Source organism: Gopherus flavomarginatus, chromosome 1 (genome assembly GCF_025201925.1).
Source record: "Gopherus flavomarginatus isolate rGopFla2 chromosome 1, rGopFla2.mat.asm, whole genome shotgun sequence".
NCBI classification, from domain to species: domain Eukaryota; kingdom Metazoa; phylum Chordata; order Testudines; family Testudinidae; genus Gopherus; species Gopherus flavomarginatus.
Genome location: NC_066617.1, coordinates 164,407,798 through 164,550,141, shown reverse-complemented (window position 1 = coordinate 164,550,141; position 142,344 = coordinate 164,407,798). Strand labels below are relative to the sequence as shown.

Here is a 142,344-nt window from a genome sequence, read left to right as displayed (position 1 = left end):
TAAAGGAAAATACCTCAGCCCTGAATAGTGAAATCATAACCTGCCTAAGTTGAAATCCTTCCATTTTAAAAAAAACTACATCTGAGTTGCTCTCCCTGACCTAGAACAAAGCAGCAGCAATGGGGGAGAAGGGACATAGCCTCCTGAAATGTGCATGTAGAGCCTGAGGAGATCCCACTTAAGCCTCACAGCACTTGTGAGGTAGGTTAAAGTTTGTAGAGCACTTTAAAGATGGAGAGTGCCATTCATGGAAGCAGAACACATCTGTATTACTGCTAGAAGTAAACCTGACTGATGAATGAGATTTTTATACTGGAAAAGCAGGGGTGGCGACACTGACCCTTAGTAAATGTCCAGAGATCTGTACCTCCTCTTTTTGTTGTTGATTACAGAATTGGAAGTTGAAATGATGAAGCAGGAAAATGCCCGACTGCAGCACACTATTGATAATCAGCTGTACACAGCTGTAGACATAGAGAGAATAAACCATGAGAAAGATGAGCTTCAACAAACTATCAACAAGCTTACCAAGGAGCTAGAGACGGAGCGGCAGCAGCTGTGGGCTGAGGAGCTAAAATATGCAAGAGGCAAAGAGTCTGTGAGTGCCTGTCCCAGTTCCCGCCAATGGTTTCAATCTGGTGACTCTGCAGCTTTGATATTAAGTGTCAAAATACAAGAGAGAAAAAGTTGGGAATTTAAGAGGTTGCTGTGAATTATTTTTCTAATGACACTAAGCCAGGCCAAGATTAATGACTCTAACAGCTTAAAAATGATTTACAATCAACAAGCACAAATTTTTGCTCATGCTTCCAGTAGGCCTGGAATTTGTTCATGTACTTGTTTGTGCATCAGCAGCCAAGGCCTGATTCAATGCCCATTTGAATCATTGAATATCCGGCCCCAAGAGGCCACAACAAGCATGTGTATTGCATTCAACTGTAGTTGCAAAGACAGCTCAGGAGCTTGAAATAGTCTGAAGAGCTTGAACATCATTATGCCCATTTTACAGATGGCAAAACTGAAGTACACAGGAATTCCATTACCTGATCAAGATACAGTAATTTAGTGCAGAACTAGGAATTGAACCAAGAGGCCAGATCCTCAGCTGACATAAACTAGTGTAACTTCTTTGACTTCAATACAGCTATACTGATTTACATCAGCTGGCTTAGTGACTGAGTCCCAGTCTGATGCCTTGTCCCATAGACCGTACAAACTCAACAGTCTTCTCCTCTTTTGCATGACCATTGCCACAGTGAGATGCCCCATTTAGAAGCAGGCCCTTGTACTTCATAAAGTTTCCCAAGCTGTGTCAGTGACTAACACCACAGACAAGAGAGGAATGATGGCCCAATTATGGTTAGGGTGCCAGCTTGAGAGTCAGGAGACATGGCTTCAGTTCCCAGGGTGTTATGAGAATAAATGCATCAGAGTGTGAGGCTCAGCTATTGTGGTGATGGGGGCCATATAACTACCTCTCTCAGTATTTGCATTTGTAGGGCTGGGTCACTAGACTGTATTCCTAATTTATCACTTGTAAGACTCCTTCCAGCCAAAGAGCTTAAATTTCTTTACATGAGTTCAATTTCTCAGACAGGCAATCTGAGACATGGGGCCATGAAGTGTGTCTTGCCTGGGTTCACAGGGAAATCTGTGGCAGAGCAGAGAACAGAGCCCAGAACTCTGCATGCCCATGCTTTTGCCACAATACCATGTGTCCTCCTTACAGGCAGCTTCCAAGGATGCAGACTAGCTAATCTTCCTTGAATATTCAAGGGATAGGTGGAGCAGGCATTTATCCAAGAGAGGAGAATACAGCTGCTCAGGAAGGAATGGACAGCTAAAAACCGCTCAAGCCTATCTGTACAGGCCATTAAGCTTCAGGGCACAGAGAGGTGATGTGATTTGGTTTTCTCATCTTTGAAATTGGGAGAATGATGCTGACCTTCCTTTGTAAAGTGCCTTGAGATTGATGGCTGAAAAGCTGCTCTGTAAATAGAAGAAATGTTCATCTCATTCAAAAGGTTCCAGTGCTGACTAATATTTTAAAGAATTTTTTTTTTTTTTTCCTGAGGTCTCAAAATGTCTGTGCATCTCTGAAGCCACCTGCCAGTGGCTCCCTCTTAGCGGTGACAACAATAGTGATCTGTGTTTTGGCCTTTTCTATTCAGTGTCTTTCTCTCCTACCGTCCCTCTAACACCACATATTTCTCAGATTGAAGCACAGCTGGATGATTATCACAAACTGGCTCGGAAGCTGAAGCTAATCCCAGCAGGCATGGAAAATTCCAGAGGCCACGATTTTGAGATTAAGTTTAACCCAGAGGATGGACCCAATTCTCTCGCCAAATACAGACGGCAGATCAATGTAGGTGTGCTTTAACAACTGTCTTTGTTTGGAACATTTGAGTCCTGCGAACAGTGTATGCATTTCAGTGGTAAAATGTTTGGAAATACACAAGGAAGATTGTCCTTGAACATCCCTACTATAGCTGCAGTACAGTCTAGCCTGTGTGGGATGTTGCTAATAGCAGGGCTGGTGCAAGGACGTTTCGCGCCCTAGGCGAAACTTCCACCTTGCGCCCTCCCCCATCCCTGAGCCCCCGCCCTGAGGTGCCCCTCACCACAGCTCCCCCCTGCTCTGCCTCCCCGAGCATGCCGTTGCTACTTCACTTCTCTCACCTCCCAGGCTTGCAGCGCCTAAGATCCGGCCACCGCGGTCAGTGCCAAAGAAAATGGCGCCCCCCAAATCCTAGCGCCCTAGGTGACCACCTAGGTTGCCTAAATGGTTGCACCGGCCCTGGCTAATAGAGCTGAGCAAATACTCAATTTTTTTTTTCCCCATTTTTTTGTGTGTCTCTTTCTTTTCAATGTGCATTACAGGTTCCGCTTATGCAGATAATAGATGAGACTGAAGAGGCAATAAGTAAAGCTAGTAACAAGAAAATAATTTTAGAGGATTCCTTAGAACAGGTGAGCTCAAAGCTTTATACATCTTTGCTTATGGGGTTTAGGTAGTAAATATTTTCAGAATGGTGGTTTTCAAGCAGAGAGTCAGTGGGCTATGTATTATTCTTGGCATTTCTGGTTAGAGAAACCTACTGATCGTATACTGTAACTTCTCTGAAATCAGCATTCTTTAACTGAACACCTACCACAAAATAGTTTCATCTCAACGTGTATGGTTTGGTGCAGTGAAAGCATGTAATATCTCTGGAGGAAAGCAAACTCCCCACTTAGCTATCTAGCAGAGGGTATGGATTGCAAGCCCAGCTACCAGGTTCCCTGTCGGTGTTACAGATCTCAGCTCGGTCAAGCAAATGTGGATTTTCTCCTATTAAAGAACATGTAAGAGTAAACAAATTCAGCAAGCAGAAATATCAGGCCTAGGCTATACAAGGTTATCTGTGTTGTAAAATGGTGAAAGAACCAATTTAAGTGATAGGTTTAAACCATGAATATAGAGAGAATATATTTTGACTGTAAATTTCTTTGTTGGCAGTGAGTCTGCGGCTCCCTGATTTGTTTCAGCAGAGCTCCAGACTTGAGAAGGAAATACAGATTATTCCTAAAAAAGCAGCCAGTGAATTAACTTGAGTTGTAGGTGCTATGTGTGCTAAGGTAGATGCTGTATTGTTAGTAACACAAACAGTCATTTGTAGTCAGCACCAGCAGTTCATCACCTCAGCTCTGCAGTCTTTGTTGCTTAATTCATGCAAATGAATTGAAAACTGTACCAGGTCTTGAATCTGAAATATTATACCTCTACCCTGACCCTCTGCAACACAGCACATTTAGGACATGTAATTCAGTACTGTAAGCATTCCACAATCCATCCAACAAAAATGGGAATCAGCTAAATGCTGAGACACTGGCTTGGTCCCTATGTTGAGTCCATGGAGAAGGTGGTAGCAGCATAAAAGATCCTGTTAGCCACTAAAGTGTTTCAGCAGACAATACTGCTTAGGCTAGAAAGCGGAGACCTGGACACTGATACTTAATGTACATTGGTGTCCAAACAGTCTCTAAAGAAGCAAACATTGCTGAAATTAACCCAGGAGAGTGAGTGAGTAATATGTTCATAATGAACTTTATCCCTCTAGTGCAGGGGGCTCAGACTCAATTTACCTTAGAGCCAATGTCAGTCCTCAAATCCTCCCAGCGGGCCAATAATGTCACTGAAGATGGTGTTCAGAAAAGAAAACGTTTATATTCTTTCGAATTTCTCAAATAATAAAACGATCCTACAACTTGATAAAATTCTTCGCCTGCTAGAGAGTTTTTAGTGTTTGCCAGACACCTGGCAACGCTTCAGTTCTGTCAGTTTGTTGATGTTTGGCCTCAGTGACTGAGCAGTTGAAACTGTCAGGATTGCAGCAAGGTGTGCATCAGATAGCTGTGTTCAGTATTTTGACACGTTTATATTCATTGTGGAAAAAGGTTAAGCAAATGATGCTGCCTCCATGGCTGATTCTGCCCAGCAACTAGTGATGGTCTGTCTTTCTCTCCCTCAGACAATAGGAGCTGCAGGGGGCAGCACCTGCAGCAAACATTGCCAGCAGCGTGGCTGCATGCGTCTCTCCTCCACAGGCCACAGTGGGGAGGTTCTCCACAGGCCACAGTGGGGAGGTTCTCAGGCTGCAGATGGCCCATGGGCCGGGACTTTGAGACCCCTGCTCTAGTGTAGGAAACCAGGAGAAGCAGTTTACTGAAGGTGTGCGATAGAATAGTTAGTGCACAGGGAAATGTATTGCATCACCCTTTGAGACAAAAACACTTACTTTATAAAATACATAGTTTATATTGTTTAGTTTTTTTTAAATTCGAAGTCCATTCACTTTCTGCCTTTTTTAGATGTCAATTGAAAAGGGTTATCTTCCTATTGCAGTATAAGTGCAGGCTACTGTAGAATTATAGCAGTGTCACTGAAAATGGTTTGTGTGGGTCTAAGGTAGTGTACAAAATTTGAGCATCTGTTTGTTTGTTTTTTCCAGTGAAAATTTCCCATGGACTCTGCAACTGCACTAGCACCTTTCTCTGTTCCTGAGGGAACATAAATTCATCTGGCTTTTTGATGTGGGAAAATTAACATGACATTAAATAGTTCTCCAGTATTTCCCTTATCTTAATATCTATGTTATGAGTTCAGGCTGAGCACTTATCTCTAACACTTGAGTAAGGGTCCTTGGTCTTTGTTTCAGCCCCATATAACTAGTCTATTGTTTTGAAGTTCTATATAACTCAGGTTTTGCAAGGTGTTTTCAGGCAGCTGTACATGTGGTGTGTATGGTTTTTTTGTTTTTTTTCCTTTAAGTTGAATGTGATGATGGCAGAGAAGAAAAGCAACATAAAACTGCTGAAAGAAGAAGCCCAAAAGCTGGATGACCATCACAAGCAGAAGCTCAAGGTAGGAATTTACTCTTCTAAAATGAAAATAAATGAAAGATCTTTGAATGAATAGGACTAAATTCTGTGCTGACTTACACCCTATGTCATGCTGAATTTAGCCTGATGAATCATTATATGGCTTTGGACAGTCAGCTGGTGCTGTTTTAGGTGCATCTCATGAGTAGAAACTGCTGTCCCTCTACCTAACTTCCAGCAGAAGAGCTCCCTTCCCCACACCCACCCTTTGGACGTTGTTTGTTGTTGGAGGTATGTTGCCTCCCATTTCTTTCTGAACAGTTGTCAGGTATGGTACCCAGTTTCTGTTCAGATGGAAGTATTTAGACACCCAGGTTTTCTTTGAACAAATATCTTATTGCAACCTTTCTCTGCAACCCTTTCTGGACCTGGATCTGCCTTGTTGATGGCTTCTCTACCACAGAAACTGAGTTCACTTGCACCACACTGATGTGTTTAGGGCTCCTGACTGCCTTAATCCAGCCTTAATCTCACTTGTTCCTCGCTAAGGGGGTGGAGGTAGAAAAAGCCTGGTGAGGTTCTTAAAAACCATTCCAGGCAGCATGCTGGTGTAGGCAGGTGCCAACATGCCTGGACAGGGCAAAACTTTAAAAAAAAAAAGTTCACATATTTCAGATTTGGTGCTGCAAGGACACTTCAGGGTGTGCAGCCTCTCATGATGCCTAGCTCATTAGTCCATGCCTGACCCGATGCCCAACTCATCTAGTGCAGCATTTCCCAAACTGGGGTCAGCAAGGGTACCCCAGGGGAGTCTGCAGCCCTGCTGATCAACTCTTCCACCTCCCTCCTAAGGCCCCCTGCATGCCAGTGGTGTGCAGGAGGTGCTCGGAGAGAGGGGGAGGAGCAGGGACAGGGCAAGCTCAGGGGAGGGGGGCAGAAAAGGAGGAGTCAGGGTGGGGCCTTTGGGGGGGGAAGGGTGGGGTGGGACCTGGGGCTGAGCGGGGAGCTTGAGGGTCTGCAAAAAACACTAAATCAAAATGGGGATCCTCGGGTTGCTAAGGATTGAAAACTGCTGATCTAATGGATACAGGAGAGAAGTGTTGCGTCCTGTTTCTTTTTTCATAGTTCGTGCTAAGTCATTTTGAACCCCATTCAGATTGGAGGCTGAGTGGTAGGCTGCCCATGAGAACAATGGCTTCTCTTAGAAAGAAAAGAGAAAAAGGAAACCTTTAGGAGTTACTTGTTGTCTTATTAAAGAGATCTAAGTTTGGTACTATTTCTAGTCATGTATGGTCCTCTCCCATCCTGCACCATCTTGCCATACGGTTGTTGAACCTTTACCCAGGAACACTTGCTTTGCCATTTAAACATGCTTGTGAGTTGCACTGCTACTTCTCACCTCTTTAAACAGTTGCTTTTTGATTATATTGATAATTGGGGGTGGGAAGGGAGGGAATTTTTGTTACTAGTTGAAAGTTGTCCTGTGAGGCCTTGGCTTGATCCTTTCATAGTGGGAATTCTTTGGGTTTTCCTGTATTCCTCTGCTGGCAGGAGGTCCACTCTCCTAGCAAGTTCTAGGACTTTAATTATTGGTGGGTAAACTTAGCCTGAAGAACATGCTGCTGAGCAGAATTTGTTTATCCTTCCTTAGGTGGCTGAAGAAGAGGAGGAAAAAAGTGCAGCTGAACTGCAAGCCCTAAAGATACATAAAAACCTAATTGAGGCTGGAGTCAATGAGGGCCTCAATGAAGCTATGAATGAGCTACATGAAATTCAGAAGAAGTAAGTGCAACACATGCAGATGTGGGGGGGTTAACAGATTTTTCCTGAGAAGTCTACTGCATTGCAATGTAGAGAGAAGACCATACTCTGGAGGGTTGATGGTGAATTTCTGTAGTTTGTATAAAATCTCCTTGACTGAGTACATAACTAGCCTTTAGTCTTGCACATATACTATAGTTTCCATATCACTAACACACTCTCCTTCCAGAACCATGCAGTATGGAGTATTAATTAATGCCTGCATAGCAAGGGCTGGTTAAAATTTTTCAATGGAAGATGAGTATTCAACTAAAGACAACATAAGAAAAGTGTCTACTACTTTCAGTGGAAAAATGTACTCTGTCAAGAAACCAAAACCTTTTCACTTTTTGAAAATTAACGCTGCTTTTTTTTTTTTTTTTTGACTGACCAAATTGATTTGAGGGGAAAAGCCCATTTCTAACCAGCCTTGCTACTGTGAATCTGCCATAGTGAGTCTGCAATACCTGTATGTGTTTGGACACATTTCCCTATAGTGTGAAATTCAGAAGTTAACTTTCAATAGTAACTGGACTGTAAGAAAGGAAATACTGTAGTTAAAGGTTTCAGTATCTTTTACAGTTCATGCATTCTCTAATATCCAGCCATGTGAATGTTAGTTATTACATATTGCAGTGACACCTATTCCATGTCCCATCTATCAAGAGTCGTTGAGTTTTCAAGTTCTACAGAAAAACCCTCAAGACTTGACACACTTGTTCAAAATATAAAAGTCCTAATATTCTACCTTCTAGCTCTTTTATAGTCTTTTCTTCAGTAGATCCTCAGCCCCCTGCTTTATCTTGTGCCATGCTACATAAACCATGCAGGTTCAGAGTCTACCCCTATACATATAGCTGCAGAATAGTAATATTTTAACATTACAAAGCATGCATAATAGTGTTGTGTAACTAAGATTTATCATATTAGGTATTGTATATAGATGTAGTCTAAAAATACTCCTGTGTACATGGATGGTTCACTGCCTTTATAGTTTTTGATATATTTGAACTGATTAAAAATGTAGTGGGAGAGATTAGATGAAAGGTTATTGTGATGTCTGATCATGCTGAATTGGCTGGATGCTTGCTAGAGAACATATAAACTGTATAGGTACTCAATTTTATCTATAGTCTTAGGTTCAGGATTAGATTTTATTTGAAATTTGATTTTTTATTAAATCAAGCTTTTTAAATATGGCACAATAGGTCAGCCTGAGTAATTTAGGAGACATCTTATTTTCAAGATACTTAGGTGAGATTAGGAATTTAAACTGTCACTTTTACTTAAGCATATTTGAAAACTTTCCCAAGCTACCTGAAATAACCAGTTTAATTCACTGAGTAATTAAATGATTTATTAAATAGAGATTAGTTGTAAACATGGAACATGCTTTGATAAGAGATTATCTATCCAAAACATTTTTAAGGTGGTATTTTTATATGCTGTTTTGTTTGTTTAAATTCCAGTTACCGTCCTCATACAGCTTGACACAAATCAGAGCAAAAAGTACTTTATCTAGTAAATAAGCAATATCCCTCACTATTTTTAACATACTAAAAATGTACAGTTATGTAGTTTAATTGCTTATATGTAGATAGTTCTAGTGCATCTTTTTACTACCTAAGAGGATACACTAAATCTAGTGAAAAGGCTTTAATTGTAAATGTTTTAATAGTTGCACTCTCATTGGAAGATGCATCTTCCTTTAGAAAGACACTTAAGTACAAATGGAAAAGTAGGTTTTAAATCATCCAGCCTCTTGAGTTTTTTTAACATTTATTACATTGCCAACCTTAAAATGAAGAGGTTTCTCTTTGGCCTGGGCATGCAATTAAGGGAATGTATTTGTATTCCTCAGGCACCAGATTGCTGTGAGGACAACAAATGAAGAGAAAATTCAACTGCTTGAAAAGTTGTACCGTGTCCTGGAAATGGTGGCTTTTCATGTAGGATCTGTAGAAGTAAGTCACACCCATTACTGTTAACAGGAAAGCAGGGTTAGGAAATATACATTGCCCAAAAGGAAATTTACGGTCAGTTCATTTCCACGCCAGTGCCCTTTGATTCTCTCTCTCTCTCTGTCCTGCCCAGTTCATGGCAGGCTATGAAGAAAGAGGTCATTGGTTCCCTCCCAAAAGTCAGTGTCTGTCTCTCTCTAGGGAGTGACTGGTTGTTAGCGTCTCCAAGCTCCTTGGAAAGAACAAATCTCTCTCCTGTTTGTCTGGGCATGCTGAACCTTGTCCCTTCCTGTACAGAAAAGTCCACAATTTCTCCCAAAGTGACACAATAGCAAATACCATGTAGATTAAAAATGTGCTGAAGCTAACTGCCATGTGCAAGCAGAGCATCCAACCCGTGTGTGGTGTTGGGAATAGCATCTTAGTCTCTTGTTCTAGGGTTCCTTTTATGAATATTTCACAACTGATTGCCACAGTCATATATACACACATACGCCATAGCTCAGTCTTCCCTACCTCTCCCTCAAATTATTGGCAGAGCCAGTAAAATGGCCCCTTGTAATGATTCCAATGTCTATTAAGCTGTTGCCAAAAAGCTTGGAGGCTGCAAAAGTACAGCACCATGCCCTGCCAACCTCACCTAAAACAGTTGTCACCACACTGATTGAATGTAGGATGAAATACCAGTAACAACTGCAATTGTTCTTCCTGGGCTGTTTTGGAAACAGGAGACACTATAGGTCTCCAAATACAGTACTTGAATTGTTGATGTTCATTACTGCTGACGTGGGTGGATGTTCTAGTTTGTTCAGACCCTCTTATCAGGGCTGCAAAAAGTAGAGCTCATTTTGGAAAGATGACAATAGCCTCTCCTGTAGTGTTCAAAGGCCTATTAACTAATCTGCACAGGGTGGGATGTGATTGATTGCATTACAGTAGACACCACCACCTGTGGGAGGAGAAACAGACATGGAAAGGGGCCAGGGAAATGACAGAAGTAGAAATAGAATTCTGGGCTCCTGAATCCCTAGAACATCTGCCTCAATTAATGTTGCCAGTACCTGTATCCAGGGGAAACAATTTTAATCAAGAGGGCTTAAAGCCATAAAGGGTGTGTAGCTTGCTGTGTAAATCATCTAGGTTAGTGAAAGTACTGGGCCATCAAAACTCCTTCTAAAATGGAATTACACTTGTGACTGTGCAGGGGATGGCTACAGAAGTGAGATGAATGCTTAGGCCATTAGACACAAGCTAGGTGAGGTAACAGTTATTGGACCAACATTTGTTGGTGAAAGGGACATGCTTCACAGCACTCCTTCACGTCTGGGGAAGGTAAATGGGTAGGACACTGGAAACATGCAATCTGAATCTTGCACTTGTGTATATTTCAGACTGTAATCCATTCAATGGGAAGGAGAAATGTGGAAACAATGATAGACTAGGGGAGAGAAGAGGCACACTTATTAGAAGTGAAATCCTGCACCATTAACTTCAATAAAGCTGAGATTTCTCTGAAAGTTTGTACCAGGAAATAGCCAAAAAAAAAAAACTTAGATCTGTGAATAAGATGCATTAGGGCAGAGAGCTACCAATCACTCTGCAGACATTAAGAGGGAGCTAAAGCTTCCTAAAAAATTAACAAATTATCCGTGCTCCTTTTGGTGTTCTGCCATGCTAACCTCCCTCAAGAACAGGATTGGCTTTTACACTATCAGCCTATGAATTGAAACTATTTTAATAGGCAATTCATTCACAAACTCCTAGGGATCAGATTTGTGCCCTAAGAATTCAAAGTTTTTGGCATGCCACTGTAAAACAGGTGTTTTCAACCTAGTTGCTTTACTATCAAGTCAGATCTTAGAGTTTGGTTGGTTGGTTTTTTTTATTGAAGAAACCAGTTTTACTATTTAAATTATAGATAAATGGCCTTATTGCTATGCAGTGGATAATAATAATAGATGCACATGGTGCTGACACAGAAGCTGCATGTCTTTTAGGTTAAAAATGAAAGTTGGAAATCTCACCTGTAACATTTTCTTCCTAGAAATACCTGGCTGAGCATAACGCAAAAGCTGATACAGTGTTTGAAGAATTTATGTCTGAAGATCTCTTGGACAACCTGAAGCAAATCCTGGCCAAATATAAAAGTAAAGCTAATGCTCTGTAACCCCTGCATGAAGGACTTCACCTATACATTTTTTTTTCTGTAGCACAATTGTACTGTCCAGTCCTGCATTCCTTCCACTACTAACCCATATGTACAAGGACTACAGGATCTGGTCCACAGTGTGCTGTTTGAGAGCTGTTACTCCTAAGTATGTATTTTTTAAATTCTTACAAATGTAAACTGGTGTGTATTTAAAAAATCAAAATTACACTACAACTGCTATCAAATCTTTATGAAATACCTTTAAGACCCTTGGGTTCTGCAGGCAGATGTCTTTGAAAAGTGTGGTTTAAATCTTATAGCTTCATAAGGGTCCATTAGTTTTGGATGCTTAACTTGCAAAAGCCCACAGCATGCAGCACCCAGAACTGAGTGGATGCTTCTGAAAAATGTTTGCTAGCAGGCTGAAACTACTCAAGAACTGACACTGAGCCACAGCATGTGCTCCAGGATGCTTTTTGTCCCTGAGAGCTGTACTATCTGGGACAGCCCATCTGTGGTTATGACACTCAGCACTAACAATGGTTATATATGGAATCATAGCCCTGACTCTCCCTTTGTTCTGCTTGATTGATCAAAGTACTTAGGAGTTAGATCCATCTCTTTTGCATACAGCACATAGGAATTAGTGTATTGCATTAGGGTACTGTTCCAACAGCTCCCAGATCCTGTCTCTAGGATTGGCTACTACTATGTAGTAGGATTAACATCTAATGATGTTTTTTACCCAACCTAATTGACCTTGGGAAATCATCATTTCCTTTTATGAACAGACATGAACTTGACCACACAGCCTCTTTAATCTACACTTAAGTCACATGCAGAGTACAGCTACAGCATTGCTTAGGTGAAGAGCATGCCCTACATACCTGAACCCCCAGGCTGGAGAGCTGTGTACACACTCACACTCTCTCTCTCTACAGTGCAACATCCTCCTACTTTAAGCCTTTCCCTGTCCCAGTGAAAGGCTCCAGCCACTCCTGCCTCTTGGAGCCTTTAGCTATGGCATAGAGCTAGCCATTGTAAAGTAATGCACATTGGAAAAAATAACCCCAACTATACATACAATATGATGGGGGCTAATTTAGCTATAATAAGTCAGGAAAAAAATCTTGGAGTCCTTATGGATAGTTCTCTGAAGACATCCACACAGTGCACAGAGGTGGTCAAAAAAGCAAACTATGTTAGGAATCATTAAAAAGGGGATAGAGAATAAGACTGAGAATATATTGCCCTTATATAAATCCATGGTACACCGCCATCTCCAATACTGTATACAGATGTTGTCTTCTCACCATATGAGGAGAGATTAAAGAGGCTAGGACTCTTCAGCTTAGAAAAGAGGAGACTAAGGGGGGATATGATAGAGGTATATAAAATGAGTGATGTGGAGAAAGTGGATAAGGAAAAGTTATTTACTTATTCCCATAATACAAGAACTAGGGGTCACCAAATGAAATTAATGGGCAGCAGGTTTAAAACAAATAAAAGGAAGTTCTTAACACGGTGAACTTGTGGAACTCCTTACCTGAGGAGGTTGTGAAGGCTAGGACTATAACAGGATTTAAGAGAACTGGATAAATTCATGGTGGTTAAGTCCATAAATGGCTATTAGCCAGGATGGGTAAGGAATAGTGTCTCTAGCCTCTGTCAGAGGATGGAGATGGATGGCAGGAGAGAGATCACTTGATCATTGCCTGTTAGGTTCACTCCCTCTGGGGCACCTGGCATTGGCTACTGTCAGTAGACAGATACTGGGCTAGATGGACCTTTGGTCTGACCCAGTACAGCCATTCTTATGTTCACTGCAGTGACAAGTGTGAACACAGCCTGTACTCCACACACCACCAGTGTAAACAGAGCTTAAGAATGGGTGATCTTCTGGGAAGGAACTCTTACCCATCAGTAACACTACAACTATGCCATCTAGTGGGCATTACTAAACAGATGCAACTTAGTGTGGGAAGTTTATCCCACATCTGTTATGTGCCCCTGAAGAATAGGAGGTTACCACTGAGGGACAAGGTAGGGCCACATATGCAGCATGTACCTCATTTGCCATGGAAGTTCACTTCTTTATGGTCAGTTGTCATCACTAAAGAATTTTGGTTTGTTCCCTGAGAGGTCCATAGTGAAGTTGGTGCTAAGCAAGAGAACACAGTGCAAAAAGGAGTGATAACCCCTACCCCTTTGAGAACCAATGAACTATTGCCTTAGAGAGCAAGGCCTGAGGATTTCAAACTTTTGTAGTGGTGACCCCTTTCACAAGCAAGTCTGAGTGCAACCCTTCCTTATAATTTAAAAACACTTTTAAATATTTAGCACTATTATAAATGCTGGAGGTGAAGCAAGGTTTGGGGTGGAGGCTGACAGCTTGTGACCCCTTGAAGGGTCCCAACCCCCCGTTTGAGAACCCCGGCAATAGATGCTATGTAAGTACTAATTCTTCCAGCAGAGTGCTCCATTAACAAGTGCTGACAAAGCAAAGCAGTCATCTTCCTCTCACCATTAACAAAGCCACAGCTTTCCTCCTGCTATTACTTCATCTGCTCTTTCTCCTAGGAACTGATGGGGTGGTGGAGAGCCCTCACAGCTTGTAGCCACTGGTGCTTGATTACATTAGGGTAATTTCCCTTGGGGCACAGCATAGAGTTATGCCTGGCAGAGGTACCACGTAACTCCATGCAGCTTGTGCACCAGACTTCCTTTAACGGCATCATCCTCTCGTAACTTCTTAAAGGACAAGTCCCTTCCACCTCCAGGTAGGAAGCCATACAGCAGGAAAGAGTGTTCTTGCTACTTCCTTGTCAACATTAAAGAAAGCATGAAAATCTTAGAACTGAACACAAACACCAACAGCTTCAAATTCTATAGGGTGACCCTATTCTCATATTATCTGTATTAAAACAGATTGACTGACAGTCACAGCTGATCAGTGACTAAAGGATGTTGCTACAGCCAGGCCCCCATGCACTCTGTTTATCTCTTGCTATACAGCTATGTTTTAGTATCTAAGCTTTCATTAAAACCTGCTTCACATGTCAAGGCTATCTTCATAACAAGGAAGGGAAGCAAGTGGAAGTTTGTTAAAACATGAGCTTTAAAAATCCTTTTTTTTGTCAATTTAGTAAATTAATACCAATAAATAAATCTAGAAAATCAGATAACATTCTGCTGCAGGCATCACTTAAGTTTCCTTAAATTTTCATTAACAAGTTATTACAAACCCTCAAAATAATTTCACTATTTTATCTTATTTACAAAGCAAAAAGCAATGTCCAGAGCACTATGTTTGGTACCTGTTGTGCTGGATGAGTAGAATACAACAGGAGAGTTGTGGCTGTCAGGAATTCATCATGGGAAGGTTTCCTGTAACATGGGCTATAAAACACCTCAGCAGGTGGATGCCAGAATACTCTATGGAACTGTAGAAAGAAAGATTTACATGTTCAGGTCCTTGCTTCCTTCAAATGCAGGTGCCTAATTCTGCTAAGCTGCCACTGTCCCTTGGAGTATCAGGTAACTTCAAAGTCAGCCAATTGTTTCTGATATATTTTAAAACATCAATAATTTAGTCCCACAACAATCAGGAAATGTATAGTTCCTGCGGCAACTTTAAATTCTGTCCACTGCACGATCACAGATTGGAATCAGCAAAAAATGTTATGGTACATCACAGATTCTCTTCACTTAGCTTTATGTGTAGAAGGAAGGACTTGTCTTTCTGGTGCAAAAATGCAGCTTCACAAGAGTTTGAAATTGCAGCTCAGTGGTGCCCTAAACATTTTCTATCCAATGAAATTAGGTGTTAATTCTTCCATTTAGTTTATTGCTGCAATAATAACAGAATCGCTACACTCTACAGCAGAGGTTTAGAGTTCCGCAACCTTTAATACAAGTTTAACAACTTCACAAGCCATGTTCAAAATAAGGTGATGTTTAAAATTTTTAATAGGGTTCTCTGCTGAGATTTTTTAAACAAGGAAAAAATGTTACATAGGATTTTCCCCCGTTACACACACCACTTAATTAAATGTCACAGGTCAAATCCTGGCCTATTGACTTCAATGTCCTAGGATTTCACTGATGTTTCTACATAAAGGAGCTACATTTGAACTTTTATCAGGTATAGTGTGCTCAGCAAAGGAAGCTTGGCTGTGGCTCGTCACTTAATTCAGGATCTCATTATAAAGGGACATTAACATGACAGTTCCAAACTGGTGTACGCCTTTACACGTTCTTATCTTATAAAATCCAGTCCTGATCTCCCCAACCCCCTCCCCAAATTGACAGTTGCTCACTGCTCAATATCAAATAAAAAAATCCCAAGACCATCTGTCTGGTATGAGGCAATAAGGGCACAGCAACCCCTGGAGAGGAGATATGATACTAAAAGCCCAGCTTTGGGTAGTCACTTATACCCATACCAAGTGGTTGCAGAACATTACACCATGCTGATTTTTGGTAGCCTTTAGCACCGATGTAAGCGACTTCACAAATGCAAAGCAATGGATATCTGGGTTCTATCTCAAGCTCTGCTACAGGTTTTCTGTGTGTCCTTGGCAAAGTCACTTAGGAGCCTACATAGCTTTGTGGCTCTAGGCCTTAGAATAGTTCTACTCTGAAAATTGACACTGTAAAAGCAGCATTTTGGGTCCCATATTTGACACACTCAACATCAACCTTGCTCTATTTACACATAGATTTTTTAAATTGCCACAGTCTCATCCTAGAAACTGAGAGTCAAGCTGGGTTCTTTCCAACACATCCACCCCCCGTACAAGATTCTATATGCCAAATTCCATTCAGTTACATTTGTACCATGCAGCTCGGTTCAGTGAGATGGTACAGATGTAACTAGGGGCAGAGCTGGATTCTGCTAATGCTGGATCCAAAACAGAACCCAGCTCCCTCTCCCAGAGTTGTACAGACTCTGCAGGGCTAACAGGAGTAAGAAGGCTGAAGTTAAAGTTACACATAGGCAGCAGAGACGTTATGCAAGATGCCATTTTTATCTTGCTCTTTTTCAGAGTAGAACTGCACGTTAGCCTCTCTGCCCATTCCCCCATCTGCAGAGGGGATACTTTGCATACAGTCTTAGAGCAAAGTAGCTTTATTGGGCAGCATAACTGCAAGTACTATCCTTGGTATGCCTCAGAAAGCCACAGCCATTTCAAACCTGGTCCCAAGCTATTGCCCATACGTGGTCTGTTTAAAATGAGTGCGGTAGTCTCAGGCAGGCATTCACACCACAAAACCCACCAGCGTATGTTGTGCCTCTGCTGTCAGTCTCATCTGAAAGACCAAACAAGGAATGGGCCTTGAAAGCTGAACTCTCCTCTCACCTCTTTAAGGGATCTACCTCAGATAGGCTGGGGTCAGCGTGAGAGTAACTTGCTCCGATACTGCCCATTGTACCTGTTCTGGGCATAAACAGGAGTTCAGTCTCCCAAACTGTCATACCTTTCAGTGCGTTTGGTGTTTTTCAGGTGCTTAAAATTCAGACATCAGTAGAAGCGAGCTTTACCTGACTGGGAAGAGTTGAGGAAAGCACCCCTGAGTGTGCTTCTCTGCGAAGTCCTGGATCTCCAGTACATTTTTAACCAACAGTCCCTTGGAAGCTTTGTCGATTTTGGTTAACACAAACTGCACAAATCCATAAAAAGAAGATTTAGGGAGCAGGGGGGAAGAATGTTGCTTTACTGTAAACCCGGAAATGTTTGCCAAGATGTATCACCCTTCCACCACTTTCAAACTGCTTCATGTCCTATCTAAATGGGATACTAGGACATGAACGCTGAGAACCCAGCCTATTAAAATCAGGCCTCTTTAAGGGGTGTCAAACTGGGCACCAAAAATAAGGTCAATTTTGAAAATTCAGACCTTAAAAAAAAACCAAAACAGACAATAGATTTTCAGGCCTCCCTATACAATATGAATTTTAAAAGAAGTGTGTGTGTGTGGGGGAGGGGTGCAGCAATTTTTGTCCCTGTGCAGATCACCTTTAACTCACTGCTAGAGCGCTACTGCTGAGGCTCATCTGTCTGAAGGTACAAAATGTTTAGAGAATGCCCTTGACTCTAGCCAATTTACATTTTTATTTTGGTTCGTGTTTTAAAGAGAAAGTATAACTTACAACGTAAGGGATCCCAAACTCCTCCAACATTTCTATGGCAGTGTGGTCTGCTTTCTGAAATCCTACCACGCTGTCCACTAATAAGAACGTCCTCTTCAAGCTAACAAAGATACAGACAGTAACACAAGTGAGGGGCAATGCAACAATGGTTGTTTCTACGTTAACTAGGATGAGAACTGAGATGCTCTTTCATAGGATGTGGAGATGGGAAAAGAGAATTAGTCTCATCTAGTTCATCCTGAGAGAAGTCAATACAGGATAGAACCTAAGGGGAATATTTTCCAGTGCTTTGATCCATCCAAGCTTCAAAACAGGACTCAAACAATGGTAATACCACCACTTCACTCTGGAAGCTATACCGTGTTCTAGTACATTCCATCCCATTGTTGGCAATGACTTCTTGATATTTACACCTAACTCTTCCACTTTTTTATAATCTCCGCAAGCATCCCCCACTGTTATGATGCACTGTGAGATTGCAGGTAAAACACGACAGCATGCAATGGTTCTCTTACTTCTGACGCTCTTGTAAATAGGCTTCCACCATGTCAGCAAAGTCTTGCGGGGCTCGGTAGCCATAGCCTGGCATGTCCACCAAGGTAAAGTATTTCCCCACTTTGAAGAAATTCATTTTCTTTGTGTGGCCCTGGAGAGAGACAGGTTGAGCTTTATTAAATATTACTAAATGGCCATGGGATTATTGATTTATTTAAAAGATACTTTATGCCCAACATTAGATATCTGAGCTGAATATGGACAAGAACCAAGAATCCGATGGGCCTAGAAGACTGGAAAGTGTTTTAGATTCATTAGAAACGCTGAATAGACTTTGTAATGCATCCTGGGTAACTGACAAGCTGACTGAATGAGGGAAGCACTTCATGGTTCAGTAGAAACAGGATACCATCCCAATGACTGATAGACAAACTTAAGTTGGTCTAAATGTGACTACACAAATCTATGTAGCTGAGAGGAGGGAGATGCTGTATGAGCCCACGTAGGAGAGTCCAGCAGGCACATGATGTACTGGACTTACATTTTTTGAAATTACAACCCTAGAGCAGTATCGGAGGTAGCCGTGTTAGTCTGTATCCACAAAAGCAATAAGGAGTCTGGTGGCACCTTAAAGACTAGCAGATTTATTTGGGCACAAACTTTCATGGGTTAAAAACCCCACTTCTTCAGATGAAGATTTATGCCCAAATAAATCTGTTAGTCTTTAAGGTGCCATCGGAACCCTAGAGGAGAACACTAGTACTTACAATACTATTTAGCCATGGTATCAGAAAGGATTTTAGGAAACACTCTACAGCAGTGTTTCTCAGCGCGGGATATGCATACCCCTGGGGGTACGTAGAGGTCTTCCAGGGGCACATCAACTCTTCTACATATTTGCCTAGTTTTACAACTAAAAAAGCTCTAGCAAAGTCAGTACAAACTAAAATTTCACACAATGACTTGTTTATCATAGAATATCAGGGTTGGAAGGGACCTCAGGAGGTCATCTAATCCAATCCCCTGCTCAAAGCAAGACCAACACTGCTCTCTATAGTATACACTGAAATGTAAGTACAATATTTACATTCCAGTTGATTTCTTTTATAAATACATGGTAAAAGTGAGAAAGAAAGCAAATTGTTCAGTAATAAAAATACAAAAAAGTGTTATAGCACATTATGTCTGATTTTGTAAGGAAACAGTTTAAGTGAGGTGAAACTTGCAGGTACACAAGACAAATCAGACTCCTGAAAGGGGTGCAGTAGTCTGGAAAGGTGAGGAACCACTGCTTTACAGATCCTGGTCTTCACACATAGCCAGAGAACCTAGTCTCTGCCTACGGGAGGTTCTCAGTTTGGGCATCATGGATGGGAATTGGGGGTGGGGGTGGAATCCTCTCCTCACATGCTGAAAGCAGGACACAGGATACCTGGGGAGCTGTTCCAGAGCCACCACTGAGCCTCTGTGCTGAAGTAATATCAGTAACACACTAAAAATGCCTGTGTTGTGAGTGTTTAAGTCAACAGATCTACAGATCATGGCATCACTGGCCATACCCCCAAGCCTTCCCTCTGTGGGTCCACAGGGTGTGGTGACTGCCTGCACAGCCTCCCTGTGGCCTGCTCCTCTCTGTGTGGAGCAGACTGCGACAGTTCCACTGCTTCAATGACCTTCCACAGTCATTACCTGAGGAGGAGGATTTAGCTCTGAGTCTCAAACTATTCTCAAAAAAAGAGACTACAAATTAGCTTGGTAGGGCTGTGTGTTTGTTTTGTCTCAGCGGCTGCACATCAAGTGTGCTCAGCTTATGAGTAAAAAGATTAATTCCCCCCTCCACAACTGCTAGCCCTGAAAACTCACCCTGGGCTCTGAGAGTCAAGCTGGGTTCTTTTCACCTCATATTTCCAGTAATAGGACTTTTGCAAATAAACCTTAAAATTCCTGTTGAAGATGCACAAGCCAGAACAGAATCCATCTTATGCTCTCAGAGCTTTGTGTTACCCCAGAGCTAAGGTTAGCCCTTTCTCTCATCTCCCCTGACTGGCAGGAGCTTCCTGTTGAGACAGAGGGAATCCCGTAACCACACTTACTGGAGTTTTCGACACTCTGACTTCAACATCGGGAGCCAATGAAAACAAGGCCTTTATTAAGGAGGATTTCCCAACATTGCTTCTGCCCACAAAGCACACCTGGAGAAAAACAGGAGATACCATTGTTAGTTTTCTCTCCTTCATCCAACCCCACTTGTGCAACATGAGTGGGTCACTCCTGCAAAGCCTCAATTAGTTCTCATGCCCTTACCACCTTAGACGAGGAAGGATGGTCCAGTGACTGCGGCACTCACGTAAGTCTTGGGAGCTGAGTTCTAGACCATGCCATAGACTTCCCCTGTAAACCTGAGCAAGTCATGTAGCCTCTCAGTTCCCCATCTGTAAAATGGGGATAATAGCACTTCCCTATCTCACAGGGGTGTCATTATGGATTATGAGGTGCTCAGATACCATGTTGCTGGTAACTAAGACAGACTCGCTTTCAGGGAATGTCTTTGTGCTAGTTGATACCCTCCTATGTTAAAAGTCGCTGGAAGGGCCAAGTTAGATTGAAAACTTAGTAGCCCAGACAACATGAAATTTCCATTTAATTGTCCTATCTGTAGGGATAAATATTTTGTTCCCTTCGTAAGGGACTTAGTCCTTCAACTCTGTAGAAGTCCCAGGATCTGTAAAATCTTGGGACATCTGCAGAAAGCCCAGGCCCTTCAGAAGCTGTGCTTCCATCAGTTCATAGACTCATAGACTCATAGGTCAGAAGGGACCAATCTGATCATCTAGTCTGACCTCCTGCACAAGTCCCCATCGTTCAGAGGGCTGACTGCACAGAGACGCTCTCTTTCGGCTCCAAGTGGTCAGATGAACTGCTAAAACTACAGCACCCAAATGCATGAATTCAGGGGAGGGGAGACAGGGACAACGCTGTATAGGATGGACTCCCTGCTCCCCCCACTCAACATGTGTTCTGACCACAGGAGCAAGGATACCACCTCCCTCTCCATCCTTGGAAATGGCCTCACCTCAGGCTGCGACAGCTGTGGTGCATGGTCCATGCGGACAGCAGAACTGAAATAATCAATCACGTGTCTGCCCGAGGGTTTGAAAAGCGCCTCTGCCCTGTGAATGTCATCCAGGCCGGGGCTGAAAGTCCGGAAGCTTGCAGTGTTCACTCCTGGGGCTAGATACCTCTCTAGACCCTGGAGAGGGAAAACTACACCAGTGAGCTTTTTATCCTCCAGCTGCAGCACTTCTGCAAAGGATGCATTTTTGGGAGAGCTCCTCCACGTAGCGCTGTGTCTCCGGAGCAGGCAGTTTGCCCCCGCAAGCCGCCTCAGCCTCTGTAGCTGGAGCATCTCTGCCCAGTCTCCCAGCCTGCAATGGTGCACAGAGTCCTTAAAGAGCTGGACCAACAGCTGAACCAAAGGTGGCTTCACACTGCAGAGCCGAGTGTCTCAGGCCCAAAGCCCTCAGTGGAGGGCCCTTTCAAGGGTTACTATATGGGCACTGCAGTAACACCCCGCTCACCGCCCAGCAGTGCCCCCGACGCGCTCAGCACCCGGGTGTCAGACAGGGCACCCAGCGGAGCTAAGCCGGAAGCACTGGAAATGCAGGGGGCCTGGGGAGGATGCGAGGGTCCTGCGCGGACACTCAGTCAGGGGCCAGGCCCTGCGGCCGGGCCGGGGGCGGCGGGAAGGATCCCAGAGCACCGGGGCCGGCGGCGGATGCGATGGCAGCGGGGAGGGACACGCAGGGGGAGGGGCTGCCCGGGACTCCCGCGCTCCCTGGCGGCGGCGGCCAGCCCTCTCCGCGGCCCTTAACCCCGGCCGGGCGCTCACTTCCGGGCAGGGGCGGGACGCAGCGGCCAGGCCCGGCCTCTCCGGAGCTGCCTGCTCCCCTCCCCCCGCGGGGCGCTGTGCGCCGTGGGGGCTCCCCTCGGGCCGGCTTTGCACCCGCCCCCCACTCTGCGTCCCAGCCCCGGCCTCGCCGCCCCCCTGCCCCTGGAAAAGCCCCGTCCCGGGCTGCTGAAGCAGGTCACTGGAGAGGGTCGGGGAGTTTATTCAGCCTGTTTGAAACGGGGTCGCTCCCTGTTTAACTCAAGCGCCTGGTAAACGCCGGAGAAAAGGTGTCACCCCGCCTCCCTTTGCCGCTTGAGAGCTGAGCGGCTCCCCCTGCACAGGGAAGGCCCCCGAGACCAGGGGGCCCACACTGGACAGCCCTGCCCATTTCTCCGATTAAATCATCATGGAGAGGGAAGAAACTCGCCTTTCAGGCTTTCTTCCGCCCGCCCCCCGTAAAGAGGAAGAAGAAAGGCACAGACCCATTTTTCCCTTTGCAGTTCATCTTTAAGCTACCTCGCCTCAGCATTGTCCAGCCCAAGTCGATTTCAGAGCAGCCCGGCGGCAGGGCCCTGCTCTAAGGCTGGGCAGCGGCACGTGAAAGAGAATCTGTTTCCCCTTCCATCATAGCCAGGGAGCTGAGCGGCTCTGGACAGCAGTGAGTGGGCTGGCTGGAAAGGCCCTTCAACAGCAGAGCGCCAAGTTAGGAGCTACTTCAATGCTGAAACAGAACGCAAGTTTAAATGCACCCCAGAAGGGGCTTAGTAGGGATGAAAAGTAAGGGGGGGCCTGGATAGGGTGTCCAGATGTCCCGATTTTACAGGGACAGTCCCAATTTTGAGGTCTCTTATATAGGCTCTATTACCCCCACCCCCTGTCCAGATTTTTCACATTTGCTGTCCGGTCACCTTAGGCCTGGAAGAGGAAGAAGGTAGCAAAGAGGCATAAAAATAGGTTTAAGCTGCCTTTGCACTTAATGTCTAATATTCTATTTAAAAATAGGAGGCAAGATAATTATTCTAGAACCCCTCTCCCCTTGTTAATTTCCTGGCTGTCAACCCCATTGTGAGTGTAGAGATTTCTGTTTCTTTTATTCAGGAGGTTTTATTATGCGCTATTGTGGGTTAGTGCACAGCCATGTCATCACTATAAAGGTTCAGCTAGCCAATCAGAACATGGTTTTGGGCCATCAGTGTTCCCAGCCAGACTCCCAAGAATAAGGATAAGGCTGATCCTACAATTTATCCATTTCAAATCAGTGAAGGAGAAATAAGCTAGAGGTAGGCCTGTACTGAGTTTTTGGTATTACAAGCCCCTAGTGCAAATGCACTGCCCCAGTGCAAAATGTGATTTGCACAAGCAGGCTCTTTAGTTTCAAATTAAAAACTCCAGCACAAATAAAGGCCATAGTTAACCCAGTAATAAAAGGAAACTGGAATTACTTGCTCTGGTCACTAGGTGGCAATAAAGGGGTAGTCAGTTAAAGAGCATTTTTTAGAAACTCAGGGCCGGCACTTCCATTTAGGTGGCCTAGGCAATTGCCTAGGGTGCCAGGATTATTGGGGGGCGGCAGGCGGCTCCGGTGGACCTGCCGCAGTCGTGCCTGCGGAGGGTCCCCTGGTCCTGCGGCTCCAGTAGAGCTGCTGCAGGCATTCCTGCGGACAGTCCGTTGCTCCTGCGGCTCTGATGGATCTCCCGCAGGCAGGGCCGGTGCTTGCATTTAGGCGGCTTAGGCAATCGCTTAGGGCGCCAGCATTATTAGGGGGCGGCATTTTGCCGGAGTGGGCGGCAGGCGGCTCCGGTGGAGCTGCAGCAGTGGTGCCTGCGGAGGGTTGGCTGCTCACGCGGTTGCGGTGGACCTCCTGCAGGCACGACTGCAGCAGCTCCACCGGAGCCGCGGGAGCAGCCGACCGTCCGCAGGAAGGACTGTGGAGCCGGGGGACCAGCGCGCGGGGCGGCGAAATGGCCATGCGCCTAGGGCGCTAAAAACACTAGCGCTGGTCCTGGAAACACTCACTATAAATTACAGACAAAAACTATGTTAAAAGAACATTATGTTCAAAGTTAACCACTCACACGTAAAGAAATACTAGATGTGCATTGCTTGTGCAACCTTACTTTGCATATATGCTTACCTTGTGCATATGCATTATGATACAGTCTTTATTTTGTCTATCAGAGTTTTATACTGACCCCATCACTGCAGTGGCTGAGCACCTTCCATGTAAAATCAATAGGAGTAGCAAAACCCTTCACTGACTTCATACATTCTCTGGTGCTTCTGGGATCAAAACTCTGCTGGGGGAATGGCTTGTTTTTATTTTTAATGATATTTTCTGGTGTGTTTGGTTTGGTTTTTTGGCTGGGGAAAGGGGAGGTTGGTAGGCGTTTGGGAACAGAATTATATGATCACATACTAAGTTTTCCACAGGGCCCCTGCACAGAATGGACAGTGATCACTTGATGAACACCCGTTCAATATTTTGTTTTTGCCTTGTTGTTCAGTGTGTAGCCCAAGGTGTTGTGGGGGTATGTATACGAGTTCACCGGGGCTTGACCCTCTCCAGCGAGGAGGGGAGCCACGCTAGCTCACTACACACCGATGGGTCCGAGGAAACAGTCCGGCCGTGCTCTCCCTCGGTAGCCCTTACGGTAGTCGGCTGCACGGTGGTTACGTCTGGCCCCGGCTCCGGTGGGGCAACACTCACTGGGTCAGGAGGCTCAGGCCCTCGGGGAGGGTTGAGCCGTAATAACAGTTATGAGCCCCAGCCCTAGGTCACGGCGGGGCAGCAACCACTGAGTCAGGAGTGCTCAGGCCCTTAGGAAGGGCTGAACAACAGGAACAGGCATTGGCCTCCTCAGGCCAGGGAGAGGGGGAGTCTGCCACTCAGGAATGGGGTGGCAGGGGGGACGCAGGCCCTCCCACTCCACTGCGTCCCAGCCCGGGGCCCTAGCAGCGACTGACGGTCCGCTGCTTAGTCAGTGGGGATCCTGGCCACAGCGCACTGACATAGGCTCCGGTAATGCTGCAGCCAGACTGGCGTCAACTGCCCCAGGCTACTTCCGTACTCCCCCTCAGGCCTTACCTGGGTCCTGATGTCGGCCTCTGCGGGGTCCAGGAGCATGGGTTCGCCGCGGCTGGGGCTGGTTGGCAGGTCTGGCAACTCCTCCGGGTAGCGGGCGCGGGGTAGCTCTGGCAGCTCCTCTGGGTAGCAGGCGTGGGGTAGCTCCGGCCAGCTGCCTTGGGCTGCAGGAGCCTCCCAGTCTCGAGCTCCCCTAGGAACGCCTGCTCTCTCTGGTGGCTGGGGACCTACTGAGCTCTGAGGGCTGGCCTTTATAGTTCCGGGTCGCCATGCTGTGCACTGAATGAGGCAGAGGTTCTGTGGGAAAAAAAAATAATATGTGAACATGCAATGAAAGACTGGATCATAATGTGTATGCACAAGAGGGCCAAATTAAGGTTGCACAGACAACCTTCATTCTGGCATTCCTGCCTCTTCTCCACCTCTGGCTCCTTGGTCCATTCCCATTCTCCTTGCCTACGCTGTCCCAGTCTCTACTCTTCAGGCTTCTCATCCCAGTCCCAATCTCCTTGCTCACCTTGTCCTAGTTTCTCCCTCTGGCAATAGTGCCAATTAGACAGAGGTGGGGTCAAACCCCCTCGCCCCACATTTTTGTACTTGCTCAAAGTTCTGTGGGTTGCTGAGCTGGGGGAAGGGAGTTGTTGGCCCTACCACTTTTATGCAGAGGTCCCTTACTAGCCAGTACAGCTACTGCCAGAGAAGTCTGGAGTGTCACTCTAGCTGTGTGATCGTAATGCCACTGAAATTTGACCCAGCCGCCTCTCTCTACATATGGAGGGGGCAGCTGATCCAAATATCAGTGAGGGGCATTGTGATCTGATGCATGAGGTCACAGTGCCACTCAAACTTGGCCCAATTGCCCCTCTGCCTAGACCAGTTTGGCTGGGCCAAGTGGTGTTAAGACCTGGTACATAGTCTGTTCTTGTACAGCAGAGCTCAGGGGAGTTCTCCAAGAACTTGACTCCTGGTAGCACTGGCTCAAGGATCATGTGGGTAAGAGTGGGGAAAGTCTCTGGCTGAGGGAGACCCAGGGTTCCTAGGGAGGTGGAGATGAACAGGGACTGAAACAGGGACCTTGCCAGTGATGGGGCAGGGACCAGAATCCGCCCCCGCACACACACCAAAAAATCTGAATTGGTTACACTGCAGTCCAGGCTCAGTATCCGAATCTCAATGTCCTCCACCTCCTACCAACTCACAGTCCCAGTCTCCATGCTAATGCCAGTTTGCCCACACCCCTGACTCCTTGACCCCAGTCTCATTGCCCAGGGCAATCCCAGTTTCCTTCTTCTGCTTCTTTGTTCCCTACCCCTGTGCCTCCACCCCATCAATGGTTCCCAGTCCCAGTCTCCTTGTCCAGCTACTCCAAGTCCCCTCCTCTTCCCCAGCTCCTCATCCAATCTCAGTGTTCCCCCCAACTGGTTTCCAGTCCCCACAACTTTCCCTCACTGCCTCCCACTCCCACTCTCCCCACAGCTGCCAGTCCCAATCTCCTTGCACAACAAGGCCTAGTCTTGCCCCCACCCCCAAATTCCCAGTTTCTCTCTCCCCCTTCCAGTCTCACTCTTCCCAGGCTCCTTGCCCTAATCTCTTTCCCCGTCTGAGGACATTCATCTGAGGAAATGGGTATTCACCCATGAAAGCTCATGCTCCAAAACGTCTGTTAGTCTATAAGGTGCCACAGGATTCTTTGCTGCTTTTACAGATCCAGACTAACACGGCTACCTCTCTGATACTTTCCCCAGTCTGGCTCTTGTCCTCTCTGCAGTAGAGTCAGACAGCTTTCACCTCACTGCCTGGGTGCCAGCAGGGAATCAGCCACACCCAGGCCTGGAACTGCCATCACAGGGAAAGTACAGCTTCACCCTGTAGCCCTGGGCTTGGGCATGCTCATCACTCTGTGGGGATGGCACATGCACAATTTGATCTGCACTAAGATCTATGAAAGGCTTGAGCATCCTCACTGACAACAGAACCTTTGGAAATTTTAGCTGTTAAACTCTAGGATGTCTCTGAGCATGTGCAAAATGAAGTTTTTTCCAAGATTGATGCAAAGGCCAGCCCCTACCAAATTTCAAATGCCTGCTTCTGAGCACAGGGACACTAGTGTTTCTCAAAGAAAAGGTCATCTGCAGAAATGGCTGGAGCATTTAGAGTGAAACTTTCCCAAATTATTGTAACTCTTCTGCTCCTCTGAGTTGGCAGCAACAAGGGCCAGATTCAGTATCCAGGGGTTCCATTTCAATAACACAATGTATAACCGGCTCGAGCCCCCACCCAGTGACCTGGGACACTTATGTACCACCCCCTGGGCGCCTCTAGGAGGCAATACTTCCCCTCTCGCAAGCACGGAGTCTGAGTGTAACAAAATCCTTTTAATAAAGGAGGGAAACAATGCGGCATCACATTGGAGAAACACCACAAACAGGATTATAACACAAACCATAAGCAAAAAACCCATCTCCAAGTACGTTTGGCAATGTCCTTTCCCCCTTGGGGTCTTCAGTCCAATCACCCCAAAGTCAAACAACCCGAAAGTCTCTGATCAGTGCCACCCCAGAGTTCAAAAGTTTATCTACAGAGTTTAATCCCCCCAGCCTGGGTGGAAATGGGGGGGTCCCCCACACAGGGTGTTACGGGGCACCTTACGTGGGCCAGAGCCAATTGCTCCACCTCTCCGTGGAGTTCTGCTGCAGCCTTCACCACAACCAGCTCCACTACACCAGCTGTGCTGCTCCTCCAGCCGACCCGTGAGCCACTCCAACCATCCCCGCAAACCGCTTCACTCCGCTCACTGTTCCATGGGCTGCTCCAACACGCTGCAAACTGCTCCGCTCTGCCAGCTGCTTAGCGATAGGTCTTCAGGCTTCCCCACTAGTTAACACAGCAGTCAGTGATCTCAGATCAGCTGTCTCTAGATGGACTCCTAATGGAATCAAAATTAGCTCATCACGTACATACACCAGTCCCCAACCTCTCTCAGTTCACTGGGCTTTGGAACCCATGTCCCTTGTCTAGCAAGTACTACTTAATTGAGGTTGAGTCATCTGTCATAAAGCAGTCTCATAGTTCCTCATTCACATAATCAGGGTAACACCACTTTATTCCTTCTGCCCCAATAACAAAGAAATTGGGGATCTCAGAGCTGTCAAAATAACCATCCCAGGCTGCCGTGGGCTATGCTAGGTGGAGTGGGTGTGCCAATGCAAATACCTGAAATTCCTTTCCATGCTCCCCATAATTCACCACCAGATGTCAGGTTAGAGCTCATCCTGACTCTGCTTACATTATTCCGCCCGAGGCAGCTTGAGAAATTTCAGCCCAAGTGGTTACAGTTTGGCAATTGATAAGCAACCGAAAACAGGGTCTTATAATGGGAAGTGTTGGGCAACCTTAAAATAGATACAGCTATGAGCTCCTACAATAGAAGAAAATGAGGGTATATATTATACTGAGCATACATTTGCATGTGCCAAACAGGGCCACCCAGAGGATTCAGGGGGCCTGGGGCAAAGCAGGGGAGCTGCGGCACTTGTACTCACTCGGCGGAGGTCCAGGTCTTTGGCGGCATTTCGGTGGCAGGGGGCCCTTCAGTTGCTCCACGTCTTTGGCAGCACTGAAGGGCTCCCCCTGCACCCAAATGCGGCCAAAGACCCAGACTGCCGCCGGGCCAGGGCTCATGGGGCCCCAGATAAATTGCCCCACTTGTCCCCCCCCGGGTGGCCCTCGTGCCAAATATCACTGAAGATACAGACAGCTGGGTTGCTGAACTGTGTCAAAGCTGTTGCTAGAACCTATTCTGTGTTCTTCCCAACAAGCCCCCCGTGTACATTAACAGAAAAGTGTTCTCTGTGGTAATGTAGGCCTTAGTGGATCAATGCAGGAGATCCATGAAAAGGTAGATGGGGGGCCAGATCAAGTGCACAATGCCAGAATTTGAAAATAAAAAATAAAAGGCCGCACTTTCAAGAGTGAGCAAAATGGGAACTGCACTACCAGTATCCCCTACCAATACCAATATTGATGGTGTTTCTGTCCACACTGTGCCCGTGTGACCCTGCATGCCCAATAGTTCCATGGTTCAGGAAATCCTCTCTGACTTCACAAACCCATAGACAACAAAACCCTACTGAGCAAGTGCCGGACGAGGGTGGAGTGTGCTTTTGGAAGATGGAAATTAAGATGGAGATATTCACTGGCATCTCCGTGTCTAATGTTTTTATTAGATGTCTGCTGCATTTTGCATGGGGATCTGTCAGTCAAGGTTACAGTGACCAGGCAGTCATGCTTGCTCTGACCTATGTACTACTAAACAGAGAAGTGACTGTTAGCCCTGCTTGCAGTCTGCGGTTGCACGTAGTTTGAAACTGAGTGTGGGGGAAGTGGATGTAGGGCAACAGCTAGATAATATACCGTAATGCTGATCTGTTTTGGTGATTTGCATTAAAACCACCCTTGTAAAATTCTCTGTAATTGTGCTGTGCGTAGTTGATAAATTATTTATTTGTTTTTATGGTAGTGAGGTTATTTTCTGGCTGTTTTCCAAATTACTTATGATGCCACAGGGAAGGCATTGTTTGATTTGCATTAAAGACCAGTGTAACTGATGTGCAAAGTACACGTCCTTTTGTTTCAAACCCTCACTTTAATACTTAAATATGTGCAAGAGACATACAAACCTGATTGCGTACAGGGGCAATGTTTGCCTTACGCGTGCCTGAAATTGAGGTACATAGTCTTCCGTTTATCTGGCACAGTAATTAAATGACTGAGGAAAGGACGAGAAGGGCAGGAGAAGCTGGTGTAGGTGCCCATTGTGATAAAGCTGCAGTCAATGGGTGTGATTTTGAGCCCAACACCCCCCCCCCCCAATCAACCTCTGTATGCTGCTATGGGCCCAGCCCTAGGAGAATCCCACCAGCGCAGGCATTGCATCAGACAGCTGCAGGTGGTCCTATGAGGCTTCTGCCAGGACTAGAAGGGGTATGCAAATGGCAGGGGTTACAGGAGCAGGGCCAGAGCACTACAGCAATACTGGGTTAGGCTGTCACCCCCAGGCAGTTTGGATTGGGCTGCTAACCTTAAGTAGTTCCCTGGAGCAGTCTAGAAACAGAAGGGCACTAGGTGACTTAACCACCTGTTCCTCGTTTCTTCCCCTTCACACTTCCCCATGGCTGTGAGTACATCTAAGAGTACATCTGCACTGCAGCTGGAAGGTGTAAATTCCAGCTCAAGGAGACTTACCAGCACTAGCGCTGAGTGAGCTAGTGCACTAAAAATAGCAGTGTAGCCCCAATGGTGTCAGTGGCTAGCCCCCTAGTGACTCAGATGGGATCATACTCAAGGTGTCTAGCCCGTCCCGCTGCTTGCAATTCTGTTTTCAGCATGCTTGCTCTAGTGTAGGTCTGGCTCCTAGAGCTGGAATTCACAACTTCTAACGCCAGTGCAGACATATCTAAGGCACAGCACAGAATCTCCCCCATCTCTCTGTTGCTTCTAAACAGCTGTTAAACAACTGGAGATGAAATTCTGTCTTCCCTGTGCATTGCTGTCTCCCTTCTTATGTATTCCAGCATCAGTTCCTTGACTTCCCACTGGTACCACTCCCTGCTTTCACAGGGTGTGCCTGCTTTTTTCAAAGTGACTGGCACATGAGATCGCCAGTCTGGGAGCATGGACTTTTAATAAATCTATCTATTCAGGGGTGCTACCATGTGACTAGAGAACAGCTAACATCAGATCTATATTTAAGAAAGGGAAAAAAGTCACCTTTGTCATCTTTGTCCAGCTAGTCATTGTCTGTCCCTCCACGAATGCAAGTCAACACCATACCAGTCTGTTTTGTTACGAGCATGTTCTTTCCATTTCTGGCCAGAGTTTTGTCATGGGACCAGCCCAGCGCATTTTCAGTCTGCCTAGCGATCGCTTGTGGTCTCTGGAGATCCAGTTACTGATGTGGGTTGTCCACCTATTGTCTTGCCTGCGGACTACATGACCCGCCCACCTTCGCTTTGCGTCAAACATTGCCTGCACTACATCGGTCACTACGTCTGTAGTTGTACAGATCTTCTGAATAAAAGAATAATTAAATTCATGGAGATAAATGGAAAAAGGGAAATAATGCCACATGGACTATGCCAGACTAACCTGATATCCTCCTTTGAGAAGATAACTGAATGTTTAGATAAGGGAAATGCAGTAGATCTGATATAGCTGGACTTCAATAAAGCATTTGACATGGCGTCACCTGGGAAATTATTAGTTAAATTAGGGAAGATAGGGATTAGTACAATAATTGTGAGGTGGATGAGGAACTGACTCATGGGGAGAGGACAACAGGGTTGAGTTAAAGGTGAACTATTAGACTGGAGGGAGGTTACTAGTGGAGTTTCTCAAGGATTGGTCTTGGCACCAATCTTATTTAATACTTTTATTTATGACTGGCATGAAAAGTAGGAATGCACTAATGAAATTTCTTGACCAAATGAAGTTGGGTGGCATTGCCAATACAGAGGAGGATTGGAACATTGTACAGGAGGATCTGGATTACCTTGAAGACTGGAATGACAGCAAAGGAGTGAAATTCAATAGTTCGAAGTGAAAAGTCATGCACTTAGGATCTAATAATAAGAATTTCTGCTGCCAGCTGGGGGCTCACCCGTTGGAAGTGACAGAGAAGGAGGGAGATCTGGGTGTGTGGGCTGATCAAGGATGACTAGGAGCCACCCATGTGATATGGCTGCAAAAAAGGCAAATGTGATCCTAGAATGTATTAGGTGAGGCATTTCCAGTAGAGGCAGAGACATCTTAATGCCATTGTACAAGGCAGTAGTTAAACCTCCTCTGGGACCTGTGTGCAGTTTTGGTCACCTATGCTGAAGACAGGGAAACTTAAACTGGAACAGATGCAGAGACGAGCTACTAGGATGATCAGGGGATTGAAGGGCCTATCTTATAAAAGGAGCCTGGAGGAGCTTGGCTTGTTTAGTCTTGCAAAAAGAAAGCTGAGAGGGGATATAATTGCTTTCTCAAAATACATTGCTGGAGTAAAACTCCAGGAAGGGAGAAGATTTATTTAAGCCAAAGGACAATGTTGGCATAAGAACAAATAGGTATAAAGTGGCCATTAAGAAATTCGGGCTGGAAATTAGAAAGAGGTTTCTAACCTTCAGAGGAGTGAGGTTCTGGAACGGCCTCCCTATAGGAATTGTGGGGGGGACAACTTAATTAGTTTTGAGAGAGCTGGACCAGTTTGAGCGTGATTGTACAAAGGGGTTACTTGTGATGATAGGGGCAGTGCTCAGCAGCCATGAGGGTCCCTTCACTTTCATGTCTGGTGTTCCTAAAAATCTCCTGCTTGAGGGTTTTCATTTGGTCATCTGCAGGGGTTGAGAAGGGATTCCTCCCCCCCACACACTATATTCTGGTGTGGGGTGGCTCCTTCCTCTGAGACATCAGTGATGGCCACAGCTGAAGATGGCACACGGGATGAGGTGGGCTGGTACTCTCTCAGGGATTCTCTTTCTCAGGGGCTTGCCTGGCTGAGTCTTGCTCACATGCTTGGAGTCCAACTGATCGCCAAATGTGGAGACAGAAGGAAGTTCTCCCAGGTCAGATTGACAGGCACATTGGCCAATCTCTGCAACATGTGAGTGCTGGTCATTTGCCAGAATTATCTGGGTGTATCTCATTTAATCATTTCCATGCTGCTGCGGGGACTTCAGTCACTGATGCACCTCAGTCCCTCCAGTTCTCTGCCTGTAGTTCATAATATCTTAGGGTATGGCTACATTTGCAGCCCCACAGCGCTGCCGTGGGAGCGCTCCCACAGCAGCACTTTGAAGTACGAGTGTGGTCGCGTCGCCAGCGCTGGGAGAGAGCTCTCCCAGCACTGCAGGTACTCCACCTCCCCGTGGGGATTAGCTTACAGTGATAGGAGCACTGTTTACACTGGCGCTTTACAGCGCTGTAACTTGCTGCGCTCAGGGGGGTGTTTTTTCCACCCCTGAGCAAGAAAGTTGCAGTGCTGTAAAGCGCCAGTGTAACCAAGGCCTTAGTCTCCTGTGGGCTGTAATACCTTGGTTTAATTTTGGTGCAGGGGCTGGGTGGTGTGGGTGGCCTGTGACATGCAGGAGGTCAGACTAAATGATCTGGTGACCCCTTCTTGCCTTGAACTCGGACTCTATGACCTTCATTTTATGCAACTTACCCTCATCTAATCCTCTGAGCTCCTAGTCCCTGTGTGGTTCTGTGAATAGATCCGCTCTCCTTCCTGGATACCCGGTGAGTCATAAATAAGTAACTGGGCTGGGCTGTTCATCTGCAATGGGCACTGGAATTGAAAAAAAATGGAGTTAGAAACCATTGTGATGCCTCATACAACCCTGAAACACCCGGGAAGTAGATAAAAATAACAATTTCCGTTCACTTGTGAATTCCAGCAATTACTAGGCAGCCCAGTTCCTTTCTATATAAGATAATCGGGATGTAGAGTTGGGGCTCATAGTTAGAATTCTCACACAATAGCAGTCAAAGGAGAGGGGTGTGGGTGCAAGATAATGAGACGATGGGGTGTAAAGGAGCTGGGGTGTCCTCTCAAATTGAGTGACACAAATTACTTACTTTATAGAAAAACAGAATCTCAGAAAATCTCTCTCTGCTGAGGATCCCAGCAAAGGAAATTGTTCAAACATTAGAGGCAAGGCTAATGTGTTGGCACTGGAGTTCTTTGCACAGATGATATTGCAAGGCCTGCTCTGTAGCTGCAGAGGCTTTGTTAGCTATATTGAATGTAGAGGAAAAAATAGCTTTGACTAGTATCTTAATTACTAGAGTGGCTGTCTGGGGAACACGTCTATGGGAAGTTTTGACCTGCAGTCCCAGGGTAGTAGGTCTGCATTGAACCACACAGTGGGGGAGGAGGGGAGTTTTCTGTTGCTCTTTCTGCCTTACTTGGCTGTTTTGTTATCAACGTTATTCCTTGCTAGCTGCCTGTGTCATGTTTTGCAGAGTCACTCTACCAATTTAGATGGGCGAACCAACGTTGAGTCCCTGGCTGCTGCCACTTTGGGAAGTTTCATCCTGGGATCTGACCTTTGCAGCTCAGCCCATCTCCTAATACAGATGTATTCTGTGTGTGAAAAGTCTGTTAAAAGCAAGCTCCTAACCACAGACAATTTAGCTGAAGTTTCATTCAGTGGGGAAGGCGGGGGGAGGACAGACGTCTTACTGAGATGGTTAGTCTGTAGAGCAACTTTGAGAAGAGAAACTGCAGTTGCAGCTGCTGATACACACAATGGAGCAGGGAATGAAGATTTTGTTCAAAACCATGGTCGGTATTTATAGTGTTTCTGGACATGAATTGAGTTGCTATTTGCAGGGCTTAACTGACAAGAATCAAACTGTAGTCAAGGGAAAAAATTCAGAAAAGCAATCCAAAAATAGATGAGATGTTAGAATGTTCTGCTGAACATCATCCTCTTGCCTCAGCAAAATGCAGCTCAGGGTATTTCCAGGACTTCAGCAGCATCTCATACTAGGCAAAAATTTCAACATAGTCATCTCAGACAGCCGCTGCAAGCAAGGGCTCGTGGGTGGAACACAGGACTGGGAAGCAAGAATTCCAGCTCTGTCACCAACTCCTTTTGTAGCCTTGGGCCAGTCTCACCCTCTGCGTTTCAGTGTCCCCATTTGTAAAGCAGGACGTAACAATCCCTCACTTCTCGGACACCCTCTTGCAGCAGCATTGTTCCCAGGTTGTAGGAGTACCCGGCCCTCCAGGTAGGCTCCCTCTTTTGTCCCACCGCTTCTGAGGTTTCACTGTCTGTAACAATGTTCTTCACCACCATCTATACTTAAATAGTGACCCCCTCCAAATTCTCCCCCCCCATGAAGATTTACTTTCTCCTCAGACTCTCACCAGAGTGGTGCCAAACAAGCGCTCCCACCGCTTACTCTCAGTCCCACTGGTTTGAGAACTCCTTCTTCCTTCCAGATTTCCTTTTACCCCTGACCTCTTAGCAAGTCAGTGACCCCTGGGATTTCTTTCCCTCATGTTCTTGCTCCCTTCCCTAGCTTGCTCCCAAGCTACTTCCAGGCTCCAGCAGCTTGTTCTCTTTCTCCATTCTGGATCTGCTCCATAGGAGAGGATGCAGAGCCTTCTTACCGCCACATCTTCCCACCAAATTTGTACCCAGTCACTTGGGGTTTCATCCCCAGTCTGGGACTGAAGCCTTCTCACAGTTCTCTTCCCCAAGCCCTGGATTCCTGCCCAACCCTCTCTTCTCTAGGTATGTTCCAGTACAAGCTATCGGAAAGTTTTCTCTTGAGAGATTCCCCATTCTCATTTTTAATAGCACCAAGGACAACCCCCATCCTCTTAATCTGGTCCAGCTGGGGAACACCTTTCCTTAAAGGGCACAGTCACCCTGCGACATGGGGATAATAGACTTCCTTACCTCAATTCGATCCTATCTACATAGTATTTTAAAGATATAAAGCATTAAATGTTACTACTCTGATCATCAATATTTTGATCATAAATTCTGACTGGTGCAAGAAAACAGCCGAACTCACATAGATATCAGAATTTGTACCATCTTGTCTTTTTCCTTTCTGTGACTCCTATCCTATGCTCCCTGCAGTGGAAGTGCAGTGGCAGTGGTGCCAACTCTGTGTCTTGTGCTATTTGTAGGTTTTTTTAAAGCCCCAACTCCTGGAATCTTGTGATTGTGTGAGATCTCAGCTTTAATCTAAAAAAAGTAAGTTTCTAGCTCTCATGGGTGTTGCAGAGAAAAGGTGTAATATACTGGAAGGATACTGGGTGAGCTTTTGCTCTATAAGACATGACAGTAATGAGGTTCCATGCTAAAGACTCTTAAGCAAAGAGAATCATGGGAAAAGAGGAAAGGTTCTCTGCTGGATCAGTAACAAAGAAAGGAAACAAAGAGTAGGAATAAATGGTCAGTTTACACAATGGAGCAAGGTACATAGTGGGATTCCCCATGGATCTGTACTGGGTCCTGTGCAGTTTAACATACTCATAAATTATCTGGAAAAGGGGATAAACAGTGGGGTGGAATTTGCAGAGGTTAGAAAATTACTCAAGATAGTTAAGTCAAAAGCTGACTGAAGAATTACAAAGGGATTTCACAAAACTGGGTGGGAGTAACAAAATGGCAGATGAAATTCAGTGTTGGTAAGTGCAAAGTAATGGAAAACAATCCCAATTAGACATACAAAATGATGGGGTCTAAATTAGCTGTTACCACTTAAAAAAGATCATGGAGTCATCATAGAATCATAAGGGACCTTGAGAGGTCGTCTAGTCCAGTCCCCTGCACTCGTGGCAGGACTAAGTATTATCTAGACCATTCCTGATGGAGACTCCACAACCTCCCTAGGCAATTTATTTCAGTGCTTAATTACCCTGACAGTTCGGAAGTTTTTTCTAATGTCCAACCTAAACCTCCCTTGCTGCAATTTGAGCCTATTGCTTCTTGTCTTATCCTCAGAGATTAAGAAAAACAATTTTTCTTCTTCCTCCTTGTAATAACCTTTTACATACTTGAAAACTGTTATCATGTCCCCTCTCAGTATTCTCTTTTCCAGACTAAATAAACCCATTTTTTCCAATCTTCCCCCATAGGTCATGTTTTCTAGATCCTTAATCATTTTTGTTGCTCTTCTCTAGACTCTCTCTAGTTTGTCTATATCCTTCCTGAAATGTGGCGCCCAAAACTGGACACAATGCTCCAGCTGAGGTCTAATCAGCATGGAGTAGAGCAGAAAAATTACTTCTTGTGTCTTACTTACAACACTCCTGCTACTACAACCCAGAATGATGTTCACTTTTTTGCAACAGTGTTACTCTGTTGATTCATATTTGGCTTGTGGTCCATTATGACTCCCAGATCCCTTTCTGCAGTACTCCTTCCTTCCCATTTTGTATGTATGCAACTCTCTAAGTTGAGAACTTTGTATTTGTCCTTATTGAATTTCATCTTATTTACTTCAGACCATTTCTTCAGATCATTTTGAATTTTAATCCAATCCTCCAAAGCTTTTGCAACCCCTCCCAGCTTGGTATCGTCCGCACACTTTATAAGTATATTCTGTATGCCATTATCTAAATCATTGATGAAGATATTGAACAGAACCAGACCCAGAACCGATCCCTGCGGGACCTCACTCATTATGCCCTTCCAGCGTAACTATGAACCACTGATAACTAGTCTCTGGGAATGTTTTTCCAACCAGTTTTGTACCCACCATATAGTAGCTCCATCTAGGTTGGATTTCCCTAGTTTGTTTATAACAAGTACATGTGAGACAGTGTCAAAAGCTTTAGTAAAGTCAAGATATACCACATCTACCACTTTCCCCCATCCACAAGGCTTGTTACCGTGTCAAAGAAAGCTATATGGTTGGTTTGACACTATTTGTTTTAGACAAATCCATGATGACTGTTACTTATCACCTTATCTTCTAGATGTTTTCAAATTGATTGCATAATTATTTGCTCAATTATCTTTCCCTGTACAGAAATTAGTCTGACTGGTCTGTAATTCCCTGGGTTGTCCTTATTTCCTTTTTGATAGATGGGCACTTTTATTTGCCTTTTTCTGGTCTTCTGGAATCTCTCCTGTCTGCCATGACTTCTCAAAGATAATCGCTAATGGCTCAGATATATCGTCAGTCAGCTCCTTGAGTATTCTAGGATGGATTTCATCAGGTCCCAGTGACTTGAAGACATCTAATTTGTCCAAGTAATTTTTAACTTGTTCTTTCCCTATTTCCTATCATGGACAGTTCTCCGAAAACACCTTGTCCTCATGCAATGGCAGTAAAAAAGTTAACAGAATGTTAGGAACCATTACAAAAAGGATAGATAATATATCATAATGCCACTGTATAAATCCATGGTATGCCCACACCTTGAGTGCTGTGTGCAGTTTTAGTTCTGGAGAAGATACTGAGGACAACAAAAATGACTGGAATATGGAAGAGCTTCCATAGGAGGAGAGATTAAAAAATTGGATGAAGAGACAGCTAAGGGGGAATATGATAGAGGTCTATAAAATCATGAATGGTGAGAAGTGAATAGGGAAGTGATATTTACCACTTCACATAGCACAAGAACTAGGAGTCACCCAATGAGATTGTGAATGAGCAGACTCACCCCTGCAGCGCCTCCTGCTGGTGACTTCTGGGAATTAGCTCCCTCCAGCTCCAGAGTGCCCTCTATAGGCCAGTGATCCACCTTTCCTCTGGCCCCCATATCCCTCCCTGGACCTGGTTCCCTTTTTACCTGGGATGCTGCCCCTCAGCGGTACCCCACCAATCTAGGTCTCCCCTCCAGAGAACCCCCAACCCACTGTCCCCACTTTGCCTCAGTTTTGGCTACTGCCCAGTCTCCATCTAGCCCCTGTTCACTGGGGCAGACTGCAGTATCAGCCACTTATCATAGGCAAAGGGGTTTGAACTTGCTGCCTTTGCCTACCCCTGGGTTGCCCCTTGCAACTTCCAGTACTTCTTGGCCTTATGCTAGGCTGCAGCCTGGGGCTTTCCAGGCAGGAGCTCCCCAGCTCCTCTGCCTTTCCCCAGCCCTGCTCCACTCAGGTACCCTGGGTCTAGCTTCCTTCAGCCAGGCCCTTCTCCCTCTACAGGCAGAGGAAGACTGACTGAGTTTCTGGCTCACAGCCTCTGATAGGAGCCAGCTGAGCCTGATGGGAGCATGGCCACAGGTGAGCCTACGTTCCCCAATCAGCCCAGGCTTCTTGCCCCAGCTACAGCCCTCTCTTGGGCTGTTTTTAACCCTTCAGGGCAGGAGCAGGGGTCTACCCTGCTACACAGATTAATATGCAGCAGGTTTAAAACATACACAAGGAAGTAATACTTCATATAACTCACAATCAACCTGTGGAACTCACTGTCAGTTGATGTTATGATGGCCCAAAGCATAACTGGGTTAAAAAAGGAATTAGATCTAAGTTCCTGTAGGATAGATCCATTGCTAGCTATTAGCCAAGATGGTCAGAGACACGACCCCATGCTCTGGATATCCCTAGGCCTCTGACTGCCAGAAGTTGGGACTGGACAACAGGGAATGGATCACTCGATAATTGACCTGTTCTGTTCATTTCCTCTGAAGCATCTGGCACTGGTCACTGTCACAAGACAGGATGTTGCGGTAGCTGGGCCATTGATCTGACCCAGTATGGCCGTTCTTACATGCGGTGTTGTTTCAGAATGATCTGAGTCCTACAGAGCAGATCTATAGTATAAATGAACTGTAGAAGTAAAAACAGGGTTTCTCTTTCACTCAGAGATAAGAATAAATATTTTAAAATACAAACAGAACGTGACTGCTAATTCTTTATGGTAACATAGCTGCCTTTTGCAAAGCCATTGTGAATCCAGGATCAGAAAACCAGACTAGACTCATTTATATTTTTAATTACCTGGATGACTTAATTCACAGTTTAAATGAATTTACTGCACATAAGAGGTACTGGATTGATAGCAAGAGTGAAATCCTCTATTTGTTCAAAGAACAGGTACAGCACAAACAGCAGCTACAGTGCTACACTGCCACACACACATACACCTCACCCACCAGTGTGAGTGCCTGGGAAGGATCATTTCCAAGATTAAAGGGGGAGTGCACACTTTAAGACTCATTCAAACAAAAGGAAGTTTCATAGGCGGCAGGTTTAAAACAAACAAAAGGAAGTATTTCTTCACACAACGCACAGTCAACCTTGTGAGAGAATGTTGTGAAGGCCAAGATTATAACAGGATTCAAAAAAAGAACTAGATAAATTCATGGAGGATAGGTCCATAAATCGCTATTAGCCAGGATGATGTCCCTAGCTTCTGTTTGCCAGAAGCTGGGGATGAGCAACAGGGGATGGATTACTTGATGATTATCTGTTAGGTTCACTCCCTCTGGGGCATCTGGCATTGGCCACTGTCGGAAGACAGGATACTGGGCTAGATGGACCTTTGGTCTGTCCCAGTATGGCCATTCTTATGATTTTATTCAGATTTTTGTCTCTCTTCTGACTGGGCCAGTCATTGTCAAATGTAATAGGGTTTATGATGTGGACACATATCCACTAGGAACTGATGGCCATCTCATGTTTTCACAGTTGTCTTTTGGTAGTAATTTCCCTTCTCTGCCAGCCACCTTTAGATTTGAACCAGCAACCTTATCTTATTTCTTGTCCCCTTGGATCTCCTAATTGTGACTTCCTTTTCTTCCCGATTGGTTGGTATCTAGGTGGAATGCAGGAGACAGCATTAACTAGGGTCTTTGAAAGAAGCTCAAGATCAGTCAAGTGAAAAGTGAAGATTTCTTACTCCACCCAGTAATTGCACGCATGCAAGGATAAAGCTGGCTCATGATTTTTATTGTAGGCAGAGCTGGGAGTGCCATCTGCAGTTAAGGCTGTCTGAGTTTTCCCATTATACTTCCCAGTTGTTTAGAACTTTGCCAAACTTTAACTCTTTGGGCTGAAATTTTCCAGCCTCAGGCTGAATTTCTTTGGGGAAATTTCAGCCAAAACAGCCATTTCCAAGGACAAGATTAGGGGACAATGCCTTGTTTTGCCAATGTTAACAAAAACTCACAACCCTTTTGTTAAAGCAGCAAAGAATCCTGTGGCACCTTATAGACTAACAGACATTTTGGAGCATGAGCTTTCGTGGGTGAATACCCACTTCCTCAGATGCATGCATGCATCTGAGGAAGTGGGTATTCACCCACGAAAGCTCATGCTCCAAAACGTCTGTTAGTTTATAAGGTGCCACAGGATTCTTTGCTGCTTTTACAGATCCAGACTAACACGGCTACCCTCTGATACTTGAACCCTTTTGTTGAGAATCTCTAGCACCTTCATGCTTTGAAGCAGGAACTTGAAATTTGGCAATGTTAAGAATGCACCATTTACTGTCCTTTTGAAAATCTGCCCAAATTTGGCCAAATTAGAAGCCTCTGAAAAACCTCTGTTTACACATACTCAGTAGAGGCTTGTGAGTGCTTGGCAGCTAAATTCTCTGACCAGTCCATCTGCACTGGACATACTCCACATCCCCTCACAGCTCCTGCCTGCCAACTGGGCACTCATGCACCTCCCACAAAGTGACTGAGCCTGCTCCATCCAGGGACTGCTGGACCGAGCAGGACTTTCCCTGCACTTGCTCCTCCAGGCTGCCAGGGCACCAGGCACCAGAACTGAAAGTAGAGAGACTCTGTCTCCTGTGTACTTCCAATGCACCCCCTCCACCCAAATCTGGTAGCCCCAGGTAGTGAAGAAGAGAAGGAAGAAACATCTGACTAAAATGCAGGAGACAAGGAATGGGGGGAAGATGTTCTTGACCTGGGGTCTGATTCACAGAAGTGCTGAGCACTCACAGCTGCGACTGAAGCCAATGGGGGCTAAGCTTTGAACATATACAGTGCTAAATAATGTGAAGGACTCTGCAAAATCAAGCCCCAGGGTCTCAAGTTGGCCACCCAAAATTAGTGGACACTTTTTTCCTTTGTGTCTCCGTGCCTCATTTCTAGCCTATAAAATGTGGACAACTTACACCATCTCACCTCACACAGGTGTTGTGAAAATGAATTTATTAGTGGTTGTAAAGCATGAAGATACTACAATGGGTGCTGCAGAGAAAGCCCAGGAGAGAATTCAGTGTATTCAATGCAGGGTTTAGATTGTGTGCAGTAAATAATTTGTGGGAGCACACGTTGAATGAGGAGGGTAAAAAGGAATATTGAATAGCTACTTATTTCAGAAGTGCCATTTTTCCTGAGCACTTCATAAAGCAGGAGTCCTGTGGAAAAAAACAGTATGTGATCCTGTCAATAAATCATTTTACATAGTAGCATTGCCACATGTCCCGGATTTCCCAGGACTGTCCCTTTTTCGAGGTAGTCATCCTGGGAAATCTGTAAGAGGGCTCAGTACATGCTGCCAGTGGGACAGTTTTATGGGTTCAAAAGCATCCTGGATGTCCTGGGGTTTTTTTTTACCTAAGAGGTGGCAATCCTACTGCATATACGCAAGGGGACAGAAGACAGGCTGCACAGGCAATTGTAAATCTGGCATTGCTGAACTTTTGAGTTGACTTTTGTGACCTTAATAACGATCTTTTCATGATTTTTTCAAGGTAATATGATAACAATATTAAGACAACATGAATAAGTAATGAGAAAATCTTCTTGTGAAAACAATTTGAGATTGCCCCTAGCTTTCCCCTTTCAAAAGCAATAGAGATCGGTAATTTCAAACCTTCCTACATCATGTGTGCTCTGAGACAGCAGACCTCTGACCACAGACTCTTATTCTTTGTCACTTGGTGAACCTGTCCAGCAGAATATCATAGTATAATCCACCCACATCCTGTTAGCATGTAGGATTTCCTTAGGGTTAATGTCACTGGAAAGCTATGTATGTAGCTTTCTAGATAAGGTATTTATAGATACTAGGGGAATGAGGCTATAAGTGCTTCAACAATCTGTAAAGTATTTATCTTCACAACATCCCTAGGATGGTCACCATGGCATCCCTAGACTGCAGGGCGTCCCCTCAGTGCGAGGTCACATTGAAGAGTGGATGCCATGTTGCAGAGTGTGCTGCTCCACCCTGGCTGGCATAACCTCGCATGCATGTGCAGAGTGTGTGTGAAGTCTGCCTCACAGAGGATGCCATTTTGCAGAGCACGCAGCTCCGTTCCAACTGGCATGATGGTGCATGTGAGATCACGCCAGCAGAAAAGTGTATTACAGAGAGACTAAGTGACCTGCTCAAGGTCACACATAAGTCTGTGACAGAGCAAAGAAATGAACCAAGGTCTCCTAACGACCAGGCTAGCACCCTAACCTCTTGGTCTTCTTTCCTCTCTTGCCTGTGATGTTAGTCACAGAAGAGGTCAGGGAAATTTTATGAAGCACAAAGGCCTGATTCTACATAGGGGTCGCAGAAGACATGGTCAACATGTGAGGCACATTAAACGGAACCCCAAATTTATGATTTTAGGAGGAAAAGAGTTTTCACTCTGACCGAGCTGACGTCTAACCTTTCAGCCAGATTTTGAGTGTCAAAAATTGCTGTTCAAAGTTGAACTGTTGAGAGTAGGCAGGGCTGGCAGCATCACCTAATTCTATGGTGGCCTGATACCTCCTGTCATAGGACCCTGTTTTCAGTTGCTTATAACATTACCAATCTTTAACAGTTTGAGATGAAATTTTCCATGCTGGATGACTGCCTCAAGCTGAACATTTTTGGAAAGTCTCAGCCAAAGCAATTCAGTTGTTTCTGAGAATGAAGCTACACTGTTTGCACATTTAAAAAAAAATTCTGTCAGTCTTCTCTTTGAAAATTTATAGTGCCCCATGCTTTGGGGCAGGGCCTGAAAACTTGGCAGGGGTTGGCCTTTATGTCAGGGAATTCATAGAATCAGGGCGGCTTTAGGAAGTGCGGGGCCCAATTCGAACATTTTCTGCGGGGCCCTGGCAGGGATGACTTAAAAAAAAAAAGTGGAAAAAAAAGCCTTTCATTTCTTTCATGTATTATTTACTTTCCATAACTATATAAATAAAATTATATATTATGTACATTGCATCATATATGCTGTTGATTGGTTATTAATGACTGCTGTTTCACATGTGTGGGTCCCAGCTGCTCCCTGCCCCCCTCATTGAAGCAGGTGTGCAGGGTTACTGCCCTGGGAACTGCAGGGCACAAGTGGACATGGGGCTGGCTGGAGGCAGGGCAGGGGCTGACTGGAGGTAGGGTCTGGCTGCAGGCAGGGCAAGGGGTGCGGGACTGGTTGGAGATACGGGGTGTGTGGGGCGGGCTGGCTTCAGGCAGGGCCGCGGGGGGATGCAGCAGGGGTTGGCAGGGCTGGAGAAAGAGGAGTGTGAGACTGGCTGGCTTCAGGCAGGGGGGTACAGCAGGGATTGGCTGGAGACAGGGCAGGGTGTGCAGGGCTGGTGCGGGCAGCAGTGTGTGTGGGGCTGGCTGGCTTTGGGCAGGGCCACAGGGGTGTGCGGCAGGGGTTGACTGGAGACATGGCAGGGGGTTTGACAGGGACTGGCTGTGGCAGGGCCGCCCGGGGGGGGGCAATAGGGGCAATTTGCCCCAGGCCCCGGGCTCCGCAGGGGCCCCCACGAGAGTTTTTCGGGGTCCCTGGAGCGGGGTCCTTCACTAGGGCCTGGAAAACTCTTGCGGGGCCGGGCCCCAGAGCTTCTTCCGCTCCCGGTCTTTGCCGGCGGCGGGGTCCTTCTGCTCCAGGGGGAAGGAACCCCTGCCAGCGAATTACCGCCGAAGCGGGACCTGCCACTGAAGTGCAACCCGGTCTTCGGCGGTAATTCGGCGGCGGGGGGCCCTTCCGTTCCGGGACCCGCCACCGAAGTGTCCCGAAGACCCGTGGCAGGGGTCCCCCGCCACCGAATTACTGCTGAAGAGCGGGCTGCACTTCGGCGGCAGGTCCCGCTTCGGCGGTAATTCGCCGGCGGAGGGCCCCCGCCACGGTCTTCGGGGCACTTCGGCAGCGGGTCCCAGAAAGGAAGGGCCCCCTGCCGCCGAACAGGGCCGGCTCTAGAATTTCGCTGCATGGGAGGCGCCCTGCCGCTTGCCGGTCCCGCGGCTCCGGTGGACCTCCCGCAGGCATGCCTGCGGATGCTCCACCGGAGCCAGGGGACCAGTGGACCCTCCGCAGGCACGCCTGCGGGAGGTCCACCGGAGCCGGCTGCTGCCGATGGCCCCAGGCCCCCGGAATCCTCTGGGCGGCCCTGGGCTGTGGGCATGGGGTGCAGAGCTGGCTGCAGGCAGGGGGAGCGGGGCTGGTGTCGGCAGGGCAGGGGGTGCAGCAGAGGCAGCTGGAGCTCCAGCCCTTTAAATAGCCCCCAAGCTCCCTGCTATCCCAGGTCTTTGGGGGCTATTTAAAGGCCCGGAGCTCCAGCCAGGAGAGCAGGGCTGCGGGGCTTGCCGCGCTCCGGCCGGGGCTCCAGCCGGGAGAGCGGGGCTTGCCGTGCTCCGGCCAGGGCTCCAGCCAGGAGAGCGGGGCCTCGGGGCTTGCCGCGCTCCGGCTGGGACTCCAGCCGGGGCCGCAGGGCTTGCCACGCTCCCGCCTGCGCTTTGCTCAAGGGAGCGGGACCAGGGAAGACCCCTGAGCAGATCGCAGCCAGGAACCCAGGGTAAGTTTTAAAAAAATAAAAAATGTTTAAGGCATGGAGCCTGATTCCTGGGAATCGGGCAAATCGGCCTAAAGCTGGCCCTAGAATATCAAGGTTAGAAGGGACCTGTGGAGGTTATTTACTCCAACCCCATGCTTAAAGCAGGACCAATCCCCAGACAGATTTTTGTCCCAGATCCCTAAATGGTCCCCTCAAAGATTGAACTTACAACCCTGGGTTTAGGGGACTAATGCGCAAACAACTGAGCTGTCTCTCCTCCCACTGTTTTTCCAATCCCCACCTAGGCAACCTTAATTCTGGCTTTTCCTAATGTCTGAGTGCTTAATTTTGCAACCTTAATAATGTTCTTTTAATGTAGTCATTCTGAGTGACATTAAAATATAATTAAAATAGAAAGGGCATGTTATAAGCTTCTGTCTGTTAATCAGGACCTGTCCCACTCTGGGCATGGCTGAATGTACGATTGGTGTTCCCTGTGTTCTCAGTTCCAACTTGAGTTGGCCTTTCAGAAGGGTTGAGATCGTGCCTGTGCATTGACCCACAATCTCAGATGTTTCAAACTACCTATGGACTTGCTGACTAGGTAAATGGTTAGGTCCATTGACTTCCCGAAGTTATTGGAATGGGAAGGTTCTTCACTGCCATAAAGGTAACCTAATTGGACCCCATTTAGTGGCACCAGCCACCTCAGAAGAGGATTCCAGTCTGATTCATTAAGAAGCTCCTGAGAAGCATTCCAAGGGGAGGAACAAGCCAGGTGTCCTGATCTGCAAAATGGAGATTAATGATGTTTTCCCCTGTGGTAAAGTTCTTTGAGATCTATGGATCACCATACAAGAATTATTATTATTATTGTTTTTTACAGGGATATTGATTAGCCCTTTGGGATCACATACACAAAAGCCCCTCAGAAACGTGCTCTGCAGAGCTCTTTAGATCAGTGGCTCTCAACCTTTCCAGACTCCTGAACCCCTTTCAGGAGTCTGATTTGTCTTCTATACGCCCAAGTTTCTCCTCACTTAAAAACTACTTGCTAACAAAATCAGACATAAAAATACCAAAGTATCATAGCACACTGTTACTGAAAAATTGCTTACTCCCTCATTTTTACCATATAATTATAAAATAAATCAACTGGACTATAAATATTGTACTTACAGTTCAGTGTATAGTATATACAGCAGTATAAACAAGTCATTGTATGAAATTTGAGTTTGTGCTGACCTCACTAGAGCTTTTTATGTAGCCTGTTGTAAAATTAGGCAAAATATCTAGATGAGCTGATGTACCCCTTGGAAGACCTCCAAGTACCCCCAGCAGTATGTGTGCCCCTGGTTGAGAACCACTGCTTTAGATGGTCATTCAGCAATGTTACTTTGGCCTGTTGGAGTTCAAACATTCAAATCCCGTACAGGAGAACTGGCATAAAAAATGCCCTGGCCGTCTGCTCACTCTTGTCCCCTTTTGCTGTTTGTATCCTCCACCTACTTATGTTCATGCTTTTTTTCACATTCCTCCTATGACTGGAATGACTTCCTTCTTTCTACACATCATGCATCTTTCCTTGCCTTCTCTCTCCAAATCCCTCCCTCTCACTTTGCTTTGCACCACTAACTTCCTTCTGCTCCAGGGCTGCCTGCTTCTCTCCTCTTACCGTATCTCCATCTACATTTTTAACAGACTATGCAGCTCACTTTACTTTCAGAACATTGCCCTCAGGTCTCTGTCCTAATGGGAAACATAAAAGGATCTAGGGCCTGTTTTTCTGTCACTCTGTAGCTTGTGCTGTCATTTATGCTAATACAAAGCAGGTGTGAAATGCTCCCACAGACAGAATAGTAATATTTTTACACCCACTTTGTACTGGTGCAAACACCAGCACAAGCAGCAGAGCTGCAGCGAGTCAGGAGTCTGATGTGTTATGTTTCTCCATGAACAAGGTGCAAGCAGATACTTCTGGCCTGAATTACTTATTTGAGCAGAACAAGAGAGAAGAACAGTAAAGTATCCATGATGAGAGAACTCAGTTCCTTCCTTCGTGGTCACTTCGTGCTCTGAACTGAACACAAAATGACCACCCTTCTCTTTATGCTGCAGAGCGTTTCAAGGTTTAAAGGTGATTGCAAAGAAAACAAAAAGCGTAGGAGTCACACAGCCAAATAAAGCAAGGGGTTTTAAGGGAAAAGAGTACAAGTTTCATGCTGAAATCCTCCTTTCTGCTTGGGTTAACCCCTGCTAGTCCTACACACCTACACATGAGGGGTGTTTCTCTTCCGATTAACCTCATCTGCAAATAATCTCCCTCCATCTTCACCTGACCTTTTACAGGGTGAAATGCAATTCAAAAGTTGCTCCTCAAAAGGAGGGCTCAGCAGGAATGTCTGCAGCCCCCACCGCCATCATTTCCTTGCTGTGCCTGTGGTATGTCCCAGTTATCCAGTGCGTAAAGTGGGGGGGGGAAGTGTTGCAAGGGGTTGTAGACCAGCAAAAAATAAATAAATGAAAAATCAAGCTAGGTCACTGAGGGGTGCCAGTTAAGCACTGTTTTACCAAAGCGATTGCTCCCAGATTTTGATAGCAACCCCACTTATTTCAGACCACTTTATGCACTGCTGTCATGTGAGAGTGTGCCACTCGTCATTTCTTTTCCACTCACTGCACAATACCAGTGAGAGGCAAAGTACCTCTGTCTGGGGAAGTGGAGGAGGATCCATCATATGCTTTTTATAGGATCCCTAAATTAATAAGTCTTTTTCACTTCTCTTTGATCAGCAGATAAAAGATAAAAGGTCATTCTTTCAGCTTGTAACTTCAGTGAAGGCCATGGAGTTACACCTCTGAGTGATTTGGCCCATTAAGCAGGAGAGGCATTTTCAGAAGCGCACAGTTATAGCCTTCCTCTAGGCTTTGTGCAGCCTGGCTGCTTTTTTTGTTCCTAATTGTTCTGTTGATACGTTTATGCTGCCTGCCAACAAACAAATACAAATGCTAATGTCACATTAAAGGTGAGATTTTAATCAGACAGTTCAAGTCAGGAAATGCAAAATTAAGGTTTCGGTGGCAACAGCATCTCGGCCACACTGCACAGTCTGCTCACAGTTATGCTACTGTAAACCCAGAGTAATTACACTAACTACAGGGGATTTACACTGATATAATAGAGCAGAATTTGACCCAATGTACAAATTAAGGTTTAAGTCTAAACAACTTGTACAAATCAAAAATTAGGACCAGGAGGCTACACTGTTGTATTAGTCAGTCTACGCTGCATTATTGCATTTCTGTAGAGCTCGTCTGTCCTTCCCTTGCACAGACAAACTGATGAGGGCTGGTCTACACTAGGAGAGGGGATCGATCTAAGATACGCAACTTCAGCTACGTGAATAACGTAGCTGAAGTCGAAGTATCTTAGATCGAATTACCTACCGTCCTCACGGCACAGAATCGATGTCCGCTGCTCCCCCTGTCGACTCCGCTACTGCCGCTCATTCTGGTGGAGTTCCGGAGTCGACAGGAGCGCATTCGGGGATCGATATATCGCGTCTAGATGAGATGCGATATATCGATCCCTGAGAAATCGATTGCTACCCGCCGATACAGCAGGTAGTGAAGACGTAGCCTGGTGGACTAAACAAGGTTCATTTAATCCACCTGCCTCTGGGTGAATAGCAACACTACCGCTAAAAACTAAGCAAGTTTAGGGAAATAATTGACTTTTACCTGGAGCGTCTCTTCTCTCTGCCTCGTAACGCAGGAACAAGGCATTATAATGTAGCAACTTCAAAACAAATATAAGGAAATACTTTGTCACTCAATGCACAGTTGGGCTGTGGAACCCACTGCCACTTTATGTCAGAGGCCAAAATCTTAGCAGGATTCAAAACAGGACTGGACATGTACATGGATATCAAGAATATTCTGAATTACAGTAGTGGACACATACATCTTGGAAGAGATAGTAAACCTCATGTGTCAGGGCTTAAACCCACCTCTAACTATGAGGGATTAACTGGTTTCATACCCCTTCCTCTGAAGTATTTGGATCTAAAAAGTCAGGGACAGGATACTGGACTAGATGGAGCTCAGGTCTGATCCAGTCTGGTAACTTCTATGTGTGGAATTGAAACTGGAGGGGGATATAAAGACACAGAGTGTGATTACCTGTGTAGAAATTTGGCCAAGACACTAGAGGAAACACCCCTACCCTTGTAAAAAGTTCCATGAGATCTTTAGTAACCAAACTTGGTCAGGACCTTGGTCTTACATCCCACCTTCTGCTGCAGTATTGGCTCATCGTCGAACCACAGAAAAGAGTCCCATACCACTGCCTGCAGCACCTGTGTCTTCCATCCAAGCACCAGCCCAGTCCAATGCTCCTTAGCTTGAGAGAGTTGTTTGGATCACAGCAAAATGGCTCCAGCTTTACCAGGAGGCAGAGCCACAGTTGTTTTAGGAAAAGTAACTGAATTCTCTGACTTATGTGCCATTAAATTCCCATCTATTTTTCTCCTCCTCTTCTCTGAACTTTAATGCTGCTCATAATGCCTAAGTCAGAGAAAAGAGGCAAGAAAAAATACATAAAGTAATAGGAGGAGTTAAACTCCACATAAACCACGAAGTTTGGCAGATAAGTCTCAGACCTAGTCTAGCCTTAAGTAGTCGCATGCAGGCGCAGCACATGTGATGAAAGACAATCCAAGGTCTTGAGAGCCCTGAAATGCTCACATACAATATCATTCCATTGACTTCCACTGAATTATACCAGGGGTGGCCAGGACCGGCTCTAGCAATTACGCCGCCCCAAGCATGGTGGCACACCGCGGGGGGCGCTCTGCCGCTCGCCGGTCTCGCGGCTCCAGTGTCCTCCCGCAGGCATTCCTGTGGAGGGTCCGATGGTCCTGCGGCTCCAGTAGAGCTGCCGCAGGCATGTCTGCGGGAGGTCCACCGGAGCTGCGGGACCAGCGGACCGTCCGCAGGAACGTCTGTGGCAGGTCTACCGAAGCCGCAGGACCAGCGGACCCTCTGCAGGCATGCCTGCGGCAGGTCCACCGGAGCTGCCTGCCACCCTCCCAGCAACCGGCAGAGCGCCCCCTGCCGCCTGCCACTCCAAGCACGCGCTTGGCACGCTGTGGCCTGGAACTGGCCCTGGGGGTGGCAACCTGTGGCTCTGGAGCCACATGCGGCTCTTCAGAAGTTAATATGTGGCTCCTTGTATAGGCACAAACTCCAGGGTTGGAGCTACAGGTGCCAACTTTCTAATGTGCCAGAGGTGCTCACTGCTCAACCTCTGGCTCTGCCACAGGCCCTGTCCCCACTCCACCCCTTCCCACCCACTCCCCTCAGCCTGCTGTGCCCTTGCTCCTCCCCTCCCCAAGCCTCCTGCACACCACAAAACAGCTGATTGGGAGGTGTGGCAAGGGAAGGGGAGGTGCTGACTGGCAGGGCTGCTGGTGGGCAGGAGGCGCTGGAGCTGATGTGGGGGCTGATAATATATTACTGGGGCTCTTTGGCAATGTACATTGGTAAATTCTGGCTCCTTCTCAGGCTCAGGTTGACCACCCCTGAATTATACAGTGATGAATCTGTCCCAGAATTTCTATCATTTTCTTCCTTAGTTGTTTTAAATTAGAGCGCATAAGCCAGATTTATATTCCATGCAATGCCACTGAAGTCAATAGGAATTGCCTGACATGAAGGTCACTGCAGAATTTGGGCTCATACTGGTATGCTTTCCTTGCAATTATGGGAATTTAACCACCTGATTCCCAGTTAATGTTCCTGAGAGTCCCCTCTCTAAATACCCGTGCTGTAGTGTTTTGTTTTTCATAACACAGTAAACGTTGGCTTGTCCTCACAAAGGAGATGGTTATGTCATATCCCTGTTGAAAGAAAATTAGCCTCAGGAGCTGTCAGTTGAAGAAATCCAGATAATTCCATCTGGCAAGGAATTCGTACTTCGTAAACTGTCTCAAGGAGAACCTGAGAAATCATCTTCTTCCTTCTGTTCATGTGAAATCAGAGTTATACATTTGTTCTGGTATGAGCCTCCTGCACAATTCTCCCCATGACCAATGAAACAGAGGTTGGCTTCAGCTGTGCTGCAGACTCAAAAACAAAAGCAGGGATACTTCCAGGAAATAGCATCGTGCTTCCTTTCTCCCACTAACCCCCTCCCATCTCAGCAACTCATCCAGCCTTCTCTGAGTACTGTCCTCTCCTCAAGGGCCTTCACTACTCAGTTATCAGGCACCCTCCTCTCCAAATGTGCTCAGATTCCTTTGCCCAGCCGGCAGTAGTGCTGGTTGGACATCTTGCTAAAAGATAAGCTCTAGTTCACAGCTGAGCTATTGGACTAGAAGAAGGAATCACTGGGTGATGTTCTGTGGCCTGTGCTGTGCAGGAAGTCAGACTAGAGCAGAGGTCCCCAAACTATGGGGCACGCCTGCCTAGAGGGGGGTGGAGGAACATTTAGGGGTTTGCAGCTGGAGCCCAGGCCAGGCCCCACGGGGAGCTGGCAAGGAGTGCCACCCAGCTCCACTCCTGGCTCTGGCTCTGGCTCTGGCTGCTGACCCCAGCTGCCAAACCCCACCTGGCTACCAGCCTTGGCCAATACTCCACTCCCATCCCCACCCCCAGCTGTGGCCTCAGCCTTGGCCCCCTTACCTCTGTCCATATGTCCCCTTCTCAAAGCTGTGGCCTTGCTCCCAGCTCCCAGCGGGGCCTGTGGCAAAAGGGTAGGGGGGCATGAGGTAAATAGTTTGGGGATTACTGGACTAGAGGATCATAATGATCCCTTCTGGCCTTAAAATTAACTTAATGGAGCTGTCAGAATTTACATCCACTGAGGATTTGCCCCTATAAATCTTTGAAAAAGCAGGTATTTCATTCTGGAGGCAGAAGGATTGTAAGAGACACTGGTTCAGATCCTGCAGCCAGGGGCAGGACGGGGGAGGAGTATCCAAATAGATTTACATATAAACCCACTCCTCTAAATCTGCCTGAAATGCTGGCAAAAATTCTCAGTCTATCTATGATTATATACAATACAGACAAGAAGGAATTTAAACCTGCAGATTCAAGTTCAGGACAATTCTGGTCCTTCAACTGGAAAGAAAAGAAGCTAAAGGCACCAAGTCAGGGCTCAGTCATTTCAGTTTTGATATGAAATAAAAGCTCCTTTGATATGTGCGGGTGCTGCACTCTGCCTCTGCCCCTCCTAGCCTCCGGGGGGAGTCACAGAAGAAACCATATTCTCATCAGGACTTTCAGGTGTGTGGGTGTTTCCAGGAATAAACAATATCAACTAAGCACAGAGCACCTACAAAGCTGCTTCAGAAACAGCCCCAACCCCTTTACTATGTGACGTTCTCCTCCCGGTTTCACTTTATCACTCTGTTAGGGGAGCAGGTTGGTCAGAGTTTGTTGTTATTTTGTGGGACTGAACTGACAGGAAAAGACCACAGCTTGATGTCCTTTACAGAGCGCTGCATGTAACAGCTGAAGCTGGAGTCTATTATTTTAGCTGCCTTAGCAGTCACATTTCAGGTTGGTTTGCAGGTTAGATTCAAGCTGCTTTGGTGGAACTCTTCGAAGGACTATGACTGGACTAGCAGGGGGGCTGCAGGGCTGGATTGAGGGGCACTGTAGGGTGACCAGACAGCAAGTGTGAAAAATCGGGACAAAAGGCGGGGAGTAATAGGAGTCTATATAAGAAAAAGACCCAAAAATCGGGACTGTCCATATAAAATGGGGACATCTGGTCACCCTAGGGCACTGGCACAGCTGTATGAGGTGAAGAGATGGAATAATGGGAGCGGGGCTGCAGGTCAGGATTCAGGAACATTGGCAGAGCTGTGTGGGGAGCCCAGAACAGGAATAGCAGGGGCTGCAGGTCAGGATTGTTGTCTAAGAAGTTTGTACAGCATCTGCCCACACAAAAAATGTCTCCAATGCTTTTGTTAGTTCACTTTTATGACCACACCCAACAAACCCATCAAATTCATCTAGTTTTTTACTTAGGGGGGGGAAAGAGTTTAAAGATGAAAAAAAGTTATTTAGTAAAATCAAAGGTGGAAAAAACTATCAGTAATTGTAAGTCTCTGAGGCAAATCATCAAGAAACAAGAAATTTCCTATTAAGCCTGATGCTCCAACTCTGTTAGTGTTTGTAGGGGAGTTAAAGGTTCTATAACTAGACATATCATGGTGAGTAGTGCACAATGCACTGGACTGTAAATGCAGCCTTCTTGCCAAAAGCCAGAACCATTCATTTCATTGATGGGACATTGTGTGTGTTCTCTGCAGACAGGTGAGAGTATCAATAGTGCAGAGACCAGCACCCTTGATTGATGAGACTTTTCGCATGTATCTATTTAAGTCCAGATTACTTGGAGACATCATCACTCATTGGGGTCTCAAGGCCCAGGACTCTGGGATGCTGTGGTTGACACAATAGGCGAGATCCTCAGAAGTCAATGGAACTCTACGCCAATTTACACTAACTGAAGATCTGACAAAATAACCACCTGTCAATATTCAGGCTATATCAAGTAGTAATTTTACTCTCAAAAACTTATTTTTTATCTATACTTTGATAGTTACAACGTATCTTCCCAAATCCTGCAGCTGCCCTTTATATTGAACAAGTTATTTGATAAGTTCTGTTGTCAGGAAAGGCTCAAGTCTGAGCAAAACCACTTCAAACGGAGCTGATCACAGACTGTGCATTTCTCAGATGATGTCTGATGATACTTTAATAAATAGACAGTGAATCTAAAGTAACCCACATTAAAAACCACAATGGAGAACCCATACTTCAGCTACGAGAACAGCCAAGAGCTGGCTTGAGATTGGTAACGTGACAAGTCTGCATTCCATTTCAAAGAAATGATATTGGTGTTGACTCTTTGCTGCAGTGCTATGGTAAAACATGCAACCCCACAGAATGTGTGCCCTCTGAGCCCTCTCAGGACTATTTGGTGCATGTGATTATACTGCTGTCTGGACTGTACTGTTGTCTGAAGAGATGCTGTCTGAGGAAATCATCACTACCCTGTCTCTCTGAGATTGTCTCCTCCCTTGGCTTCAGAAACAGTCATCTCTGGTGTTCTTCCTCCCTCTCCAACTGCATCATCAGTATCTCCACTGGGGGATCTTCCTCCTCCCTTTTGTTCTCTCTTGGTGACCCTCAGGCCTCAGTCCTTGGCCCTCTTCTTTTCTCCCCTCTGCACTACCCAGAGGTAACCTCAAGCAGTCTCCTGGCTTCACTTACTACCTTTAGCAGAGAGGGCTCCCAGGTCTAGCTCAGCAACCTCCCCTCCCACTCTTCGTCCAGACTCTTCTTGGATAACGCACATGCCACCAGCTCAAGTTCAACCCTGTGAAATCCAAACTCCTCCCATTTCCTGCCAGACCTTTCCCACTTCTTCCCCATTCCCTAGCCCAGCTGCCAACTCCTCCAATCTCTGCATTGTCTTATGCATCACAATCAACTCCCCACTCCCACCCTTCCTGTTTCCCCACATTCATGCTGTCAATAAATCCTCTCAACTTTCCCCTTTGCCCAATCTCCAAATTCCATCCGTCCTCTTCCATCCAACTTATCCAGGCCCTGATCCTCTCTCACCTTGATGCCTACACTCTCCTCCTTGCTGGCCTCCCAGATGTACAGCTCTCCTCACCTCCTCTGTAAAAGAGGCCAAGCTCCTCCAGTGTAACAGATATGCCAGTCTCTGGTTGAGAAAAGACAAAGGCATCTCCATTCTCTGGGGTGCAGAATCAAGAGAAAACATAAGTCCATCCTTAATCATTTTGTGTTTTGGTTCCCAGGTCTTTTGTTTATAGGACAGGGTTTTTTTACAAGAAAAAAAAGAGTTCCAAAGCCCAACAGACTCACTGCCTCTGAGCTCTCTGGTCTAACACCCTTGCTGTGAACCCCCTGGCTGTTCTCTGAGCTCCCAGGTCTCTCCCAGAAAAGATCAGCATGTTCTATTGCTCCTAAATGGCAGGTCAACAATGTCCATCTGCCAAACGAATCCATTTGTTTAACCCTTGTTGTCCTGGACAAACCCCTACGGTAAAAGCAAGGGTAGCAGGGTTTCTGTTTGTGTATCAATTTGGGCTGGGATGCTGTTGACCCAGAAGAGTTCCTTCCTTTACCCTCTCCCCACAGGATCATGACATGCATCCATACCCTTCAATCCACTCAAAGAATTTCCAGAAAATCACCTGCCTTGCCTGCCTCTATATCCATGTCCAGCTCCTCTTCAAGTCCCCGTGGCTTCTGCATCAAATTCAAGCTCTTTCATGAACAAGGCTCAGTACAACTTAGATCTTCCCTAACTCTCTTTCCACTCTGGTCTCTTAATGTGTCTCCAATCAACCACCCCCTTCCTGTCCCTCTCCCACTCTCTGAGATAATCATATTATCTGCTCACATTACTGGTTTCTAGATTAATGGCAATCACTCAGGAAATAGGCCTGAACAGCAGTGGGGGAAGCTCAGTGAAAACCTCTGCTCAATGCACTGTGGAGGTCTAAAAAGCAAACAAAATGTTCAAACGTATAAGAGATGGAATGGAAAATATTATAAAACAACGATATGTCCTCCTATGCAGTACTGTGCTCAGTTCTGGTCCCCTGAGGTTACAGCAGATTTAGAAATGGGACAGAGGCAGATGGCAAAAATGATTAGAGAATTATGTGTGAAGAAAGACTGGGGCTGTTTACTTCAAAGGAGATGAGCAAGATGGAATATAATAGAGGTACCTGTATACAAAATAACAAATGGTATAGTTAAAGTACATTGAGTGTTTCTATTCACCTTCTCTCATATTACTAGAACAAGGGACATTCAATTAAATTACATTTAAAACTAATAAGAAGAAACATTTGTTAATATAACACAGTTTACCCATGGAACTCTTGCCACGTGATATTATTTGTGACCAAGGACTCAGGACTAGACCTTTTTATGGGTACTGAGAACATCCACAATAACATGGGGCAGGATAAAAAAAATTACAAGTGAGATAAACTGTCATGCTTCCAAGCCTAAACTACCCCTCAGTGGCAAAGATTAGAAAGAAACTGCCCTCTAGGATAATCCATAATTGTGCATTATGGGATTTCTTGCATCTTATTCTGAAGCGGTTAGTAGCAGACACTGTCAGGATGGTGGACTAGATGGACTACTGGATTGATCTGTTACGGCAGTTCTTATGTTCCCTGCTCTTTTCTCTATGCAAATCTGACACCTGGACCCCACTCCCTGGTCTGATCTGGCCTGCCTCCACCTCTCCTCCCTTCAGTAGGCCCCCAACTTTTCCCAGGAGGTCTATAAACTCTGATTCTACTAGCCAAGAGATGTTAAAGTAACCACAAAAATACATACCAAAGTCATGGGCCTAACAAAACATATGATGGACACTCTGCTCACTCTGCTTTTAGTTACAACTGTTACTCCCTTTTGGCTGTCATTCTGGGTTTTAATTTTTTGGGGTTATCCATTTGGCCAGCTAGAAGCCCCAGCACTTCTGTGGGACCAGAGAGTTCTGCATGTGAGATGCTGTCGGCTTATGAGAGAAATAGCCAACCCTGAACCTGACCTGGAAGGGTCAGTGAGGAAGAGGAGAGATGGGGCCATTGTCCTAGAAAAAAGACAAAAATCTTTCAACCAGGGCAATGGGCCAGAAATTGGTGGGGGAGACAGCTGCCAAGATTGGAAGGCTAAAGAATTTGTGTCCAAAGTTAAGTAAAAAATAGAAGTCCCCCCCTTTCACTACACATTCTGTCCTGTGAGGTCTGAGCGGGTCTCATTGTTTAAGAGCAAGATTAAGGCCCTGATCCTAACAGAGACAGAGCACCTCCTGAGGGCAATTGTTAAAAGAGGTCTTTGTAGAGAAGGTCTTTTAGAATGGAAGCCCTTCAAGGACCAAACTTTTCTTGTCTGTGAAGCGCTGAGTGCACTGTTATTACTGTATGCTCTAACTCCCCACGATTAATATTTCCTCTCTGACAGTAAGTCCAGGCTTGAAGAATATGCTTCATTTTTACTCCATTCTGAGCTCTGCTGTGGAGATTATCTTCACACATCAGCACTGCGAGGAGAGCCAATGAACGGAAGGCATAGCTGCTCAATCTGTTTCCTCACTGTTCGCTTTGGCTCTCAGCACAGGAAGCCTAGTGTCATGAAAAGGCAGAAGAAGGAGCCTCTCCACCTCCAAGGAGCTAATCAGTCAGGAGCAGGCGGAGTTGGGGTGGAGGAGAGGTGGGGAAGTGGAAGAGGGAACAGAGACACTGGCTGGCAAGGACACACTCTCCCAGAGGGAAGCTCCCCACATCTGCAGCTGGGCTTACAACAGGATGGATGGAGCAAGTGAGCTGTGTAAGCGATGAAAGCAAAAGCTGACATGAATTGTGTTGGGAAGACTTTTTGTGCCTTTGTTCTGCTCACCGTCGCTGTGGCCATGGTACCAATGGGTAAGTTGGATTTCTCTTTGGGACCAAGCAGCTGCTATGGATAGAGGCAAGGGGAATGTGCTAGGATGTTTCCTTCATGTAAATGCTGTACCTATCAGTGCTGCTTTCATTAAAAGACACAGTCAATTATGTATTGTTACTGGCATCTTAGACCTACTCTTCATCCACTACATCTGCCTGTGATCACCAGGCCTGTTGTCGCTAGGCATGTGCCATGTATCTGGTTTACTTAGCAACTGGGACTGATTCACAGTTAACATTATCAATTGCCAGAAGACTCTTTCCTGTGTCTTTAAATTCCTGTCATCTGAAAGGCTGATTTATTTAACAGACTGTAGATCACACAGGGAATGGTGTGTGCAGCCCCATCTGTGAACCCAGAGTCTTAGCCGGGGCTGTGTGTGTGTCTCTCTCTTCTGGGTTTTGTTAGGAAGGCTGGTGATAGTTCCCCTGAGGTAGGGTGGAGGTCGTAAGTTTCATTCTGAGAACTGGTGGGAGATCCTATTAGGGAGTTGCAAGCAGCCCTGAGGATCCATTCTGAGAGCTGGTGGGAGTTTTACCATAAGGAACACCTGTCAGAGTTTGATCAAAAACAGCTTCTGTAGTGAAATCAATATCATCTAAGGCTATGCTTCCTAACCTTTTAAGGCAGTGGTCTCAGTTTTATTAGCCTTTTAGCTGCTTCAACTACTGTCCACTAGCTCCTATTCACCTGTATTTGCAGCACTCATGATCTTCTAAGCCCTACTCCTGTGAGTGTCAGGCACATCCCTTGGGCTCACCACAGAAACTCATCACTAAAGCAGGGAGAGGCAGTCTCATGCACCAGTCACAAAAGTCTGAAGTGTTAATGCCAAGTATACATACTGGCAATGAGGAACTGGTCTAATGTGCTGAGCTGTTCAAACACAGGCTTCAAAGATAGGTCTCACTTCTCTAGTGCCTTCCACCAGAGGAGTTTAAAACATTTACAACCGCTATTTAATTCAGCCTCAGCACCCCTGAGAGGTAGGTTAGTACCTTGTCCTCATTTTACAGATTGAAATACTGAGACACAGGAGTGTTAAACAGCTCGCCCAAGGTATAACAGTGATCTCGTGGCAGAGTCAGTGGTAAAACCCCAGGATCTTAAATAGAGCTAGTCAAGAAATGAGGATTTTTTTCTAGGAAAATTTTGACATAAAAGAAAAAAATTAATTTTAATTGAAATTTTCTGAAGAAAATGTCAACTATCAGTTAAATACCTGAAAATCTCTCAGCCACAGCCAAAACCTTCTCAGCCAGAAGGTCTTTGAACTTTTTTTTTTCGTGTATGAAAAAAAGATGAAATTTTCTATGGAAGGCAGATAAGTTTTCACAAAAAGAATTGTTTAATTAAAACCTGAATTTTCCACAGAAAAACAGGAGACAGAAAATTTCCCAGCAGTGCCTACTCTTGAGTGCTCTGTCCACCAGATCAGGCTGCTTCCCTCCTTGCATAAAATTGAAGGCAGGAGGCTGCCTCAAAGCATGTAGTAAAACCAAGGCAACTCCTCTCCTATTCCTCCATTCTGGCCTCCACTCCCTCACAGACCACAGGCTTAGTGGAGTAGGTGTGCCCAGTGCACGTACACCCATTGTAGACACATCTGTCCCCATAGAGTACCAAAGTTATTGGGAGCCCAGTGTCTCAGACACCTTCTGGGGCCCAGGAGTGGCTGTAAAAATGAAATGATGACATTTGAAAAATTGTGCACTTTACAGGCTCAGCCGGTCCTTAACTACGTGAATCTTTTTCTTAAATTTCCTACTGCTGCACTATCAACTATGCTGCTGCACTAGTTTTAGTGACATGGGACGCACTAGCTTAGACCAGGCACAGATGGTTTAAAAGCTATGGTGTCTAGTCCTTCTCTGAGCTGTGTTAGATCAGTGGTTTTCAAACTGCGGAATGTAAGACACTGGGTCACAGTGGCTCTGATCAGCACTGCTGACCGGGCCATTAAAAGTCCCATCGGTGGTGCTACCCAGCTAAGGCAGGCTAGTTCCTACCTGTTCTGATGCTGCGCTGCGCCCCGGAAGTGTCCACTTGCAGGTCCAGCTCCTAGGCGTGAGGGAGTACGGGGTTCACAGCCAATGGGAGCTGTGGGGGGGGCAGTATTTGAGGGCAAGAGCCACACGGAGCCGCTTGTGCGCCTCCATCTAGGAACTGGACTCGCTACTGTCCCCTTCTGTGGCACAACACAGTCTGCGGTGCCAGGACAGGCTGGAAACCTACCTTAGCACCCCTGCTGCACCACTGACTGGGAGTCACCTGAGGTAAGCCTGCACCTCAACCCCACACCTCAACCCCCTGCCCCAGCCCAGAGCCCCTCCCACACCACTCATCCCTGGTTCCGTTTGGTCACGGGCATCAATAATTTCTTCAACTGAGTTGCCAGAAAAAAAGTTTGAAAACCACTGTGATAGATGACACATCATTTAAAATGCAGGTGGCCAGGGGCGCTGGAACAATTTGTATAGTGGGGGTGTTGAGAGCCATTGAACCATGCTGTAAAGCCTGTGTAGGATGGAAACCACTTCCAGCCACTGGGTGCAGCCACACTTCAGGCACCCCTCGTTCCAGTGCCTATGTTGGTGGCTGGTCTATACTAGTGATTTCCCCATTGCAGGCACCAGAGCTGCAGCAGTGGGAAGTTGTAAGAAAAGTGCCAGTGTAGAGACAGCCTCAGTGATTTTTCTTACTGGGTTAAGCAGTGGAACACCCCAAATGTCTGCATATGAATGTCAAGGGATGAGTGAGCAGTGAGGGGAGGTGCTCAATGGGGAGATCTTTTAAGATTGATCCAGCAAATTTCTATTCCTACTGGACCGCAGGAATTGCCATTCTGGATGAGACGCTGTTGGTAGTGGCCCATGACAGTTGGTTCAGAGGACGCTGCAAGAAACCATAATTGGCAGTTACGGGGCCTGATTCACCACTGAGTTACTCCAGCTTTACAGACCATAATCAGTAAAATCAGTAGTGTCACACCAATGTGAAAGTGGAATAAAATTGTACACTGGCTTAAAAGTGGAGTAACTCAGGTGTGAATGGAGCTTATGGGAGCGACCTGCCCCTAGTAGGCATACATTTGCATACATAGCTTCTATCTGAACCTTGACTACAATGAGTGATCGTCTTTCTTTAATACAGACTGTGGATTCTTGTTCTTTGATGTATGTTTCCCTGCCCCCTCTAACACTTCCTACCTCCGGCAGCCATGCTATCCTCCCAGCCGCCTGCCCTCATTCATATTGGAACTCTACTCCTGATTTAAGACTTCATAGGAAGGAGGAAATATTTTGATAAACTGCCTCGGTCTTCATCCCACTCCTGCTTTAGTGCCCCCTTTCTTTATTGCACTGGCATCCTGCTGTTTATTTTAATACTGAAAATGTAACACATTGAAAGGGGGAAACCATTTGATTATTTTTCTTACCCAACCATTTAAATAGAGTTTGTATTTTTTTAAAATCATCTGAGACTTTTTCAGCTGATTCCCCCGCCCGCAAATTCTTTAAAGGCAGATTCTGTTTTAGAACTTCAGAGTTGACATTTACATCGTCCTGACCAGGGACTGTTATGCTTGATTGAGTCTCATTTTGAAAACCCAGCAGTAAGAAGGTTTGAAAATAGCATCCTGACCACATACAATATTGTATTTTCTTTAACTCTGACATATGAGTGTGGATGTACACACTATTGAAAACTCACCGCTGTTATTTTTTGTTTTTGAAGACGTGATCATTCACATGTACAGGGAGACACAGACCTTGCCTTATATAGTTTACAGTTTAGGGGCCAGATCCTCAGCTGGTGTAAACTTTTAACTCCATTGACTTCAATTCAGGGATGATGATTTACACCCATTGAGGACCAGCCCTATGAGTTGTGCAGAATGAACGATTCCAACCCGTGACACTGTGCTGCCTGTCTGGATGCCAGATCCATGTTAAAGTGGGGCGGCAATCCTTTTTTCATTTAGGCTGTGTCTAGATTAAAACATAGCCAACCTTTCCTCACCTAGACATGGCCTGAGGCTTGAGTTGTGTGCTTCTTACATTGCTGAAGTATCACTGGAAGACTCCACCCAGTAAGTGAGTTTTCAGGGAGGAGCTGAAGAAGAGGAGGAAGATTCTTTGGTGCCTAAGTAGAAAGAGGGAATTCCAGGCATTTGGGGTGGCATGGAAGAAGGTGTAAAGACAAGAGGAGTGTTTAGGGGTGAGGCTTGGGCAGGTTAAAGGGAATGAGAAGGTACCAGAAAGAAATAAGGCAGAGAGCTAGGCAGGTGCAGAGTTGTGTTTAGCCTGGAAGATGAAAACAAGGAGTTTGGATTTACATGTATTACTTAGCGTTGTCAGTGTGCTCAGCCCGGTACAGTACATATAGCTGAAGCCATTCCTTGGCCTGGAGAGTTTACAGTCTAACGATAAACATATTACAGACAGGCCATGACGAGGAAACCAGAGGTGGGGATGACTTTGTGGGGCATGACTTAGTACTTTATCAGTAATGACGAGAAGAAGCCATCTGGGGTGGGGGAGGGATTCACCCAGAGGAGTGACATGGTAACAGTGACAGAAGCGGCAGAAGATTGCGAGGGAATGAAAGGAGAAGCTGGGAAATGAGAAAGCAGGAAGTTTGTGTAATGGAAGCAAGAGATGACTAAATAAAGTAGGGTTAGCATAATAGAGATGGGATGGGGAGCATGGATTTAGGGAAGCTGTCAGAGAATCAAGAGCCTGGATGTGGTGGTGGGAATGGGGAGCTGAAGGTGACACCAAGGTTTGAGTCCACAGTGTCCTTATTTGCGTGTGATTCCCTTTAGCAAGCAATGGAACCCTTACCTTCTGTATCTCACAGCTGCAGGGAAATCTCCCCAACACACTAACTTGTTTTTTCTACTAGTAAAGTACTATTCTTACAACTGAAAGGAGCGGGCTGGTGTTCAGAAGATAAGTGTGTTTCACAAACACTTTGGGCCACGATCATTCCTGGTGTAACTCCATTCACTGCCATCGAGTTATACCAGGGATCTGTTAAGTTGTCTGTCTTTTATGTTTTCCCACCCCAGCTTTGCTTAATGTCACAGATACACAGTGACAGAGTATAGCTACAGATAAAAGACTATTCATATTCAGCATATTACACCTGGCCTCTTTCAAGCAGCAAGTATTGCCCCCCTTGAATTGCATGATACTGTGACTCATGTAACATTCATTCCAGGATGCAGTCAGTCATCTGCTTGTGGTGTATCAATTGTAAGTTTGTTATACCACTAATTTGAATATGTTATAATCTGTTGCATGTGGGGCCATGCACAGAAAAGTTAAAGAAGGTTGTTGCTGCAGGAAATCAGTGTACAACAGGACTATCTCTGAGCAAAATCATCAATCTCTTTAGAGGGCAAAATCTCTTTAAAAGCTTCAGTTTCTTAAAGAGGCAATTAAGGAAATTAAGTAGTCTGAAGGCATGAGATAAAAGTTCAGTCATGGATATAAAATTGAGTTTCACCAATTTGAAATCTACTCAGCATGAAAAGAGTTAAAAGTCTTTTCAGGTTCTACATCTGCCCCCAAGACCCCCTGTGGTTTTACAATCATATTTTCCTATTGTTAAAAATGTTTCTCTCTCCTCTTGCTGTGTGAAAAATTCAAAGAAACAGGAGAAGATGACTAAGTCACTGATTATAGAAGAGAAGCAGTGAAACTGACTATACCCAAAGTGCTGTCAAATGCACAACGTAAACAAACGAAAAGAAAGGAGAGAAAAATATTTTTCCCCAATCGCTTTCAGTTACCGTAATCTTAGGTTTTGCACGTGGTAGCTGACAAATTTTCAAGACAGACATATAACTTCTAAATTGACTGTCTCTTTGGAAAAAGAAACCCAAAAGGAGGGGAAATGGCCCATTGTAAACCGGAAAAGGTGTAAATAGTGGGGTACCCTAAAATGGCACAAAAATGAGAAATCGCTCACAGTAAGTTATGACCCACTGTCTCCTTTTTCACTCAAGGAATGAAATAGTTAACATTTAAATTATCATCCCTAAGCGAATGCCTCACTGAGATGAATAGGACACTTCACACCTCTCAGACCCGTTGTTCAAGGCTCTCTGCAGACATCTTTGTATTGATTATACATGGAAAGTTAAACCAGTTTGAAGTAAGGTGTGAATTTACACCACAATTGTTATATTGGTATGGCTCCCCATTTGGACACTCGTATTCTGGAATAAAAACGGGTTTTTCTGATATAACTTAAATCACTTCCAAAATGGCATATGGTAAACTGGGAAAAGTCACCTTTATTCTGTAATAAAAGTGTCTATACAGGGAGTAATACTAGTGTATATAGACCAGTCTAGTTTTGCCACTCAATTTCCCTGTGTAGACAGGTCCTAAATTCACATTTTTTAAGGTTTTCTTTGCAACCATATCAGCTATAGACTTACTTTTTTTTTCAAATGAAAGCTGAGATTCTGGAAGACAAGATACCAGCTTCGGAGAGGTAACCGTATGGCATAGGCCTATGGTATGCACTGGCTGTTTCTAAGCTTTTATCTAAGGATAAAAATGTTTATGGAATATAAACCCTCATGCGTCAGGACATAAAATAATCAATAATTGTCTAGAGGAATCCTCAGCAGCCCCTTTAAAGCTGCTTTAAGGTCCTGGCAGCACAATGGCACCTTAGCATATCTGCCCCAGCGATGGGTCTGAACCAAAACCACTTCAAATCTGAACATCCCCAACTATGGGAAAAGTTCATGGCTGACAAACTGGGAGGAGAATAAGGCTGAGGACAATTTCCATTTAGAGACAACCATTTATCCTGAGGGATCTCAAAGCATTTTATAAACTATATACACACAGGAATCACTTCACACAACACTGAAGTATAGCCACCTCTGGGGCAAAAATAGCAAGTAGTTAGCAATACCCAATACCACTTCACTACAGTTTGGGACAGAAAGTGAAGAAGAATCTCACATCCAACTGAAACTTTGAGGAGAATTTAGGGATGCAGAATTGGAATCTGGCCAACATCACTCCCTGGTAGGCTATAGTGCCCCGGGTCTTTTTTGTAGGCCTCTCATCTAAATGTTGACCAGGCCCAATGCTACTTAGCTTGTGAGATGTAAGATTTGGCCCCATCCCATTTGAATCTAGCAGAATTTACATCTTTGGACTCAGCGTAATGCAACGTTTTCTCTATTCTGTGATAAGAGGGAGAAGAAATCACCCTTGAGCACTTCTTCCTGGTGTTGGATACACACCATTTCTATACTGTGATGATCTGGAGGAGAATGAAGATGGCTGTAGGCTGGACAAAGGTATCCAAATCCTTTACCAAACTCCACCTTCTCCCTCAGGGTATGTCTACACTTAAAACACTACAGCAGTGCTGCTGAAGCGCTTCAGTGTAGGCACTCACTATGGCGACAGGAGGGGTTCTCTTATAACTGTAGTTAACCCACCGCACCAAGATGCAGTAGCTAGGTCGATCTAGTTCTCTCAACACCAGGGTTAGGTCAGCATAGCTACATCTCTCAGGGGTGTGGATTTTTCACACCCCTGTGACATAACTATGCCGATATAAGTTCCCTGTGAGGACCAGTCCTCAGGTTCTCTCCAGCTCAGAGATGGAACACAACCATCATGGGGAAAACAAGCCATATGTTAGTGGTTTCCTGAGAAACGGTTAATGGGGCTCTGACATTAGATAACGGCCTGTGCTGCTAATAATACTTTGCACTTCTTCAGCAACTTTAATCAGAGGCCTTCAAACCATGTTATTAACATGAATTAATTATACTTCACAATATGCCTCTGAGGTAGACATTACCTCCATTTTATGGATGGGAAAACTCAGGCACAAAGCTCATGCTTCTAGCATCATACATTATATCAGTGGCAGAACTAGGAATAAAGACCCTGATTTGTATTTTCCCTAAGGCCTCTTTGCGCCACTCTGGCAGTTAAAGACAAAGCACATTATTGTATTTACACCCAATTTAAGGTCCATACTAGAGTGGTGGAAACTGGTCTAGTGGACATGAGGCTCAGGCCCAGAATGGTTTAGACTCCTGCTTAAACTATCCTGCCCAGCTAAAAGCCTCCTCATTAAAACAGGATAAAGGGGAATTCAAAGCCACCCTACAACTTTGATGTAAACCTAAAAAAGATTTTACACAAACACAGTTCAGCAACTTTCAAGTTGACTGATGTGGCTTCTGGATTGTGAGTGACTTGTACCTGACTCATTCCTGGCCATTTGTGATAGAAGCTGATGGAAAGGTATAGCAGAAAGCAGCATCTCTTTCACTTCTTCTTCCTTTCTTGCCACTGGTGATGTACAGCCATTATGTTGGAGAAACTATACCATAAGAAAGGAGGGTCCACTAGGCCAGTAAACTGGTTCACACTTATTTCTCAAGAAGGGTGGCACAAGAGTGTTACTGTCATGCAGTGAAAGCCATCACTGTCCATTTGCACTCTTAGATTTGCTTAGTCATATTTAGATGAGGCCAGTGGAATTGATGATGTGGCCTCACGTGCTGATGCGCCTGATAAAGATAAGTCTGGCAAGGAAGCTCTTTGTTCTCCATTTCATTTTAAGAAACTTTCACAGAACTAAAATCAAGAACCCATCATGAGACATTCAGCCTTTCTCGTTTCCTCTTCTGATGACTTTGTCTGAATTAGAAACAACCACTCCAAAAGAGTCTTTTCCTGAAATTCACTTACTCAGAACAATTTGCATATATTTTAAAATAAAATGAAACACAAAACAACAAACCCCCCATCTCACTCCTAGTACAGTATTTGTGTAGTGAGAATGCTGTAGTCAATTTCATCAAATGGGCAAAGATTTGTAGCAGTGATTTTTTTTTTGTATACATTTAAAAATAAATACAGAACTGGCACCAGAAAATTATGTTATACTTAAGATTTTCATCTTCAAAATACTTTTAAACATGAACTAATTAATCCTAACAGCTCACCTTAGAGGGGAGGTAAGTATTATCCCCTTTTGGGTATGTCTACACTACAAAATTAGGTCAATTTTATAGAAGTCGATTTTTAGAAATCGAATTTATACAGTCAATTGTGTATATCCCCACTAAATGCATTAAGTCGGCGGAGTGCGTCCTCACTACCGTGGCTAGCATCAACTCACGGAGCGGTGCACTGTGGGAAGCTATCCCACAGTTCCCGCAGTCTCTGCTGCCCATTGGAATTATGGGTTAAACTCTCAGTGCCTGATGGGGCAAAAACATTGTTGCAGGTGATTTTGGGTACATGTTGTCACTCTCCCGTCTTCCCTCCCTCCATGAAAGCAACTACAGACAATCATTTCGCACCTTTTTGCCTGAGTTACCCATGCAGATGCCATAGCACAGCAAGCATGGAGCCTGCTCAGCTCACTGCTGCTGTTGCGAGCATTGTAAACACCTTGCACATTATACTGCAGTATGTGCAGAACCTGGCTAAGAGACGGCAGCACAAGGATGAGTGTGATGAGGACATGGACACAGACATTCCTGAAAGCACGGGCTGTGGCAATTGGGACATCATGGTGGCACTAGGGCTGGTTGATACAGTGGAACGCTGATTCTGAGCCAGGCAATTAAACACAGACTGGTGGGACTGCATAGTGCTGCAGGTATGGGCTAATTCCGAGTAGCTGCAAAACTTTCGCATGCGTAAGGCCACTTTCCTGGAACTCTGTGAGTTGCTTTCCCCTGCCGTGAAGCAGAGGAATATCAAGATGAGAGCTGCCTTGACTGGCGACACGCGAGTGGCAATAGCACTATGGAAGCTTGCAACGCCTGACTGCTACCGGTCAGTCAGGAATCAATTTGGAGTGGGCAAATCTACTGTGGGGACTGCTGTGATTCAAGTAGCCAGTGCAATCACTGACTGTCAAGGTTTCTTTCCCCACTCTGAACTTTAGGGTACAGATGTGGGGGACATGCATGGACACTTCTAAGCTTAATTACTAGCTTAGATCTGGTAACCCTGCCACCATCCAGAATTTCAGTGTCTGGGGCACTCTCTGTTTCCCCCTGGGTTGCCTTGAGGGACTTCACCAATTCCCTGGTGAACACAGATCCAAACCCCTTGGATCTTAAAACAAGGAGAAATTAGCTATCCGCCCTCCTTTCCCCCCACCAATCCCTGGTGAGTCCAGATCCAATCCCCTTGGATCTTAAAACAAGGAAAAATCAATCAGGTTCTTAAAAGAAAGCTTTTAATTAAAGAAAGAAAAGGTAAAAATTATCTCTGTAAAATCAGGATGGAAAATGCTTTACAGGGTAATCAGATTCCTATAGACCAGAGGGACCCACCCTAGCCTTAGGTTCAAAGTTACAGCAAACAGAGGTAAAATCCTTCCAGCAAAAAGAAACATTTACAAGTTGAGAAAACAAACATAAGACTAACATGCCTCGCCTGGCTAATTGCTTACAAGTTTGAAACATGAGAGAGTGATTCAGAAAGAGTTGGAGAGCCTGGACTGATGTCCCGTCCCTCTCAGTCCCGAGAGCGAACAACAACACCACAAAGAGCACAAACAAAAGACCTCCCTCCACCAAGATTTGAAAGTATCTTGTCCCCCTATTGGTCCTCTGGTCAGGTGTCAGTCAGGTTTACTGAGCGTCTTAACCCTTTACAGATAAAAGAGACATTAACCCTTAAGCAGCAAAGAATCCTGTGGCACCTTATAGACTAACAGACATTTTGGAGCATGAGCTTTCGTGGGTGAATACCACTTCCTCAGATGCATCTGAGGAAGTGGGTATTCACCCACGAAAGCTCATGCTCCAAAACGTCTGTTAGTCTATAAGGTGCCACAGGATTCTTTGCTGCTTTTACAGATCCAGACTAACACGGCTACCCCTCTGATACTATTAACCCTTAACTATCTGTTTATGACACTGACATTTTGCTATTAAGAGCAGTGACTCTGGGAAATGTGCAGGCCATAGTGAATAGCTTTGCTACAATGGGGTTCCCTAACTGTGGTGGGGTGATAGATGGAACCCATATCCCTATCTTGGCACCAGACCACCTTGCCAACCAGTACATATACTGCAAGGGGTACTTCTCAGTGGTGCTGCAAGCACTGGTGGATCACAAGGGACGTTTCACTAACATCAGCATGGGATGGCTGGGAAAGGTGCATGACGCTCACATATTTAGGAACTCCAGGCTGTTTGAGCAGCTGCAAGAAGGGACTTACTTCCCAGACCAGAAAATTACTGTTGGGGATGTTGAAATGCCAAAAGTTATCCTTGTGGACCCAGCCTACCCCTTGCTCTCATGGCTCATGAAGCCATACACAGGCAGCCTGGACAGTAATAAGGAGCTGTTCAACTATAGACTGAGCAAACACAGTATGGTGGTAGAATGTGTCTTTGCACATTTAAAAGTTTGCTGGTGCTGTTTGCTGACTAGGTTAGACCTCAGCACAACCAATATTCCCATTGTTATTACTGATTGCTGTGTGCTCCTTAATATCTGTGAGAGTAAGGGGGGGACGTTTATGGCGAGGTGGGCAGTTGAGGCAAATCGCCTGGCTGCCAATTTTGAACAGCCAGACACCAGGGCAATTAGAAGAGCACAGCAAGGTGCACTGTGCATCAGAGAGGCTCTGAAAACCAGTTTCATCACTGGCCAGGCTATGGTGTGACAGTTATGTGTGTTTCTCCATGCTGCGAACCAGCCCACTTTGTTGATTTTAATTCCCTGTAAGCCAACCACCCTCCCCGCTTCGATCACAGCAGGCAAAGGAAATAAAGCCACTATTGTTTTGAAACCATGCATTCTTTCTTTATTAATTTAAAAAAAGAGAGATAACTGATAAGGTTTCCATCAGGTGGGGTGGGAGAGGAGGGAAGGACAAGGCCACATTGCTTATTGTAGCCACACTACAAGTAAAAACTGTTTGAATGACAGCCTTCTGTTGCTTGGGTCATCCTCTGGAGTGCAGTGGCCGGGTGCCTGGAGCCTCTCCTCCCACCCCTGCGTTCTTGGGCATCTGAGTGAGGAGGATATGGAACTTAGTGAGGAGGGCAGGTGGTTATACAATGGATGCAGTGGTGATCTGTGCTCTTGTTGCCTTTCCTGCAGCTCCACCAAGCACCTGATCATTTCCGTTTGCTCCCCCATTAGCCTCAGCATTGCATCCTGCCTCTTCTCATTGCGCTCACTTAATGCTTTCCTGGACTCTGCCACTGAATGCCTCCAGGCATTCAGCTGTACCCTATCAGTGCAGGAGAACTGCATGAGCTCAGAAAACATGTCATCACTACGCGTTTTTTTAATCTTCTAATCTGAGATAACCTCAAGGACGGAGATGATATGGGGAGCGTAGAAACATTTGCACCTGCGAGGGGATAAAAAGGGAGAGTAAAATTTAAGATGATACATTTCTGAGAATAAAAGGGAGACTCTTTCACAGTTAATCAAGCAATTCACAGCAGACAGCACATGTGCTTTAGGTACCAGGTCACATTTTGCCTTTTATATTGAGCACCTGCCGGTATGGTGACACATCACACACAGCTAGTCAACAGAATTCAGTTTCCAGGCAGCCATAGTAAGTCAAAGGTTTGGTTTCTAACACCTTCATAACATGTGGGAATGTTTTCAAAATGCAGCGCCCTCCTTTCCCATAGCAAGCAATGCTGGTTGGGTTTGCCATTTAAAAGGATGGGCTGCGGTTTTCAGGTGGATGTGAGGCACACACCTCCCCCTACCCCTCCGCGTGGCTATTAGGGATGATCCTTTCACCCCTCTCGTCAACCCGAGGCTATTCTCAGGGATGATTTCCTTTTAGCCAAGTGCAAACAGCCCAGCATGAATGGGGTCCTTTTACTGTTCCCTTACAAAAATTCCCCGATTTCAACCAGGTGACCATGAATTATATCACTCTCCTGAGGCTGACACAGAAAGCTATAGACCGGATATTACCTGAATGTGACCAAAACCCAAGACCATTCACTGCCATGCTTTATGCTGCAATGATTCCAGACTACTTGCTACTGACTTGGTGTGGTAAAGTGTCCTACCGTGGAGGACGGAATAAGGCAGCTCTCCCCAGAAACCTTCTGCAAAGGCTTTCAGAATACCTTCAGGAGAGTTTCATGGAGATGTCCCTGAAGGATTCCCGCTCCATCCCCAGACACGTCAACAGACTTTTCCAGTAGCTGTACTGGCCGCAAATGCATCCCAAGTCTTCAGGACATTAAACACTATTGCTTTTAGTGTACTGTAGTTACATATGTGCACTCACCAGAGGGGCCTTCCCCACCTTCAGGGTTGGGGATCCCACCTTGGGAGGGTATTGGCTCCAGGGTGATGAAAAGGTCCTGGCTGCTGGGGAGAATGGATTCACCGCTTGCCTGTTGTGCATGCTGCTCCTCCTCCTCTTTCTCATCTACAAAATCCTCCTCCGTATTGTGTGAGACTCCCTCCTTGCAGGTGTCCACAGACAGTGGTGGGGTAGAGGTAGAGTCCCCCCTAGAATGCCATGCAGCTGATCATAGAAGCGGCATGTCTGGGGCTCTGACTCAGAGTGATCGTTTGCCTCCTTTGTCTTTTAGTAGACTTACCTGAGCTTCTTGACTTTCACACGACACTGCTGTGTGCCCCTGGTGTAGCCTCTGTCCAACATGCCCTATGCAATTTTGGTATATATATTAGCATTTCTTCTTTTTTGATCAGAGTTCTGCCTGCACGGATTCTTCTCCTCATATAGCAATCAGATCCAATGTCTCCTGTTTGCTCCATGCTGGAGCTTGTTTGTGATTCTGCGGGGACTGCACGGTCACCTGTGCTGCTGAGCTCACCACGCTGACCAAACAGGAAATGAAATTCAAAAGTTCCCAGGGCTTTTCCTGTGTACCTGGCTAGTGCATCGGAGTTGAAAGTGCTATCCAGAGCGGCCACATTGGAGCACTCTGGGATAGTTCCCGGAGGCCAATAACGTCAATTTTTGTCCACACTACCCCAAATTTGACCCAGCAAGGTCGATTTTAGTGCTACTCCCCTCGCTGGGGAGGAGTACAGAAATCGATTTTAACAGCCCTTTTGGTCAATGGAATGGAGTTGCTTGTGTAGATGCATTCATTATAAAACCAACCTAACATGGCTAAATTCATCCTAACCCTGTAGTGTAGACCAGGGCTTTGTCAGTAAAGGCGGGACATGGGAAGCCCCAAAGAAATACTTCATCCGCTATATCTTCCACAATCACCAATAAAATCTGTGTGAGTTACATATTTGTTTGTTACTGTTTGAACTGAAGTAACAAGGATATGTTGTAGGCAGGGCGCAGTTGCAGCTGCATCTGTCCCCAGGACCAGCAGGATGTGGTTTTATCTTGGGAATTTTCTGTTCTGCACCTTCAGGTTATATATTATGGCTCTTCTCCAAACATTGAGAAAAGGCAAGAGTACGTGGGTGTGTGTAATCGGGTAAAAATGAAATGAATTGTATTCACTTTGCAAGTTACAAATCACTCCCAAAGGATTTTAGTTTAAGAAAAAGAAAAAAGTGGTCCTAATTAGATAGCTTATTTCTCGGATTCTTTAACCACAAAAGAGTTTACTGTGAACAGCATTACATAGGATAATGGCAAGAGTTTAGCCATCATGATAAAAGGTGAAGTCAGCTACAGTCTTTTCCACAGTCTAATAATAATGGCTTAATATAATAAATAATAATACTTTGCACTCACTCAGCCCTTTGTTCTAAAAAAACACCCTTCATGACTATTGATGAATTAAGCCACACAGTGTCCCGTGGAGATGAGTACAGTAACTCCTAACATAACATCACCCCGGTTAATGTTGTTACATTGATGATCTATTAGGGAACAAGCTCATTTAAAGTTGCGCAATACTCCCTTATAATGTCATTCGGCATCCGCCAGCTTTGTCCACTGCTTGCAGGATTCTCTGGAAGAGCAGCCCCTCCTTGTGGAGATTAGAACCACGGGGGGTCAGCAGCCCCACCCCCCAATCAGCTCCCCTAAATTCCCTGTAAGGTATGTGGCTCGGCAGCTGCCCAGCAGCACTTCAGCTGTCCCTCCCACCACTGCCATCCTGCTCCTGCCCTGCCCTCTGCCTTGGAGCTGTTCCCCAGAGCTTCCTGCTTGCTGGGGGAGGGGGTGAGAGGGGTACTGATATCAGGGTGCCCCCGCCCCGCTCCATACCCCCTCTCCACAAAGCAGAGGAGGGGGACAGGGCTCAGGGACAGAAAGGTGGGAGCTTGCTGGAAGCTGTTGCCTCCTGTCTGAACTAGCTGATCTGCTTAAAAGGGCAACATACTTGAAGTGGGGTCAGCATACTTAAAGGGGCAATGCATGCCTCTTTTTCTCTCACTCATGCACGTACCCCCCAACACTTTGGAAAGTCAGCACCAGTGCAGCCATCATGTGCTGTTAGGAGAAGGGACTGGTGCGCTCCAACTGGATAGCGTGGGCTCATCATCATGTTCAGTTTTTGCAGGGAAATGTTTGCAGCTACTGCCCTGCATCTATTGTGTTTCCTCCCTCCTGCCTCAGTCCATGCTGCCTTGTAGAGTGTGAGGCTACATTAACAACAGCATATTAAGCCTTGAGGGCTCAGCTGAGTGCTAGTTCAACATTTAGCAGCCAGGTATTCCCTAGGAAATATCCCTCCCTCTGACTCCACCACCTCAACCAAGCTTCACAATCATTCATTGCTGTGTACAAGTTTAAACTGTTTGTTTAAAACTGTTTAAAACTTATATTGTATATGTATACAATGTCTTTTGTCTGGTGAAAAAAAGTTCCCTGGCATCTAACTCCTGCCCCGCCCCGCCCCCCGTTTACATTAATTCTTATGGGGAAATTGCATTTGCTTAATATCGTTTTGCATAAAGTTGCATTTTTCAGGAACATAACTATGTTAAGTGAAGAGTTACTGTATTTTCCACACTTTAAGGATGTTTCTACACTAAGGGGACTATAGTGGCACAGTCGTGGTGCCGTAGCTATACTGGCATAACCCCAGAGGATAGATGCAGCCTACAGCAATGGAAGGGGGTTTTCCCTAGCTGTAGGAACACCACCTCCCTGAGCAAAGATAGCTAGGTTAATGGAAGCATTCTTCAGTCAACCTAGCTGCACCTACACCAGAAGTTAGGTTGGCATAGCGACAGCACTCAAGAATGTGAATTTTTCACACCGCTGAGTGCTGCAGCTATGTCTGCTTAAATATAAAGTGTAGCCCAGGCCCAGGCCTAAGAAGTTAGAGAAACATAAAAGGACTAAGAGATGTTCCCAGGGTCACAGATGAAGTCTTTAGCAGAGTCAGGATTAGAACCCCCAGAGTCATGCCACCTTGTCCTCTGCACGATATCACATTCCCACTCAGATCTCCATTGCAACAATGCTCACTGTGTGTGAAGCATCTTTTTAGCCATTTTGAATAGATCGTGAAGAGGTTGATTGTCAGCAACCATCTGGGTAGAGACTCTTTTTGTTCCCCTCTGAGTTAGTGAGCTAATTTGAAAGTTATTCTCCTATTTTTCCTTATACAAAGGTTCTCAGGCAAGAAATTCCACCGGATCTGATATTGAGCCCAGCCAAGAAAACAATTCAAGCGCTGGTAAGAAGCAAGATTTCTAGAATGCACAAAGTCCAACCCTCTCTAATGGTAATGTACTTCCTGATTGAATGGCCGTCACTAAGTGATGAGGGAAGAGAGGGTGGTCTGGTGCCGCACAGTACTGGCATAACTCAGAGTACTGAGACATCCATCACCCTGTGAGAGATTGGGAAGGAGAAGTTAACCCTATACCTGGGGATGAATCCTCTCATTCTGCCCAAAAATCTCATTATTATTAATCATTATTTGTATTATGGTGGCACCTAGGTGCCCCGGTTATGGAGCAGGGCCTCACCATGCTAGGCGCTGGACAAACAGAACAGAGAGATGGTCCCTGCCCCAGGAAGTTTAAAATCAAAGTGAATAGTTTTGCATGGAGAATCTTCATGGGGTGAGAGAATGGGATCCGCAGGTTTTAAGGCTCTATAGGTAGGACTGCAGCCCACGGGCTGTAGCAGCATCAAGGCCGCTGGATCCCTACCATACAAGGGGTGGGTTTGGTCAGAGATCCACCTACTAGATTCCTCCTTCCACTGGCATGCCACTAACTCACACCTAAAGCTCCCTAGCCTGGGGGTTAGTGTGCTGTCAGTAGCCTCCCAATGAAGGCTTTCTGCGGCACAGTAGAACCACACAAGTTCCTCTGTCTCTCAGGGGTATGCCTCCATCAATGGAAAAATGTGTCCCCGGCTGCTCTATGGAAACCAAAGGCATTGGGGAGGGTGAGACATGCCACTGCCCCTATGCCACCGGAGGTTACACTGCATCACCTGGTGCTATAGAGGTTTGGAATAACACAAAACTATGGTGATTGTCAGGCCCCTGGAGAATAAACAGAAGTGACCAGGGTTTAACCCTGGGGATTACAGCCACTTTGTCACAAGTTCAGGCTGAAAAGATTTCCCTTTTCACATAGGTGGGGTAGGTCATCAACTCAGTGTCCTCATATTAGTCCCCTGTCAGCAAAGAATCACAGACCCACTGGGTTAGAAGGGACCTCAAGGGTCATCTATTGTCACCCCTGCCAAGATGCAGCATTTGATTTATCTAAACCATTCAAAACAACTGGCCATCCAGCCTCCTTCGGAAAACCGCCAGCGAGGGAGGAAGCACGTGCCTGGGGAGGCACATGCTAAGAGGCGGTACTCCATCGTCCATTCTTGGGGCAGCACTGTCCGGGAGGCTTATTTTTTTTTTTGCTTGGGGTGGCAAAAATAGTAGAGCTGGCCCTGGTTTCCATGACCTCCTTAAGTCTTGTGAATAGTTCAACGGAACCACTCAAGCTTAAAGCTAAGCATGTGCTTAAAGGCTTAGCTGAGTCAGGGCCATTGTGAAAGGACAGAACCCCCACATTTCTACGTCACTGTGTCACATTTCGTGGTGGCAAGGAGTGCAGTGCCAAACGGCAAGAGTAATTCATCATTTCCAGGTGACCTCAAACAAGCAATTATGCCTCACTGCAGGCGTATACCTCCTCCCCAGGGTGTCTGTGGAGGAGCTTGCCAATCAGAGGCTTTCCCCACTCCCCAAGCAGAAGAGAACATGTGGTTATGAGCCTGATCACAGAAGCATATGAGATTGTCACCAAGGCAGAAAGGAAGTGAAGTTAATTCCCCTACACCGTTTCTAAGGTCTTGTCTACACCGGCATTTTCCAGGAAATCTCCTCATGTTGCATTGTCACCATTGCAGTTCTATCAGTGATAACAACAGCAAGAGTTGAACTGTACAGTGGCTGAACTGAAAAATGAAAAGTAAAATTCTTTGTGTTTCAAATCCCAACTGATTTTTTTCCCTGATCAAAATGAAAATTTTTTATTTTTTTTTAAAAAATGGTGTGGGTTGAATGAAAACTAAACAGTTCATTTCTAAACGAAATGTCAAAACAAAACATTTAGACTTTTTTGGAAAAAAAATCATTTTTTATTTAGCCAAAACTATTTGAACCAAATTCACAAATAATGTTGGTTGCTTGGCAACCACATTTTCCAACAAATGTAGTATTTACCAAACAAAGTTTCCCCAGCTCTTGTCTGTTCCTGTTCTGACCAGGGTTAAATGACATGGTGGTAAAATATGCCTATGGCCTATCTGCACTAGTGCTCACACCATTTTACTACTGGCAATAGTAAGTAATTTCCCAAGAAAAAATGTAGATTAGATAAGACCTAAACATAGTGTAGCTCACTGAGGACCCAGAATAAAAGTTTCATCTTCTGTAATGCAGCAAATGCATCCAGAAAAGTAATTTAGGGACCTAAACAGGTTGAAATTGTCCTTTTAATTAGTGTTGAAGTTTTTGTGATAGGCTTAAGTGGACATAATATTTATAGTCTAATACATTTTCTGTCACTTGGTGATGCTGATGATTTTCTAACTGCCAGCTCCACAAATTTTACCTGGGATCTGAAAATGCAGCTGGGTTCTTTGTTTCTCTTATTCCACCATCGATAGTAACTGAGACTTGACTTAACTGAACCTTAACTGAGAGTTTTGTCAATGCTCAGTGAGACAGAATGGACTCCAGCTCGCTCTCCTGTGTCTCTATGGGCTTTGCAGGCCTAACAGGAGTAAAAAGTAAACTCATTCTTGTCAGAAAAGTGACCAGATAAATATCAAATACAAACATTCAAATTTGGTTTTCAATAAAATCAATGTAAATCTGGCATAACGCCACTAAAATCAAAGGATCTAATTCAGATTTACTCCAGTGTAGCAGGGCAGAATTTGACATTGGGAGGGTAGAGGAAGAAAGATATGTTGAATAGAAACTATTTTCAATCTGGACTGTTTTTCCAGGATAACTGCATCTGCACTGGGGCTTACACTGGCACAGCTATATTGGTAAAAAGAAGATAATCATACCTCTATCTGACGTAGCTGCCCCAATATAGTTTTACGTGTAGACTGATCCTTAGCATACAGCTCCTGCAAGGATTTTCTGATTCTGCTGAGTTCCAGCTATTCCAAGATGGCAGCTTAATTTAACTCCCATTCTGGATGGAGCAGCTGTGGAAATGTCTAACTGCTAATGTTACTCCTCCCCATCATTGATTTGTCTCACGATTGCTGCCAAAGCAAGAAGAAAAAAAGGAAGTTACCCCAGGAGCTCCTCCAGTATGGCTGTGCCTGCATTTCAGTCAGGCTTCACTCCGTAATAATGTCTTTATACTGAAACTTGTCAGTGATTGCAGTACGTAGGAGGTTTTGTGGAGTACGGGAGCAGAGAGGTTAATCCTATGGACTGGTAGCAAAACCAAATGTCAGATTATTGGTCACTGTTTAAAGCTATGGATACAAGGAGATGGGTCTAATGTCTGCAGAGGTGGGATCTCACTTTGGAATGTTATATAATACTAGAGGCGTTACCCCCAGAGCTCCAAGATTATAATGACATTCTAGGTGATCTTTTCAAGTGTCCTTCTCTTCCTGCATCTTTTCTAGAAAACATCAGCGAGTCTAAAATAGTAGCTGGTTCCAGTGTTAGTCTGACCTGTGGTGACATTTCAAGGGCGGATCTGGTAGTAGTGACATGGAAGATAAGACCAAGGACTGGAAATCACTGCGCACTGGCATACAGAACTGATCAGAACAAGACAGACAGAACAAACTGCAGTGAGAGAATGGATTGGAAATCTAGCCCTGAAACTGATAGTGCGCTTCAGATACGGCAAGTGACACTCACGGATGAGGGATGTTATATCTGTGAAGCAGTAACTAGTGGTGGAAATTTGCATCGAACCTACACTCTGACTGTATTAGGTAAGTAACAGGTGCTGATGTTCTTAACTATCTACACGATCAGATTCATGCCTGGCATACATAAACCTCTCCTCCTCTTAGAATGCTGAGAATAAAGGCTCAGATAATCCAAAAACTAAGGAGTTCAGGATGTCTGCTGGGTTAATCCCCTTATGTGAATTCATTCTGGCCTCTCCTCGCATCCAAATTCTTTACATTCTGGTCCTGCTTTCCCTCCACAAACCTTTCTCCTGGTTTCTATGGCTGGATAGGTTGGCCATGAGCTATTTTTCTACCTGATGTTAACATCAATCTTTGGCTATTTGGTAGAGGGGCTTCTGTACAAACACCCCCAGCCCAAGCCATCCCCCAATGAAACTGCTTTTCTAAAGTTAATTTGGGCCCAGATCCTGAAAAGTATTTAGACTCTCAACTTCCACCGATTTCAATGACTGTTAGGAGCCTGAATACCTTTGAGGATCTGGCCCTTAGTGCTTGTGAGAAATTCCAGCATGACAGTTCTGGAGACTGAAATCCTCTCTCCACAGAACATGTATAGCAAACAAGTCAATGCCCCTTAAACCCTACTTAGTGAGGCCACTTTTAGGAATAACGATGGTTCAGTCTCCCAGTGTTCAATTGTTCTTTGGTCTCTCTTCTGAGACTAGATGCCCATTAGAGAGTCTGATAGCACCAGGACTGAGGTCAGCTCAGTTCACCTACAGCGGATAGTAATGACTTTCAATTACTGCAAACCTGATCTGGTTTAGAACTGATGAGCTATGAGTAAAAGGCTAATGGAGCCTATTACCAACCCCCTGGGACATCCAGTTCCCCCTATGCTACCCCTGTAACATTTCTGCCTCAAGCATAAAGAGGCTATTTGCTAGGAACATCATTAGTGCATTATCTTGTGCATAGCAAAGAAGGATGACTGTGGTGACCCATCTGACCTGAGGGCAGTAACTAGATCAGAATACCGAAAGTTGCCCAGATAATTTTGGGAAGACTATATTAAATGATATAACCATAAGAATTTACTACTGCAAAATCAACTAAAACAGAGGGGAAGAGAGAGATAAAGACACACCAAGGATAAGAAATATACACATACCCCTGTGTTAACTAGTACTGGAGATCAGCAGCAGATGACACAAAATGTAGATCAGGTTCCAGAGCTGAACTTTGTGGATATGGAGTTTTGGATTCAGGCCCATTGCTACACACCATCCCTGAGAAAAGTGAATGAGTGGGTGAGATTGTTAGGAGTCATGACAATGAGACAATGCAGGGGAACTTGGGTGATAGACGAGTTTTTGGTTCCAGCCATTCACTTTGTGGGGTGGAGCTGGGAAGCTTGGTCAATCAAAACAGTTGAAGGAAAGGGCCTACAGGAATGCACCTCTGCTTATTGTGGTTTCCGGCCTTCCTCCTCTCTGCTGTTTTTCCTAGTTCCCACTTCAGCCCTCAATATTCTCTAGTTCTGAAGTGTTACAGGTTCTTTTCTTTTGTTTATGTTCCAACTTGACAGCAGAGGGTGTATGAGAGCTTATATGTCTCAAACTGAAGCTAGGATAAATTGCCATGTGAGGAGAGGGTGCTTCATTTCCCCAAAGCCATGTCTCAGGATATTATCTATGGTAGTCTAAATGGTACACCGAAGGTTTCCACTCACCCTCTCATCCAAGGGATACCCCTATTTCAAGAGCTGTAAGGACTCTGCATTATCTATGTTGTCGTAGCAAGTGTTTGCTATTTATTGCAATACTGTCTTCACTCCCATTCTCCTCTTTCTGCGATGTTCTTCTTGTATAGGAATGATGAAAGTTACCATCCCATGTGCTGCAAACTAACTTCAACTCTTTCCCCTTTCTCCTGTCCTGCAGTCCCTCCTGAAGTGACCTTGACCTGTGACAGTAATGGGACTGCTGTGTGCAAGGCAGCTGCAGGGAAACCTGCTGCACAGATCTCTTGGGACCCAAATGGAGATCCCAGGACTGAGCTTGAAAATCACACAGATGGGATAGTGACTGTGCTCAGTATATACAGCCCCAGAGAGACCAGTATAACCTGCCTGGTGTCTCATCCGGCTTGGAACACAAGCCAATCCAAGGAATGCCCATCAGGTAACAGAACACATCTCTTCTCTCTATTTAGTTTTCATTCATAGCTGATAAACTATGTGCTCCTCTGTTCACCAGCTCCAACAAATATTAGTGAGATGGGAGAGGGTGTGGCAGGTACCTTGTGAATTCAGCTGACCATTCCAGGTTGCTTCAGAAAATGTCAAGAGAGGGAAATCTATAAAGGCTGTAGAAATACTCTCTACAATTTAAGACTGAAGTGGGCCCTTTTTCTTATCTCCTTTCCATACAAATGTCTAACCTATGGGACTGGGTCAGTTAGGGGACTGTTCAATGGCTATGGAGCCTTTCACAGTGACATCGCCAGGGCACATTTGGCCCAGCTTGATAGAGACTAAGAGTCAGTGACTTATGTGATATCATGACTTGGGCCATGAAGACTCAACTATCCTACTCCCTCTCTGGAGGTGCTCCCTCTGGGTCAGGATTGTGGTACTTTATTGGGAGTGGGAAGGCATTGATGGGACCTGAGTCACATTTGTCAGTTGCTTGTATGGACAAGATGTTCAACTGAAAGAGAAGCATAAACAAAATTTTTTGGGGATGCAAATACAAATCCTGCCACCAGGATTGTGAAAGGAGGAGGGGAGGAGAGCACATTCTAGAAAGAGCACCTGAACAGTAAATGTCCATTATCTGGACTATTTTATTTATTTTCCTTGCTCTTTTGCTCTGAAGTCATATAGGAGATAGTTTGAATGGTGAGATATGAAGAGTCCTTCAGATCTAGTAGTTATAGTGCATGGTTGGCCATTAGGAGATATAGTTCCATTTCCAGATTGAAATCTCCAGGCATGACCTTGGACAAGCTATTTAACCTCTTTGCCTCAGTTTCCCCTTCTGTCAAGTGAGGATACTATTTATTTTACAGGCAGGCTATGAGGTATAATTAATGTTTAAAGCACCTTGTGATCCTCAGGTGGACACAATAAAGGAATTGATCAGTGAGGAAATAACTGAAATGGTGATTCTCCCTATTTAGAAAATCATGATTCTCTCTTATTAGACAATGGAAACATGTTTCTTCGACATTTCTCCATCTGTGCTGGTCTCCTGGGCATCTTCTTCATTCTGGTTTTCGTTTTCTTTTGTAAGCTCCACTGTGGCAGGTATGTATGATATGTCACTAAGGAATCAGTTTGTCTAGAGTTGAGAGGAAACTTAAGGTGTTATTTGATATCAGATCAGATGACATCCAAGCAGCTCTGATTCTGTCACATTCACTCTGGATGTGGTATGATGTGGCACAAAGAGGCACAATGTATCTAAGTGAATGATACACTGGTGGACGAGGTGGCAATGGGACACAAGATGCCATCTCCTGACTCCAGGGAAGCTTCTTGTCAGTATGGAGAGCTGGCAAAGTAAAAGTTGTTCTCTACATACTACAGAATCTCTCAATTTGCTTCTTTGAGCCAGCTCCTTGGGGGATCGGTTTCCCTACCAAACAGATGTCACCCAGCTCTGGAGGACGGAGCAGGACTGTCCTGTCAGAAGGTTAATAAAGCTGAATCAAGCAGCAGAATCTTTATTCCTTTGTTGCGGGAGGGATGCTGCTGGCTGGAGCTGCACTTCAGTTCCATCAGACCTTGCTTAAACGAGTCAGAGGGATGCAGCTCCAGGGTAAAGCAGCAGGGAGCATTGTATTTAAATATAGACAATTTGTAACTGGGACGTTCTTTCCTGGTGTTGGTGGTATTCCAGGAGAACCTCTCATTCAGCTCCTCTCCCCCTTAGTCCAAGCTCCAACTGCTTAGCCTCATGTCCTCCTCCTCCCCCCTCAGAAGGGGATTAGTTCATGTAGAGTAAAGCTTACTCAGGGCAAAGCTCTGATCCCTCTAGAGGATCTTGTCTCCGCTATTCTGCTCCCCCAATGGGCTCAGGGCTCCCACAGGCAGAAATAGGGACTTCACAAACAGAGTCAGGAGATCAAAACATCAGAGTCAAGAGCAGTGGTTCTCAAACTTTTCTACTGGTCACCCCTTTCACACAGCAAGCCTCTGAGTGCGACTCCCCTTATAAATTAAAACACATTTTTTTATATTTAACTCTATTATAAATGGTGGCAGTGAAGTGGGGTTTGGGGGTGGAGGCTGACATCTCGCAACCCCCCATGTAATAACTTTGCAACCCCAAGGGTCACGACCCCCAGTTTGAGAATCTCCAGTCAAGTTCCACCCAGGGAAGGATCTGAGAGATGACATTTAGCCTCGTTCTTGATGACTTGAGGAAGAAGGAGTTCATCAGTTGTGGATTACAGGCTCTCTCAATAGCAGGGCCCTCATGTGCCAAGACGTGTGGTCTTAGTGGCTCAACTTAACACTGAAGGTAGAATTTGTTATATTTTTTTCTGTCTTTTTTTCCTGTTTTTCCTTCCACAGAGTTTGTTATAAGTCCAAAATCCCTGAGACTGCTCCCCCACACAACATGCAGGTAAGAAAGAGGATGTAAGTCAAGATGTCAAAAAATCTGAGATGTGCTGCCAAAGTAATTGGGAACAGTTTTATATATGAAGGGAAGCTGTCAGATCTTGGCTCTCCCTGCTTTCTGTGGGTGCAACTGTGTTCCGCAAACTGTTACTTGAAACAAAGCAGGACAGAGTCCATCTGCACTCTAAATAGCAAGATTCAGACTTGTAACATGTGGCTGTAGCACACTGCCACAGTAAAGACTCAAACTAGCGTTCTTGTGATTCAAAAAGCAGCAGCTCTGACACTTCTCCCTGATCATGCCAGGAAGAGCTGGGCTGAGTATGGCTGTGATACATCTACTGGTTTTACAGCAAAATGGCTGGAGGAGGGCGTTGTTTTGAAAGTTTTTCTTATTGCTCTAAATAAGAAGCAACTTTTTTTAAAAATTTACAGAAAGAAAGCTGTCATGTAACAAAATGGACTGTGAATCTGAAAAAGGCACTACGTCCTGAATGGCCAGATGTGTAATTTACATACCCTTTAAGGCGCCGTTATGATCAGAGCAGTGTAAAGAGTCCTTAGTGAAACTGAGAGTCAGACCCACACTTTAACAATAGTTAACTCTGATGTGATCAAATCATGTTACAGTAGAGGTGAGCTGATTAAGGACAGGAGAGAGTAGACGGGTCAGTGGCTAGAGTGCTAGCCATGGGCTCGAGTGAGCTAAGGTCAATTCCTTCATCTACCACACACTTCCTGTGGCAACTTTGAGCAAGTCACTTAGGCCCAGATTTGTAAAGGTATTGAGGCATTTCTGCCCTCAGCGGTGCAACACCTAACTGATTGAGGAGCCTCAGTCTCATCTTCAAAGGGCATTTAGGAGCCTATATACAATTGATTGTTTTTGCTGCCACATCATGAAATCCTCATTAGCACAGATTGGAACTTAACCTTATTTTGCAGCTTTAGCCTGGTTTATTATTATTTATTACTGGTTTGCAGTAGAACCTCTAGGCACCAGCTGAGATCGGGGCCCCAATTTGCTCAGTATTGTACAAAGACATAGTGAGAGGCCGTCCCTAAAGATCTTATAGTCCAAATAGGTAAGAGACACAGAGCATTGATGAGAAAACAGAGGTGAAGTAAATGTCTCCAGTTCACTCAGCAGGTCAGTAACAGAACCAGGCATCGATCCCAGTTTTGAGCCCCACTCCATTGTGCTAGGCACTAGATCATGCTGCCCTTGATAGCTCTATCTGTCAGGCAGACCTGCCATCAACTGTTTCCATAGCATCAGCCTGTGATCATTCAGATATCCGTGGAGCCCTGCTCCCTGCGTTTCTGACATTTAGGGGAGGGGAAACATGTTGTTGCTCTGTTCAGACTTTTTAAGAGTCTGGAAAGAACTTTATTTCCAAATGAATCTAGTCCTGGTGCTCACAGTTATGGTCTTTGATTTACTAGGATAGTAATGAGCAGCAGGAATTAGAGCCCTACGCCAGCTACTTGCAGAAGGAAAATGTGATCTACAACACAGTGTATGAAGTAACAGTGAGTGAAGACCTTCCACCTAGGGCTCCAGTCAGCAACATGAGAATCCACCTGGGCCCAACTCACCACCTGTGTGAAGAAGGGGAACAGGTTGCAGGGAAGATTAATGATACTTGATTCCTTTCAGAAGAGGATCTCCATCACCAAACACTTTCCTCATGGGATTCTGGGAAGCAAGGATCTGCATAGCCACTGGGTGCCTCCAAACATATCTGCTTGCTGATCAATTCCTCTTTCCCTTTTTGTCTCCCCATCTCCCCATTCTGGGAACTGAGTAGCACTGTGAAGGACGGAGTGACCTGCTGCCACTGGTTTCACCATGGACAGCTCTTGTGCTCACAGGTCCCCACTGACTGTCCTGACTTTAGCAATCCAAAAATCTGACATTCGCTTTTAGGCATTAGTTCTGTGCCCCTTTGGGAGGGGGAGTAGAGTGAAACAGCCACTGACCAACAGCAAGTCTACTGTAATAGTAAGGGCATTGGTTCAATAGAGGATAAATCAGCTGGGATGGGAGATAGATTTTAATCAACAGAGTATCTTCTTATCCATCCAATCCTGAGAAGCAGCACTATCTGTTGAGGAGGTCCATTGGGTAGGAAGATGGTTCACAGACATGCTGAATAACTGGTCAGATCTCCCATTGAACACAAAATGTTTTCTATAGTTTGTACTTACAAGTCATTCTCAGGAGTCTTCCGCTGGTGGAATCTCCTCCTTCAGGGAGCACAGGCATTAACATACTCCATTACTCGGTTTCTAACAGTGGCCAATGCCAAATGTTTCAGGAAAAGAAGCAAAACATCGATAATGCGTCTACTGAGATTGTGCAATAATGGACCAAGCCAGGGTAATTTCTTTCTGTCCTCAGCTGGTACTTGGTTTGTCTTGAAACATAAGGCTTGCTGGCCCTTGTAATATTTATTTTAGCTAATGTTAATTGCAGAGGGTGGTTTCAATTATATGCTGAAACCTGACCTTGAATCTTATTAAGCTATTTTGTCTAAATATAATTGCAACATAAGGTTAATTTACTTCATATAAGATGAGTTTATCCTTATGGACAGAGATAAAAAGGACAAGGCAGTTGTCCTCTCTACCAGTGTTTCTTAACCTTATTGGGTGGTTGAGCCCTTATTTGATGTCAAAAAATGTCATGTAAGTAAAAAATGTATTAATGCTAAGCCTGTATGATCTGTTTGTGTGTACTTATTGAGAAGTTGACAGAGGCCACTTGACCTTGAAGGGTAGGGGTGTGCAGGCCAGGGATGGGGATAGAGGGGGAGGAGGAGGAAAGAGAGAAGATTTTCTTTGCTTTGGACTGTAATACAATTTTCAACCGTTTGTGATCCCGCGATAGCCTTTTGTGACCCTTCTGGTTGAGAGAAACATGGCTCTCTATTGGTCTCCTTTCCAAGCTGCTGTAAACAGCCCTAGACTCAAACCTTTCCTCCTATGGAAGAGCTACTCCACTCCTCAATCTCCTAAACACACCTATTGCACTTCTCCATTTCTGATGTGCCCTTTTTGCATGGAGGTGACCAGAGCTGGACACTGAATTCATGGTCAGGAAGTACCTTGGACTTGGAATTTCCCAGGAACCTAAAAGAGTTTAGCACCCAACTCCCAATGGATTGTAATGGGACATGGCCACCAAACTCCTCTAGGCTTCATTGAAAGTCCCAGTCATCATGGAAGTGATGCTGTCATAATGATCTGTTGCTGTCTTAATATAGCCAGAGATTCATTCTCTTTTTGCCCGCCACTGGGTGTTGAGCCGTCACCCTCACTGCATTGTCAACAAGAGCAATTTTTTCCCCCTTGTTGTCCAGCAGTGTATAGCAGACTGCTTCTTTCAATGTACACTACCTTGCATATGTCTATATTGGATTCCACCTGCAAGCCTGTTGCCAAGTTACCTAGTTTTATTAGGCCTTTCTGGAATTATTCATACACCTTCACGTTCTTGACTACATCAGTTTAATTTTTTCCAGGCCCAGTCTCTTGCTGCTATTAAACAGACTGGTTTTTCTCAGAGAGTATTGCAGACTGTTTTTTCTCACATATCTCAGAAGGTAAACAACTAATTGAAAAAGTGACTGATTGAACAGATGTTCTTTGTGTCAGCACTTCTGATGGCTCAACAGTATCTGCAATGTCTAAATTTTCTGTTAAAAAACAAACACTAAATCAAATGACATTATTCTTGCCCTTCTCATATATCCCACAGATTGCTTTCCCATCAAATCTAGTATTCCACCCGAAGATAAAGTCGATGGGAGAGCATCTCCTGTCAACCCAGCATGGTGTAGACACTGCAGTAAGTTGACCTAAGCTACATCGACTCCAGCTACGTTATTGACATAGCTGGAATTGTGTAACTTATGTCGACTTAACCCCGTAGTGTAGACCTGCCCTAAGAGTTATGTTTAACCAGGAAGGAAAGAGAAGTAACTCTATATAATGTGTTCTGTTATAACTAGAGAGATTGAATGTTAAGTACTCACATAAACAGCCCATGAAATCTAGACTAAGAATGATTCACAGAAAGTATTTGGCAAAGAATTTTGAATGGTGAATTAATTTAAGACAAACCTTTACTTCCAAGGCCCTTCATGGCCTATTTCTCATTTGCTATTGAGAGGTCAACTCTTGCCTCCACTTCGCCCATGATGCCAGTCTCCATCATCAGAGCCAGTGCCAGGATATTTTGCAACCAAGGCAAAACTTCCACCTTGCGTCCACCTCCCTCCTCAGCATCACTTATTAAAAACTTTCAAAAATGAATACTATATAATGTGGCATTGTTCATTAGAATACATACACGTTTGGCTTGAAAATTTATTAATTTTATTATGTAGTCTACATATTTAATGAAAATAAATGAATAACCTGACAGAGCTGACATTGTTATTGTTTTCACTTTGCACAACATAGCATGGATCTTAAAATAAACCACAATACATTGTCACAGAGTTACACGTTATAATTTAGAATTTATTTTTCCACGGGGAAGGGAAGCACACTGGGTTCGGTAAGTGGGGGTTCGGGTTTGGCTGGGGAGGGGAAGGGAAGCAGACCAGATTCAGTCAGTGACGGTTTGAGTTTGGCCTGGAGGAGAAGGAAGCAGACTGGGTTTGGGCCAGTGGGGGACTGGGTTTGTCTGGGGAGCAGAAGGGAAGCAGACCGAGTCTGTGGGGATTGGGTTAGGTGGGGAAGGGAAGCAGACCAGGTTCGGTCAGTGGGGATTCAGGTTTGGCTGGGGAGGGGAAGAGAAGCAGACTAGGTTTGGGTGTGGAGGGGGGTGGCGGGCGGAGTAGGATTTAAAGAGCCGTAAGGTGAACTGGGCCCTCTCCTCTCCAGTCCCTCGCATGCAGCAGCAGCGGGCCAAGTGCACTTGCAACAGGGCAATGGGAGCATGTAGCCTGCTTTGCCTTCACGAGTCCATCCTGCGCCCGGGCTGGGGAGTTGAATGCTGGGCTCTCACTCCAGCAGGTGCGCATGGGGCAGGCAGGACTGTGAAGGCAGAGAGTGCACGACAGTCACTCCAAAGCAGGGTCAGGAGAGTAGAAAGCTGGGGCGCAGGAAGGTGGGTTAAAGGGGCTTAGCCACCCCTCTATGCAAGAGAGCCTGCAGAGCTACCAGCCGCGGCCTCCCTCCCTTCTCTCCCCAGGGAGCAGAGCCTCTGCCCTGGAAAACCTGCAGCCCGCTCTCCGAGGAGCATGCCACGTGCAAACCGGCCCTGCTTGCACCACACTGACAGCACAGCTCAGCCCCAGCGGGGTGGTCTTACATTTCCCGCTGCAAGCTGCTCCACTCTCCTGTCTGCTGCTGTGCAATCTACGAGACAGAGGAGCTAGTACTGTAATAATGTACCTACTAACACAGCAATCTGTGCAATTATCGATTCACAATCAAAGGACTTCCCTGGTTTTCTAAATGGCAGGAGACAGGAGTCGGGGACCAATTCACTGGGAGCATGGTTCTTATCACGTCCTCCTCCCTATAGTCTGCGATCTAATCAAAGGACTTCTCTGGATTTCTAAATGGCAGGAGTCGGAAGGCAATTCATTGGGGGTGTGGTTCTTATCTATGCCCCCCTACAGTCTGTGATCTGCAGCCTGCGGCATGATTGCTATCTGGTCCTATTTTTAGGCACCGCTTTTTCGGGTGCGCCCTGGGCAGCTGCCTAGTTTGCCCAGTGCTTTCACCGGCCCTGTCCATCATCCACTTGTTAAATTTTCAAACAAGAACCTTCCTGCGTTCTCTCCTGCTGCCCCTCACACTTGGGAGAAACTCCCCATAAACAGTTGCAAAATGAACTCATTATCCTCCTTCAAAGCCACTCTGAAGAGTCCCCTTTGCCTTGATGCCTATTAAAAACTTGACAACAGTGAGGCAGCTGGTATGCAGAGATAACTGCCTATCATCCTGACCAGTATTGTCTCATTTTCCTGTAGTGCCCCCTCTGTCGGACCATAGCCATCTGTTATCTTGTCTTATACTGAGCTTATAGGCTCTTTGGGGAAGGAATAGTCTTTTTGTTCTGGGTTTGTACAGCACCTAGCGCACTGGGTCCTGATCCGTTCCTAGGGCTCCTTGGCACCACAGTAATACAAATAAATAATAATAAGATTCTCACACATAATTCACAAACAGAACAAGAGGTTAACTTTGTCGAGTATGTTATTCAGTACAACTTATTCCATTTGCTCCAGTAGAGAACGGCCTTTCTGAATCTGATCTCCCTTGCCTAAAAGGTTCCTTGCTATCTACTGAAAAGAAACACCGCTGCACTACAAACTGAGACTTCGCAGTGGCCTCTGTCTAGCATGCATTGTGCATGGATCCAAGATCATTTCATACGCTTTGGAAAGCTATGTTTTTTCAGACACAAAAAGCAATGTTCAGCCAGAATGACTGAGCAGGGCAACTCATTCCATAGCACCTTGCTGATGCCAACAAGGTGTCCCATCTGCTTGTGAAGAGTTTATCCCTCTTGTTCTGTGTATAACTCACACTCTCCCCACGTTGTATTCTCACTGACTTCCTGGTCACCGTGGAGCTCATATCATCTTAAATGCCCAGGCAGCTGTGAGACATGAGCCTACAAGGGAAGACCAGCAGGGAAGGGAAAAGAACCAATTCAAGTGACCGCAATAAACTTCTAGGTCTTCTGTGAGCTGTAAAGGTGCACCAGATACTGAGCTGATGCGGAAAAAGTGGTTGAACCTCAAGATCCAGAAGTCTGGAGCTGTGCCCAAAGTCAGCCCAGAAAAGGAAGGAGAAGATGTGTGCCTAGTCCTCCCAGTGTGTGTATATAAACCCCGGTGCCTGATTATAAGCAGGTTAGTCCCAGCAGTGCAAGTAGGGCATACCACCAGCAAGATATTTATAGCTGGTACGATGTACCAGAACAACATGCCGGCACCTCCTTCCTCTGGTGCAGCTGTACTGCACCACCCCCAGCCCTTCCACGCAGGGTCTCCTCCATCTGTACAGCAGCCTCACCAGAGGACAGGGCTGGGTTGAGGATGGTACAGCCACCTGGTGGCCCCACATTCTGCTCCTTTCCCTGCTGTGGTTCCTGGGAGAGACTGTTGCTGTACATTTACAGACAGAGGAGACCCTGCATGGAAGGACTGGAGCAGTAGAGCCATGTCGGAGGAGCTGCAGGCATGGGACTGTCCAGCAGTCCCACATTCTGCTCCTTTCGCCAGTGCAGTGGGAGGAGGACAGAGCCTTCCCCCCCCCCCCGCCATTGATCATGGGGAGGGGAGGGGATGGGGAGAGCATTGGGACCCTGGGATGTAAGAAATGGATTCCACTTGCAGCACTGGTACAGGCAGGACTAGAAACCAGAACGGCCTCCAGGGAAACCAGGGAAGATCACATTTGAAACTTCAGAGGATTCAAATGTACAAAAAGTTTCAGAAAAAGTGTAAGCCCCCTCTTCCCATCACGCCTCTCAAAAAACCTTTAGCCCTCTTTATAAACCAGAAAGAAGCAGAAAGAAGAATATGAGCACAATTTTAAAAAGAAAATCCTTTGCAGGTCTCCTTTAAGAGTATGTTTTCTTTTGTAAGTTGGCTTTAACTTTAAAATGAAAATACTACAGTCTACACTTATATAGCGGGTTTCATCCTGAAGGATTCCAAATGAAAATACTAGAGTCTTACACTTATACTACAATGCAGTCATCTCTGAGGCTGAATACAGCAGCTGTACAAAACTGCTCAGCAATTCAACCGTTTTATGACAGAAAGTGAAGACATGAGGGAAACGTAACCTCTATTAAACAACAGCACTTCCTGCAGCACACTGGGTTTTGTTTCAAGATCTCCCATCCAAATGCTGATCAGGTCCAGCCCTGCTTTAGTATGGAAGATGAGCTCACATGCTGATGCTAATGAGGTAAATGAGGCTCAGCTGCTAACTTTCCCAAGGTTGAAAGTCTACAAGCACTGCCACGTGTATGCAAAGAGCATGGAAAGGCTCTTCAAAACAGAAATAAAAGCAACATACTGACCAGGGAATTCTGTTGTAGGGAGTCAGTATTTGCTACATCAAAGGCCTGGTCTACACTATGCGTTTAAACCGACTTTAGCAGCGTTAAACCGATTTAACGCTGTACCCGTCCACACTACGAGGCCCTTTATATCGATATAAAGGGCTCTTTAAACCGATTTCTGTACTGCTCCCTGACGAGAGGAGTAGCGCTAAAATCAGTATTACCATATCAGATTAGGGTTAGTGTGGCCGCAAATCGACGGTATTGGCCTCCGGGCGGTATCCCACAGTGCACCACTGTGACCACTCTGGACAGCAATCTGAACTCGGATGCAGTGGCCAGGTAAACAGGAAAAGCCCCGCGAAATTTTGATTTTCATTTCCTGTTTGCCCAGCGTGGAGCTCTGATCAGCACGGGTGGCAATGCAGTCCCAAATCCAAAAAGAGCTCCAGCATGGACCGTACGGGAGATACTGGATCTGATCGCTGTATGGGGAAACAAATCTGTTCTATCAAAGCTCCGTTACAGAAGACGAAATGCCAAAGCGTTTGAAAAAAAAAAATCTACAGACTACACAGTGCTGCGTGACACGCGTAACGGGAAGCCAGAGACTCAAATGGATGCTCATGGAGGGAGGGAGGGGATACTGAGGACTCCAGCTATCCCACAGTCCCCAGCAGTCTCCAAAAAGTATTTGCATTCTTGGCTGAGCTCCCAATGCCTGTAGGTTCAAACACATTGTCCGGCGTGGTTCAGGGAATAGATCAATTTACTCCCCCTCCCCCCCACGTGAAAGAAAAGGGAAAGAAATCGTTTCTTGAATTCTTTCAGTGTCACCCTATGTCTACTGAATGCTGCTGGTAGACGCGATGCTGCAGCAGTGAAGAGCAGTATCCACTCCTCTCCCCTGCCTGGTGGCAGATGGTGCAGTAGGACTGGTAACCGTCCTTATTATCAATCCGTGAGTGCTCCTGGCTGGCTTCAGGTGAGGCTGGCTGGAGGCACCTGGGTGAAAATAGGAATGATTCTCAGTCATTCCCAGTAGATGGTACAGAATGGTTGGTAACTGTCCTCATCATAGCAACTGGGGGCTGAGCTCCATCAGCCCCCTCCCTTTCCTGTGTAAAGAAAAGATTCTGTCCTGCCTGGACTATCATAGCAGCGGCATGCTGGGCTCCTCTCCCCTGCATCGCTTAATGTCCTGGACTGTCATAGCACCAGGAGGCTGCCGCCCCCTCATTTTATCTCATTAACAAGTCATTGTTTCATATTCCTGCATTCTTTATAACTTCATAACACAAATGGGGAAGACACTGCCACAGTAGCCCAGGAAGGTTGGGGGAGGAGGGAAGCAACGGGTGGGGTTGTTGCAGAAGCACCCCTGTGAATGGCATGTAGCTCATCATTTCTGCGGGATCTGACACGGAGCAGCTGTGCTCTCTGATACACTGATTCTCTAGTATACTTGCCCCATATTCTAGGCAGGACTGACTCTATTTTTAGAAACCATAAAGGAGGGATTGACTCAGGGAGTCATTCCCAGTTTTGCCTTTGCGCCCCCAGCCAATCTCAGCCAGGGGCACCCATGACAGCAGCAGACAGCACAGAAGGACAGATAACCATCATCTCATTGCCAATTTACACCGACAGCAGATGGTACAGAACAACTGGTAACCACCTCTGCTATCATGCAAAAGCAAATGAATGCTGCTGTGTAGTGCTGGAGTATCGCCTCTGTCCGCGGCATCCAGTACACATACGGTGACTGTAAAAAAAAAAAAGCTGAATGGGCTCCATGGTTGCCGTGCTATGGTGTCTGCCAGGGCAATCCAGGGAAAAAGGGCACGAAATGATTATCTGCCATTGCTTTTCTGGAGGAAGGAATGACTGACGACATTTACCCAGAACCACCCGCGACAATGATTTTTGCCCCATCAGCCACTGGGCTCTCAACCCAGAATTCTAAGGGGCGGGGGAGACTGCGGGAACTAAGGGATAGCTATGGAATAGCTACCCACAGTGCAACACTCCGGAAATAGACGCTAGCCTCGGATAATTAATGTGCTTAGTGTGGCCGCGTGCACTCGACTTTATACAATCTGTTTTATAAAACTGGTTTATGTAAAATCGGAATAATCCTGTAGTGTAGACGTACCCAAAGTCTTCAATTATTTGGCTCCAGTTACAGCAAAATATTATTTTGCCTTATAAAATCTTCATTGTGTACCTTGGAATGGGAAAACCACAAAATCACGTGCAGATCTTCTATTTGAGAAGGAGAAGATAGAGCTAATATCTTGGCTTAAGAAGCTGCAATAAAGAAGATGAACTGGAATAGGAAGAGTTCTTAAAGAGCAATCCAGAAAGAAATCTCTTCCCCCTTTGCCCCCTTCCCTCCCCACAAAAAATAAATTAAAATTTTTAAAAAAAATCAAGAAATGGACACCAGCCATACTGGGGCTGAAGGGAAGAGAGAACATTTGCAACATTTTCCATTGTCGCTTTTCAATTTACAATCAGAGTCCATTAGCTTCAGTCATCCCATTAAGGGTGCAAATCTCAAATCACATACAGTACGGTGCTAATTTCTTTTAATGGTAGAGGATCGTATTCCCCTGTATCATGGCAAGGGATTAAAATAAACCATGCCAGGTAAGAGGTGAATGTGAAACCAGATGTTGGTGGCAAATTCTTTTTTTTTTTCTTCAGATTTCCGTCCAAAACATTCCTACTTTGGCAGTCCAGCCAGAGGATTTGAAATCATAATAAATATGCTGTTCAATTCCGACCTCTGCAGGACAGTAGAGCAAATGTAAGACTTGCTAATAGCAGCTGTTCTTAGGAAAATTGTTTTGCCTTTTGGGTTGTCATCAGCCCCTACATGGTCTGTGCAAATAGATTCCACCTGGGAGCTTTTGCTATTATTTTACCAATATCTGCTTTTTAATTATGTGAAATTTTGTTGTGGGAGAACAAGGTGATCTGGGGTTTTGATGAGCTTCCTTTCAGCAGACTGAAGGTATGGCTCAAAGGGACTGGTAACAGGAGACAATGCTCTTCACCCCAACCGTGTGCCTTAAAGGCACCCATCAATTGGAACTGATTGATGGTTGCTGGTTACTTTATTATTATTTTTAATCATGTTTATTATGGTAATGCCTAGGGACCATCCCAGAATGAGGCCCCACTGTGCTAACAATCTAAATAGACACGACAGACACAAGGGAGGAGGGAGAAGTAGAACATAATTACCATTTGATGGCAGCTTGGTGGCTATGCAAAGCTAGAAGGATTTTAGACTGTGTATGAAACCTGGGAAAGTCAAGGCACCTCGTGCCTTAAGAATCTGCCAGCCTGTTTATCACTCAGGGTGAGAATTTTCTAGTGTGTTAAGATCAGTTTGCGGGTTTTGTTTATTTACGAAGGTAATCTGCTTTGATCTATTTGCTATCACTTATAACCGGGTGGCCAACCTGTGGATCCAGAGTTCAGAAGTTAATATGAAGCTCCTTGTATAGGCACCTACTCTGGGGCTAGAGCTACAGGCGCCAACTTTCTAATGTGCCGATGGGTGCTCACTGCTCAGCCTCTGGCTCTGTCCTCACTCCATCCCTTCCCACTCCCTCCCCTGAGCCTGCCATGCCCTCATTTCTCCCCTAACCCCCAAGCCTCCTGCATGACACAAAACAGCTGATTGGGAGGTGTGGGGAGAATGGGGGAGGCGCTGATTGGCGTGGCTGCTGATGGGTGGGGGGCTCTGGGAGTGGAGGGGGTGTACTGATGTGAAGCCTGCTGATGTATTACTGTGGCTCTTTGGAAATGTTCTTTGGTAAATTCTGGCTCCTTCTCAGGCTCAGGTTGGCCACCCCTGATTTATAATCTATCTTTTGTAGTTAATAAACTTGCTTTTTTTTTCATCTAAAGCCAGTGTGTGGAAATTATAACTTGGGGCAGAAAGTTGTTGCATCTCTCTCTCCACATTGAGGGAGGAGCAAATTTTATGATCTTACGCTGTACAGTGGCTCCCTGTGCAGCACAAGACGGTATAATTTTGGGTTTACACTCCAGAGGGTATGTCCCTATCTGTGTGTATGCTGGTGACAGAGCAAGCTTGGAGAGCTTGGCAACTTATCACAGCCCCACAGTTTGAAAGGGAGCTCAGGCGAGTGGGTCAGGCAGGCTCAGTGATACCCCAGTTCCAAGTGGCACCCAAGGGGCTTGGAGTGTGGCGGGGAGAAGAGGGGGAAACCTGTCACAAGTACAACCTATCTGGAATCACTGAGAAATGACAAAACCCTCTGTGTCATTTAACAGGTATATCACCAATTCTGGAAGAAATCCACAGTGGGATTAGTCAGGCATAGGTACATTGAAAAGAGAACTCAAGTAGCTTAGATGCAAGGCATTGATTGTGTGAAAAAGCAAATCTACTCTTCAGAATATTTCCCTGCAATATCAGAAATCTAAACATCACAGCATTACGCTAGTGCATGAGAACCAGAAAGTAAAATAGAGCCATCTAGTTTCACTGTCAATGACAAAAGAAGGGCAAAAGATAGAATAGAAGTGGTGAAAGTAAGTTATTGCAGCTTTCATAGTTTTGGCGTTACCAGTAATAAAGATATGCTTTAGTCCAACAAATTATTGAGCTCAATACAGGAGTAGCTGGGTGAAATTTTATCACCTGTGTTACACAGGAAGTTGAACTAGATAACCTAATGCTCATTTCTGGCCTTAAAAACGAAATATCTTAACTCTGAAGTCATACAGGGAAACAAATGTTTTAAGCTATGATATTTAGCCTGAAGATGCCCTTGTACCAGCTTCAAGCATTTTCCAGTGTCTCTTGAACACTGCAGCCTAGCAATAGCTAAAACCTACACCAGCGAATGGAGCCAATTCAAACGCTTAAAGGGGGAAGAAAATGTTGACGTTGAAATACTAGATGACAGCAGGATACCCCTAAGGGAACAAAGTAAAAAACAACCAGAGGCTGAGCAAAGTCAGACAGTCATGGTCTCTGAGAGTTGCAGTGACCTGGTGGCAATGCCTTAATTGAAAGGAATTGGCCCTTGTATACCAACAGGGCACCTGGGTTCCATTGCAGGGTTTGACATGAGAACCACTGCCTTGTTCAGACACCAGAGCCTAGATTCAACAGTGGGGACCTTCAAAAAAAGATAAAGTGTTACCATTTTTTTGTTGTTTTCACAATTTTTTAATCCAAATCTTTATCTTGACTCTGTCCCTTTGAGCATAAGGGTGCCCACTTTATACAATCTCTGATCAGCTCTGGTACATACCCAAGTTCTTTAAAGATTTTTGGGATCTCCTCTTCAATTTTAGAATCAGGAAGTTCATAAGAAGGGCACAAAAAGACATATATAAAAGCAAAAATCCTGAAAAAGTTCTTAGTAGATGGAGTTTGGAGAGATTTCATATAGCCATTCTCCACAAGAAACTAAGAAAGGCAGAAGACACAAAGATTAATACAGACTAGTAATCAGATATTGACCAAGGTGAGGTCAACGTCAGCATTTATCTTGAGGAACATTAAATTTTAATTTCTCCTAAAAGAAATCAATACATACATTGATCAATACATTTTGAATGTGTTTTAAATTGAAAATACCAAGAACTCTCCCTCAATACAGCCACACATTTTGGGAAGAATCCAACATTCAGATGGGGGAGATAGAGAGGCTCAGAAAAAATATATTCATGTCAGATGAGCGAGTGAACAAACTGAGATTTGTATATGCTCTCTGTTAAGTCTACAACAATGATAATTGTAGCATTGTTGTCCTCAGAAGGTAAACTCTTCATTGAAAAAGTGACTGATTGAACAGAAGTTCTTTGTGCCAGCACTTCTGATGGCTCAACGATATCTGCAATATCTCAATTTTCAGTTAAAAAACAAACACTAAATCATATGGCATTATTCTTGCCCTTCTAGGTGCTAACCTTCCAAATGTGACCCAATCCCATGCTGCTTTACTAAGCTGCAGGAGAGAGATGCAAACTGGCCCTATTCATCTCTACAGTGTTAATTCTCAGGTCTAATTATAGCAATTTTAATATCAACTGTTCATTTTAGCCGAAAAACTCCGCTATTTTGGGATTGCGAACATAACCTGATTAGAGCACCACCACTTTCCTCCCCAATCTGAAACCTGCTTATCACATGGTTTTTCCACCCAATCACAAGCTATCCCAGTTTTATCTTTTGTGTATCACATGTACAATCCTAATGCTATAAAAGAACCAATCTATTGCCAAAGATGACAGCATCCCATGTTTGCATTTAGAATACATTGTTATGAGTAGATGCAGCAGACACTGATGGCACAGTGGGTGGGAACCCAGGTACACCTCGCAGAGCTGTTGGATGCACTGCTGGATGTAAGCCTTGTCATGAAGTGGCCTGGGATCCTTTAACTTTTCTGTACCAGCAAAAACGCCCCATGGAGTCTTTCGCAACACTCCAGAACCACTTGTCCTGAAACCAAACAGAGAAGTTTAAACTGTTTTGGATCACGTGCTGTGTGCTTTTACATTTACAGAACACCCAGAATCACACTGGATAGGATATCAAAGTGTACAAGAACTATAAAATCCTCATGCTTCAAAGCATAAACCAACCATCCAATGAATGCAGTTAAGAAAAAACTGCTCCACAGGCAGGTTATTCCCCAACTGTCCATTACAGGGATTCATACATATTCCTCTGGAGCATCTCAGACCTGCTACAGTGATCTCATAGAGGATAGCAATCTTCCTATGCACTTACATGATTCTCATTAACATAGTATTTGTGCACAATTCCTATGTGTCTACTCTCTAATCTAATGAATGAAAAAATCTAATTAAAAAAAAGAGCCTTTGAGGAAAAAAACAAATCTTTTAGGTCTTCTTTATATGTCAAAACAGCAAAAAAGGACAGTGTTCTGTTAAGTCAAGTCACTGTGGTGTTCTTGTTTCCATGAACCTGCCTACACAAGTGGAATTTACAGGAGGTACTACCAGTGCCACTCAGTATCACTGAGACACTCAGAGGTGTGATTAGATGTGAACTAGATATCCAGGTGCCCTTTATCGTAACAGTGAATCTCTTCACACCAAGGCCACAACAAATAACCACAACCCTCCTCCTCTCAGTTACATCAGCATAAGTGTGCTTAGAGATCAGCAGCACATACGTTGCTTCAGGTGTATGTGGACCAGCTCTGCTTGCGTCCTGAACTCCAATGGGCAGCAGGCCAGCCATTGCTACCACTGGGAGATGAGCTCTGTTTCATCTTGTTTAAGCTGCAAGACAAAGGACTGTCAGCCAAAAAGTACACAAAAGGAAAACTGGAAATATTGATCTTACAGGCCAGACAGAACAGTTATTGGAGAACCCAGCCAGAGCATGAAGCCAGGCCATAAATTGGGAGGGAGCAGCTCAGAGGGGACTAAAAATGTCCCCCATATTAATGGGTCTCAGACAAGACTCCTTTCTTAGTTTGGCTCATGAGAATGACTTCCCTGACTGGGCCCAGTTTTGCTTTAATTTGTTTAAATATTTTATGGAGTCCCTGACACAGAAACATGGCCCATCACATCCACCTACTGCCCCTTTAAATCAAGCCCCAAAACATCACTTGGCCCTTTACTCTAATAAAAGCAGAATTCATGTGTAAAAGTTCTAACGTGATTGTAGGGGACTATTCCTAAAGCCAGATCCCCTGCTCCACCAGTCCCGTGCCATGTGGCAGAGAAGAAAAGTTCCTCTGGTCCCCTCTGCTCCTCAGCAAGTGCCTGCTTCCCTTCTACCACCAAGCTTACAGCCAAGCGCACAAGTCACAGCATTCCTTCCCCAGAGAAACATACACCTGGTCAGTCGTTCCCAAACTGGGGTTTGTGAAATGTTACAGGGGGTTCTCTGGAAAAAAATTCCCTAATGGCAGATAGAGCTGTTCCTAGGGTCCCTGGGCAGCATGTGGCCAGCAGCCCAGAGACCCTGGACGTCCAAGATCTAAGCAGATCAAAGCAAACATCTCTATCACACTGAGGAGACTTAAACTTCAAGACTCCTTATAAGAAATGGAAAGGGAGGTGGAGTTTTTTGCTGTTTTAAAAATGAAATAGGCAGCTAGTATTATTTTTAAAATTATTATGAAGAACAAGTTTAAGCTTTGTTGTAATGCGTATTGTTCACCTGGACTGCTCAAGACCTGAATGCTTGTGTAGGAGGAACTCTTTGAGTTGGCTTCTTAAATACCTCCATGCTGTTTCACATCTGTTACTCCTTGATGAAACATAGGTGCCTTGTTTTATAACAGGCTTATTCAAAGTGATACAAGCTATAAAAGTGAGATCTTGGAAGAGTATTGCCATTTTCATAATGTAATACAAATACTGTAATGATAAATAATAAATAGTGTGTAATAAGCATGTCATAACAAATGTTATGTTTCCAAGATCACAACTTTGATAATTTATACTCAGGTAAAGGAGAAAACCCCTGGCAACATTCACTTTTAGGAGGGTCACAGGACTTGACGTTTTAGGGAAAGGTCACAGGTTGTTAACGTTTGGGAACCACTGACCTGGGCAGGTGTCCCCCGGTAGCCCCAAGCCCCCTAGCACAGGATGGGACAGGAGCCAGCTCGCACTGCAAGCCCTTCAGTGCAGTCGAGGGGCAGAGTTAAGTCTCCATATCCCCCTCCCCTGCCCTTAAAGAGAGCAGAAGCAAAGCTCCAGGGACGGGCTGTCTAGCCCGTGCCCCAGCCGAAGGGCTGCTCCGGGGGAGCCCCTGAGCGGGGCGGTGTCATAAACAGATAGCTAAGGGTTAATGTCTCTTTCACCTGAAGCACCTGACCAGAGGACCAATCAGGAAACCGGATTTTTTCAACTTTGGGTGGAGGGAATTGAGTGTCTGAGTCTTTTGTCTTTTGTCGTCTGCCTGCTTTCTCTGAGCTTTGGAGAAGTAGTTCTACTTTCTAATTTTCTGTTTCTAAGTGTAAGGACAAAGAGATCAGATAGTAAGTTCTATGGTTTCTTTTCTTTGGTATTTGCATGAATATAAGTGCTGGAGTGCTTTGATTTGTATTCTTTTTGAATAAGGCTGTTTATTCAATATTCTTTTAAGCAATTGACCCTGTGTTGTATCATCTTTATACAGAGAGCCCATTTGTATTTTTCTTTCTTTTTATATAAAGCTTTCTTTTAAGACCTGTTGGAGTTTTTCTTTACTTCAGGGAAATTGAGTCTGTACTCACCAGGAAATTGGTGAGAGGAAGAAATCGGGGAGATCTGTGTGTTGGATTGCTAGCCTGATTTTGCATTCCCTCCGGGGGAATAGGAAAGTACTTTTTGTTTCCAGGATTGGGAACAGAGAGGGGGAGTCTCTCTGTGTAGTTTCACAGAGCTTGTGTCTGTGTATCTCTCCAGGAGCACCTGGAGGGGGGAAGGGAAAAAGGATTATTTCCCTTTGTTGTGAGACTCAAGGGATTTGGGTCTTGGGGTCCCCAGGGAAGGTTTTTCAGAGGGACCAGAGTGCCCCAAAACACTCTAATTTTTTGGGTGGTGGCAGCAGGTACCAGGTCCAAGCTGGTAACTAAGCTTGGAGGTTTTCATGCTAACCCCCATATTTTGGACGCTAAGGTCCAAATCTGGGACTAAGGTTATGACAGGCGGGTCCCTCCCTAGAGCTGCTGGTGCCCATGGCAGAACGTGTGTGTGCACGTGTGCCTGTCCCCTCCAGCCTCTGGGCACCACTCACTCCTGGGGCACCAGCGCGGCGACCAGGGCTCGGGGGCAGGCGAGGTGGAACAGGACGGGGCTGCTGAACACACCAAGGCAGCAGGGCGCTGGGTCCTTCTTCCTCCCCGCATGGGGCGCGGTGGCGGGGGGGGGGGGGGGGGGGGGGGGGGGTCAGCCTGGGCTCGCAGCGCGGTTCCTTCCCCGCCCGCCTCAGGCAAGAACAGCAGCGACACCTGAGCGCCGGGCGGGTCTAGCCAGAGCGGGTAGCGCGAGGGAAGGGGCGGAGCATGTGAAGCAGCGGGGGCGGGGCTGGACCTGGGCCGTACAACAAGATGGCGCCGCCCGCAGCCTAAGCAGGACTGGGAGAGGAAGCGGAAGCGAGGTGCTGTGGTGACTATGGCGGACGAGGAGGAGGACCCGCCGGTGAGTGAAGCTGCTCGGCCTGGGGGACCCGGTGCCGGGAAGCGGGGAAATGGTCCGGCCTGAGAGCCCCCGGGGGCGCTGGCTTGTGCCGAGGAGCTGAACCAGCCGCGCCCGGGCTGCAGGGGAGTCACAGGCGGGGCCGGGGTTTCCTCGGGTGCCAGTGGGAGACCGGCTCCCGCTGCCGCCGCGTCTGGCGGGGACCCGGGGAGACCGTCTGCAGCAGCGCGGGGAGCATTTCAACCCGGGGCCTTTTCCTGCTGCTTCGCTTGTACCGGCCGCTGCCACCGCCCCCCAGCTCGTACACCCCCCCCCCCCCGCACACACACACAATGTGACCAGTCGCTGGCTTAGCTGGTCGCCCCCATTGCCCTGCCCAGGGAAGGCTACTGAGCAGGGAGCTGGAACAATGTGTATAGTGTGTGTGTGGGGGGGGGTGTTGAGAGACATTGAACCAAACTGTAAACCCTGGATAGGATGGGAACCACGTCAAGCCCGGGGTGTGCGGCACCCCTAGTTCTAGCACCTCCGCTAGGGAAGGTTTATGGTCCTGTTTCAGCTTCTGACATAGTCTGTTTTCTGCCACGAACTAGAAGCTCCTTTCCAGGCTAACTGTTGTGAGCACAAAGATTGAGAGTGAAGGTGGATGAGGTAAATCGGTATTGCTAACTCCAGATGTCCAAAAATCATGGGTCAGGCTTACCAAAAAGCATGAGATTATGTAAACATACTAGGTTTGGTGTTCTTTTTATTTGCCTTCTGCTTTTTTGAGCCTTTAAGATGCACTGGGATCACATTTTGAAGTTTTCTCCATAGCCACAAGAGCTAGAAACTTTATTTTTTCTTTAAGAATGAAGGCTGAAATTATCACACATCCATTTGACTCCAGGAGCTGGGGTTTAAGGAAAACAATCCTTCTCATGAGAGTCATGACACAATTATGAATTGGCAACACTGGTTCTTGGACCAGCTTCTCTTGGTGAAAGAGACAAGCTTTTGAGTTTCACAGAGCTTTTCTTCAGGTCTTAAGTACAAATAGTTCACATGCTCAAATGGAATTCATAATTACAGACATATTCCCTACACTGTAACACTGGGGTGGCTCGGGCTCTGTGGGTGTGGGGTGGTTTGGGAGACCCTTGTGGGGGGGGATGGAGGGAAGGGGCTCGGGCTGTGTGACCACCTGGGCCTGTCTGCTATGTTGCTATGTCTGATTTCCTCTCTGTTGTCTGCCTCACCCTAGTTTGAAGAGGACACTGAGGAAGCCGGAGGAGGCCCGGATGGTGGGCAGGGCAAGAGGAAGAGGCTGTTTTCCAAAGAGTGTGAGTCAACATGTGTGTGTCTGTCTGGGTCTGTAAGTACCCCCACCCTAGGATCTCTGAGAGCTGCATTTGTGACATACCAGGGCATTCTTTGTTCCTCTGGGGATTATAGTCCATTCAGTGAAGATGTAGCTGTAAATCAAAATAAGCCAGGCAAGGTGACAGTCCCCAGGATCTCTGTGGGAGTCTTGTTACGTAACTTGTAATACATCTCAGTGTAACTGTGAAGAAGGCAACAGGCTGTACTGCTGCCTAATTAAAGATTCACAATTTGGATTGTGTAGTCCCAGCATCCATAGCATACCACAGGGAATAGGATCCCTCAACATGTTCACTTTGGAGACGGGTACCTAATGTTAAGTCCTGGTGACTGATCTAGGATGCTGAAAAGCATTGTCAGCTGAAAAATGAAGCCCTTTGAACCTCTTCAGAAATCACTTTCATCACTGTTATAGGAACTGTTCTTGGGAAGCATAGGAACAGCCACCCTAGATAACACCCAGGTCCATCTAATCCAGTATCCTGATCCTAGAGCTTGCTGTCAAGCATAGTTCTGGTAGTACTACATGTACTGTATGTATTTCAAATGGTTGTTACTAATATGGTTTCTGTTGACAACCCATTGTTATTAGGGATATAAAAGGTTAACCACTTAACCGGTAAGCATTAGGCTTACCTGTTAACCAACCTTAACCATTGGGCCGGGCCCAGACAGCCGTAGCAGCAACCTCAGTTAACCAGTTAAACCATATAATTTAAATTGTTTAACCAGTTAACTTTTTAAACCGATATTTACATCCTTAATTGTTATCTACCTATATAGTCCCATCCACATGGTATCTGCATGCCATTCTTACCACAATTCTATCATGTTTGGCTTGCACAGACTTGTAGGCTTGAGTTTGAGGAACTTAGTGCATGTGCTAAGTGTGCTGCATAGCTGGAACAAGGGAGCTCTTTCAGTCATACCATGTTTTCTGTTTCCCCAGTAAGATGTATGATGTATGGGTTTGGAGATGACCAGAATCCGTACACAGAGTCAGTGGATATTCTTGAAGACCTGGTGATAGAATTCATCACAGAGATGGTAGGTTCTATTAAGAAATCTGCTAAATTTGTTTCTGGACTCTAATGGCTAGAGAGAGCAATCCATTTAAAAACAAATAACTGTTAGTTGGACAGCGGTCAGAAAAGCCCTTTCTAAAAAAAATGATCAGTGGAAGGGAATGGGTTAGTTTTCTAAAGACTCTAAAAGTAGACTTCTTTTTATTTTTCCTTAAGATCTAAAATTTAAAAAAAAAACTTACAGAAGTTTCAACTATTAATAAAGGTCTTGAACTATTCCAGTAACTGGATGATTAAACATCTGATTTGCATCCCAGCAGTCACTAACCCTTCATCCTTCCAAGGTTGATGATCTCTTGCATTCAACAGTGGGTGTATAGCATTTTTAGATGATACTTTTAAAGGAGGAAGAAAAATACCCTGCATGCTCTGTGTGGAGATTGGATCCCATTTCTGTTGTTAGAGAAGATTTGCCTTGTTGCCTTTAGCCAGGAATTCATGAACTCCATTTTTTAACAGAGCTCTGTGTTTCCTCTTCCTGGGGTACAGGAGTCTTATATGTTGTACTACCTAATTTCTTCTCACTAACTGCAACTCCCAGTGCTCGTCTCTGTACATCATTTTGCAGGTTAGGCCTGTCCTCCGGTGCACTTGCTACTACTCTGATTTTGATGTCATCAGCAAGTTAGACGACAGTTCACTATATACACACGCACACAACACTCAATGAAGGCACAAACCATCAGTGCAGGGTGCAGACATAGGCTTAGCTTGTGAATTTTCTGTCTTAGGTTTGTGACTTTTTTCATGACAAAGCACCTTAAAATGAAGCGCTTATATGTCAGTTGCCAGGAAATAAGATTTCCAGATTTTATTTGTTTGAGTTTTGGAGTGGGGTGCATACTGACTGGCACGATAGATCCTGGTCCCTGAACCTTGCTCATAGCTGCTGTGGTATTGCAAATAGTAAATAACTGGTAGGAAACATTGCTGCTTAAAAGACTGGTTTTTACTAGTGTGAAAGGTAGTTCATGGACCACTTAAGCTCTCATGACCATAGTTTTTCTAGGATGGTGGCTTTCAATCTCTGAAACTATTGGTTTCCTCTTCAAAAGTGCAAAGCCCAGCTTGTTAGAACTAAAGTGCCAGAGTACCATCTAAAAATAGTGTGTAAAGGTAACTTAAAAGGGAAAGGGGAGCATAAATTTCAGTGAAATCATTTACTACTTTTTTTTTTTTAACAGACACACAAGGCAATGTCAATTGGACGGCAGGGTCGTGTACAGGTTGAGGATATTGTATTTTTGATCCGCAAGGACCCACGGAAGTTTGCTAGAGTAAAAGACCTGTTGACTATGAATGAAGAACTGAAACGAGCCAGGAAGGCTTTTGATGAGGCAAACTATGGATCTTGATGCTTTTGTATTGTGCAAAGATGATAAACATTATGGCTACATGTTATTCCTATACATTTTTTGAGTATTTTTTTTTCAGTACTGAGAAATTAACCCCTACTGGTTTGGTTTTGTGGTGTTTTTTGATGGATCTCGTGCTGGAGTGTGTAAAGCTGCATTTACTGGTTAGAATTGCCAGACAAGCCTGTAAATGTATCTTAATGTTTTATATATTCTTATAATGCTCTTTTATGCTATTTTAAGAAAAGGCAGGGAGTTCAAACTAAAGTGCTCTAGAAGTTCATGCTTGTTTGTAGCAACTCTGGTTTTGAGCTATGGCAGCCTGTCATGTACCAGATGACTTGAAAGCTAAATGTGCACAGTTTCTCATTAGACTCAGATATCCTTCATCTGATCCACCTTAAGTGGATTTCAAAGGAATAATTGAAAAGTTAGTGCCTGAACATCACTCTGTTTGGAGAGGTTTATACAGTGTAGTTAGCCCAGATATTGAAACTCTTGCTTTTCTCTGTCTTCTCTTTATAAGGGGGTATTTATGAACAATAAAATGTTTCAACAGTTCATTCACTTCTCTTGCTTTGAGTCTGTGGTGATAAATATTTTCAGGCATGTGAGAATATTTCCACATAAGGAACAAGAATTTATTTGCACTAAAATGCTGCATGTCCTGGAGTCTTAGGCCCACAATGGGGTCTTAATCTTATATATATGAATTTTTTATACAGCACCACACCCAGTGGTGTTAAAATAAATATACAGTGTGTCTATGCTGAAGTGTTTACAGGAGAAGTGAGGTAGGATACTTAAAGGTAGCCCAGAGGATGGAAGATCAAAAGTACCCCATCTTATATCTTCTTTCTTGTGGGCACTATTGTAAAGATTGGTTTTAAGAAGGCATGGCACTTAGATTATTTTTTGTATTATAGTGCTTAGCAGCACCAGTTGTGGACCAGCAGCCCATTGTAGGTGCTGTATAATAGGAGAGTATATTCCATACACCCAACATTCTTCTAAGTGAAAACACATCACTGGGGCATTGTGATAAAGGCAAAATTTCAGTGGCATCATGGGAACTGCTGTCCCAGGTAACCTCCTCTGTGTTTACACTGCTGTGATGCCTACAGGAAACTAACCAGAGAAAGTAATTAAACACAATGTAGAACTTGAAATGAGATTGCATCCTCCCCCCTCCTCTGGTGCTTAAAGTCTGGTCCTAGGAACACACATGTAACTAGAAACAGTAGTCCCATTGAATTCAATAACACTATTCCTGTACAGCCGTGCTACAGAAAGACCATAAACTAAATTCTTCTCAGCATGGCCCATGGCTTCATATGTATTTGTACATACACACATGCAAAATTTAGAGCTCCTAGGCAGTAATGAAGTTAAATATTTCATAACTGATTGGTGCTATTCTTGCACCTTCCTCTGAAGCAGCTGGTGCTGGTCCCTGATAGAGGCTACTAGACTAGACAAACCACAGGTCAGCTCATGTATTCTCCATCCTTATTTTCAGTTACTTGTCTCTCTCCCAAAAAATAGCTTGCTGGGCCTAAAGCTGCTTCTGGCTAGGCCAAGTTCAGCAGTGTTATGGAATGTTTTACTGAAAAGCTTTTGTACCTGTATTTGGCACTGTAATAACTCCAAGGAAGTGAGTTTATGTCCTCTGATGGATGAAGGCAGAACACTTTTTTAATCTTGTAATGCTACAGCTAGATTACTTCCGTGCATTATGGTTGGCTGCTACCCTTAAAGTAGCCTCAGCTACATGGTGTGCAAGCTGAAGCATCAGTTCACCTCTCCCTCCAGTCTGAGCTGTTTTATGCACATGATCAGCACTTCAGATAGGCAAATATCTTTCAGAACTGGGATTATCACTTATTCTAGATTGTGCCTCCAGCCCTGACCACTAGACTTACTGTGTGGATCACTCCTCTAAGTGGGGCTTAAACTTCACAGCACCAGCAGGAATCCATGTTCACTACATGATCTAGATTTCAAATCTGGCCAAGTACTAGAATTTGGACAGCTTAAAGCAGTGGCTGTCAACCTTTCCAGACTGCTGTACCCCTTTCAGGAGTTTGATTTGCCTTGAGTACCCCCAAGTTTCACCTCACTTAAACTGCTTGCTTACAAAATCAGACAAAAATGTGTCATAGCACACAGATCGAAAAACTGTATTTTCTCATAAAAATAAATATTGTGCTTACATTTCAGTGTATAGTATACAGAGCAGTATAAAGTTCTGCATAAAATTTTAGTTTGTACAGACACTGCTAGTGCTTTTTATGCAGCCTGTTAAAAACTAAGCAGATATCTAGATGAGGTGATGTACCATCCAGAAGACCTGTATACACCAAGGGGTACACATACCCCTGGTTGAGAACCATTGGCTGAAGGCAACACTGTAGTACCTAGCTTGTGCGCTCCCATACACTTCAGGCATCAGAATGACAAGACTGCTGTCCAGGCTCTAGGATCATGACAATACAAAGACAGTTTGGCTTCTGTATGAGCAGCAACTATTAAAGGGGTGACTGAATGTGTACATATATAGTCTTGGCTTGTTTGAAGAAACACAAATACATAGAAAGTATTTTAAATCTTCACTCAGGGCAAGGGAGGTGTTCCTTTGATAGCCAGAAGCAGGTGGCCCAGCTCTTTCCACATGCTAGAGGAGTCTTGTCCTCTAGTTGGTTTCTAACATGGTGTTTTATACTACATTCTGTGATTGCAGCACTTATACCACAGGTCTCATCATCATGCAGCAGGACTAGAGCCCTTGTACTTTTCCTGATGAAGAGATAAAAAATGCCCAAATAAACCACTGTTCCCTTAGCAAAACCCTCTCACCCATGACAATTTATTCAACTGTCCATTTGAGATATCTCCTCTAAAATAACATTTTACAAAGAAACATTTAGTAGGACTACTATCTTCTCTGTAGTGCAGCCTCAGTAGCCCCCCGTTATTGTGGGGAAATGAAATATGTGGATTACAGAGACTAACACTTTAACAATGTTTCTAATAGCTTCCTTTAGGAGACCCTAACCCATCTTCTAAAGGCAGTTGTAAAAAGCTAGACTAGAGTTCTACAGCAGTGGTCCCCAAACTTTTCACAGTTGTGCCCTGCCTTAGACCTCTCTGTGCACCACTCCCCCCATTGGCCAGGAGCAGGGCTGTAGCTCCTAGGGTGAGTGGAGAGAGAGACATGGGTAAGGGGGCCACAGCTGGATGCGGGTCTCCAGCCAGGGTTGGGAACAGAGCTATAGCCAGGAGCTGAGGTTTGGGGTGGGGCCAAGACTAGGGCTGGGACAGGTGCAGAGTCAAGGCTGCACATGGGGCCAGAGCAGAGGGATTGGAGCAAGGTTGGGTGGGGCTCCTTCCCCACTCCCCATGGAGGCTGACTTGGGCCCCACTGTGCCCCTCCCCAATGTTTCTCCATGCCCACCCGTGGGGGGGTGCCCCACAGTTTGGGGACCTCTGTACTACAGTGACTCATCACCACACCAGTGTTATACACCCATTGCTGCAAAAATGTCATCAATATCATCGTTCTCACTAGTCCCTTTCACTGTAGGCCCAGAGTTTCTTTCCAATGCCACAGGTTCAGAGGTCCCCACTTTGTCTTGTTCTCCAACATGCCTGGTAGCGCTACAGTCTCCTGCTTTTCTTAGGTGAAGTGAATGCTCACACTGCTGAGAAGGAAAGAGGGACACAGCACTAGGCATACTGTCTTCAAAAAGGCTGGAAGTGTTTTGTTGAACAAACTCTGGAGTCTTCTTTGAGACTGATTTTGACCTTCTGGACAGTTTGATCTTCCTTTGCTGCCAGGAACTTGCTCTGCGGTACTGCTTTGGACAATGTTCCTTTTGCAAGCCAGAGAGAAGGTATTTGCAGATAGATGCTTTCACACAGCTCAGTTTTTTCTGTAAGCTTTAAGGTGAAGGGGAAAAAAAAACAAAGCAATTCTTCAGTGAGAGGGAAAAAGACAAAATGGTGTCTGCTCTGGCAAAATTCAACCCTCAGCTTTGGGAGACTTGGACATGTCCTTTCTTCCCTCACAACCCAGACATATAGAAGCATCTTGAGAATCATAAGCCCAGGCTTGCAAAAAAAAAAAACCACCATCCCAGGTAGAAAGAGTATTCGCCCACCCTTACATCTTACTGCAGGGTAGAAAGTATTCACTCACATTTAAAAAAGCCTCGCTCCAAAGGAGTGAACAGGATAATGCGTTCATAGAGTAATACACCTCCCCTCAAATGTATTTCTAGATCTGTGAACATTCCAAAGGCTTTTCTACACAGGAACTTGCAGCTCTTTCATTAAATTGATTTAATTAAGCAACTGCACACTGGTGGACTCTTACTTTGGTTTAAGAATAGCTTATTTCTGTCATCTTAAACCTGTTCCTAATTGATTTAAAATGAGCCAAAAACCCCACTCATTCCAGAACAACAGCGTCCACACAAGGTAATGTAGCTATGCTAGTACAAAAGTTTTAATTTAACGCTTTGGCAATACCAATATAACTTTCCTACATAGGTAAGACCTAAATAGTTAGATATATTAAAGAACTGCGAAGTGTTGTCCCTGAAAACCCCAAATCCTTGTTAAATTACACCTGCCTGCAGCCTTGAGCCTCCACATGCTGCAGCCGTTTGCTTTTCAAAAGTTTTGTTCCCAGAAAGAAAGCTTCTGACTTGAGCTTTTTGCTTTTGCAGCAGAGAATGGCTGTTTTGAGTGCTTCAGACAGTTCTCCGAAAGAGCAGGCTTCTCTAAACCGCAACACAAGGGATTTGGCATGCTGAGATCTCACTGCTTTTGCTTCAGAAAGTGTTAGCCTGAAGTCTACATCCTGAAATAAAGATGAAGGAAGAAATTAGTGTTTTAAAAAAAATCAGTGTCCTACTGATCCTCAACAAGAGATAAGCTCAGATGCTTAGTGTTAAAGAAACATCATCATTTACTGCACCGGGAGGCAGTGGTCTGGTTGTTAAGAGGAAGAACTGTAGTTTTCATGAACTTAAGTCCCAGTTCCCATCTCTAGCACCAACCGTGAAATGGAGACTGATACCCACATTTGTAAAGCACTCAGATCCGCAAGCAAAGGACAAAATTACATTGTCTACACACAGCCTCTGTGCCAGTTTGAGGACCTAAGATAAGGTAAGCCAGGGAAAGAGCCCTGGAAGCCACTAGCTTCAAAGTACCAGGGACAGGCAGCGCAAAGGGGAGAGAATAGTTTCCATCACAAACACACAGAAAAAGCCTTTGGAGCCCTGGTGTCCTCTTTAAAAGATACAATGTGTGATAATTTTAGCCATACAAACCTCTTGGACTCTGAGTTTCCGTTGCCTACATAAGGTCTTGATGTCAAATCCCAACTCCTTCCCTGGGGAGGGAGAGAAAGAAAAGACTGTCATTTAAAAATGGGAAGAGTTAGTTCATTTTGGTAAAAGTCGTTTCCGTAACTGCACAGTTTCACCCCAGTTCAGCCGTTCAGTCTGCTGCACAGCCATACAGGAGACATCAGGTCATAAGCTGCTTACTAACAACTGGCTCACAGCAGGGCTCAGCATTGCCAGCTGGCAATGCAAAGAGGGGCGAGTGGTTAAAGAATAGAACTAGGAATCAGAGGATCTAGGTTCTGCTATATGGGGACTTGGCCAGTTTACTTAGCTTCACTGTCCCCTTATTTATAAAATGGGGAGGAGGAATGAAAAGAATGAGCTGCTGAGAGGCTTACATTGTTCATTTTGTACTGTACCGCACCATGGAAGTGGAAAGCTTTACTTAACACTCTTCCCTCCCCCTGACCCCACCCACCCCAAGTCTTCACACACTTCCAGAAAAACAGTAACAAAACTGCAAAGCTTTACATTTCAGAAGATGACGTGAAAGACAAGGGTAGGCCAAACCACACCTTCTTACCACTCTTCTGTTAGAGATCCCAGCATGTACCTGGCCCAGAGAAGCTAAAGATGAAGCATTTAATGCTGGGACCTGTGGTATCCCTGAGCCACAGGATTTACTCCATTTTATGCAGGTAGAACCTAAGGATTAGGGGCACGTTGCTAACATGGCCCTCCCCACCAACAATGTGACATCAGAACTCTTTACCTCGGTTAGCTCTCTTCACCAGAACCGGCTTTCCAATATCGATGGGGTGCTGGATGTTGGTCATCTTCTTGCTGCATCTTGTGGGAGCTGCTGGGCCTCTCTCTTTACTGCACCTGGATGCTACTGCAGGCCCTGCAAACAGCTTATTCAGCCATCCAGTTGCCTTTTTTGTTGCAAGTACTTTAGGTCTTTTCTTAATCTCCAAATAAAGTGGTCCCAGAAACTCAGTGATTTCAGAAGGGAAGGTAAACCCCTTAATATAAGGCATCTGCTGGGTCCTGGACACCTCCTGTAGCAACCCAGACAACACCCCATATAAAGAAATGAGGCTTTGTAATACACACCTATAGAGAATCCTGGGAAGATAAACACATGGGCATGAGCCAGCTGCAGACACAAGCTGTTTAACTTGAACTCACTAAGCAAGTACACTAATCCTGTAACTGCCTCTTCCTCCTCTTTTCTCCTAAAGTCCCTTCCCTCCCCTGCCCCCCATACTTCCGGGTCCTGATTTCATGCTTGCCAACCACCTACCTTTGCATGTGTTTCAGAACTGGTTCTTCCCTACAAATAGCCTAACCTCCCAATGTAAATGGCTCTCTCAATGCTGGTTTCTGGCCTAAGGGAGGGTTACCAGTTTTGGTTGGATCTATTCCTAGAGGTTTCATCATGATATAATCTTTAATTAAAGATTCATCTTTAACTCCTGGAGACTCCAGAACAATCCTGGAGGGTTGGCAACCCTAAGCACGGAGCAACAGCACAAGACTTGCTCCACTCTAAGTTTCCATCCAATACCCATCCTCCAGAAACCTCTTTTCTTCCCTAGCACTATATCTAGTGGATCTTCCATAAACCCTGAGAATTAGCAGGTTCCCAAGTAACATCCAGCCAAGCTCATTTAATGGGAATTCTTTCATGCACCAAACCATTTTGCATCAATTCAATGCAGTTGGGCCTACTTATTAGATATTATACACTTTTCAATGGAAACTGGAAAAAAAATGTCCTGTTCCAAACAGCACTTATACAATATATTATATATGGAGCTATGCCATGCAAGAGGGTCTACATTTTTTCAGTCTAGTTGCCCACTTTGTGCACAAAGCAATGATGTGAAGAGACTGGAACAATGATTTCACTGAAAGAATCAGGAGCATTGAGGACAGACTTCATTCTATCCATTTCATTTTCAGCATGAGGCAGGTCAGATTGGTTACTGGAAAATCCCAGATGCTAAAAAATGTTGTGGCAATTTGACACTGTATCTATAGGGTGAAATGAACTTGTCTGAAGAAAATATATGTTTTGCAGTTTATGTAAAGTGCAGGTCCTGTTAGCAGTTGTGGAAACGCCTTGAAGGAAGGGGGATAATTGGAAAAACTGGACCTGGAAGGTAACTGACAAGATAGGAGGAAAAGTCCTTAAAGAAGACACCCAAGTTACCAAGAGTGGTTCAAACTGGTTCAATCAAAAAGACATTTTCAGTCACGTAGGGTCTGATAACAAAAGGTATAACAGGCTGAGGGTTCACTCTGAGTACCTGCCCTGTGCAGCTGGAACCAGTCAACATGGGTTTGAGCACCCCAGGCCTAGTCCTGTTGTAAGTATCCGATTCATACTTATAACTGCATCTTACTATATGGGTGTGGTTATTGCTTAGACATTTAAGACAAGTTTGGAGCAGCTGTATAAATATCATTTGGCTTTTGGATTTAATAGAGAAATTTATGTTTAAATTAGTGTAATGGTAATACTCTGTATTAATAATAATAATGAATAATTCCAACCACCCTGACTGTGGTATAGTTAATGTTAGAGAAATTTGCTAAGTGCCAAGAACACACACTTCACATCTACTACAGCATCCTACAGGATATCCAGTAAGAGAACACTCACTAACCGGAAAGGCCAGAGTACACCATCTGCTGGTGAAAGTACCCAAGGAAAAAACAGACAGACAGACAAAAAACAGTAAAGATTAGTTTTCAAAATGTACAAACCATAATCTGCTCAACAATCCTGAAACCACAGTGTTCAAGAGGATGTATTCTTCCAAACACAGATGCTTAACAGACAGGCTAGAAATTAAGCTGATTAAGGTTAGACAACAGCATAACAATGTACAACAACGCAGTGAGCAAAGAGACTTTCCTTAAAAAAAAAAAACAAACCTCAAGGAGCAATATCCTTGGCAATTGTTTAGGCTAGGGATACCCAAATACTGGGTTACTCGGGGCTGCAATGGCAAACCTAACACCACAAATAGATGCATGCAACTTGAAGCTGCTTTAATAGATTAAAAAAATTGCTTGGCTGAGTCCAGCAGCAATTACAAGCCTACAGTGGATCCAGTTTTGTTCTCGTCATGAAGCTGAATGAGGGAGGGCAGCAAGTGATATTTAAGAAAATCATTCTGTAGAGAAAATGGATACACAAATGCTTTGCAGCAACACTCCAGTAAGCGCAGCAAGAGCTTGCAGCCTCCCAAGATCTTCACCGCCACCACTTCTGTCACAGGCTGGCTGGGAACTAAGCACTTCCTTGCATTTTCAGATTTACTTTTCCTACATTATCAGAAAGGTAAGGAGATAGTGGTTACGCTTAGCATTTGTATTTCCTTCTGAAGTTTTTAGCAGCTTGGAGGTAATGCTTACTGAGGCCTGGTGTACATTACAAAGTTAGGCGCCTTTGTGCACATGTCTATTCTCAAATTCATCTCCCACCTACGTAAGCACCTTGTTATGGCAACGCAGTAACACCCCCTCCCCAAGTGGCGTTGAGCCATGGTCGCTGTACCAAGGTTGATGCAGCACAAGTGCAGACACTGCATTACTTATGTTAATCCTAACAGTCTTCCAGCAACTGTCCCACAATGCCTGACACCGACCATTCTGGTCACAATTATGAACTCCACTGCCTAGGGATCACAGAGTGTGGAAGGCCCCCTCCCCTTTAAAGCCTCCCGATTGTCCCAGTTGGTAAGTGCACCTAGCAGCTCCCCATTGTTGTGTGCAACTGCCCAGATGGACATGACGGCTACACACTCCAGACATGCGCCAGCTCAGATTACATAGGAGATATTAGATCTCCTGGGCTTGTAGGGAGAAGAGGCTGTGCAGATACAGTTACAGACTAGCTGTAGAAAAGTGGACATCTATGAGCAGATTGCACGGGGGATGCAGAAGGGGTACAACATGGACAAGCAGCAGTGCCACATGAAAGCGAAGGAACTACATCAGGCATATCAGATGGTCATGAAGGCCAACAGTCAATCTGGTGCTGAACTGCAGACATGCCACCTTTACGAAGAACTGCATGCCATACTTGGCGGAGACCCCATCACCACAATGGATACCTCCAAGGAGCCCGAGCCACAGGCCCCTGGCATGAACAGCAAGGATGATAGGAAGTGGAAGAGAAGTAGGATGAGGGACAAGTGACCAAGGGTCCAGCTTTGCTGAGCGTCAGAACCTGTTTAAGACTCCACTGCAATCCAGGCTGTTGAGCATGGGAAAGTCCGATGCAGAGGAGGGAACCTCAGGTATGTGTAACTGTATTTCCCATTACATTGATGTACTGGCAGTGCCCCCAACTTAACAGGACACAGCTACTGACTTTTCATTAGTTTACTCATACTAGAAGAGGCAGCAGAAGAACAAAGAGAGGTAGCAAAGTTATCTGCTTTTCATTGCTCTGTAAAGTTAGGCAAAGGGGTGAGGAGAGGCACACAGAGCAATTTGTTTATGTACACAGGGATGGCCCTGGAATCCTCCTGAAAGATCTCAAGGAACTTTCATGGAGATACTCCGCAATCCTCTCCCACAGGTTTCTAGGGATGGCAGCCTTATTTCTTCCTCCGTGGTAGGACACTTTCTCACACCACTCAGTGATAACTTTGGCACGCACTATTGCAGTATACAGGTAGCAGCATACAGGGCTGGGCAGCTTCAGGACACTAGCAGCAGCTGTGCTCTCTGTGCCTTTGTTACCCTGAGAAGTGAGATATTCAGCTAAAATCACCACCCCCTGTGGGAAATGGTCCCAGTATTCAGTGCTATTGCCCTTTACTCACAGTGTCATGCAAATGAGCAATTCCCTCACCCCTGGCAGGCCACGCTCACTATAGCTGGTGCTGTGAGTGGCACCCTGCACAAGCATGCCAAAGCAGATGTGTCAATGAGAGTGTCTTGTTTAATTGTTTAGGAGAGCAAAGGATGGGAGTGCTGAACGTCAACTTTCACTTTCCATTGTGACTATCCTGACAATGGAACCTCTATGTGTTTTGTGTTGCTGCCTTGAAGAGTTCCTGTTCCACATCCACTAAATGCCTGAGTCAGATAAGGAGGAGAAGGAAGAGGACTTGGGGTGACATGTTCAATGAAATCCCGCAAGCCAGTGCTGCAGCAAACCATGAGCACAGGGCTTGGAGGGTGGACACTGCAGACAGCCTGGAGAAGGAAAAAGTAGACAGGACAAAGGCCCAGGAGTCCCAGCAGGAAACAGAGAGGGAGATGCAGGACGTAATAGGGTTTCTATGGCAACACACACAGATTGCTGCAGACTCTTCTGGACATACAGGCTCAATAGTCACGGGCTTGTCTCCCTTTGCAATCCATGGGGAACTCCATTGCAGCACTTCCTTACCCCCCCACACACACACATTCCACATGGCATCTTGGGCCACATTCCTATCATTCCACCCCAGAGGATATTAAGGACAACCAGAGCATCACATACAGCAGCTGTGGCTTTCACAGGTCACTGTATGTGTAGGTAAAATGGCCATGCATGTTCTTTCCTGGCTATTAGCCAGGATGGGTAAGGAATGGTGTCCCTAGCCTCTGTTTGTCAGAGGGTGGAGATGGATGGCAGAAGAGAGAGATCACTTGATCATTGCCTGTTAGGTTCACTCCCTCTGGGGCACCTGGCATTGCCCACTGTCGGCAGACAGGATACTGGGCTAGATGGACCTTTGGTCTGACCTGGTATGGCCATTCTTATGTTTCCCCTAGTTAAGTTCTATTCCATTAGTTTTTAATGTATTTGCTTTTAAATTGCAGATTTTTCTTTGCACTTTTTGTTAATGAATAATTCTATTATTTGGAAAATAATTCATCTTTGTCAGATCACAACATATGCTGAAGAGTGCCTAGCAGTTCTGAAAGCACCCATTTGTTTCCTGTACAGTGTAACCTACAGTTAGATCAGTGACCTACACTGTAATGATCATAAATGTACAGCAAGCACCACAAAATTAACAGTTGCACTGGCAGTGTGATATTCATAGATGTACACCAACCACCACACAATTCCTAACAGATCCCAAACAGCAGGGCCAGAGAGAGCACAGTCCACCACAACACATTCCTGTAACTTACTGTAAATGTGCTCTATCAAAGCCTCCCTGAGCCGTACAGCTTCACACTGAGCAATTTTAACAGCCTTTGTGTCTGGCTGTTCAAACTCAGCAGACAGCCACTCCACCCCACCCTACTCGCAAACTTGCCCTCTTTGCTTCACAGATGTTATGCAGGTCACAGCAGATACTGGGATGTTTTTTTTTCACTGAGATCCAATCTTGTACGTGAGCAATACCAGCATCCCTTCAATCTACCAAAAGCACATTCAACTGTCGTTCTGCCCCTTACTGAGCGGATACTTGCATCTCTCTTTGCTGCTGCTGAGGTGACTGGTGTACAGCTTCGTAAGCCAGAGGAGTAATATGTAGGCTGGATCCCAGGATCACTACTGGCATTTCAACATCACCAACGGTAATCCACCGGTCGGGAAAGAAAGTGCCTGCTCATGGCTTTCTGAACAGTTCTGTGTTCTTAAAGATGTGAGTGTCATGCACCTTCCATGACCAGGCAACTGATGTTGGTGAAGCATCCCTGGTGATCCACCAATGCTTGCATAACCTCTGGAAAGCAGCCCTTTCTGTGGCAAGGTGCTCTAGTGCCAAAATAGGGAGATACATGCTGTCTATTGCTCCACTGCAGTTCAGGAATCCCACTGATGCAAATCCATCCACTATGCCCTGCATGTTGCTGAGAGTCACAGTCCTGTGTAGCATGAGATGATTAATGGCCCTGCCTGCTTGCATGACAATAGCCCACTGGCTGGTGGCAATTCAGCCCTGCAAGTTTCCACAGTGCTTCTCCACTGTAAGTGCAGCTCTCATCCCTGTGCTGGAGGGATGGAACGAGCTCAGCACACGGATCCAGAAAGGTGGCCTTTCACATCCAAAAGTTCTGCAGCCATTGCTCATCATCTCAAACTTGCATTACGATGAGATCCCAACAGTCAGTACTCCTTTCTTAGGCCCAGAAGTGGCTCTTCACCATCTGCAGCTGCTCTGTGAATGACACTAGCAAGAACCAATTCAAGGTTGTTATGTCCCACAGCAGTCTGTCATCCAATAAATTATCATGTTCCTCACTGATTTGGTTCTTCATATGGCTCTGCAAATACTGAAGGATCTTGTGTCTGTCCTGTGCCTGCAACACTTATGACAATAGCGCAGAGCTGTGCAGGCTCCATGCTTCTGTCAGAGACAGTGGACAGTGAAGATGGCTGTACAGTTTCATGTTTGTTTGTTTTTTTAAGACAAGAAAATTATGGGATATAGATGACATTTTGTGATGGTGAGATATAGTTTGCCACTACTGTGAAAAGTTTGAGCCCTGCTCCCAGCAACACCTGCGTATCTCTTTCTGCCACACGTTCATGTTGGTGCATTGTCAAAACTTCCAAGCACGACAGTGAGGTGCTTACATTGGCTAGTGTTGCACACTGTGTGGATATGCTTTACCATTTGGTTCACTGCACTTTGTATCAATCACGAAAGACGTCCTGATAAGCTTTTATGCAAAGGAGCCGTGCGAGGAACCCACGTATGCACATTGCGTCAAGCAATAACTTATCTATGGCGGCTTATGCCAACATAACTTGTGTCATCCAAACTTTCTGTAGGTAGTACACGGCCTAATCTAAAGTTAATGAAATATGTCTGTAGCAAACGGTAACTGATGGTGTATGAGAGATTATACATTTTTTATGCACTTACTTGGACACAATTCCTCACAGATCGTTCTAATATGTGCGAGCGCGCATCAATGTTCATCTGATTGTCAACGCTTAGAGCACTGTTCTACCCGAAAAGAGACAAACACTTGGGTGAGATTATTTTACACACTAGACAAACAGTTTTTAGCCTAAGAGTCATCTGTTAAATAAGACAACATCTCCCCTTCTTGGTCTGCCAGGGGCAGGCAGCGGTGGACGTCTTTCTGGGTCTTCATACGATAGTTGTTACATTCAATACTATTCTTTACTAAATGGATCCGTGTGGTGGATCCTTCTCTCTCTGAGATTATTGTGACAGGAATTTACACTGAGGCAGAGATTGTTGATTAATGCTGACTCTAGGCTCCATCTTGCTATTTTGAGGATTCAATTAAGTTTTCAAAAATAAAAATGCAAATGACTTCAGGAGGAGGCAGTGCGTCAAGTGAACAGATAGAAAGTCAGAAAGCCTGGGTTGTAATCTCAATTGTGCTACACCAATGAGCAGCATACTTATTATATTTAGATAGAATACACCAATTTTTTTTTAAACTGATGATATTCAGCAAATATATTCAGCTTCACTTTTTAAAGCTGCTTTGAAAAAAACAGTTCCTTCCCAAGAAGAGCTTGTAGAAGTTGTATTTCATAGGCAATTTGTGGATTATTTTCCCCCACCCATTATAAATTAAACACAAATATTTGTATTTCTATTATTCATGAATTGTAAGAAGCATGAAATGGATAAAAGCATCTAATTACATTTATTAGGGTCTTAACTTGAACAGAAGGGTCTATATTGTTCTTATGGAAATAAGTGGCAGAATTCTCATTGATTACAAAGGAGAAAGACTTGGTTCAAAAACCAGTGGAACTTACAATGTCTTAAAGCCAAGCAAAGAGTGTTATGAAACTACCAAAACCCACACTTTTGGGATGAAAACAAGCCTGCCAAATTTCTTCCCCAAAAGAAATTTTGAGAAAAGTGCAGTGGACTTATAACTGAGATTTAGAAGGCTCATTCCAACCATAATTATTTCATGAAGCTTCTTCTTGCTGACCTGTTTCAGAGACAAATAGGTTTTATGGTGAGCCATTCTGTTGTGGAAACCATAAAGGATCGCATGTAAAACTTTTCCTTCTGCATCCACAGCTTTACTCTTCAGCAACATGCTGACCTTGTAACATTCTTTAACAACAGCTGGAAGGCATCTCACTGAGGAAAAAATGAAGATATTAATTATTTATTCCATACAAGATAAATCATATTATCCTATAAATTATAACAACCCATGTCCCGAAGCACATGGACGAAAGAAATATACTTCATAAAAGCCAGGAACTACTCGTCTTGGTTTCATATACATTTGAACAAATACCAGTTTGTTACTCTTGCCTGCAATACATTCAGTACAGTCCTTATGACATATAACACATGGGAGTTTCATTAAAACAGAATTTTTAAGTCATTTACTTCTCCCCACTTTTTGTGTTTTCCATTTCACTTAGCTTGGACAGTGCAACTCAACTAGTTTAGGCGGCATCACTAGAGCTAGTCCAATAGATTTGGATTTGTGTTCCTAAAACTGCAAGGGAATAGAAATAAAACTGCCAAGTGGTGAGTTGAGAGAGGGCGGTGTTTTTTTTAAAAATCATGATCACTTCTAGCAGTTTTAGTCCCAGGGTTCTAAAGGTTTGTGGTTTAAATACAGAACAAAACCTGACTAGATCAGACCCTTTAAAAAACCATTCCCAGATCCTTGACAATCCCAGTCTCACACACGCTTCACGCAGTATGTGACCGGCCGTGTTTCAGAGTCACAGATGATCTGAGAGAGTCAGGCACTGCTGCCTCAAGCCTGCAGACGGGAAGGGCAAGAGCTAATGGCCATGCCCCCCGACTCCAGAATCCTTCCCGCGCAGCCCCACGCGCGCCCCTGCCAGCTCCCCTCACGGTCCCAGCGGGCGGTGGTAGGTGCTGGTGCTTCCCAGTGCCCCCTCCCCAGCGCTGCCCTTTGCTCGGCTACCTGCCGGGTGTTGGGCCGGCAGGGCCACCGTAGCGCTGCTCGCAGGCCGCGGCACGCGCCACCGGTTCCACGCCGCCTCCCCCTGCACAGGCGCCGCCATCTTGCCAGAGTGAGAAGCGGGCGGGACTCGCAGAGTGAAGATGGGGGCGGAGCTACACGAGCAGGAGGCGGGGCTTGGCGGAACCAAACCAGTGCGGGGGGTGTAGAGACGGGGAAGCGGAACCAAATGGTCTGGGCGGAGGAAGGTGCCTGGGCAGCGCAGACTCCCCTGGGCGGGGCCTGGTGCGAGCTCCCCCCCTCCCGGGCTCCTGGGGCGGGGCTGAGTCTCGTGGTGCGTGTGCCGGGCGCTGCTAGGGCCCAGACCCCGCCCCGCCGCGCGGGTTGTGCCTCCGGCCCCAGCTCCTGCAGGCGGGCGGCGGGGGGAGGCGCGGAGCTGGCCCCCAGGCAGGAAGTGTCTCGCCCGCCTGGCTGCAGAGTCCAGCGAGACCCCGGGGTAGCCTTGAGGCTACAGAGGTGAAGAACCCACCCGGCCTTAGTTTGTGATTATTATGAGCTCATGATTTGTAAGCCAATCTCATGATTTTTCTTGAGCTTTGAATGTCGAGGGCTGGCTGTGCTGCTGCAGCTGCTGAGCTCACCCCGACGTGCATCCACGTGGCAGGGACCTTGGGCAGTGTGGCCAGTGACCTACCTGCCTTTCAGGGAATCGTGCCTGTCCCAAGCCAGGTCACTGCCCCTCCCATCACAACTGAAAGCGGCACCAGACGCTGCCTGAACAGCAAGAGGCAAAACTTTTGGACATATAATCACTGTGACTGCTGCAATGATCAGCGCCCCCCACAATACACCTTTCAAGAGCGTGGGGGGGGGGTCCTACTGGTGTCTATCAGCATATTGTGGCAGGCATCCAGTGAACTAAATGCCCCAACAACAACTATGTGGGTAAAATGAGATGATCACTACACTGAACTCACACAAGGAAATGATAAAAGACAAAAACACCACATGATCTGTCCACAGGCATCCGGCCACTCTTCACCAAAGTGAGGCAAAACCTAGGGGCCCTGTCTCATCGCTAAAGGGGTGTGTGGGGGGAGGCTGGAATAAACTATACTGGCAAAGGCACAGGTTTTCCAAAGTAAGCTGGGTCCATACTAGGAGTGTTTTTCAGTATAGCTATACCATTAAAGCACTGCTAGTGTAAGCATCTGGTCTCACTGTTAGGTGATCAGGAAGCATCAATGCTGAACAAAAGGAAAATCCTTCTTCCACCTCCAGCTAGAAACTATCCCTTCCTCCCGATGAGGATCTGGTCAGAGTGATCCATGTATCCATTACCTCCAGATTGGGTAATTGCAACTCACTGTTTCTGGGGCTGAAGGTGGATAAAATGCAAAAGCTCCAGCTTATACAGAATGTGGTTGCTTGGCTGCCCCATGGGACAGGCCTCTGAAAACACACCACCCTCCTTGCTGTCCCCTGATCCAGAGGTCTTTCAGCATCATTAACTACCAGGTGCCTCCTTCCCACTAAGTATGTATATTGTATAGTACAGTGGTCCCCAAACTTTTCCGTGGGGCAGGTGCCAGACAACTAGCCGCCAAGGATCGTGGCTGCCAGACAAGCAGATGCTGAAATGCCGCCGTGAAGCGGCAATGTCAAGAGGCGTCGCTGCTGAAATGCTGCTGAAATTCGGCGTGATGGCGGCGGTAGAACTTCTTGACATTGCCACTTCTTGGTGGCATTTCAGCGGCTGCTTGTCCGGCAGCCAGTAGGCAGGCGCATATGGATGCCCCGGTGGGTGCCAGGGCACCCATGGGCACCACGTTGGGGACCCCGGGTATAGTAGATTATTACCACCCCCACTGATGATGATTTTGTATTTTTTCATGCTTAATCTAATTTGTTGAGCCCATGAGCCACATTTGTTCTAATTACAAACATGTTGAAATCAATGGAGTTATGCCAGACATTAATTTTTTCATGCTTCTAATCTGTCAAGGTCCCTTTTAATTTTTTCTCAGTCTTCATTCACTGGTGCTTGTATAAACAGAGAGCAGATGTTGAAAGTAATGGTGTCCCTTTAAGGTGCTGTAGCCTAAAGTTGCTCTGAATGGTCCCACCTGAAGATGAGACAAGGCAGAATGGATAAAAGACTGGTAGACGCAACTATGGCTGTCTGAGGAGTGGATGTAGAACAGCTTAGCTGAAACCAAGCACATGGGGAATGGTGAAAGTAAAAAACTGGATTATTCAAGCTGTGAATGGAGGAATGTCACTAAGGTTTCTTTGGGAGAGTTTCTGAGATGTTTTGACCAGCCAATAAGTGAGGAGCAGGCCTGGGCCCTTTGCTTTCAGTGTTGCCATAAAATGAAACAGTTGGCTCAAGGCCCCTACCCTGTGGTGATTAAAGGTCTGGGAAGCATCCTTATCCATTCTGATGGTGCTGTTTCTTTCATGGTGTATCCTAAGTCTGGTAAGAACAAAGGCACCAGTGGATTGGGCTCTTAGACAAAAGTCTTCTCTTTCTGATAATGCTATGGGTTTCTTTACTGTGCCTATGAGAATGTACAGCCATGTGATTCTGTCTCTGAAATGCTTTCCATAGTGAATCCCATGAACCATGCTACAAATTAAAAACTAACTTGTGGTATTGCCTGATATTTCTTTGAACCCAATGTCTGTGCTCCTAATGTGAAGAGCTATATTCTCCAAACCAATTAGAGTCTCTACAGAGAATAGAGAAGAAAGAGACACTAAGTGGGTGTCTAACTGTAGTATTTCTAATGGTTAGAGTATCTGACTAGGAGTCAACATTTCTGGGTTCTAGTTCTGCATCTGCTGCTCTTTGCCTTCCCCTCCCCACCCTCATTATCTGTTGAATCACTTGGTTTGGGGAATAATTTGGATAAATACCTGAGATAAGGGACTCTAGTTCCTGGAAATTGATTGTCTTCACCTATGTGGGTGCACACACGCACAAATTATTTGTGTTTTAATGTGAGGCTTTGGTGACTTGAGAACTGCTTAATCATATTGATGTACTCCCTAGCCTGCTTGCTTTCTGCTGCTAAACTTTCCCTGGAAGTAGCAGTTGTACTGGTATGTGACTGTCAGCTGTGAGTGGTGAGAGAAGAGGGACAAGTGGCTGATAAAGACTTAGTTCATTTTGTGGCAGTATTTGGAGCAAAGATGAATCCCACTCCTATATTTCTTTTTGCTGACACTTCTAGGGATTCTGTGTCTGTTGCTAGCTTGTCCACCTGGAGAGGAAAGATGGACAATAAATATACCTTCCTTTACCAAAGATCAAACATTGGTGCAAAGACAGAGCTATATTTAGGCATGTTCTCTTCCCAGCATACCACCACCACCACCACCACACACGCTACTGAGTACAGAAGGAAAGGAGAATTATTCTTTCTCTGGGTTAACAAACATCCACTAGTAGATCATCGCCACCACGCCTCGCTCAAGATGGAAGATGTACCAGACATCTTCTCTAGTGACCTCAGATAGTCCTATTTGGTTTATCTCCTCTGGAAAGGGGAGGATTGCTGTGATCCAAGGCTTCTGGAGGTCTCCACCATGACACTGCACCTCATATTCTTCATAGTGATATTATTATGATTATGATGCATTTTATGCAAGATTAGTCATGTGAGATGTCATTGGAAAAGTTATGATTTGCTGAACATGATTATCCTATTGGTACGCATTATCACTTTTGTATCTGAAGTTATGAATGTTGACTGTGTATCTGTATTTCAAATGTAGTTACACCTGGGTGATGCCCACTAGGCAAGATGCTTTTAGTTTCGATAGCTGACTGGGAAAGGCCTATTCAGGATAATGAGCCATTAGGGAAAACAATAGGCCTTAAGAGAAGCTTATCTCCCACCTAATGAGCCATCCTGAGAACGCTCCAGACAGCTTCTAAGTAATGGCTGCTATGACTCCACAAGCTCATTAGACCAGGTCACAAGTTTCTGGACTTCATCTTGGGATGTCATTGTTTTTCCACAAACTGAGTTTGGGGCCAAAGGGTTCCCATCATATGCTAAAGCTATATAGGGAAGGGAGTGACCTCATCAGTGGTTTTTCATTCCTCAATAAGAACACTCCTGAAAACACCTGAGGAACAAAGACTGAACTGGGGGAAGTGCTAGACATAGGCTAAAGGGATTTCTAGCCTGTGTATGAAAACCTGGGGATTCCAAGCTGCAAAGCATTTTAGCTTGTGTCTTAACAATCTGCAGTGTGCTTGTATCATCTGTCAGGGTGACAGGATTTGAATTCATCTATCTTTCTAGTATGTTAAGATTAGATTATGTTTTTGTTTATTTACTGGGTAATCTGCCTTGATCTGTTTGCTATCACTTATAAGCATTTTAAAATGTATCTTTTGTAGTTAATAAACTTGTTTTTGCTTTATGTAAACCAGTGAGTTGGAGTGAAGTGCTTGGGAATCTTAGCTCAGAAAGGCTGTTGCGTTTCCTCTCCACATTGAGGGGCAGGTGAACTGGATAATAAATTCATACTGGCTAGGGTTTGGACCAGGACAGTACCGCTCTAGGGTGTTAAGATGGAAAGCTGGGAGTTATTTTGGCTGTAGCCTTTCTATTGTTGCTTCATGCTGTGGCTGGTCAGAGAGCCTGCATGTAACTGCAGCTGGGTGTGTCCCTACCTGGGTGAATGCTGTGGAAGTGCAGGACTGGGAGTGGTCTGCTGCTTGTTACAGCATCACAGTGAGAGGGACCCCAGGCTGGTGGGTCAGAGGCTCAGTGGCACCCCAGTCACATCCACCACCAGCAAAAAAACAAATGCTGCCTCTAATTACCCTCTCTAGTATGGACTTAAGTCTGTAGGGATTGGTAAACTGTTTGATCTTTTTTTACTTGTTTCCCTTTCAGATGTTAACAAGACTCCTCAACTGGAGGAGCAGGTAAGACTCTGGAGGTGAGATGACATTTAAGAGCCTGTGATTTTGAGTCTGGCAAATGCACAGATATAAGCCTGCATTGGTAAAAGGACTAGCTAAAGCAGGGGTTCTCAAACTGGGATTTGGGACTCCTCAGGGGGTCATGAGATTATTGCATTGGGGGGGGGGGGGGTCAGAAGCTGTCCGCCTCCACCTCAAACCCTGCTTTGCATCCAACATTTAAATTAATAACCCTTTTTTATATATTTAAGGGAGGGGGTGGCACTCAGAGACTTGCTATGTGAAAGGGATCGCCAGTACAAAAGTTTGAGAACTACCGAGCTAAAGGAATCTCGGCAGTCTTGCTCTTCAGAGACGCAGCAGGTTCATAAGATTCCATGGTCATCTAATATTCATGGCACTCCTGCTGTCCCAGTGGCTTGCCTAGGGTGTCTCCTGCATGGGAGTGGAAGTCGAGGTGAAGTTCCAGGGCTAAATTAAAAAATGATGCAAATCGACTGGGCATAAGATAGACACTGAAGGGGTGGGGGAAGTTGAGTTGTGGCAGGAAGTGCTGTCAACAGTGGCTAACAGAGAAAGCAGGCTGTTCTCCCTGCTGCCACAGTTCACTTAAACAATGTTATCTAGTCATATTTGGTTTTACAACTGAATTAGGCCCCAGTCTCTTATTCCCAGTTGATCCAGAAGCATCTCAGTAGCTGCTTGAATGACCGGGGTAGGATTATGTTGTGTGTCCAAAGAGGCAGATGGCCTTGAATGTGGGGAAGGGTGCTGGCATGGTTGGGAGGGGTAGAAATCTTGGGGTTCCATTTGGGAACTTTATCTCCACAATACCAAATTACTTCTACATTAATCTGAAAGACCATTTCTTTGGCCTCTGTAGCTGACAGAGCGTCTGGGAATGGTGATCTATAAAGCCCTGGATTGGGGGATTGACAACCATCTGGAGCGAGAGCTGAGTGAACCACTGGAAAAGCTGATCTCCCTCCTCCTGAAATTAGACACTGAGGCAACAAAACCAGCCATCACTTTCCAGGATGTCCTCAAGGTTTTTCCCCCTTCTTATTTTGACTATACAACCATGTCAACTTTTCTAATGTATCTGCACTTACCACACTACCTGACTGCTCCAGTGCATTCTGGGAAAATCTGGTCTTTGCCCCACCAGTGTATGTGAGTTGGTGCACTCCGAAAGATCCTACTGCACAGTGATGGGAGGAAGGAAGAAGGGGCAAACTAATTTCACAGGCATTGGTCAGGCTATGTACACATGGCCCACTGCTTGCAGGAAACCCCATGCCAGCCTAGGCCCCTGTCAAGGATCCCACACAGGTGGCACAGCTACTAATTGTAGTGAGGATGAGAAAACACACCATGCGTTAGGTCTTAACAACTTACAAACTCAATTAATATCTGTAGCATGGTTAGGCCCTTAATCTCCGGTTCTCTCCTCTGTGTCTGTCTCCTGTGCAAGTACCTGCCTTGAACTTAAGCTCATAGAAACATGCCTGCAGGCAGCACGTTTGTGGTTCCTACTCTTCCCCCTCCCCCCCCCGCCTGATTTTCCTAGTCACCTACAGAGATTCAGCATATTTGGATAGGGTCCAGATAAGCCCCAGGTAGTAAAAAGGAAGCTATGGACACATCAGTAAGAAAGCATGATGTTAATGCACCTGTCCTGCCTTCAGGAGAGACTTCTGCAGATAAAAGGAGAATCGGAGCTTGCAGCATTCTGTCTGTTCTTGGCCTGGCAGCTGAATGTAAGTGCAGGCAGTTAGGAGAGACTAGTGCGCAGTCAAGCAACCTTTCCCATATCCCAAGGGATAATGGGACCTTCTACTCAAAAGCAGCACTGAAGCTAAAGGAAAGGCTTCATCTAATCCTAATAGCTATCCTCTTTTCAGGCCTCTGGTCTCCAGCGGGCAAGACTCTTATGATATAGCTTTGCAAACTCACCTCTAGGCTAGACTAACCTTTTTACTAGAAGCCCTCCCCATATGGGCAGGTATTTTTGTATCTGTAGAACTTAGGCAGTGTGCAGGCACTAAGAAAAGCTTTATCCAAAGCAGCACATGCTTTCTGGTCAGTGCTCTAGCTTCAATGTGCTGTCCAGACACTGAGCCTCTCAACCCCTCTTCCATTTTACACATGGGGAAACAGGCACATAGAAACATGATTTGGCCAAGCCTTACAGCAGGTTCCTGAAAGAGTTGGGATTTGAGTTCTAATGATTCCTACTTTGTGCCTAGTCCATTAGACTGTTCTCAGTGATGTTTTCTTGTTCCAATCTCTGGTCAAATGACTGGTGTGCTCAATGCACAAAGCAGCCAAAAATTCAGTCGGACAGGGTTATTTTTAGATTTAAGGAAAACAGAATAAAAACAAGTCTTCATGAGCCTACACAGTGGTTTCCTCTAACATGCTGTCTCTGCCATGTCTCAGAAAAAGGCAGCATCACCTCTCTAGTCCTCTTCCCTTTGCCCTCCTAGCAGAAGGGAAGGCTCTTCTGAGCTATAACATGCAAGGGACACATGGAAAGGTGATCCTAATCTCAGAACCTGAGTAAACTGAGAGAGGCAACCTGCCCCCCATCCCCAAATCCTTTATTTCAAGGAGAACTTTCTTTCCAACCATCAGTGCTGAGTATATGGCTGCATTTCCTTTCAGATCTGTGAGGAGCATTTGCCCAGGCCCTCTGAGGCTGCCAGCTATTACAGAACAGTCTGCAGGGTTCTCTTTGCTGAGTATGAAGATCTTCAGAAACTAATGCTCACCCTACAGAACTCCAAAGAGGTATTTTGGGACCATCATTAAGCTGCTGTCTTTCTTTCCTCCTACCTCACACACTTAATTCCAGGCTAATCCTCTTGCCTTTCCCCAAGCAGAAGGTTATTTAGCTAAAGTTCTATTCCCTGCATGTGAAAGGGGTGGGCTTTCTCCCAAGAGCCAGAATACATTAACCTTGTGTATTTGTCTTCCACATTGTTTTTTCAACTGTTGAAGTAGGCGGTACTGTGACTGGGGCTGGGTAGACAGGAATGGTCTAGGAATGATTAGAACAGTACAAGCTAGTGATCAGCTCACATGTTCATTTGACAGAGTCTAAGAAGAATGGATGTGGAGGACTTGCTGGAAAATGACACTCAGCTGGAGAAAGATAATTACTGGGTAAGAGTTCAGAATTCTTGGCTTTTGTTTTTATACTCTCTCTGTGAGGCCTTCCAGTGACTTCCCAGCTTAAAACAAATAGAGAAACATAACTAGTTAAAATCCTCTAAATACCAAGTGACATGTTATGCTAAATTCTAGTTCTCTGTGGGAATTGCTATCTGCCTCAAGAGCAGTTCTCTTCTCTTTGGTCTCATCTACACTGCCAACTTTGGGGAGATCTCCTACTGTAGCACTGGTGCTAACAATGTTGGATGTGCTACTGTAGATCAGCCAGTGACATTCTAGTCACCAGGAGTCCTGTGGCACCTTATAGACTAACAGACATATTGGAGCATAAGCTTTCGTGGGCGAATACCCACTTCAAAAGCTTATGCTCCAATACGTCTGTTAGTCTATAAGGTGCCACAGGACTCTTTGTTGCTTTTTACAGATCCAGACTAACACGGCTACCCCTCTGATTCTAGTCACCATGTCACGTAGACCTGCTGTGAGCAGATTTAGATGTCAAGCTAGCTAAAGGCCATTGGCTTCAACTGTTAGCACTTGTGCAGCTCCATCAGACCTAATGCAATGGTGGGAGATTCCCAGAAACGGGTCAGTATAGATATAGCTTCCATGTTCTGTTTTTGTTTTTTTCCCCACCACCTTCTCTAGTCTTATCCCTCTAGTTGTTGGACTTCAAGGTTCCTGGGGCAGGGACAATGACTTGTTCTGTTCTGTCCAGGGCCAGTGAATTCAGTGCTCAAAAGTAAACCGCTCTTCTGATTGGAGCCTTGCCAAGGTAAACCAAAGCACTGGAGTCTAAGACAGAAACAGCAACCCCCAAGAGGCCTGCTCCTACTCCCTTTGTCTAAATAGTGTTCACTTTGAAACATAACAAACCATTCATATGAAAATGTTTGACATTTGTGTTTAGGCATATTTTCAGTTTTGTCATGTATTAAAATAAACTAGCAAGTTAATTCGCACTCCCCAGACCACTAAATCAATCTCACGGAGCTTATTCAGGGAAGACCTGAGTAAATGCATGGGCTTTGCAGTGTGGCCTGAAAGCCCAAGAGATTCCACTTCACTTGCTTTTGAAATAGCACTTTTCTTAATTAAGAGCCCCATTGCCAATCCTCTGCCTCTAGTCCCCCAGATTCAAGCCCCCCAAGAGCCAGCTGCTTGCACCATCATGGCAGGTAGCCAAGGCCCAAATTGAGCAAGGCTCCATAGATTGTCAACCCCCCTTGAATGGCATCTGGTAGCTAAAGCAGTCTATGGAGCACAAGATTATACACTTAATATGCTGAACATCACTGTTTGGCAGACCCTTTCTCAGGCACATCTGGTGCAGTGCTGTGCTGTCCTAGCTACAACCATATGTTGGAGTATCTAAGGCACCAATCACCTTGATCTCAATGCTTAGATGCCTCTTCGGAGTATAACTGTTGCACCAGCCTTTAAGTGTGCACTCCCCTGCCAAATGACTTAAGTGGGTGTAGCATGTGCATAGCTCCACATCCCTTTGCATTAATGAGGCTAATGCTGTTAGCTCTTCCTCTGCTTGGGTAACCCTGACTCCAACTGTGCCTGGGACATGTGTGCAGGTTGATAGAACAACATTCTCTGACATCAGGGTAGCCCCGTGCAGGGTCTGGAGGGAACAAGTGTCTGGGTAACCACTTTAAGGTCCATGGCTGAGAAGGTTCAACCTTAGCCAAATGCACACGAAGGCTAGCAAGGGAAACTGCGCTAGAACCAGTATCTGGGTACTACACTTAATCTTCCTAGGAATAAGGCTGCAAGTTTTGGATGTGAAAAGAATGGAACGTTCTCTTGGATAGTTGGCTAATGAACTACTTAATACTGTCCCATAAAGTAAGGTGAGGTGCTCTTACAACCAGAAAAGGACTCTGGTGCTGATTGCAGTAATTACAATACTCTTTTCTGTAATACTTAATCTTGTTTGTGAAGGCAGTTCAGCTTAAGCAGTCATACAGCTGCTTGTGTCAGTCTCTTTTACTATTAGCCAGTTTGCCTGCAGTCCTTCCTTGGGCATCCTTGAGTTTAAAAAGGTAGCTCAATTTTCTGCTACTCCAGAAATACAATCGTTCTGGAAAGACTGTCTCAATATGGCTCTCCTTTACTTCAGTTGGCTGCAACATTACTCCCTTTCTGTAGTGTAGACAGGACCTTATGTGTAGCTAGGTTAAAACCATGGACAGTCCAGGTTCTTGACTATCAGGGCATGCAACTAAACATCCCTCATCTGTGCTGCTTGAGGGCTGCAGCTTAGTTATGGCTCTTGTCATGTCTTCTAAATGTCCTGCAGTTAATAGTGATCAAGACCTGATATTGCAGATTTGGGTCGGGGGGAAGGCTGTGGGAAGGCAAATGTGGGAAACTTAAGTTTGTGGGGTTTTTTGTTTTTTTTTAAGGCAGTCCTAAATCAAAAATACTGTAGTAAAGGGCACACACACCACCTACTTGTTTGGTCTTGTTCTGTTCACCTCTAAGATCAAGAGAAGGAAAGAGTTTAGGTAACGTTAAGCTGTTGATTTAACACATGGATCTGAACTGGATCATTCTGTTGTGTTAATGGGATGATCTTGCAGGCCCAAGCACCAACCTAAAAGCAGGTGCCTTGAAGATTGAGATAAAGAACAGAATGGATACGTATTGTAGTTGTCAGTCTGGATCCCATAGTTTGGGTAATTTGTATTTCAGCCTTCTTACCTCTCCTTCTTTGGGGCACTCAGAAGGATTATGAAGGCTGCATTTTATACTTTAGGCCACCTTTAATGACTTAATATCTTGCCTAGTATCCCATCCAAAGACCTATCTGTGTGCCTTCCCCCTGCGGTTCCCCCCCGCCCCAGTCTAAGCACTGTGCTACTCTGTCTGAATTTCTAAGCAGGTTTAAATGAGACTCTCTCAGATATTTGTGCAGATACAAATGGTTGGTAATGGCTAGTTGAGCCCCTTATTGAATGAGAATACCACCTCAGATTCCAGAGACCTTTTAACTGGCTCATGTTGCCCTGTAGCAGGCTAGCTTGTGGCACGCTGTCATCAGGGAACTGCAGAATGGAGTGAGGCTGCGCAAGGTCATGGAGCAACCCCAACATAACATTCCTCCCAAGGGATACGCCCGCTCTCCCTATGAGCTCTTGGCAGAGGACATCCGACGCAAGAGGTACACCCTTCGCAAGGTGAAGGTGAGCAGTTGTTCTCAACACGCTTAGTTTGGCATCTGCTGCTCTAGCTACCTGGCAACTGACATCTGTTTGATTAAACCCAACCTGTGTCCTCAGACTCTTTCCCTCAGAGTAACTTTCAGGCTCCAAGGGTGGGTGAGAACTCATGAGCTCCACTAGAGCATATAATGGCCACCATATTCACCCACCAACTCGCTTCACTTCCAGGAACTAAATTTAGTGCTATGTAAAGCATTCTAGGCTACCTTGTCTGAAGCCACTTCATTAAACTATCTCTTACTAGAGGTCTGCCTCAAGCTCTTAGGCAGCACTCACTGACTTGAATGGGGGATTGGGCAAAATAAGTAAAGCTGAACAAGTTCCCAGCAAGTCCTGTTGTGCTGACCGAAATGTTAGTGGGCTCCAATGCTGCTGATGGCTAATGTGCCCTGAGATGACGACGGAGTTCCTCTAAAGGACTGCCGCATCACCACTTGGTTTTAAAAAATGGCATGAAGTTGTGCGGTGTTGCGATGTCTTGCAAGCAGACTCTGGCAGGAGAGGAGAAACAATTTGGCAATAAGAACTTATAGTTACAAAATAAAAATCTTGCCTACCACACTAAATGCCACTCTTCGGCTTCTTATTGTATGCTCTCCTAAAGTGAGGGGGAATGACATACCTGGTTCAGCCAGGGCTGATGAGCTTCACTTTGAAAATCCTCCCCTCAGCTGTCAAACACCAGCTCCTGGACTGTGGTGGTGTCCTTCCAACTGGGCTGAGAAACTGTACTTGGATCCTGAGTCTGAACCCAGCTAGTGCTGCATACACCATTTGCAAGGTGCTCAGATACTCTAATCCAGGGAGGGCACAGAAATACTATAGAGTAGACTATATAACACCAACAGACCCCTGGGTCACGAGCAGGTGGGATTAAACCTGGGACCTCTGGAGCTTAGTGCATGAGTTTCCACCACATGAGCTAAAAGCCAACTGCCTGTTAGCTAAGGCTGTAGAGCAGACTCATTAATCTTTCTCTAAGTGGTCTCAGTGCCACTAGATGGGACAGAACACCACACCCAGGAGGTTACATGTACATAGAGGAATAGTGACAGATAGGAGATGGCACATCACTAGCTGTTACACATTATGAGGTATAAACTGCAAGTGCACTCAAAACCATAACCTAAGGCAGCAGAATGAACTGGGTCTTCAGCTGTGGTCCATGGATCATTGGTGTCACAAATATGTCACAAAAGCATTTGTCAAGCAGTTGTAAGTGTACCTCCTACTAGCTACAGTGCAGTCCTTGATCAAAACAGCCACTGGAAACCATGCGTGAGTCATCAAAATTCAAATAAGCCCCTCTGCACCTTCAGTGCTGCTTTGCATCCGTCTTTGTCAAACCAGGGTCAAGTCTGCAAGCACAAATGAGAGGAACAGGCAACACAAGAGGATAAATGGCAAACTGACCTGGAGGCACTCTGCTAGTATCTCCCCTCACTGCCTGCATTCCCCAGTGTTCTAAAGCCCCACTCCTTAGGAAAGCAAACAGCACAGGCACAAAATAGGGCTATTCAACAAATGCAGCTGTACCCAATATACTAAATGGAGTCTGATTTCATTTTCTCACAAATACTGTCCTCTTGTGACAGCCCAATCTAGGCTTTGGGCGGGGGGGGAGGGGGCGGGTGTTGTAGAAGAGGTGCCCATGTGATACAATCTTAGTGTTCTCCAATGAGAATCTGAGAAACAAACTTGTATGTGCCTGCTAGCTACTTCTGTTGCAGTTAACCTGTTTAAGAGCTTCTCAGTTAAACTACAAGGGGGTGCTATTCTTAGGGTGACCAGAGAGCAAATATGAAAAATTGGGACAGAGGTGGGGGTTAATAGGAGCCCTACGTAAGAGAAAGAAACAAATCGGGACTGTCCCTATAAAATCAGGACATCTGGTCATCCTAGCTATTCTTGCTTTACTGGGAGGGGAAGTTCTGCTAAGCTCTGCTGCATGAATTCCCCTCTCTGTGACACCATGGTCTGGATATGCTGTAATTTTGGAGTCATGCATTATGAGGCTTCTTAGAGTCTTGAAGCTCTTTATGCTGCTTCTATCCAGGATCATTTCATGGGCTGCAGGAATTTTGTAAGTCTTATGCACATACCTAAGTGCTGCCCAGCTCCCGGTATATAGCCATGTGCTATTTCTTCACAGGCTTTTCTCCTTGCAAAAACATCTTTCAATCCTATCACCCTTTCTACCCTTCACTCCCAAGAAAGCAAATGTCTTCTAATAGGACTCTTGTTTAATCTCTTGCCTAAAAAGATTGACTTGAGTTAGACGCACACCTGTGAAATGCCATGAGTGGCTATGTAAGGTCGTGAACTGTATTTCCTAGTTCATCCTCCATTTCTGGGGAAGGTGGTTTTCAAGAAAAAATTAACTTTTCATCATTTCATAAGTGTCCTTTTCACCCTTTCAGATCAACAGTGAGCAAAACTGCAAGAGCTCTGAAGGCAACACAGTCACTTCACAGCTCCCTTTAAAGCCAGTAAGTGACTTGTTTAGTTGTGAGGGCATGAACAGAAAGATCCCTGAACTGGCTGAAGCAATACTGACCTATCCCATTCTCAAGTCCGGCAAGGTAGCTGGAATGTTAGAACATCCTCTTTTTATATATAGGCCAAATTAAAAGGCCCCCTGTGTTACAGGGGAAGGGAAGATGACTCGGCTCTTTGCCCTTTTCTCTCCATGTCATTTCTAACTAATGCAACTGCTTCTCTTTTTCCTTTTTGCCTCCTAAAATGTTTCTGAACAATCCTGGTCAAGCTATGGTTCATTTACTATAGCTTCTAATTTGAGTTGGTCCATGGAAACATTCTCCATTGATTAACAAAACTCTATTTTGTTCCTATAGATTGGAATTTGTGTGTAAAGTGCACAGGTTACAAATGGTGAGAGTACTGGGCCTACAGGATTTTTGGCTGGGTGTGGAGACTGACTTGTGAAATAGTGCACTTCTCAAAAGGGGCATGTCTATTGCTCTGGGGATCTGGATTTTAGCCAGTGGCTTTTCATAGCTCTCTACTCCATGTTGCAGGCCTCAGAGAGGAAGCTAAAAGAGAACTCCCCCAAAGCGCCCAGTCTGCACGACCTGCTCATGATGGAAATAAAACAGCCACAGAAGCTTCGGCCATCTTCCACAGAGAAAAATGGGAGCAGGCACGAAGGTACCTACTGGTACTGCTGGACATCCACTAGTAGTAGGCATACCTGTGGTGTATGAGTTGGTCATGGATCAAGTAAGGGACGCTAAGAAGCTCGGATCAATTTTCACAGGCACCAGCATTGCTACTTTTCAGACATAATTGTAGGACTGGAAGGGATCTTGAGGTCATCTAGTCCAGTCCCCTGCAGCTCTGGCTTATGTCACCTGCTAGGGCCCACTTGCCTGGGCTGGAGCCTCTCACCTCTTACAAGAAAGATGGGGTAAAAGGTTCAACTCCTGCTGGGAGGCTAAAAGGATGCAAAGGGTTGCTGAGCCATCACCACCTCCGGGAGATCCAGTGTGAGACTTACGGAATGTGTCATCAGTGTCTTGCATCTACAGCTCACTTACATTGCAGTTTTTGGTTTTGTTTTGTTTTTTCAGGTACCTTTGTGATGCCAATGTTTTCCTTGAATTCCCCGTGTGGCAATGGCTTATCTGTCCAAAATGCCAGTATAGGACTTACAATTCACAAAGTCCAAAAACAGATGCTGATCCCTGACTTGCTGGTCCCAGAATTTCAGGTAAGTCCTTTTAAATGAAACCTTGCTATAGAGGCTGAAATGGCCCAAATATTTGATTTTGAAATATACAGGCACCCTGGAACTTCAGGTTCAAATCCCAGCATGGGCAACTTGGCCCTTCACTCTTCCAGGGTGAATAAATTGGAGTACCAATCAGTTCATTTGAGTCCTATCTACCCTCTGGAAATCCAAGCCCGGTGTGTAAATGTGATCATGTATGTAGCGTAGATGGAGCCTTTAACACTGAGGTTTATTGCTCTCAATGCACATCCGATGACTCTTTTCATAAGAGTTGGGATCTGTGAAGCCAATGTTAGCCAAAATGTCTTCTGTTCCCCTTCCCTTTATCACTGCTCTTCATGCCAGAGGTGTTTGTATTTCATGTGTTATGGGATATAGTGGAGATAAATTACTCATTGCAAGTAATAATTCAGCCTTCTCTGCTTGTGGAATATCTGAGCAAATGACAGTTTACTTTAATAAATTAGGATTATTTTTTTAAGATTATGATTATTCTATGAGTTCACCATGAACAGTTCTGAGTACTTGGTGTCTGAAATTCAAGCTGTATTTAGTCAGTCACATGTCTGTTTCTGTTCCCTAATGCAGTCACTTTTCTTCTGGCACAAATACTCCTGCACACAAACTGGAAGTTTATTTCCTATATGCACTTTTGTCAGTGAAATGCTTTTATCTGATTTAAGCAATTGCAAATGTGAATGAATATTTGTAGAAAATCTTTAGCTGTATTTGCACAGCTCCAGTGTATAGTTGGTAGGAACTTGTGATCATTCTGATGACAATGTCTGATATAGCTCCATTGATTGAGTCATATTGGTGTATCTCTAGTGGTGAGGCTTGTACAAATGCTCTTGGCTAGCAGGATTACAGCAGCACAAGCTAACAGTTCAGGATTTTAAAACAAAATCCAGTTATTGAGATTTCCTGTACTCTAAGGACCTCTTCTCAAGCACTTTCTATTGTAGGGTCTTGAACTTCCACTAGTTTAATTTAGAGAGAGGCCAAAGCATTGGTACCTGAAACCATCTGAGGATTAGGCTATGTCAACCACAGAATCTCCTGAGTTGCTTTCATGAGTTTCTGCATGCAAACTGGAGCCAGGAAAAGTTTAGCTTCCTACATGGGCCCAAAGCTGTAGGAGGAGAGTCAAATACAGCCCTTGAATCTAGAACTTCTTCCATCCCTGAAACTTTTAAGGGAGGCTGGAGTTGAAATTAGGATTTGGGTCCCATCTCTATTTTTTAAAAAAATTTACTGGATCAAATTAATCCATGATGTAACTCCAGTGACATTTGACTCATTATTGCTCTTATTAATCTGGAGCATGGTGTGTGAATTGAGGTGAACAAGCCAGATAATTTCACCACTACTTCTGCTTACCTTACCACTGCCAGATGGCTGGCTCTCATAAGAGCCCCTGTTGTCTCATTCACTGTCAATGAGGAGCATATCTGCTCTTCTCAGGAGCTCCTGGTTATGCTGAGGTGAACTTCCCACCCAACCCTAGCTCCCTGATGTGGTGGTTTATACCCACTGTAAGAATCTCCCATCTGTGATCCACAGGAAGCAGACGGGGCATTGAAATACAATTTGGGAGTCATCTCACACAGATCTGTACTGACATCCAGCAGCACAGGTCAGTATGCTCTTTCCTACCTTACTCTCTCCTCTCACAACATGGCTTAAATATTTGAATCAATGGGTCCTCCACATTCTTATGAGCCCAGTCCATCTTCTGCTTCCTCCTACTTTTGAAGGCACTTGTCTTTTAGAGCCATCTGATGTGAGGAACATGTAACATGGAGTTTCTGGCATGGAGAGTGACCTTTCAAATCAGTTCCTGGCTATGAAACTTCTTGAATCTGTTAAGTTTCTAAATAGTGACAATTCTTGAGGCCTGAAACTGGAAGCACGAAGATGTATGTTATGGTAGCAAACATTCAGTGAGGCTTTGCTGCTTTAGAATGTGTGAACGAAAGGAATAAGTTAATCATTGATTTAAAGTAGGACCCACATATAAACAAAACATCACGGTTGCTTGCTTACATTTCTCATCAGAATATATACCCAAGTACTTGGTGCTTCTGTGATCTTCGGTAAGGGAAGGAAGGAAAAAAGGGTCTTTAGAACAGGCTTCACTGCCGTGTTCCGCTCATCTCAAGAATTTCTGAAGTTACCACATCACATTTACACTTTAACACCTTGTTGTCCATTCCTATGTTTCCATTTCCAGATTGCTCTGCAGACTGCACATTTACCCCCAAGAGCATGCCCGTGCGAGGAGACTGCAAAACAAGCAGCTTTCTGAATCTAAATCAGCGACAGCCTTTCTGCCGAGGGAGGTCCAAGTCTTTAAGGAGTGCCCTTCAAATCAAGGAAGATGTAAGTCCTGCATGGGCCTGCAACTCCACTCCCAGTGATGCCACAAGCTGGTAATGAGTTGGCCTGGCTACTGTCCCAAGGGTTGCAGCTTGATGTTGAGATAGAAATGAGCTCTAAAATGGAATGTGGGGTGGGGAATTGGACTTCCCCCAACTTTCGTAACTTGAACTCTTAATAAAGCTGGCCAAAGCACGTGTGAACTTTTTCAACAAAAAATTACAGATAGAGCAACACCAAAATGTTTTACGAATTTGACAGTTTTGCTGAATTGTTTAAAATATATTGTTTTGAAAGTGTCAAAATGAAATGTTCAGATTTTTTTAATCTGTTTTTGGTTCCAAATGACTGTTTAAAACACTTAAATAGCCTAAATCAATCCAAGTTTAAAAATATTCTAAATAAAAACAAAACATTTTGTTTGACCCAAACTTTTTTTTGGATTTTAGAATTGATAGCAAGCGCAAAAAATCCATTACTCACACAACTCTGCTCTTCAGTACCTGCTTCTCTGCTAGTTGTTAGCACAGCTGGTGCTGTACTTGTTCCCTTCTATCTTGGCTCTTCTGAGTATGTGAATACTCAGAACACATACTCAGAATGTGATGGGGTAATTATCCCTTGATGAGTAACATTTAAAATAAATGGTATCTGGCTACAGTTCTAGAGCTCCTGAAAAAAGTTAAAAATGCACCTGAAAGTGCATGTGCAGCAGAAACTAGCATAATGCACATTCTGCTAACCGATTCTGACATTATCGGTTAACAAGCGTGCTACGCAGTGCTCCTAACTGAACTTCAGGAATGAAGAATTTCAAAAGCATTTTTAGGACAACCAAGCCATGATTGACAACAGGTGTCGCACAGTTTCCACTTCTTTCTACTCCACCCCTATCAGTGATGGGAGGTGGGTAGAAAAACCAGCATAACTGCCGGTCTAACGGTGTGCAACAGTAAGTGTACTGGCTACTCAGTTCTGTTAGAGATCTAGTGCTCTGTCCTTGTCCCCCTTCCCCCCCCCCCCCCCGCCCAGTTAAGGCCTAACATCAGTAGTAAAGCCACTGGTGCAAAGGTCAGCTGTACAGTGGCAGCTGTAGTCTCAGATCTGGTGTTAACAGAAATGTGACATCTTTACCAGCTCAGAATAAGCTTCCATACACAGTGGTGAATGGTCTGGTGCTCAACTCCTGTCTGCTAACAGCGTAGCCTGGGTGCTTGAATTCAGGTACAGACTTTTCTAAGAGCATTAAATGCAGTAAGGTCCTGTCTGCTGTAGCTGCCAAGCCTAGAACACAGGAAACAGAAGGGATGGTGAGAATCTGTCCAACATGGCTTATTTTGCTAGTGTATGTGTGACCTAAGGCATATGACGAAAGCTGGATATCAAAACCCCGTGTGAACTAAACAATGGGCTGCTTCTTGAAAGTATGCTCAATGTAGTTGTTCAGATGGGGAAATAACCTGGTCCCAAGAACTCTAAGTTTTTATGTTAAGTGTGGATTTCTTTGGCAGCCATCTTTAAATAAATAATCCTCTGTACTGACTAGCAGGGTTTACGTAGCTTGACTCTTGAGCCCTGATCTACTTAGGTACTGCTACAGTAACTTCTAGGTGTCTAGAAAAATCACAGGAACAACAATGCAGTCCATAAAGTTAGGAGCCTACATACATATACAATGAATGGAGAGAGGCGCCTTAGAAAGTGATCCACAAAGCTAGCATGCTAGGCAGGGGGACACCTAAGCTAGCCAATGAGAGATGCCAATGGTGTTGTGTGTTGAGCCCCACCCATCTCTGAGATAGGCTCCTCCCTGCAGCCTGGACTTAAAAGCCTCTCTGCTTGTGATCCACAAACTGGAAACATCACTCCTGGAGTCAGGCAGTTTAGGCTTATAAATCACTTAATTCATTCTTGCAAGAAGTGCTTGGCTCACTCAACACAAAACTCGTTGGTGGGGAGAGGGGAGGAAGGTGGTGGTGCCCACTTTATAGCTTTTTGTCTTCTGTAAGCTGGATTTTGAATAGGACCTGACCTGCTAGGCTGCCACTGACATGTCTACAGGATCCAGCCCTGCATGCGAGTTAGCTGGAGGAGCACCATCTTCCCCTGTTCCTGGAGTGCTCTGGGAGTTAGGCATCTGGATACCTAGTGGGAGGCAGCAGTGAGGTCTGTGGTCTGCAGTGGAGCCTAAAACTGGGACTTCAGTGCCTAAGTACCTTTGTGGCTCTGGTCCTCTGTGCTGAATTGTGTACCGCACCTTTAAATGCGATCCCTTCACTGCTGCAGTAAGAGCTGCTGTTTTGCCTCGTCTGCTGCAGAAGGGGCTATGCCACACTTATGTGTCAGGGAGGCCTTTTGGACTTAGCCTCCTAGTACAAGAAGGCTGTTCATTGTATGGGGAGCAGAGAATATAACTGGGGCCTGTAGCTGTCTTTCATGGCTGGTTTTCTAAACTTTTTCAGAACATGGCTCACCTTCCAGATGGGAGCCAGGTGCTTCCCTTGCCATCCTTCACTCCCTTCAGACTCTGGCACAGCTGTATTGGGACTCAGGAGGGTGCTTTGCCAGGCTGCCCTCTATTCTCTCAGAACTGAGCTTGAGAGAAGATGCTTGAGATGACTTGGGCAGTTGCTGTACTATAGACTGATCAGTCACATGGGGCTGGAGTTCAATTTGGGTTTAGAATCCTAGTCAAACAACTGGGCTTTTTCTTTGGTCTCTAACTCTTACCTGTCCTTTTTGCCTAGGACTACCCCTCTCCTACAAGGTGGCCATCACCAACCATTGCTGAACTGATTGGAACCAGATATGCTGTGATGTCTGAAATGGAGGGATCCCGTCAAAGAGATGGTTGTGCAATATCTTCACAAGCCAGGGTATTTACTATTCCCCTTTGATGTACTGCCCTTTCTTTTTGAAGAGTCTCCTGGCTTCACTCCTCTTCATGCACTCATGTCCTTCCGTTCCTGGGAATAACAAGTGCCTGATAGGCGAATGGGTTCCAAGTGGTTTCACTTAACCCTATAATACACTGATCTTCAGGAGTCCTGTCCAAGTCCACATGGAAGCTTTAGACACTGCACAGTGTTAAATTTCTAAGCAAGTTTAATTTGCACACTGAGTCTAGACCCTAGCTAGTACTCCAGTACTCCATGCTCTTGCCCAGTAGATCCTTGCTCCCAAAATGGGAAAGAACTGTGTCATAGCTGGTCCACAAGAACCAAATGGGTTTAAGATGCATTACTTAACTAGGGTTCTGACCTTACTAAAAGCTCTAAGCAAATGCAAACTCAAGACTTTTAGCTGAAGGGCATTCAGATGCTTGGACTATGAGACCAAAGTGTTTTTTTTCTGAGCAAAAGGAGCTTCTTCTAACATAGCTGTTCACTTCCACTGTCCAACTCTGGCACCTTTCACCCTGAATCCTTTCTTTCTTCCCACTTCTGTCTGAGTCCCCAACACTGCTTGTGTACACCCTGCCGCCTTTCTGCCTCTTCTGCAATAGTCCTCCATGATCACCTCCTTTTCCAGACTATTGAAACTCTTTCCTCTTTAACCTCCCCAAGTTCTGGTTCTCCAGGCTGAGACCTGTGGCAATACCACTTCTCACCACCATGTGTGCTTTTTTAAAAAATAGACTCCAAACTGTTCCCCAGCTTCTCCTATGGCTCATCATCCACTTCAAGATCCAAATTTGCCCTGACACTTTAATCTCCCTGGAAATAATAGTCTGTCTCAGTGTCTCATTTCCCTATCCCCACCTTGCTTTCTTCATTGGATGCCTATGCTCTTCCACACAATCTAGCCATTGTCAAGAGTAGCTCTTACTGTCTGAATCAAATTTTGTCATCAACATTCAGGTTTCAAATCTTCTCTGAAAACCTCTTTGCCTATGGCTCTTAATTCTTATGTCTCTGCCCTCCTGTATTTGAACTCTGTTACTGTATGTAGATCTAAAGCCTGCAGGACACTGAATAATATGGAATATGCTATGCTGTACTGGCAACATCTACTGCTTGCCAAGAGGTGCTTCCCATTGGCATTCATAGGTAACTCTTATCTGCAGGTCTGTTTCCATTGCCATAAGCAGATGGTCTTTCTGTGGCCTTACAGGTGTCATCTCTGTAGCAGGTAAGCTGGTGGAGAAGGACTTTATGGGGCAGAAGAAAGGATCATGAAAACTATTCTAAAGCATCCAATTGCAACAGTCAATGGAGCAAGTTGTTTATCCCTTTTAATTTTGCCTGAATAGTTGAGCTCTATCGTAATTATTTTCTCATAGTTGTGGGTGAAGGGAAGACTGTCACCTTTGTAGTGTCTCATTTTATTCTTAAAATTCATGAAAGATAATGAAATTCTTACCCTTCAAGAACCATGCTTGTTCCCCTATGCTTGAGACTGCAAAGGTGGAATCTGATCATCCCCAAAGTCCTGGGGCAGAGGTTGGCTTGGTTCTAGATCAGGCTCCTACGCAAATGCTCCAAGTCAGGATTTTATGGATGAACATTGAAATTATCTGTGAATGTTTCAGTGACTTGGAGCAGGTAGAGACCCCTCTGCTTGCTCATAAACTGTAAGATTTGTTCGTGGGGCAGAAACAAATCTGGGGCTTGTTATAGACTTAGTCATTTTAACTGTATTTGAGGCTGAAGTAGTTTAACTGTTAACAGCAGTGATCAAACACCCTGTGATTTGGTGACCCAGTCACATAGCACTAGTACTGAATTATGAATATTGAGTATGTGTGGCAAACAGTGAGCTGTTCCATAGTCTGGAACTTTTTCACACATCAGTCATTTAAACTAGTACATATTAGTCTGTTCACAAATTACCAATGAACGGCAAAGTTCTAACTGTGAAGCCAGGTGAATAAGTCATAATTGCAAATGATGCCTTTGAGCTTATTTGGAAGACATATCTTTGCCTGCAGTATTGGGATCTCCAGAACTCCATTCAAATAACAGGTTTTTTTCCCCTTAGTGTCATCTGCTGTGATTGCTGCATCAAGGTAAGTCCTTTACTCTGTACAGTAGTCTGATTAATTTGTCTTGACCCTCCCAAC

At 45.2% G+C, this 142,344-nt stretch overlaps 6 protein-coding genes across 8 annotated transcripts in view; 4 read left to right on the top strand and 2 right to left on the bottom strand.

Moving 5' to 3' along the window:
* The window catches only part of LOC127053624 (kinetochore protein NDC80 homolog), a 24,647-nt gene extending 13,175 nt beyond the window's left edge, over positions 1 to 11,472 (top strand). For both annotated transcript variants that reach the window (XM_050958658.1, XM_050958649.1), the window contains 7 exons: positions 393 to 598; positions 2,216 to 2,368; positions 2,884 to 2,973; positions 5,315 to 5,407; positions 7,016 to 7,146; positions 9,026 to 9,128; positions 11,170 to 11,472. In XM_050958658.1, coding sequence (XP_050814615.1) covers positions 393 to 598; positions 2,216 to 2,368; positions 2,884 to 2,973; positions 5,315 to 5,407; positions 7,016 to 7,146; positions 9,026 to 9,128; positions 11,170 to 11,292 — 899 coding nt within the window. In that variant the 3' untranslated portion in view covers positions 11,293 to 11,472. The remainder of the gene's footprint in view (positions 1 to 392; positions 599 to 2,215; positions 2,369 to 2,883; positions 2,974 to 5,314; positions 5,408 to 7,015; positions 7,147 to 9,025; positions 9,129 to 11,169) is intronic.
* Positions 7,737 to 22,314, bottom strand: GTPBP8 (GTP binding protein 8 (putative)). 2 transcript variants are annotated; one of them, XR_007775345.1, is made up of 9 exons: positions 22,240 to 22,314; positions 20,997 to 21,348; positions 20,017 to 20,115; positions 17,944 to 18,074; positions 17,429 to 17,528; positions 16,820 to 16,938; positions 14,592 to 14,717; positions 13,799 to 14,105; positions 7,737 to 9,120 (listed from the first exon to the last, which is right to left on the bottom strand). XR_007775345.1 is itself a non-coding variant. In XM_050961071.1 (8 exons), the coding sequence occupies exons 1-7, from the start codon at positions 22,296 to 22,298 to the stop codon at positions 14,636 to 14,638; spliced, it is 942 nt and encodes a 313-aa protein (XP_050817028.1). In that variant the 5' UTR covers positions 22,299 to 22,314; the 3' UTR covers positions 7,737 to 9,120; positions 14,592 to 14,635. The 2 variants fall into 2 exon arrangements, 1 of the variants encoding a protein (XP_050817028.1); XM_050961071.1 differs by lacking the exon at positions 13,799 to 14,105.
* A 34,999-nt stretch (positions 22,315 to 57,313) lies between these two features.
* Positions 57,314 to 85,137, top strand: CD200R1 (CD200 receptor 1). Its single transcript, XM_050960905.1, is given in 8 exon segments — positions 57,314 to 57,580; positions 74,182 to 74,247; positions 77,691 to 78,008; positions 79,874 to 80,113; positions 81,138 to 81,240; positions 82,513 to 82,564; positions 84,007 to 84,114; positions 84,116 to 85,137. Coding segments are annotated over 8 exon segments (996 nt in total). The 5' UTR covers positions 57,314 to 57,492; the 3' UTR covers positions 84,137 to 85,137.
* Positions 85,138 to 100,683: 15,546 nt separating this feature from the next.
* TAF13 (TATA-box binding protein associated factor 13) lies at positions 100,684 to 105,134 on the top strand. Its single transcript, XM_050962525.1, has 4 exons — positions 100,684 to 100,774; positions 102,015 to 102,093; positions 103,083 to 103,180; positions 104,403 to 105,134. Exons 1-4 carry the CDS (start codon positions 100,748 to 100,750, stop codon positions 104,571 to 104,573), a joined length of 375 nt encoding a protein of 124 aa, XP_050818482.1. The 5' UTR covers positions 100,684 to 100,747; the 3' UTR covers positions 104,574 to 105,134.
* Positions 105,135 to 106,726: 1,592 nt separating this feature from the next.
* Positions 106,727 to 119,897, bottom strand: NEPRO (nucleolus and neural progenitor protein). The gene is made up of 8 exons (XM_050962867.1): positions 119,798 to 119,897; positions 118,767 to 118,986; positions 113,138 to 113,269; positions 112,706 to 112,783; positions 110,703 to 111,058; positions 109,913 to 109,974; positions 109,208 to 109,437; positions 106,727 to 108,512 (listed from the first exon to the last, which is right to left on the bottom strand). Exons 1-8 carry the CDS (start codon positions 119,895 to 119,897, stop codon positions 108,092 to 108,094), a joined length of 1,599 nt encoding a protein of 532 aa, XP_050818824.1. The 3' UTR covers positions 106,727 to 108,091.
* A 2,120-nt stretch (positions 119,898 to 122,017) lies between these two features.
* Positions 122,018 to 142,344, top strand: part of LOC127053596 (protein spire homolog 1-like) — a 22,622-nt gene continuing 2,295 nt past the window's right edge. The window contains exons 1-14 of the mRNA XM_050958587.1: positions 122,018 to 122,273; positions 124,711 to 124,742; positions 125,623 to 125,787; positions 127,407 to 127,532; positions 127,839 to 127,907; positions 130,943 to 131,113; positions 133,573 to 133,734; positions 134,191 to 134,320; positions 134,743 to 134,882; positions 136,467 to 136,539; positions 137,137 to 137,285; positions 140,030 to 140,158; positions 141,349 to 141,413; positions 142,263 to 142,290. Of these exons, the coding sequence (XP_050814544.1) occupies positions 122,018 to 122,273; positions 124,711 to 124,742; positions 125,623 to 125,787; positions 127,407 to 127,532; positions 127,839 to 127,907; positions 130,943 to 131,113; positions 133,573 to 133,734; positions 134,191 to 134,320; positions 134,743 to 134,882; positions 136,467 to 136,539; positions 137,137 to 137,285; positions 140,030 to 140,158; positions 141,349 to 141,413; positions 142,263 to 142,290 (1,695 nt within the window). The remainder of the gene's footprint in view (positions 122,274 to 124,710; positions 124,743 to 125,622; positions 125,788 to 127,406; positions 127,533 to 127,838; positions 127,908 to 130,942; positions 131,114 to 133,572; positions 133,735 to 134,190; positions 134,321 to 134,742; positions 134,883 to 136,466; positions 136,540 to 137,136; positions 137,286 to 140,029; positions 140,159 to 141,348; positions 141,414 to 142,262; positions 142,291 to 142,344) is intronic.

Coding starts and splice junctions, on each gene's coding strand:
- GTPBP8 (XM_050961071.1), bottom strand. CDS start 22,298: ATGGGTCTGTGCCTTTCTTCTTCCTCTTTACGGGGGGCGGGCGGAAGA. Junction 20,116..20,996: donor CACAGCTGTCGCAGCCTGAG/GTGAGGCCATTT, acceptor GTTTTTCTCCAG/GTGTGCTTTGTGGGCAGAAG. Junction 16,939..17,428: donor AGTTTGGGATCCCTTACGTT/GTAAGTTATACT, acceptor GGATTTGTGCAG/TTTGTGTTAACCAAAATCGA.
- NEPRO (XM_050962867.1), bottom strand. CDS start 119,897: ATGGCGGCGCCTGTGCAGGGGGAGGCGGCGTGGAACCGGTGGCGCGTG. Junction 118,987..119,797: donor GCCGGCCCAACACCCGGCAG/GTAGCCGAGCAA, acceptor TTTTTTCCTCAG/TGAGATGCCTTCCAGCTGTT. Junction 109,438..109,912: donor GGAAACTCAGAGTCCAAGAG/GTTTGTATGGCT, acceptor TCTTTATTTCAG/GATGTAGACTTCAGGCTAAC.
- TAF13 (XM_050962525.1), top strand. CDS start 100,748: ATGGCGGACGAGGAGGAGGACCCGCCG. Junction 102,094..103,082: donor GAGGCTGTTTTCCAAAGAGT/GTGAGTCAACAT, acceptor CTGTTTCCCCAG/TAAGATGTATGATGTATGGG. Junction 103,181..104,402: donor TAGAATTCATCACAGAGATG/GTAGGTTCTATT, acceptor TTTTTTTAACAG/ACACACAAGGCAATGTCAAT.